The 144,179-nt window shown below is 36.1% G+C and overlaps 7 protein-coding genes and 1 long non-coding RNA gene across 11 annotated transcripts; all 8 read left to right on the top strand.

Annotated features, from left to right (window-relative positions):
* Positions 1-16,309: 16,309 nt before the first annotated feature.
* Positions 16,310-17,613, top strand: LOC113293921 (glycine-rich cell wall structural protein; the record flags this gene model as incomplete). Its single annotated transcript, XM_026542364.1, has 2 exons — positions 16,310-16,685; positions 16,722-17,613. Coding segments are annotated over 2 exons (1,080 nt in total), but the record flags the coding sequence as incomplete, so codon positions are not given.
* Positions 17,614-49,448: 31,835 nt separating this feature from the next.
* Positions 49,449-54,133, top strand: LOC113294603 (alpha/beta hydrolase domain-containing protein WAV2-like). Its single transcript, XM_026542989.1, has 7 exons — positions 49,449-49,860; positions 51,249-51,284; positions 51,413-51,491; positions 51,600-51,771; positions 52,837-53,001; positions 53,180-53,423; positions 53,800-54,133. The coding sequence occupies exons 1-7, from the start codon at positions 49,623-49,625 to the stop codon at positions 53,814-53,816; spliced, it is 951 nt and encodes a 316-aa protein (XP_026398774.1). The 5' UTR covers positions 49,449-49,622; the 3' UTR covers positions 53,817-54,133.
* Positions 54,134-54,909: 776 nt separating this feature from the next.
* LOC113294600 (6-phosphogluconate dehydrogenase, decarboxylating 2, chloroplastic) lies at positions 54,910-58,312 on the top strand. 2 transcript variants are annotated; one of them, XR_003332666.1, is made up of 3 exons: positions 54,910-56,565; positions 57,835-57,885; positions 57,992-58,312. XR_003332666.1 is itself a non-coding variant. In XM_026542986.1 (1 exon), the coding sequence occupies exon 1, from the start codon at positions 55,059-55,061 to the stop codon at positions 56,529-56,531; it is 1,473 nt and encodes a 490-aa protein (XP_026398771.1). In that variant the 5' UTR covers positions 54,910-55,058; the 3' UTR covers positions 56,532-56,844. The 2 variants fall into 2 exon arrangements, 1 of the variants encoding a protein (XP_026398771.1); XM_026542986.1 differs by lacking the exons at positions 57,835-57,885; positions 57,992-58,312 and having other exon boundaries at positions 54,910-56,844.
* Positions 58,313-59,296: 984 nt separating this feature from the next.
* Positions 59,297-63,274, top strand: LOC113294601 (PHD finger protein ALFIN-LIKE 4-like). 2 transcript variants are annotated; one of them, XM_026542988.1, is made up of 5 exons: positions 59,297-59,562; positions 59,694-59,726; positions 61,075-61,303; positions 62,211-62,346; positions 62,648-63,045. In XM_026542988.1, exons 1-5 carry the CDS (start codon positions 59,463-59,465, stop codon positions 62,909-62,911), a joined length of 762 nt encoding a protein of 253 aa, XP_026398773.1. In that variant the 5' UTR covers positions 59,297-59,462; the 3' UTR covers positions 62,912-63,045. The 2 variants fall into 2 exon arrangements, with proteins under 2 accessions (XP_026398773.1, XP_026398772.1); XM_026542987.1 differs by having other exon boundaries at positions 59,300-59,562; positions 62,645-63,274.
* A 30,546-nt stretch (positions 63,275-93,820) lies between these two features.
* LOC113294594 lies at positions 93,821-96,753 on the top strand. Its single transcript, XR_003332664.1, has 4 exons — positions 93,821-94,037; positions 95,124-95,314; positions 96,087-96,307; positions 96,398-96,753. It is a non-coding gene; the product is annotated as an uncharacterized LOC113294594 (long non-coding RNA).
* A 1,969-nt stretch (positions 96,754-98,722) lies between these two features.
* On the top strand, positions 98,723-100,250 carry LOC113293920. Its single transcript, XM_026542362.1, has 2 exons — positions 98,723-99,563; positions 99,649-100,250. Exons 1-2 carry the CDS (start codon positions 98,723-98,725, stop codon positions 100,248-100,250), a joined length of 1,443 nt encoding a protein of 480 aa, XP_026398147.1.
* A 31,652-nt stretch (positions 100,251-131,902) lies between these two features.
* Positions 131,903-136,037, top strand: LOC113294592 (PHD finger protein ALFIN-LIKE 4-like). 2 transcript variants are annotated; one of them, XM_026542979.1, is made up of 5 exons: positions 131,903-132,128; positions 132,241-132,273; positions 134,117-134,345; positions 134,931-135,066; positions 135,485-136,037. In XM_026542979.1, exons 1-5 carry the CDS (start codon positions 132,005-132,007, stop codon positions 135,758-135,760), a joined length of 798 nt encoding a protein of 265 aa, XP_026398764.1. In that variant the 5' UTR covers positions 131,903-132,004; the 3' UTR covers positions 135,761-136,037. The 2 variants fall into 2 exon arrangements, with proteins under 2 accessions (XP_026398764.1, XP_026398765.1); XM_026542980.1 differs by having other exon boundaries at positions 135,488-135,962.
* A 4,555-nt stretch (positions 136,038-140,592) lies between these two features.
* Positions 140,593-143,197, top strand: LOC113294591 (phenylalanine ammonia-lyase-like). The gene has a single exon (XM_026542978.1). The coding sequence runs from the start codon at positions 140,726-140,728 to the stop codon at positions 143,030-143,032; it is 2,307 nt and encodes a 768-aa protein (XP_026398763.1). The 5' UTR covers positions 140,593-140,725; the 3' UTR covers positions 143,033-143,197.
* Positions 143,198-144,179: the final 982 nt, after the last annotated feature.

Here is a 144,179-nt window from a genome sequence, read left to right as displayed (position 1 = left end):
GGAACTGGCTAGTCCATCCCTCATGGGGATACACTGGCTAGTCCAGAGATGCCCATTACACACACCACAGTTCCTATTTATACCCACAGACCCAATTTCCCAAAATTACAAAATTAGGGTTCTTCCCCAAAAATCCCCAAAATCAAACAGTACATAATTAGGGTTTCTCACCTAATTCACTTAATTCAACCATACCCCTATCATCTCTGTTCTTCTCCATGTTTTAATTTTCAATTGAAAATTGGGGACAATTTCCCAAATACCTAATTTGGCAGAGAAATTAGGGTTTCAGATTTTACCTTCTTTGATGCGATTTCTCTTCAATTAGCATCGACCCATGTCTTCTCTGCTTCCCTTGCGTAATTCCCATGCTTCAATTTCATCTCTAGGTCACCTACTTCATCAACCTCTCACGCTTAGGGTTTCAGGGAAGAAACGTGAGAGATTGAGGGAATAGTGGGCTAGATAGTTAGGGGGTGATGATGGGTTGGTAGTTTAGGGATGGTGTGAGACAGGTAGAGGTGGTGATGGAGTCAGAGCAGGTGGAGAAGGTGGTGGTGGCTCTGCAACTGTCGGGGTAGGGGAGAAAGAGGGAGAAGAAGAAAGAGAAGAGAATGGTCGATGTTTTTAGGTTAATAGGTATAGGTTGCTAGTGTGTGAGGCGGGATATCAAAGTTCGATGTTGGCGAATCTGAGTCACTGGATGCGAAGCTGGTAGGTGAATCGGATGGCTACCCCTGAAGAGGCTGGTAGCGACCGTCGGATGCTTTGATACAACAAAGTTAACGGCGAAGATCGAGGTTAGGTGTTTTAGTGTTAAGCGGAAGTATCGATATTTGATGCGCACGCAAAGAAGCGACCGTAGGATCTAAATGTGATCTAATCTGAAGGCTTGGGATTTAGGCACTATAGTGTTTTGCAGGGACTTCATATTTTGATGAACGATGAAGAAGCGACCATTGGATGATGAGATGGATCCGATCTAACGGCTGAGAATGGAGGCGGGTATGGATATAGAAAATGGGTTTGGGTAAGGGTTTTGGGCCTTGGGTATGCCAAGCCCATATCTTCTTCAAGAACAATTCTTCCTTCTTGAGCCCATTCCTAGCTTTTTGGACGTGCGCTCCATTATTTGCGGCTTCCTTGCGTAATTTCTTCCGGCTTTTCACCACTCTTCAGCTCTTTTCCGCTCCGCAAGTTATCCAGACTTTATTTATTACCTAAAAATGCAAAATTAAGTAAGAAAAATATTTATTCTTGAAAACAATGAAAATACAGAATATGGGATAAAATGTAGAATTACTGCACAAAAGATGAGTTAAATTCCAACAAAAAGGGATAAATATATACAATATTTGGCACTCATCAAATACCCCCAAACCTGAATTTTACTTGTCCTCAAGAAAAACAAAACTAAGGAAATCCTAACTATACCACTGTCGCTGGTCTCTCGAATGCATTTAGCGTATGCACTAAGCCTTTTAAACCACTAAGTGTCCCTAGTGGACGAGTTGAAGTCTCGTGAAGGTTTGCTTAGAACGTACCTACAAAGTTCTAGGTCAAAATATAAGCTCATATTCCATCAAATGTGACATGTGCAAGTCAGTTTAAGCTCACAGCAAAATGGAGATGTCAATCTAGCTATCAAAGGCACAATCCTAGCACTGATAACAAAAAAAAAGACATGTGATAAGAGTGTAAAGTGTATCTACACATGTGTAAAGAAAGATCTGAAGTTATGACTACTAATCACCAAGAGATAGTTTCTCAGGCTAAGAACCAAGGTCGAAATCTAGCTAGCTGTCCGGACTTTACGAGAATTGTGAATGAGTTGGAGGTATTTCACAATTACTCGCGTTGTACATCAACGACATACACCCTCCTTGCTTATTACAATGAAACAACAAAATGACTATTTACATGACTCTTATTTACATTGACTATTCTCTTTTATTTTTGGAACAAGAGAGAATGGAATTGATAAATACTTGATTTTTTTTATTTTTTTTTTCTGAATATATTCATCGTTTTTTTTTTTTTTTTTTTTTTTTTTTTTTTTTTTTGAAAAGAAACAACTTTTGATACATATACAAAAGGAAACAAAAATTACATGACACTTTGCAAGAGGTAGCCCTTTTTGATGCACCCAGTTAAATTCGATGGTTGTCTTTCTTAATGTAACCTCCACCTTCTATCCCAACCAACCAAAGAACAAGCTAGTCAAGTTTCGTTCAGTATTCTAAAGTGATTGGCAATCGTAACTTCCTATCAAACACCTTGAAGATCGAGGCCATACATGTATTGGTAGATCGTGCGCGTGCAAATTTCTTATCACAATGTGAATTGTGCTAGAATCAGGGTGCCTAAATATCTAGACTAAGACTCCTAATAATTACATATTTGCACAAGAGTCAACATTTCAAGGTAAATGAGCTCCATTTCTATGATTTTTTTTAATTTTTTAATTTTTAATTTTGATTTTTCAATTTTTTTGGAATTTTTCAATTTTTTCAAAAAGATGGAGTTTGATTTCAATTATAGCATATTATCGTGGTATCTACTCTATACCCCCAAACCTAAACTAAACATTGTCCTCAATGTTTAAAAATATGGAAAGAATTAGAATGCAACATATGGAAAGGGACATGCTGAGTAGAGTAAAAGGAGAGAGAATACCCGATTTCGGCGAAAGCAGAATTAAAAACTCCGTTATCCAAGGCAAAACTCCAACATATTCGGAGTCCAATGGATGAGCACAAAATATATACAAAAGGAAATTTAACTAACACATTATCTACAAGAAAATTTGGTTTTTTAATGGGATTGGACTTTTTGGAAAAATTTGGTTTTGTTGGGAAAAATTTGGTTTTGGCGGGAGACATTTGGTTTTGGCGGGAGACATTTGGCTTTGATGGGAAAAAGAAAAATTTTGGTTTTTTAGGGAAACATTTGGAAAACTTTGGTTTTTATGGGAGAAATTTTTGGTTTTTGAATGGGAGAGAAAATATTTATTTATTTATATTTAAAAGAAAATAAAATTTGGTTTTTTTTTTTTTTTTTTTTTTTTTTTGAATTTGGGAGCAAGCCCACTGTTGGTCCTCTAATGGAATGGGAGGAAGGCTGCGGCCCACGAAACACTAAGTTTTAATTTTGAAAGTTTAATTTGGCCCAGTTGTTTAAAGCCCGACGTTTGTTTTAAAACTTTGGTTTCGAGGTCCACTCTTGAGTGGAAACAAGCCCACAATCGGTTACAAGCTCAACTGGGTTTAAACCCAGAGTCCAAAATACAAGTCCAATGAAAGAATTTAAACAAGCCCACAAATTAAACAAACAAGCCCACAAATAAATTATTACAAACCCAACAGAAAATAAGAGAAGCCCAAAAATTGGCTTTAATATTACAAGCCCACAATTAAAAAATTGGAAGCCCACAATTCGGGTTCTCTTAAATGGGTTACCTTTTAAGCACAGCCCAGCTGCTCTGATATTGTTGCAAAAACCCAGTTGGGCTTTGGTTCTTTTCCTTGGTGGCGTCCCAGCAGAGGAAAAACTGGTTCAGAACAGCAGGTCCAACAGCAAATGAAGTGAAGCAGATGCAGATGCAAACGCTATGTAGTGAAATGCAAAAATAGCTAATAAAACTACAAGAAAAACACAGCACCAATCCCCGGAAACGGCGCCAAAAACTTGGTGGGCCCGGGAAAGCGTAAAAATTAAGCGTAATAAAAACGGGCCTACAGTAATACTGCAAGTGCACGGTCGTCAGTTGTAGCTCGTGCAAGTACGGGTCGATCCACAGAGACTGGGGGTGTTTTGTAGTTTCTAGCTATTTGGGCTCTAAATTGGCTATTGGGCTTCTAATTGTGCTTTGGGCTTAGTGGGTTTTTGTAACAATGAAATGGTTTTAGGCTCAGTGGCCTTTTGGATTGACTGTGAACTTATGGGCTTTTGGTCTTTTGAGTTGCACTGGGCTTTGGGCTAAGAGTGAATTGGGCTCAATGTAACAGTGAATTGGGCCTTAGACCTTAACCTGAACTGTGGCTGGGCTTTTAGTATGATTTGGGCCTTAGCTGGAGCTAGGCTTTTTAGCTATGAACCTGGGCTTTTAGCCTTTGGAATTCAATGAACTGAACTTGGGCTTAGTGTTGAAGTGAGCTTTGGAGCAGCAGCAGACAAGGCTGGGCTGGAGAAGAAGCAGCAGCAGCAGTGGTGGCTTCAGCAGCAGCAGAAGCAGTGCACAGCAGCAGCAAAAGCAGTGAATGCAGTAACAAGAACAGGAGAAACACAAGAGAAGAAAGAGCACATAGTGGCAGTGAAACTGTGATATTTACAAAGCAATGAAGATGGTAGTGAAATAATGAGGCAATGGATGATAAAACAATAAACACAAGGTAACAGTGAAGTAAATGTGACAGTACAATGAAACTACAAGCAGAGAACAATGGAACCAAGGCCTAAGCCAAGGGCAGTGGAGATGGTGAAGGTGAGCAAGAACAAAAAATGAAAGGCAAAGTTGGGAGTCTAGGCATACAACTAGAGTGGGAAGAGAACCAGTTTGCTCACAGTCACTAGTGAGCACTAGTTTCTCCCCACTGCTCAATCAATCCAATGCTTCAAAGGATTTAGCCTAACATTCACACAAAACAGTACAGAACATTACATCAAATGGAGAAACTGAACAATACACAGAACATGGAAAAACATGGATAGCAAAACATGGATAGCAAAACATGAATTGAAACAAGATAAACTAAAACTGAATTTGGAATTAAAATTGAAAATTAAAATTAAATCTACAAATACAAAACAGGGAAGAAAAATCTACCCAAGAGTAACTGGCTAGTCCAGCCCTCATGGGGATACACTGGCTAGTCCAGAGATGCCCATTACACACACCACAGTTCCTATTTATACCCACAGACCCAATTTCCCAAAATTACAAAATTAGGGTTCTTCCCCAAAAATCCCCAAAATCAAACAGTACATAATTAGGGTTTCTCACCTAATTCACTTAATTCAACCATACCCCTATCATCTCTGTTCTTCTCCATGTTTTAATTTTCAATTGAAAATTGGGGACAATTTCCCAAATACCTAATTTGGCAGAGAAATTAGGGTTTCAGATTTTACCTTCTTTGATGCGATTTCTCTTCAATTAGCATCGACCCATGTCTTCTCTGCTTCCCTTGCGTAATTCCCATGCTTCAATTTCATCTCTAGGTCACCTACTTCATCAACCTCTCACGCTTAGGGTTTCAGGGAAGAAACGTGAGAGATTGAGGGAATAGGGGGCTAGATAGTTAGGGGGTGATGATGGGTTGGTAGTTTAGGGATGGTGTGAGACAGGTAGAGGTGGTGATGGAGTCAGAGCAGGTGGAGAAGGTGGTGGTGGCTCTGCAACTGTCGGGGTAGGGGAGAAAGAGGGAGAAGAAGAAAGAGAAGAGAATGGTCGATGTTTTTAGGTTAATAGGTATAGGTTGCTAGTGTGTGAGGCGGGATATCAAAGTTCGATGTTGGCGAATCTGAGTCACTGGATGCGAAGCTGGTAGGTGAATCGGATGGCTACCCCTGAAGAGGCTGGTAGCGACCGTCGGATGCTTTGATACAACAAAGTTAAAGGCGAAGATCGAGGTTAGGTGTTGTAGTGTTAAGCGGAAGTATCGATATTTGATGCGCAGGCAAAGAAGCGACCGTAGGATCTAAATGTGATCTAATCTGAAGGCTTGGGATTTAGGCACTATAGTGTTTTGCAGGGACTTCAGATTTTGATGAACGATGAAGAAGCGACCATTGGATGATGAGATGGATCCGATCTAACGGCTGAGAATGGAGGCGAGTATGGATATAGAAAATGGGTTTGGGTAAGGGTTTTGGGCCTTGGGTATGCCAAGCCCATATCTTCTTCAAGAACAATTCTTCCTTCTTGAGCCCATTCCTAGCTTTTTGGACGTGCGCTCCATTCTTTGCGGCTTCCTTGCATAATTTCTTCCGGCTTTTCACCACTCTTCAGATCTTTTCCGCTCCGCAAGTTATCCAGACTTTATTTATTACCTAAAAATGCAAAATTAAGTAAGAAAAATATTTATTCTTGAAAACAATGAAAATACAGAATATGGGATAAAATGTAGAATTACTGCACAAAAGATGAGTTAAATGCCAACAAAAAGGGATAAATATATACAATATTTGGCACTCATCATTGCCCATGTTGGAAAATGCATTCCAGTGAAGCAGAAATCACATAGACCAACTCTTAGGTTTGTTTGAAGTGTTTTTTGAATCGTATATATGCTAAGTTTGGTTGTGAGCCTCCACAAACAAGTTCGGTGACGACATGTATTTTCCTCGTAACTGAACTCTCAGTTCGGTTGGATCGCAAGTTTTTATCTCCTCACCAAACTTGTAATTTTGAAATTTAAATGTCTTTTATCTGACACAAATATAGTACATAATTTTAAAATTATGTATTATATATTAAGTAACGGCTAATTTTATAGCCGTTATACACCCAAGTGGTATATATATATATATATATGTGTGTTTCATGGTTAACATTTTGTTACAAAATCTCCTAAAAATGGAAGCTGCTACTCCTAAATTTACTCTAGAAGAAGATCTTTCTCTTTGCAGAAACTACATATTATACTATCCAAAGAGTGGTGAAGAACGAAGAATGAATGGTATTATGAGTCAAAGTTATTGAGGGGAAATTCATGAGAAATTCATCTCCGACAGAACAAACCCTTATAACCGTGATCATTTAGCTTTGTTCATTCAATTTGAAAAGATTAGAGATAGAGTTGTGGAATTTATGGCTTTATTTCGTATTGTAAGGCGGTATCGACTTAGGGGTGAAAGATTCGGAGAAACCATTTTAACATCAAAAATCGAATGGCGAAGATGGAAGAGAAAGGATTTCAAATATGAATATCATTTTCGCCTCCTTAAAGACTTTTTCGTAACGCGTTTCGAATATTAGATGGTACGTAATTTTATTTTGGAAAGTCCTGTAAAAGTTCGAAAATGTCCTGTAATTTCATTTCCTAACCGAACTTATGTCACGTAGCATTGTCCTATAATTTCATTTCCTAGCCGAACTTCAATGTCAAATTCAGCAGTTAAAATGTTAAGCTTCTGAACTACAGTTCGGTAACCTGTTAATATTCATCTTCGTAACCGAACTTCCTGTTCAGTTACCTGGTAAAATTTGTGATATTGTCGAACATGGGTTCGGCAATGTCGATATTTAAATCTTCCAACCGAACTATCATCTGGAAACTACATAAAATACAAACATTTACTCAAAAATTAATACCACTTTTCAAAAAACATAGTATTCCATTAATAAGCATACTTAGTTCTATTACATGTGTTATTTAATCATCCTCAAGTGAAATTTGACCTTCATGTACAATTTCTTCAGACTTCTTCAAAGCATTCCAAATCTCCATGTGAGGCTCATACATGATACACCAACCCAACATTCTATCCAGATTAAATGCAGGCCAATAAGAGGTTCCACATATTGGAGGAAATGGACAATCGGGTTTTAACCGGAGCCCTATAAAGTGGTTGTTGTTGACCAATTACATGACACATCTCCTTATTTTGAGTTGCTCGACACATACGGTTGTCTTCGGGGTGAAGGTGAAACTAGCATGTTTTGAGAAATAATGAACCACACAATTGAGTGCCCCGGCGATTAAGTGTCCATGAAGACAAAGTTGATACCTAAAAAATTGCTCATTGAGACTACCCTCCCCATCGCACAACATTGTATTGTAAAAGTAAGAATTATCCTTTAGTTTGAACAACAACCTTAGCCTTATATGAGTGAATGCACACCTATTATTTCGCTTGGAACCTTCAATGAAAGGCCCAAGTTATTGATTGACAACATGAAAACCACAATTACCATCCGGAGGAACGTCGTCGGTGGATATAATATATTTTCTAATGTATAGAGGTAGCTCATTCAAATAGTTTTTATTTGGAGCCTCAAGCTTTATGTCTAGGGAATATGGTTGGATGGGGAACATTGGAGACTTAAGCTTCGCGTCGTCGGAATAGGGTTGGATTGGTTGTGTGATGGACACATAGGACCCTTTTTCTTCAAATCTCGCTCACTTGTTTCGCCTTTCTCCTCAATACTCCTACCCCGTTTCTTGGTTTTCTTCAAGTACGTTGTCGCAGTTTATTCATGGCCACAAGGATCTCTAGTATTTGCGTTTTGCTCACTTTTGTTCTTACGTAACACCGGTCACTACAACAAAACAAGGTTTTTTCAATGAAAAATAATGTCACAAAATTTTGATTTTGCGTCACAAATATAATTTTCTGACGTTTTTTGTCTGTCGGTCAACGCGTTACAAATACAGGTGTTGCAAATAATCCGAGTGACGCTAAAAGCGTCACTTATACCTATGAGCTTTTGTAGCATAATTTTTTTATTGCCATTATTTTTTTTGCGTCACAAATGACTTGTATGCCACATCAGCTATTTTTTAATAATTTATTTATTTTACAATTATTATTATTATTGTTATTATTTTTTAAACAAAGCTTTTAGTTGGCAGCCTAGCAACAAGCCGGGCTCCAACACCTTTCTGAATAGCAATGCCTAATTATTATTTGACTTATTATTTAATAAATTGCAATTATTCTGGATTTATTAATAAAATTTTAATTGAGGTTTTCTTTATGTAATATGTTGCATTTTGAAATGGATAATATCTAAAACACTTTGGTGTTAAGATATACAAATTTATGTAATCATGGTAAAACACGAATGAGTAGAAATGATATTATAATTTCCTGCAAAATGTAACTTACAATATTCTTAACAAAAAAAAAAGAAAAAAAAAGTACATAATCATACAATTTAATCAATTTTTTCTACAAATCCATGACTAAATTGTTTTCTCTCAACAGTGAAGAGTCTTATCTTTGACATTACATCCTCATAGTTGTTTCTCTGGGACTTGAATTGATCCATTCTTGGATGGTGAGACTCAAATATATTCTTCTATTTCACTTGAAGGATTAGTTTGTCTTCTTTACCTATTAAATGATCTCTACAAACAAAGAGAAAACAAAAGCCCATATATACAACTCAGTAATGATTTATGTGACAGATAGATAGAATGTCAGTTGGGACGTTGATTACATCTTCAACTTCCTTGCCTCATTTCCTTTTCATTGTTTACATCAAAAAAAAAGTCCACCAAAACCTAAACACTCTTTTAAGTATCAAAGGAACTAAAATCAAAAAAAAAAAAAATCCTCTAAAATTAAAACGTTTCTGGAGTAAATATTATAGTCCAATTTCTCCATGGAACATACATTTAAAACCAGAAGAAAAAAAAATTAATGGGAGAATGGTACCTGCAACCGTGATATGTATTTTGATTTTATTAGAGTGGTTAAACAGGATTTGGTGGTGGAGGCGGCGAATTTTGATGATATCCCGATCGGTTTAAAAGAAGTTAAAAGAGAAAAAGGAAAGAAGGAGGAGATTAAAAGAAGTAAAAACAGAGAAAAACAAGAAGAAGGAGAAGAAGAAGAAGAAGATCGGAAGTTCTAGGGTACTCCATGTATAAGAAATTTTCAAACAAATTTATGGAAACAAAATATTCTGGGTTGTTATATTTCCATTTGTTTTCCTTTGTTGTGCACTTTTTGATTTTTTTTTTGAAGAGTACTTTTTGATTTGAATGGTAATCATGGTGATCGGTTATTAATTTGTTGATTAAAACTTTTTGTTTTAGGGAAGTTAATTGGTTGACTAGGTTAAAAATCAGGATCCAGAAGAAAAATGGTATACGTGTAAGTTTTTTTTTTTTTTTTGGAAAGCAGACGTGTAATGTTAGTAGTATCTTCTTATTTTAACTTTGTATATTTTGAAAAATATTTTTTACACACGATAAAAATATCATTTGTTTATTTTAAAATTAATATTAATTTTAATTTCATTTACCACGCTAGTACAAGTGTTCTAAATTAGTATGTTCACACTATTTTGGTACCTAGCTAACACAATATATGTGCGACATATAATACGTCATAAATGGATATCATTTTTGACACTCTCTATGATGTTGCAAATGAAATGTTACAAAAGCGTCTGCTTGTTGTAGTGACCTTTGCATATTCTCGTAGTTGCTTTTTAGTTTCTTTTTTTCTTGGTCTACCTTTCAGTTTTCCTTTTGCCAGTTCATAGACATTCTCTTGCGTTTGTGGATATATGATTTTTCTCATGTCATCCCAAAACATTGGTTTTTGGATCTTGTTCATGGCACGATACATCTCTAGTATGGTTCTACCCATTTCATTATCACCAAACTCTTATTCGGTTTCTTCTTCCTTTGGAAGATGGATTAAACTTAGATGCTTCCAAAATGGATCAATGTCGCTTAAAGGGATTACGCCATCCTCGTAATTGATAATCATATGATGACAAGGGAGTCCCATATACTTCTTCATGTTACATACACACACCTCATCCGCCTTGATTTCCCACTTATCAATCAACACGACTTCTATAATCAACAACTTCATACATTGTCGAGATACGTTGTAATGGATCCCCTTGAACAATGGGTGGTCGGCATATTTTCCGTTCATTTTGAATATACGGATTTTGTGGAACTTCTCTTTGATTCTATCACTGTCGCGCTTGAAGTAATTTTTCATAGCATTCCAAACGGTTACGAAGTTATCAACACATCCAAAGAGATTCTTCTTCAACTTGCGGTGAGCCGACTCGACTAAAATTGTCACTTGATTTCCCAAGTGTTTATATTGGTTGGTATAGGCATAAACAAACCTCTGTTTGTGTGGTTCCAACCATTGGCGAAGAACATCCGATACAACACCGGGATAATCGGGAGTATCCCAATGGGCGATAAACTCCTCAAGATTTAGATAATACTCTTCCTCGGTAAGGGACCAACACAATGCTTCCCATTCACCGTTGAATGCAACCCATTTAGCATAATTTACATCGTATTGTTTTTCAACTTTCTTCTTTTGCATCTGCTCGTTTTTTTTCCAGTAACATCTTAATTTCTTCATATCCTATTTTCTTAGGTGGACAAATTATTGGCTTGCACCTATTCATCAAATTACACCATATATGGAACGTACAAAGCATATTATGTGCTAGTGGGAACACTTCCTCTATTGCATTCATCAATGCGAAATCATTATCCGTCACTATAACCCCGGGATATCATCATCTCAGAAGATTGCCTTAACTTGTTGTATTGCCCAAATGCAACTAGGTTATTGCTCATCTCTTAAGAAACAAAATGCCACGGTAAACGGTGACTTTGTCGAAGTACGTCCAACAATATTCAACAATGGCATCTCATACTTGTTAGTCTTATAAGTGCAATCCATTATTAGAACTTGATGAAAGCATTGATCCAATTGGACACTCGTCGGATGCGCAATAAAAAGCTGTGTTATCTCTCCTTCCGATTCCACATCCTTTTGAACCGCGTAGTTTTTCTCTTGGGCCAAAAGAAACAATTGTTGTATTACTTGTCTTCACTGGTATATTGCGGTATATATTCACCTAGATCATCCAAACCTGTAAAAAGAAGAAAATGTAAACTTATAATTAAAGACTGCACAACTCAAATCCTGTCTTCACTAGTATTACTTCTGTCGCCCCAAAAAATCCAACACATATGACAGAACACATAACACATCAATTAACATTAAATCACTAAATCAGTTATAAAAAATTATTTGGAAAACCCATAATCAAAATCCCTAAACTTTGTTCCATCCCTTAACCAAAATTCCCAAATTCAGAAATTGAAATCATAACAAAAACAAACAAAAATAAAAGATTCAATACATTATACCTGATGAAGTTCATGCTCGAGATTGTAACGAGAATGATGAAGAAAAGAACAAAAATGCTGAAATTTGAAGAAGAAAAGAGTCATCGGTTAGAAAGAAGTTAGGATTTGATTGTTAATCTAGATGCGATGAGAGTGGTGAAAATAATAGTTTTGTATGGAAAGAGAGATCTGGTGTTGAGGGAAAAAATGAAACCCTTAGGATTCTGATAATCAGGAGACGAGAGAACACCACTTGTTTTGTATGAAAACCCTCCATTTTTTCTTTATGAGATGGTCAGTTTTAAAGGGAAACCTAGCGGTTGTTTTAGGATCCCTTCAAAAAAAAAAAAAAAGTTTTAGATGCGGAATTAGTGAGGGAAATTTTGGTTTTTCACGAATTCTTCTTGGAAAATGATTGTCTACGAAACTTTTTTGGAAAAATTAGTGGTAGGCCTTGGAGTTTTAGTCGTAATCTTTTTGTAAAAATAAAATTTTAATAAAAAAAGACAGTTAAACATTCAATCTTTTTATATGTTGCAACGGCGATGTGGAAAGAACATGATATATTGCCACACCACCGAAATATATGTAGCAAAAACATGACTTTTTACCTCACCTACCCTTGGTTGTGGCAAGATGTCACCCTTCATGCCTCACTCATCATCCACTGAGGCTAAAACCCACATATTGCCGCATTGTTAATAGGTGTGTGGCAAAGTGATGCGACAAAATACTCATTTTCTTGTAGTGATGAATCTGAAAAACTCGACTAAACCGAACGCATGAGTTCGATTAGCAACTCTGTATACATATATTTTGCGACATTACCGAACAAGGAGTTCGGTAACAAAAGTATTCATATCGACTAAACCGAACTATGCACTGTAAACTCTATGAAAATAGTTCGGTTACATGTTCTGGGGATTACATAATCGAAGTCTAAAAAACCACCATTAACATGTAGTTCGATTACCTGCGTGTGCTAAATTTAGTAACCGAACTACACATTAAGAACGGTACGGTTGTCTCGCAAGCTAAATTTGGTTACCGAACTAGGTTGACCTAACCGAAATTTTTCTAGAAATTTTGAGTTTGGCCAAATTTTTGCACAATTTAAGCTACATTAACTAAATATGAGGCATACCTAAGTACCCATAGCTTCATCTTCAGGTTGTGGCTGATAAAATCCATCATATGTTTGGTTAGGTTGAGTTTGTGGAAAAAAACTTTCATCATCTAACAAATAACTCATTTCCGGATCATTAGAAGTATTAACAAATACACTATGAGGTGAAAGGGGTTCTGATTCTGAGGATGAGGTATCATCACATGAATCACTCAAATCATAATTACTAAACTCGAAAAAATATTTTTTGGGTTCACCCATCTTATTCTTCATATTTCCTTCTTCTTCTTATCTCTCAATAATAATGTTATAACAAAATAATACCACTAATATAACTCACTAATCACTAATCGGTTATTAATCATTACACTAACACTAATCAATCATCACACTAACTAAGTTTATCATCAAGGGTAAAGTAGGTATTTAAAGAAAAATCAGATAAGGGGGACTGAAAATTACTACCAATATCCACCCCAAAAACTTGAGAATGGTCCCTCCATTTTTTGAGTAGTGCCCAAAAAAATCGTTCAAAGAAAAATAGTTGGTTGCTGAAATTTGCCACTAAAAATAAGGCGACTCCAGCAAAACACTTTTATTTTATATACATCTCGAAGCCTCTCATGCACAAATAACTAACTTGAACCGCAGAACCGGTACAACTTCTTTATTCGTTTTGGCAAGAAAAAGCAGGCCTTTCATAGTCCTAAGCTTTTAATGGATAAAATCATAAGCCTACCCAGTTTTGGTTCCAGTTGAAGACTCTACTGCTACTCATGAGAGCTCCATTCTGTACGTTTCTGGTTCGACTAATGCCACTAGCAAGTAGCAACTAGGATCTGATGACATGCCTCACTCATCATTATTTACCGTTAGATTGTTGCATTTTGATTGAAAGAATTGCCATCTAAATTTGGGCTTCCAGTCGAAATTTCAGCCCATTAAAACTTGAATGAATGTGATTTCGATTTCTCATTCATTTTATGGTCATATGAAGTACTAAAGATTTTGATAGAGCACTGCACCACACCAATGAACAAGATTACAGCAAAAAGATCTTCAGCATTACAAATCCGAGCATGTCATCACGTTCGATTAGTAGGAAGATATGAAATACAACATACGAAGCTTAAGAGCTTTTTGATTCTTTTTTCGTGCACAAAACTTTAGCTTTTTTTGCGTAGTCGGTTGAAATATTGTCACGGGCTTAGAGCAACTGCAGTGGTGCGAGTATAACCAAAGATCAAAGAGGGAAAAAAAGATCAAATTTTGGGTTTAGTATGGTGTGTGACGTTACGGTGGAAAGACTAAATTTGGTCAGACGTACATTATACGTTCGTCTGGTGTGGGGCGTAGACTATACCAACGCCTGATTGAGACGTGCACTAAAAAAAAAAAAAATGAAAGAAGTGGGGCGGAGGTATAAAGCCCGCCCCACTAAATTGATTTTGAAAACAAAGAATGGGGCGGGGGTATAATGCCCGCCCCATACAAAATAATTAAAAAAAAAATGGGGCGTAGACTTTACGTACGCCCCATGTGGAGCGTAAACTATACCAACGCCTGGTGTGGGGCGTAGACTATACCAACGCCTGATGTGGGACGTGCACTATATGTCCGCCTAATGGTGGGGCGTGAAGTATATCAACGCTCGACTATATCTGGGTTTAGTCTTGGTCCCAGACCAAATATACTCTGGGTTTTAGTCGTTGATCAAAATTTGATCGATAGTACGTTCCACTACGTCTGTTCAAAAGACCAAATATTTGGGTTTACTCTCCCACTGTGGACGCTCTTACTCCGTTTTAACTATTTAGGATTAGTTCGGTTATTTGACCTCATATTTGAAGTCCATAGTGCAAGTTACTGTACTGATAATTTCAAAGAGAAAGCCGCCAGAAATTGTGAACAGGTTGGGTATTGAGCAAGAGTGTGGAATGTATGCTATCTTTATTTCATTCATCAATGTTGTGTCTTACTGTGCAGCTCACTTCTGCCACCACAGCTTGATTGCAACCAGCATTGAAATAAGCTCCCACTCTGCTATCACCAAATTGTCCTAATCTTAATTGATCCTTTGAGTGGTTGTCAGATAACAATAAATACAAACAGTTGGCGTTGCCTAGCCAACGTTACCCACCACCCCTAGGCTTCTCAAAATTGGATCAATGCAGCAGAGTCATCAAAGTCAATCACTAAATTCAACATCTTACCAGACAGAATGTTGCGTCAAACTATTTCGGTTTTCGAAGAAATGCAACAAAAAGAGAAGAAGATTGAAACTGTTCCAGCACATGCAATATGGTAGATTAGGTTATCAACTAGTTTGATAGAGTCCCACCACCATCTTTTGGTGTAGCTCTCATCCGCCACCACCTCGTTTGCTCGATCACATGGAAAGATTAATTAGCTGGTGGTGGGTTTTGCTAGAGCCCCACAAACCAGCATTTTTTTTATGTTGGTCATTAAGTTTGGTTGGTTTTTTAGGGGGACTTTTTTTGTAGTACTGTTTTTGTTCATCAAAGTTGGGCAAAAGAAAATTGTACATTCTCATGGGTAGCTCCAAAAATGATTCTACTTGGGATTTAATGTAAAACCAGAAAATAATATCAACTTAATGCCATATATTTTCCTTCTTTATGAGAGTTACTAATCTTTTATCTATGTGTTGGTCATTGTGGAAACGAGCAGTAGAACCTGGTAGGGGCAAGTGTGCTCAATCTGACTACTTGACTTCATTTATCAACCGGCTCTCAAAATACCCTAGAATCCATTTTCACATAAAACAACTTAAACTTTCCCCATTTCGCTGGTGGCAACGCCAATCACCCATCATCACCTACACTACCTGACCAGGATCAGAGTGCATAATGATACCCTTTGGTCATACATGTATATGAGCCAATTTCCTTAGTTTGGCTCATATGTACAAGTATAGTAACTCCATTTATGGATATTCACGGATGGAACTTTGATCTCACTACATATCTACACATCTATCAATGTGAACGTGGTGGTAGATAGGTACAACATGCATATGTACAATGCAATCAATATTATCCAACCACATTGATCGAGAAGTCGAGTCATGATGATAAATGCTTCAATATTTTTATGTGAGTGGTGGTGGTACTGTAGCGTCTTTACTCTGCAAGTTAGATGGTAGTTGATGCGAACATTTATTAAAATGCCAGATACGTACTTTAGTTAGCTCTATATATTATCCACCAAATGCTGCATTGGAATAACACAAACACATTCACAACAAAAAAATCTTGCAAACATGAAAAGTGGGAGGAGTAATCTTGTTGGTCTCGTAGTTTTCTTGTAAAGTTTGATTTGTTTTAATGTTTTTGTTGCGAGTGTTGTTGCTATAGATGCTGCTGTGAGCTCGAAGAAAGATGAAAATGGTGATGAAAAGTTTTTATTTCATAAAGGTGGGGGATTTGGAGGTGGATATGGAGGTGGAGGAGGATTTGGTAAGGGAATAGGAATTGGGTTTGGTAAAGGTGGAGGTATTGGTGGAGGCGTTGGAAAAGGTGTTGGGATTGGAGGAGGGTATGGTAAAGGTGGTGCACTTGGCGGAGGTTATGGTAAAGGTGGTGGAATTGGTGGAGGAATCGGCAAGGGTTTAGGTGGTGGAATTGGCAAGGGTCTAGGTGGAGGAATTGGCAAGGGTGCTGGAATTGGAGGCGGGTATGGTAAAGGTGGTGGAATTGGCCATGGAATTGGTAAGGGTTTAGGTGGTGGAATCGGTAAAGGTGTTGGTATTGGCGGTGGTTACGGTAAAGGCGGTGGACTTGGAGGCGGAATTGGTAAAGGTGTTGGTGTAGGAGGTGGAATTGGTAAGGGTGCTGGAATTGGAGGTGGGTATGGTAAAGGTGGTGGACTTGGCCATGGAATTGGCAAGGGTTTAGGTTGCGGAATTGGAGGCGGGTATGGTAAAGGTGGTGGAATTGGTGGTGGAATCGGTAGGGGTGTTGGTATTGGTGGTGGTTATGGTAAAGGAGGTGGACTTGGTGGCGGAATTGGTAAAGGTGTTGGTGTAGGAGGTGGAATTGGTAAAGGTTTAGGTGGTGGAATTGGAAAAGGAGGTGGCTTGGGTGGTGGGATCGGCAAAGGTGTTGGTATTGGCAGTGGTTACGGTAAAGGTGGTGGACTTGGAGGCGGAATTGGTAAGGGCATTGGAATTGGTGGTGGTGGTGGTGGCCCAGGTGGAGGAATTGGTAAAGGATTCGGCATTGGTGGAGGAATTGGTAAAGGATTCGGTATTGGTGGAGGATTTGGCAAAGGCGGTGGCATCGGTGGTGGGTTTGGCAAAGGTGGCGGCATTGGTTCTGGAATAGGTGGAGGATCCGGAGGTGGGTACGGTGGCGGATTTGGAGGTGGTGGCGGCGGAAGTGGAGGTTTCGGTGGTGGAGGCATTGGAGGAATCGGCCATCACTAAATTGGTCAGTTCACTTATCTGCCCAATTTGCATGGTGAAAATGTTCCCATGCACCCTTGCATTTATTTGTTTTTCCAAAGCCTCTGTCAGATGGACAGAATGAATGTTTTCCATTTGCTTGATGTTTGTTACCAATTATTTATGAAATTCTAAATTCTATTATTATCTAATAAAATTTCAGTAGACTGTGTCGCATTAATGGATGTTAATCATATAAGAATAAGAATCTACTTGACAAATATTAAGGAAAAATGCAGTTTTTTTGCCATAGAATCAGATATTCATGGCATGGTCGCCTGAAATACCAGCATTCTCCGGCATAGCAATCACAGAGACAATTTCCAACGTTGATGCGCCTGATTTACCATGATGCTTAGTTTGTTTCTTGGCGTATGCTACTTCGCCATTCGCAATGTACATCTGTTTTCCGGTCATTCACTGAGAGGATCTCTGTTAATGGTGATCCTATCTCTACTTCTACATCAAGAATCAATTCCATTGCGACTACAATTAAATGCGCACTGTTGGATTTCATCACCTAAGCCGAAACAACTTCTTCGAAAGAGGCAGCACAATCACTGAACATTACAATTTCTGACAACTTTTTTCCCAAAGAAATTCTTCAAGCAAATCGTAGTGACCATAATTCAGAAACAACACCTTAATAGCCTCGCCATTCTCTTCGTACTCTTGTCCATAGTTTGTTATGTTTCTCAAACTACCTGAGCTGCTTTCAATTACGAAAACAGATATCGGTGTCTGAAGAACATACGAAGCCATGAGTAATTCAGGTTCTCCGGCCCATACAGTAGGTTTCTTCATACGTTCCACATATACATCGAAATCTCCAAGGTCCCATTGATCAAATTCATCTTTCCTCCTCACTAGCTCGTCAATAACCCGAGCTCTTAAATCATCCGCAAGTTCACCTTCACGAGTTTCATCTGGTACAGCTTGGCCACTTCTTAAACAAACTCCACGAACTAAAGCTCTGAACAGGCATCTACCATCGGCGCGAACTCTTGTTATTTTATGTTCATTCCCGTTTGCATCAATACGCACACCGTCATTGCAGATACGATAACCATTACCATCATCGCCGCCACACCGACTGCTGCCCGGAAGAATATATTTATCTAATCTCGTGACACTGATATAGACAAACAAGACATAAAAAGAATACAATTACAACGAGAAGAAAACTGGTTATATCGCTTTCCTCCATGATCAACATCTTTCAGACTTAGAAATCTTAGCGCCTATGGCGATTCACAGTTCACTGCAATTCCTTTTCGTCTTCATTTTCCTTTCTTGCATGCAGTTTGCGCACACAGACAAAGACAATAGAGATTATAGCACAGAATATGTATTTATAGCAGGGATATAAATAAGCATTGCTCCGTTTCCTTTTAATACTCGAATTAGGAAACTTGTCAGGAAACAGAATATATGTACCAGAATAACCTTGCCAAGTTGCCAAGGCCATTGCCTAATCTGGATTAGGAAACTACAAATTTTGTTAAATGAAACTTAACATAAATTTCCTAATCTGTACTTAGCAAATTCTGAAGTGCCAGCATTCAAAGATAATAGGCCAACATAAATAAAACTTAACATGATCACCTGAGTCTGAAACGGGTCGTATCAATTTCCTCACCAAGGGATACTCGGTCCAACTCATCAATAATATCATCCCATGGAGTATGGACCCTGCGAGGACGAACCGTGTATCTCCTTGATTTTTCTCCCAAAGCTTCCAATGATGCAAAGGTATTTATGTGAGCAATTGCTTTTACATATTCAAAATTATCAGCTAATGCTTCGTTGGAAACCATCTTCAAAGTTGTTGTTTTCGGGTCATAACAATAAAGGACAGATTCAGCATATAAGCATATGATCTCTCCGTTTTTTGTAAGTAAAACAGGCTGCAACATCGTTTCATGAGTACCCACTACCCCTTCATAATTTATATCGACCTCCTTGCACCAGATCTCCTTCGACTCGCTACTTCTCTTCAAGGACCAGATTTCCAGACGATATTCATCATCCATGTAAAGACACAAATGCCTTCCCAGTGCCACAAGTAAACCTATATCGTCCTGTCGACAGTTTTGCATACAGGGAGGGACAGGCGGCAAACGAAACTCCTCATTAGCCAAATCAAACGCCACAACGAAGTTGTACGAAGTCCAGTAAATAGCATCATTGGCGTAGATACCCACACCCCACATCATCGACGCTATTTCATAGGTAGTCTTACCTATCGCCCTCCACCCACAACCACTGCCAAGTGTGTAAACTTCAACGTTCCCTTCCTCGCAGTATTCATCGAGGTAATGGATTCTAACAACCTTGTACTCATTAGTAGACCTGACATAACCAAATCCACATGCTATAGGTTACACATATTAACCTCTCCTTCAACTATAAGATCAGGATCTTCTATGAGACCAGGATCAATGTCTTCTTTCTTTACAACTAGTTGAGGAAGATAAGCATATTCTCTGGTAAGGGGATTAAAAATATAGATAGGATCTAGAACTAAATTGTGGTATGGAAATGCACAAACCAAACCATTGCACGAGCCAACTAAGTGATCATACATAGTGCTTTTCGGGATAAACATGCGGTAACTCTAGCATCTCCCCGTACTATACCGGAAATGATAAAGCAACCGACAAAATCTCCCGACGATTCCCAAACAGTTTCCTAAAAAACAGAATCCCAAGTTTCCTAATCTAAAACAGTTTCATATTAACCAAACTGTACATAATAAACTACTGTGAAGAATTCACTTTGACGTTAAATGCCTGACGAATCTTCAAGCTAACCAAAATCATCACTGATTCACCAATGCTTGGGCAATCAGAAGATGACATAATGCAAAAACTTTCAAGCCAGAGAGGTTAGACGGTATCCATATTGATTACGAATGAACTAATTTTGAGTATATTCCATTTGAGTCAGGTAGAAGGATGTGTCCAGGTGTGGTTTTTGGTATACCAAATGTTGAGTTTCTCCACTTGCTCGACTGCTGTACCATTTTGATTGGAAGCTCCCCCAATGGGGTCAAGTCGAACAACTTGGGAATGACGGAGCAGTTTGATGCCGTTGTCAAAAGAATAAACGATTGATACTTGACTCATGTCCTCTATACAATTCCAAATGTGATTATGAATCCTTCATAATCAATTAAGCTCGCATCTGATAGTAAAATTATTGTAGTCAAAACTACACTTGGTATATGCCAGAACTTGGTATATGCCAGAACTTGGCATATGTAAAGGTGTTTTCCATACTGTCTGTGAATCCGTAAGTATATGCTCCAATGCATATAAAACCCTTCCTCTCCTTCATTTTCATGCTTCTCTATCCCAGGCAATACCAGAACGACATGTACTTATTTCCCTAAAGACTTCAATTATACATTCACCGTCTTTGGCTAAAAGAAGTTATGAAAGATCATGCTACGGTATTTGCAAACCTAGATGTTATTGCGGCCGGTATTGCTGCTACTTATGGTGGTAAAGATATTGTATGAACACCGAATGGATGATGTTATTGTGGCTGGTAGTGCTATTACTTATCGTGGTAAAGATATTGTATGGACACCGTATGGACCATGTTGGATTAACTTCAACATTAAGCCTAAGATAATCTCTAACAAGTTGGTTAGGATAAGAAAAGGCAATTGATGTAATCCTAAGGGAATTAGAAGTCATCTAGTTCTAAGAAAAGGAAAGACATGTAATAAGGTAATAGGACTAGGAAAAGAGATTCATAGTTCTATATATATATATGATCACTAAAGTTGTGGTTGATCATATGAGCAAGATTAGAGCTTTGTGTTTAGTTTTGAGAGATTTTCTAAACATCAATAAAGAGAGTTGTCTTTATATAAGCTAAGATTGATCTTGCAGTTACCATTAATTGGTATCAGAGCTTGTCTACACCGAGCCATGGGAGAACAGAGCACCATCATACGTGCAAAACAGTTCACGCCACCATCAATACAAGTTCCAATCCTCAACGCCACAAACTACACAGTATGGGCCATGAGAATGAAGGTACTGATGAAAATCCACAAAGTTTGGGAGACAATTGAACCTGGTACATTGGACACAGACAAAAACAATGTTGTCATTGGATTACTCTTTCAAGCAATACCAGAATGTCTTGTTCTACAAGTTGGTAAACAGGAAACTTCAAAGAAAATTTGGGATGCAATAAAGGCACGTAATCTCGGAGCTGATCGAGTTAAAGAAGCCCGTCTGCAAACCTTAATGTCTGAATTTGAAAGAGTGAAGATGAAAGAAACAGATACCATTGATACTCTCTTGCTGGAAAGCTATCAGAGATAGCCTCAAAATCTGCGTCACTTGGACAATCCATTGATGAAGATAAACTGGTAAAGAAGTTTCTCAATAGTTTACCAAGATCCAAGTACATTCATATCATAGCTTCATTCGAACAAGTCTTAGATTTAAAGAAGACTAGCTATAAAGATATAATTGGAAGATTGAAAGCATATGAAGAGAGAATCCTTGATGAAGAAAACAATGGAGAAACTCAAGGAAAAATCTTGTACACAAACTCTTACCAACAAAACTCTGCGACAAGAGGAAGAGGTCGTGGAAGAGGTGGTAGAGTAAACAGAGGCCGAGGAAGGGGAGGAAGGTTTAACTCACAAGATAAAACAACAAGTCAGAATGATCAAAACCAAGGGAAAGAAAAGAAGGATAGATCAAACATTACTTCTTACAGAGGTGATAAACCAGGACACTTCTCCTCTCTATGCCTTGAAAGAATACAAAAGATGGAAGAAGCAAACAAGAATGAAACAAGGGAAGCAGATACAACTCTTTTCATGCACGAAGTTGTACTCTTAAACGAAGGGAAACTAATACCAAAGAACTACGAATCAAAGGATGGAGAAGAAGGAGTTTGGTATTTAGATAACGGAGCCAGCAACCACATGACTGGCAAGAGACACTATTTCTCTGAACTCAACGAGAAAATCAAAGGAAAAGTGAAATTTGGAGATGGTTCTTATGTAGAGATTGAAGGGAAAGAATCAATCCTATTCCAAAGCAAGAACGGAGAACAGAAGCTCGTCACAAACATCTACTACATTCCAAACTTATAAAGCAACATTCTAAGTTTAGGACAAGCTACAGAAGTTGGATGTGATGTTAGAATGAGACAAGATTATCTAACAGTTCATGACCCAAGTGGAAGACTTTTAGTTAGAGTCTCATGCTCACAGAATAGACTCTGCAAGATAAGTCTCATGATTGGAAGGCCATTGTGTTTGAATATGAGACTGGAAGATCAGACATGGAAGTGGCACGCAAGGTTAGGACACATAAGTTTCAGAACCTTAGAAACTAATGCTGGACCAAGTAGGGATCCAGGAATATTTCACATGAGATGGGGTAAAGTAATTGATGAACGCGAAGGACCCATAATCATCAATACCAATGGAAACAATGATGTTAATCAATAAGAAGAAGAGAATAATGAAAACACTGAGAATAACGAAGAAGAAGAAGAAGAAGAAGAAGAAGAAGAAGAGGAGGAGATCGATGAAATAACTCAACCCATTCCACTGCGAAAATCAACAAGACAGATACAAAAGCCACAGTATCTTGAGGATTATGTTCTTCAAGATGCAGAAGAGTGTGAGATTATGCTACTTTCTGTTAATGATGAACCAAGGAATTTTCAGGAAGCAAAGGTCTCGACTAAATGGACACAAGCATGTAGAGAATAAATTATTTCAATCAACAGAAACAAGACTTGGTTTCTAGTTGATAAGCCAGATGGGATTCAGATTAAACAAGAAGCTTATGCAAGGAGAATTCTGAAAGAAGCAGGACTTGAAACTTGTAATCCAACTAAGATACCAATGGAGTTTGGACTTAAAGTTTCAAAGGCAAAAGAAGAAGCTGAGATTGATCCAACAAGTTATAGAAGAAATGTTGGATGCCTTAGATACTTATTACACACAAGACCAGATTTCGCTTTCTCTGTGAGAGTAGCAAGCCGTTATATGCAGAGTCCACGCAAGTCTCATGGTGATGTAATAAAGCAGATATTGAGATATCTAAGAGGAACAATCAGCTGTGGATTGAAGTATGGTCGAGGAGGATCAAAAGGAATTGTTGGGTATAGTGACAGCAGTCATAATATTGACCAAGATGATGGAAAAGGTACAACTGGTCATATATTTTATTTAGGTGAAGCACCTATTACATGGTGCTCACAGAAGCAAGACATAGTAGCTCTGTCATCATGCGAAGCTGAGTTTATGGCCGCAACATAAGCAGCTAAACAATCAATATGGCTTCAAGAACTGTTGGGTGAAATCAAAGGAAGAGAACCTGAAAAGTTCTCATCAAGATTGATAATAAGTCTGCAATTGCACTCACTAAAAATCTAGTGTTTCATGGGAAGACGAAACACATTCACAAAAGGTATCATTTCATACGAGAATGTATCGAGAAGGAGATCATCAACGTTGAACACATACCAGGAACTGAGCAGAAAGCAGATATATTGACAAAGGCATTAGCTCGGATCAAGTTTGAAGAAATGAGACAACTGATTGGAGTACAAGATATGTCACGGGTAAGGTTGAAGCTTAAGGGGGAGAATGTTGGATTAACTTCAACATTAAGCCTAAGATAATCTCTAACAAGTTGGTTAGGATAAGAAAAGGCAATTGATGTAATCCTAAGGGAATTAGAAGTCATCTAGTTCTAAGAAAAGGAAAGACATGTAATAAGGTAATAGGACTAGGAAAAAGAATTCATAGTTCTATATATATATGATCACCAAAGTTGTGGTTGATCATATGAGCAAGATTAGAGCTTTGTGTTTAGTTTTGAGAGATTTTCTAAACATCAATAAAGAGAGTTGTCTTTATATAAGCAAAGATTGATCTTGCAGTTACCATTAGACCAGACTTGAGAATGTTTGCCTGAAAGATCATGTTATGGACGCAGTTCATTCACTTCGTCATACAAAGTAATGGCGGTAAATTTGATTTGATTTTTTTCTAAATTCCTGAATTTTTGGTAGTGATAAAGATGTTAATACAGTATTCAGTGAAGAACTGGGGATAAGGTGAGGATATACATAACAGTAAGCTTGATCCCACAATGTTGTCTAAGAATAGAAGTAACACGAAATGTAAACCCCCGGTGACTTACCGCTGCATTATAATTAGGTTATTGTTGGGAGTTGAGAAAAGATGTCAAACTCAGAGTCGGTAAAAGATGTTAAACTCATCTTATATGGTGCAACATGTTCATTACAATATTGGGTTAATTTGCAGTTGATGTTTGCACTTTTAGTGAACAGTTGCTGTTGATATTCGTTGCAAGATTATTTTTTACTATACTTAAGGTACATGATTACGAGCATGATGATTTTAGCGGTATATTACAGGGTCATGGCAGCACTAAAAATGGTGCAGAATTTAGACAAGCATGTTTATAAGATGACTGCACTTAAGTGAGCACCTACTGTTTTGAACTTCTTTTCTATGGTGGGCAAGGTTGTGTTCAAGGTGGAGTTAGTGCTAGCCTTCCCATTAACTCAAGGTGGAATAGGGTTTCAGGGCACGTAGTGACAATAATCATGTTCGATGAGTAGCATATACGGACGGTGATCATATGGTGGAGTATGATTGGATTGGTGAGGTGGTTTAATCTCCCCAAGGTGGAGATTGTTGGAGTATGTGGCGCGATGTAAATCACATATGTATAGCTAGGATAGTCCCATATGGAATAAGAGGAAATACATGTGGTGCCTAATAAGCTTGGGCATCTCCTTACATAGCACCGAGACCTTTTAGATTAAAATCCCACACCTGTTGTAACAGGTGATTAAGTTGGGACAGTATGGTGCTATGTGGTCGGGCCCAGAAATAGGGTCCGGCAAGATGCTAACAAATATACGAGTCAATCTGACAAGCAAAGAAAAAGAAATGCATGACTAGTTGTAAAGTTATCATTGCGGCCGTGATGTCGTCGCCGCCTTGGTGGAGATGGCTAGTTAACTGAGGTGCATATTATCAAAGCAAAGTCACTGATATTATAAAGAGAAGAAAAAAATGATGAATCAATATTAGTAAATTTTGCCTTGTTTGTTCCATTTTGGGCTTCCTTTCAAATTCCTATATGATTGAATTTCATCCAACTGAGATTTATCCAACCACCGGTTTCTCATTACAGCCTTCTTCACAAAATCCAGCCATGGCTACACATGTACCAGCATAATGACCAATCATTTCACAAAGGTAACACATACAAGGTACTCGAAAGTCACCCACAACAGCTTATCATCACTTCATCATTCTTGGGAAGAGCTAACCAACACCCACCAATCACTCTTGTCGCCACGTTAACCATTACTCTAATGCTCAAAATATATATTAGGTGTTTCTCCTTCATTCTCAGTGACTGAATTCATCAACCTGCAAAGGTTCCCCACCAAAAACTTTGCCGATATCAAATCCTAATTCTTTGGACATTAACTCAACAGGAATAACAGCTTGAATCCAGAATGGATACTGTGATTAAAGACGCCGGAACAGATGGGAACCATTCCTCTAGTACCAGCAGAAAATCCTGCCAATCTGGTACCCATGGTCTTTCATCCATAATCCAATCTTTGTCTACTGGGTTCTTAAAATTGAAACGTACCTAACAGACCATCTTCAACATCAAGCACCTTAATGCTGTAGTCTTTCGAATAGATATGACCACGCCAGGCGTTCTTTATATCTTTGACAGCCATTTCCATATATTCTTCGTGTTCATAATATTTCGGATTATGCAGAACTTTCCCTAGAAGACGAACACTGCGTTTCCGTTTTGGACGAGGCTTGCTTGAGCTTACTGATTCGTCTATGTTGGCTCCTGTCAGAACAATTCAGTCAACGTCGGTAACTCAATATGATCTAAAACAAACATATTTAAACCGGAAACAAAGGGATCTTCTTGAGTGAAAGAAAAAAACAGGGTTATTTATGACTGCGGCCATTGAAACACCGCCAGGAAGTAATAAAATTGAAACCACAGCATGAAATCAAATAGAGCTAGGAAACTGGTTTGAATCGAATAATTGGCAACCAACTATCATCTTTTATGGGCGTACAACGAATCCCAATAACCGTAAATGGAGAGACTTGGCTTTTCGATTCAACTACATAAAAGGCGCAATGCGAGAGTACGTAAAAGTTAGAAATATGGTGTACCACTATCATCCACAAGCTCTTTTAGGGAAAAAATGAGTAATGCGATCATTTTTATACCTATGCCACCGTCAAATGTTCACATACAAACATTTAAGAATTCATTAAATTTCAGCTGAAACGTTTCAACGGGATATGGAGAATTCGTAATGGGAGAAACTAAGTTCGTTCACCAGGACGTTCATTGACGAGCATTTGATGTCCCAGTAAGTATGTAGAATTTAACTCTTGAAGCTTCTTTTACAAAAATGAGATATCAAGGCTAGCTATTTATAGATCGGGAGCTTGGTCTAAAATTCACAAATAAATTTATGAAAAAAATATTTCTTCATAGCTGGAAGATTTACTAACATATGTCATTGTGATCCTACTAATAGGCCTATCAATATATGTCCGATATCCGGAATCCGTTTCCGATTATTCGAGATCCTATAGGATTTTATCCGTTTTATCGGATATCGGATATCGGATAAAAAAAATTATCGGATATTTCTTCCTTAACCTATCTATATCGGATTAGGCTATATCCGTTTGGTTAACATCCGATATCCGATAGAATTAGGGGTATAATTGTAATTTCATCTATTAATCGATTATCACTGCCTGGATTGAGTGGATTCAGTCGAGAACCGAGTCATTTTTTTCGTTTTCTTTTTTTCCTTCTCTTCTCTTCTCAGTTCTCAATCGATCACTCTTTGTCTCTCCCGATCAATCACTCACTCAGTTGCTTTGCTTATCAATCAGACAATCACTCACCCGCTCAATCAGGTACTTCTATTTCCATATTCGATTTTTGTGTTCGATTTTCATGAAATTAGGGATTTGTGGTTTCTGTCTTGCAAAAAAATTTAGGGTATAATGAAATTAGAGAAAGATTTGAGATGGGTTTATTCTTAAATAAGAATATGAGGCCTAACAATCTGAGATTATGAAAGTTTATGAAAGTTTTATGGAAATAGGGAAACTGATGAATATCTTTTGATGTGAGTTTTCTTCTAATTTTTGGTTTTTGAATTTTAGATGTTGGATGGATATAGGGTTTTTAGTAGTTTAGATCGATTATTGTATGATTTTCCCTTTTTTTTTTGATTTGAGAAAAGTGAATTAGGGGTTCAGCAAATGCATCATAGAGATTTTTAGAATAATTAGGGGAATGTGATTATGTGACCACTGTTCTTGAAAATGATTTGGTAATGTTGTATCATACACATGATAGTATTGGATGAACTAGGGACTGGGGAACAAAGACTAAGCTTTCAGTGTCTTTTGTTTAAGCTGGTATTATTAGTGCTCTGTAGCATTGATGCTTGAGAGTTTCATGTGTCTTAGTTTCCCTCTTTGTATGATTCCTGCTCAAATTAAATTAGTGAAACTGGATACAGAAATCTAGCTTAGTAGCTTTTACTTCTAGTTAGCTATAGTGAAAATATATTTTGTAACTTACTGTTTTATTTCTTGTGTCCTTCCACTGCCTTCGAGCTTATGATACAATATCCTTCTCACCCTATGGGCATCTACATTTCAATACAGGAAATTGCAAAAATGTTTAAAAAACCAGCCAAGGGAAAGACAGTTGCAACCTCAAAGTCAACCCCTTTGCCTCAAACTACATCAAATGCTATCATTTATAGGGATGGTTCACAATCACAAAGTGTTCAAGCTTCAGCAATTGGCTCAACAGAACCAGAAGAAAACCCAACTGATGATAACATCAACATGTCAAGCTCTCATACAGGTGGCTCAGGTGATGAAGATAGAGAAGCTGGTGAGGATCCACTGATAACTGCTCTGAAGAAAAAGCTTAGATCAACAAGGTCACCAGTGTGGGATGAATTTGAAAGGGACTGTAAAGTAAGATACAACAGTAAAAAGAATGCGAGGGAAGCTGTTGTACTAGGTACATGCCATCATTGCAAGAAGATAGTTGATGCTGGTAGTCTCAGTGGTATTACAAGGTTGTCTAATCATCTAAAGATTTGCCGAGACAAACCACAGAACAAGGCTGGACAACAAGAGATTGCTACTTCACTTAAAACAGCAGGTAACAAAGCTTTAAAACTAGCTAATTGGAAGTATGATCCTGCTATTTCTAGGGAATACATGATTAAAATGATTGTTAAGCATGATTACCCTCTGAACATGGCTCAACATTTTTACTTTAGAATGTATTGCAAGTCTTTGAACCCTGCTGCTAAGATCATGAGTAGAAACACAACTAGAAGTGATTTGATGAAGTTTTTTCATGAACAAAAACAAGAATTACAGTTAGTATTGGATAAGTTGACTTCTAGATGTAGTCTTACAACTGATATGTGGACTGCTAAGCATACTAAAGATGGGTATTGTTGTGTGACATGCCACTACATAGATGATGAATGGAATTTGGTTAAGAAAACATTAGCTTATATTGTAGTGCCATCACCACACACAGGAGATGTTCTCACAGAATGTATCAAAACTTGTACTCTTGAATGGAACATAGATAGGAAATTCCTTGCTTTAACTGCTGATAATGCTGCTGCCAATGGTGTTATGATGAGAAACTTGATTTCGTGGCTAAAGAGTAAGAATTGTCTAGTTCTTGATGGGGAATTGTTTCACATGAGGTGTGCCAACCACATTCTTCATTTGGTTGTCCTAGATGGTATGAAAGTTGCTGCTAAGTTTGTGCAATCAATTAGAGATTGTGTTAAGTATGTTAAAGCTTCACAAGCTAGGAAAGAGAGGTTTGAATTGGCTATGTCACAGGTTAGGTTGTCTGGAAAGGCAGTTAGTCTAGACGTGGACACTCGATGGAACTCAGTTTTTGTTATGCTTAAGAATGCAATCGGGGTGAGAAAAGGGTTTGAATGATTAGCTGTCCTTGATCATGAATTCGACTGTATACCAAGTGAAGATGAGTGGGAACAAGGGGTAGTTATTTGTAGGTGTTTAGAGGTGTTTAATGATGTTTCTACCAGGTTTGCAGGGATGAAGTATCCAATTGCAAATCTGTACTATAATGGGGTCTATGAAGTTCACAAGTGCATCAAACAATGGGAAGGCAGTGATTATGAGTATATCAGACAAATGGGGTTGAAGATGAGAGAGAAGTTCGATGCGTATTGGCTCGAAAGTAATTTGGTTATGGGCATCGGTGTTGTGTTAGATCCTAGATACAAGGCTAGATGGGTAGAGTTTCGTTATAAGAAGTTGTATGGAACTGGCTATGCAGTTGAGTATAACAAATTCAAAGAACAATTGACATCTCTTTTCAATGCGTATGATTCACAAAACTCAAATGCAGATGAACACTATTTTGGTGGCCGAAGCTCTGTCTCTAGCTCAAGTGTGATGGATTCAGACAATCCAGATGAATTATGTGATCCTGAATATGTTGAGTTTATGATGGAGAACATTGACTTTGAGGTGCAGAAATCTGAGTTGGACAAGTATTTAGAAGAACAAATGCTTAGCAAAGGCTCACCAAAAGATGAGTATTTATTTGAAATCTTGAGTTGGTGGAAGCTAAATGCACCTAAGTACCCAACTCTTGCAAAGATGGCAAGAGATGTCTTGGCTATCCCAGTCACCAGTGTGGCATCCAAATCAATGTTCAGTGCAGGTGGTAGAGTGCTTACAACACACAGAGCTTCATTAGATCCAGAGGTTGTTGAAGCATTGTTATGCTTAAGCGATTGGTTGCCAGATTTCATTTGTGATGAAGGTAAACATTTTTTTCTTCTTAAACTCAGTGCATAGTTCCTATTATTACTACTTAGACAATTGTTGTGTATCTTATTCTATCTGAATGTTGACTTGTTAATTGTTATAATGCAGATATGGAAATTTTGGAAACCGAAGACGAATGAAGACAAGAGAGACCCTGTTTGAATATCTGTTAAGTTTTTACTTTCTTTAGCATTTGCTTGTGCTTCTTTTCATGTATGTGTGTGAGTAAGAGACTTACATTCAGATGAAGACAATTCAGATGCCATCTTATGAGTATTTTTTCCAAGTTTTATGTATGACAGTATGAGAATAATTTCACCTTTACAGATTTTTTTGTTACTAACGGATATTATCGGATAAATATCCGTTATCCGATAGCTTAACCTATCGGATATCGATATCTGATTTTGATATCCTATAGGATATTCTCGGATATCGAATATCCGATAGTTCTTAACCTGTCGGATATCGGATATCCAGATATCCGACGGATATTCTTCCATTGACAGCCCTACCTACTAACATGAGCCAGATCCGAAGATCTATTTTATTCTATTTTGACGGGACAAGGTATGAGTTGTATGACCATTTGATACAGATCTAAATGCTGAAGAAGCGAAAGGCTTGGCCATACTTGTAAAAAACAAAAAAAAAGGGTGAAGAAGTTAAAGCATTGTAGTTGTATCTATAAATTTTAACGAGTTCAACTTGTCTTTTTTCCTTGGTATGTTATTACTATTGGAGGTCCTTTTATCTCTAGTAATTTTCAAATCAAAATTTTTCAATATCGTAGAACATTTTCGAATTTTGCAGGAATAATTTGGATCTCTTTACTTTTTAGAGCCTTGATAGTAATATCCTAGTAAGTGTATGGTACTCTCGAGGAAAATCAATTAACTAAAATAGGCATTGCTTGAAGATATTGAGGTTTCGTGTCAGATTAATATATGCAATGTGTTATTATAGGTTGTGTCAGAGAATTTATCAAAAATTGACTTCATTCTCCTTACATCTCATACAACTCCTAATTGATAGACTTTTTATGGAATGCGAACCGGTTATTTCTTTGAAAAATTAAAGTGTAAATCAAATTCTTTAGATTTTTTTCTTAGTCTACGAGTGTAAATGTCATTCTTAGAAAACACTCTCCATAAGAGGATAACGCACCATATGTATTATATGTTGTGTTTTTTTTGTGCAAATTTCAACCATTGGGATCAAGAGTCCTTAGCCTGTGGGTACTGAGAATTTCAGCCATTAGTATACTGAGAACATGCATATGAGCATCGAGAAGGTATGTAAGTGTTTATGCAGGGGTTAAGCATACGAGAAGTGATCCACCATAAGGGATGTTGTTCGAAGTTGTATAATTAATAGAGGTACACCGGTGTTGTAATAGAATACAGGGGAATGTAATATGAAGTGTACTTATATGATTTACAACAGTTGTTCATTAAATAATTAAGTAACTTATTTTGTTTTAATATCCTTCATTATTGTATTTAATGGTCTGAATAAGGTACAAAATTTGAACAAGTGGTCAATTTGGACGTTCGAATCAAACTAATAGTATAAGAATTATATTTTCTTCGGTCGTGAAGAACTTAATTTCTTATTTTCGTTGATCCTTCTCCATTGGTCCTCAAATTTGAACTTAACTAATAGTATAAAAAAAATATATTACATCCTTGCTTATTTTAGGTTTATTTATCCTTTCTTTGTTTCTAGGTATAACAATGACATAATATTAGCCTAAACACTCAACGTACTCGAAAGTTCCATTGACACTATCAATGATCCCGTTAGAAATTCAACCAGTTAACTCACATATACATATGAATACCTCAAAAGTGTTGAATTACATGATTTAATTTGAAGTCGTGGTTGTATAACTGAGTTTTTATAAAAGGAATTAAGAACTAATAGGCAACATCACAGTCACCACTGATGAATCTATTTTCGTGGAATGTAATTAAATCCAACTACATTGTCTTTTTTAGTTATCTCTTATGAAACTTCTAAACAACTAACGACGAGTGTTAGTTTTCATTTCCAACAGACTCGATGACGCAGTCGCAAATCTCAATATTCTTATAAATAATAACACGTAGCTACTCTTACCCTTCCCATGAACTGGGAATATGATGAAAATGACCGAAAAAATTAAAGATGGTGAACATTAACTTCTATGTAAATATAATTTGTAGGTATAATGGAGAGAAAATTGTCGCACACATAACTTTTAATATACAATTATTGTAATTTACAACCCTAGAAATGTAGATAGACCGTACATCCATGAGTCGTAGGCCCCGTAACATGGAGATATTTCTACTAATTTATTAAAATGTAGCGACGTGGGAAGTGGACCTATTTGAGTCTAACTAATCCTTCTCCTAGTAACACGTCTTGCGAGTTGGTTAATAATCTAAACACGTTTTAAAGTTATGGTTTATTAAATCCGTTTTTCATTTTAGTTCATTGAACCTTAACAATTACAATTATTGTGGCTTTTCATTTTCATGGTATTCGTCCAGATCAAGAAAGTGAATGCGTAAATGAAGGTATTCATCGCTTTAGTTTTTAGCTAATTGAATTGGCAGATAAGATTTCGCATTATGAACTAGTAGATTTTTTTATTTTTTTTCATTTTGAAACTTCGGATTTCTTTATTACTCTTATAAATGAGTGACTTTCCAATTGATTAGTCGATTGCTTTGAACATATTTAGGGATAAAAAAGTTCTTAATTTTTATCAAATAATGTTTTCAGTTTTTTGGTTAAATAGGCCCTAGATTTGAATTCCTGGATCTAAAAGACAAGCAAACTATGTCAACCTTTCAAATATCCATATATTCAAATTTATGGTTCAAATCACCTTTTATGGATATTCCACCCAAACTTTATAACTAATTTTATATCCCGGTACTAATATACTCTTTTTAATAATCATCTTTTACAACCTGGACGGGGGCGACAACCTTTTCTTTTTCTGATTGAAACATCTTCCTCTTCTTCTTCAGTTCTGAGACAAGAAGCACAGATCCGTTGATTGTTGAACAGGGATTTCAGCAAGGCAAAGAATGATAGGTCTCGAATTAGTGGAAATTTGGTCGAGTTTCAAGATCAGAAATGGAAGCTAGGGTTGTTGATGAATGAATCAAAGAATCTGGTAATTATCTAAGAAGGGAAGAAGATGGGTTTCACTTGGTTTTAATGAATTGAAGAATCAATCCATCAGGTAAACTCCTTTATTAAGGTTTTAATATTTCTGGCGGTAGCTGCATTTGGATTCGTTTGGTTAGTTTTATTTGTGCATGAATATTTTCTGGATAAGATGTGTTTTTAAGATGGGTTTTAATTGTAAACTCTAATTCTTATATTGGGTTTGTGTTGGAATTTTTGCCTACTTAAGTTAGCTTGAGAATTTGGTTATGCATATATGATGTTTGTGAAATTTCTCGTAGCAGAATCCACATAGTTGCATACCGATACTTGCATACATATACTTTTAAGTCAAGAAGACTTCATCGTTTGTTGTGTGTACACCTCATTAATAAGTGGCGACATTGTCGCAAAAAGTCATGGGTTAATAGTTTGAATTTTAACTATTAATTTGCTCCGAGGGACTGAAATTTATATCGAGGAAGATTAGTTAGTCCACTCATATCGGGATGGAGCCACTAATACTTCTGATTTTAGACCATGTGATGAAAGCCTGCAACTGGTTTTTAGTTGTTGCACCTCATGATGTACTTATTTTGATCTAACTATTTAATGGTGAGTACTTCTTACTTTTGTCTTTTTTACGTGGCAGTGGAAGGCTATTGGCATGTTGCTTTTGGCATTAGTATGAAACACCTTCAGTCATTACGTATTGGGGCTATATCATCTCTGAATATCCCACTGGCATATATATATATATATATGGGGATATTGTTTGCACCCAGAAATATTTCTAGGCACTGAACACGATGATTTTGGTGTTGATAATGGAAACAGGGCTAATAACAGAAAATAATCAATAATGACAGACACAAATTTAACGTAGTTCGGCATAGTTTGCCTACATCCACGGACGAATCCCTTGGGAAGTGGTATTTTATTGATATTAGAATTACAGTAGCATTTTTCTCTCATTGCTGGCCTCCCCCGTCTCCTTTTTCGCTCTCTCCTCTTTATACAGTTGAATACCTAATTTCAGTATAAACTTAAATGGCATTAACTGCTCATTCATGCCTCCCTGTTTAATTCTGCATGAAACTGCTCATTCATCCTCCATGTTTAATTCTGCATGAAACTGCTCATTCATGCATCCTGAATTTATTCGCATGAAACTGCCTTTGCATGCCTCCTGAATTAATTCGCATGAAACTGTCTTTGCATACTTCCTGAATTAATTCTGCATGATGGCAGACTGGATTGGTGGTTGACAGGCATAATGGCTGACAGTATGGATGGACGTTGGCTGGCAGACTAGATTGACTGGCTGATATGCATAATGGCTGGCAGCATTGATGGAATGGCTGACAGGCAGAATAGGATGGTAGACTGGATGGCAGTCTGGATGGAATCTGGCTGATATGAATAATGACTGACAGCATTGATGGAATGGCTGACAGGCAGACTGGATGGCAGTCTGGATGGAATCTGGCTGGCAACATGGCTGGAAACTGCATGGCAGCACCATCAGCAACACGGCCTTGACATTGGCTGATGGTTGACTTGGACCGTTGACTGGTTGTTGACTTTTATCATTGCCCTTGCGTTGACTTTGACCATTGACCGGTGTTGACTCTGATCATTGATCGGGTGTTGACTTTGACCATTGACCGGTCATTGGATTTATGTAATACTGGGCAGGCTGGTGGGTTGCTTCGGTTGACTGGTTAGCGGGCTTGGATGACGGTCAAAAGATGATTCAAGTACCAATTTGGCCCATTATGTGGCACTTTTACTTATGGTACAAACAGATATATTTAAGTAGTCCAGTACATTGTTTCCGGCTAAGAATTTGCTTACAAGTTTGGTGACCTTTTTATTATGGTGAATGCGATGATAATGATGGTGGATTATTTTATTTGAGATCTTGAATTAGTGATTTTAGTTGTGTATAATAAATTGCAGGTGATTATTAGATTGAACTTGGATTTATCCATGAAATGCATAAGATGCGCATGAGTGATTAGTGTATAATCTGTCAGAAAAATAGGTTTTGGTCTAAATGCACCCAAGTGCATAATATTTTTTTATTTTTTGTGAATTTTTTGTTGTTCGTCTTATTTTTCTTGTATGGTACTTATATTTGGTTGATATTTTAATGGTGAATGTGATGGTAATGCTGCTGGATTTATTGTTCGAGATCATGAACTAGTGATTTGGTTCCACATAACATATTGCAGTTGATTAGTAGAATAAACCTAAATTTATCCATGAAATACACAAGATACACCTGAGTCCATAAGGTATATTCTTGCAGGACATAGGTTTTGGTCTAGTTGCACCCGAGTGTATAATGTATATGCATATTCTTATTGGAAATATGTTTTGACCAGGTTGCACCTAGGTGCATAATGCATATTTTTATAGAAAATAAATTTTGGCCATGTTGCACCTAGGTGCATAATGCATATTTTTATAGGAAATAAATTTTGGCCTAGTTGCACCTGGGTGCATAATGTATAATCGACATGGTTTTAAATAAAATATTTTTTTTTCGAATTTCATATCAACAATGGATCTTGTTTTGTAGAGATTTTCGAGCACTTTCCAAAAAAATAAATTTTATTAAAATCCGACTTATATTTCGGAAGTTAAGACCTTTCTCGCGATTAATTTTAAATTGAAAAAATAAAATAAATAAGAGAGAGAAAGGGATATTATAAAGAATAAAGTTTAAAGTAAAGGTTATATATGACTAAGTTTTGTTGTGACTTTTTCACTCAGACCTATATTTTACAAATCCATTACACCCGCATTTTATAGATTGTGGTCATATGACCCATTTTCCGATAAATTTTTTTTAGTAATATATTAGGTTAGTTTTGTCCGAACAATTAGAGAAATCAATATATTTTTTCCAAATATTTTTGACCTTGATCCGTAGTTAAAGTGAAAAAATAGTTTAAGTGCTACGCGTTTTAATTCTTTCAAGAGGAAAATCACGTATGACTAAAAAATGCAGAATATATCCAGTTTGTGTGGATAGCTAGTTAGACCAGAAAATTAACTATGTATTTTCTTGTACATCTGAGTGATTGAATTTGTGCTTTGCTTCTATCACAACAAGAGTAGGACTTGTATTAAAATCGTTAGAAACTTTAGCATAACTTCAATTTTTGAGTATTTCCTTTACATGAAAGGATATCATGTAACATATAAAATTAAATAGTTATAGTTTAATTTTGTTGTAAGAGAGAAAAAAATAGTTTAGTTCCCCCTTATAAAAAAATCCTGGCTCTGACTGCGTCGTCGTTTTTTAATTCATGTTGGAACCGCACTAGCATAAATAAAAACAAATTAGAATGGAACACCATCTATTATTATTCACCGGATCTAAACATATAGATTAACAAATGAAAATTGCCCGAACAATAAGAGATGTCGTACTTCAATAAATATAACTCAAATACTAAATGAAATGCAACGTAAAATAAATAACATATGTAAACATATGTAACAATGTTATAACCCGTGCCGAAGTAGAAAACATATGCAACAAAAGGCCTAACCCCTAAATAAGTATGAATTTAAGTGTTTTATGGAAAAATCAATAAATGTTCGGCTGATATGATTTTTTGAATATGAGCCAAACTTGGAAAAATATATGGTTCTGCTGATACGATATTTAGGGTGAAAAACGAACCTAACTCTCAAGAGAAGGTTCGGCTTGTAATGAAAATTTCTTATTAGCCGAACATTTAACTAGTAAGTAGGTCGGAAGTTACAAACTATAAGTTCGGCCAATAACTATTGTATTTCGAGTAAGACGAACTGTTCATCTTCTGTAATATACAAGTTAGATTCGACTGGTAATTTCAAGCCGAACCTATCTCTGGTTCGCCAAACTTTGGTGGAAAAAATCATTTTTTTGATGATTTCAACCTACACAAATGAAATTAAACATAATCTGGAAGTATATTTCTGTGCTGTTAGCATTGGGTTTCTCATCGTTGTAGTCATCTTCTGTATTTGGATCATAAAAATACAAGTTTTTCCTCACTTCCCCTTCTTCTTATCCAAAAACCTTTTTTTTCTTCCCCAAAAATTATCATCAACACAAGATTTTATAACTTAATTATCTTAATCACTAATCATTTAGATTAAATACTAATCAAAATTATCCACTATTATTAACACTAATACATAAAGGATAAATTTTTCATTACTAAAAATATTTGATTAAGGGACTATTGGATTTACTATTCCGAACCCGTTTTTTTCTTTATTCAGTATATCCTGAAATTTTCTTGTATGCCCTAAAACATGGTTAAAATTTTCTATAAAGATGCACATTTCTCTGGAACCATAATGTTGGGCATACCAAAATCTTCCAAGGCATACTGAATGAAGACAAAAAAGGTTGTGAAATAGCAAAATCAGATAACCCCTTAACCCAAAAAATTTTTAATGGCAAATCTGCCCTTTACTTATTAGTGTTATTAATCTTGATTAGTGATTAAATATTTTGTTTAGCGATTAAAATAATTTTCAGAATTATAAGAGTTGTTTAGATGAAAAATTTGGGGAAAAAAATCAAAGTTTTGGTTTGGTTAAGAAGGAGAGAAAGAGAAGGAGAAAGTGAGAAAATTCTAATTCTTGATTCAATGGAGGATGAGGAGTGTCATATATCATCTAAAAAACCTAGGAAAATACACATCAACTACAACAATGATTCCCAAATGGTTGATTTCCTAGATTACGAGAATGATTCAATGGAGGATGAAAAGGTTCGGCTTACATTTATGAGCCGAACCGATCCCTTTATGAATAGTTCGGCTAGCTGAAACTGTTTACGTATGCGCCGAACATTTGCTAGACACTAGTTCGGCTTGTATAAAATTTTCCTAGAAATCCGAACCTATTCCTGAGAGTTCTGGAATAAAAAATGTTAATGGTTCGGCTTATATAATGAAAATCGTATCAGCCGAACTGTTCATATACACTTTCAGGCTGAAAATTTGAAGAACCGTTCGGCTCAAAAACAACAACATTATGCGCCGAACCTAGGTTCGGCTCACAACGCAACTAAATCATGCGCCGAACCTTGATCTGAAACCTGGATATTGACAACTAATGAACAGTTCGGCAAGCTGAAAGTGTTATTGTTATGAGCCGAACCAACTAGTTCGGCTTGTTTAAAAATATCATAAAGCCGAACCTAGTCCTGTGTGATCTGGAAGAAAAATTATGTGAGGTTCGGCTCATAGATGTAAGCCGAACTGTTCATCAATGGGTTGGTTCGGCTCATAGATGTAAGCCGAACCTATTCCTGAGAGTTCAGGAATAAAAAATGTTAATGGTTCAGCTTATATAATGAAAATCGTAGATTTTAACCCATTAAAATCAAGTAGATTTTATCTTCATCTTCAAGAGAATGAAAATACGAAGATAACGCAAAAAGAATGAGGCCATTCCGACATTGGACGAAGAAGTTATGATCAAAACAAGATCGAAAGAATTCAGTCTACAGCGGGAAGTTCGGCTGATAACTCATCAACACGAGTCAGCCGAACCTAAAGCCTATAAATCAATATTTTCGAAGTGTTTAAGGGTATATAGGTCATTCATACCCATTAGACACCCCTTATCAATGCACCCTGGTTAGGAAAATGACTTTGTATGCCTATAAATTTTTTGGTATGCCCAATATTATGGTTCTTTCTTTGGCCCTTGAAGGAAAATACTAGCTCGGGTTCCGTCTATTTCTTTGTTTAATTTTCGGGATGGGCTTTACTGCATTTGACTGGCCCTAGAAGGGAAATATGTTTAACCGCTTAAAAGCTACTTGTATGCCTTAGGCCCATAATATCAATATACATGCTAGGACAACTGTTTGAGGCTGTTGCCCCCGACACTAGCTAAATTAAGGGATTGCTTGGCAACAAAAAACAGCCATTTTTTTTTGCTTAATTAAATTTGGGAAAACTATTTTCCATGCACCCGATTAGGGGTATGTAATTATGGTTTTTTCCCCTTGAGAGATAGAGAGTCGGATGACGTATCAAGGGGATTTCGAGGCGATTTCATATTAACTTTTGTTTTTTTAGCATGGACGGCAATTTTCATCTTCCCTCTCACTTTTCTTGAAGCATAAATCTGATTTGAAATTCTGCTACTAATACTGGTTTTAACATAATGTCTAATTTTTTATTAGTCTTTAAGTGGATTTGCGAAGCCTATTGGAACATTGGGAAGAAAATCACGATGCAAAGAAACTAGGAAAGTGAACACAAAATTGGTTAAAAAGACCAAAATCAATAATTCTTGGGTGAAAAAAAAATCCAGATTTTGATACTGTTTAAATGGAAAAATGTAAAAATAGTCAGGATGGAAACAGTTTCATCCTACCCATTTTCAAATCTTCGGGATGCATCCAGTTTCATTCTCGTTATTTTTTAAGTTTAAACCAGGATGAATCTAGTTTTGTCCTTGCTATTATTTTGGATCCATTTCACCCATACTAATTTTTACTCGTCTATTAGAACCATGTTTTAAAAATATTTGGACAAATGACCCATTTTCCGGAAAGTGAACTAGGTGAAGCTTCTAGAGCTTACAAATTTTCAAACTCACACCACGACAATGTTTCCTTCTTCGTCATCTCATATTTCTAGTCCGGCCCGATCCGAATACAAAACCCACTTACAAATTTGTGTACTAGACTTTTTTCTTCTTTTTCATCTAGATTTATATTCTTTTCTTCTTGCTAATATTTTTCATTCTTGAAATCAATGTGCTTATCTTTTTCATATTTTGTTCTTCATATCTCATATTTTGCTTCCTTTTCATTATCTTTCCTTCTCCTTCATCTAATATGTATTTTTTTCTGATATTTTGTCGTTTCGTCTCTTAAAATAATCGAGAATAGAAAAGAAGTTTTTCATCTTTTCATTTTAACACTTGAATTGGGTGAAGTCCTCTTACATCTTTTCTTCTTCTTTAAAATTCATAAACCATTTCGATTTGCAACTTTCATATCCTATATAGATTGAACGAGCTCTATACCATGTTAAATTTTATAGAAACCTAAACACTCGAAAGTATTTCAAAGATATATAAGCTTAGTAACTATTGTTGCTTATACAGAGAACTTAGTAAACTAGTATAGTATATGAAACAAGGCATATTCTCTAAATTCAATCTCTTATCAGTATTTCTTATCCCTAAATAGTCATCTAGTTCACATCTACGACAACTGAGGTTCCTAACTCTAGTATGCTCTGCATTATTCTGACAACCATTATAGCTAAATAAACTGACTTGCTTTACTTAATCTAACTCAAGAGTTTTCATAATCGTGTTCATTCAATGCATCTAACAAACTAACTAGATAACACATTATTAGACTTGTCTAGCCCTTTCTAGACAATTACAAATTATAATTACACCACGTACATATCCATATATTTTCCTATTTTAATCTTTATCTTTTTCTCAACGTAATTACCAATATATAATAAATAAGGGTATACGTGGAAAATTTTATCTTGGAATTGGAATTCTGCATATCGCATGGGACAACCAAAACTCAAAATACAAAATCTTCCTATTTTAGGCTTTTTAACATTGAATACAAAATATTTTGTAACAAACTAATGTTACAAGTAACATGTATTTGTATTTAAAAGGTTTGTAAATAATGTTTTTATTTCATCATCATTTGATATCATCTTTAATGGAGATGTTTCTCATAGTCGTAAAACTGCTTCTTGTGATTGTTATAACCTTTTCAAATGTATCGTCGATGCTGATTTATCGGATGTGAAAATCAATGGTTACTTGAAGAGATCGTGATTATGATAATTGTACACATTACTCTATTTTCGAACATTTTAATCTTAATAAAAAAAGATAATTTCAAATGACATAATGTTCCAAATGTCATCTTCCAAATATCAGTTTCACGTTTGAAAACAAAATATGTGTATTATTTCACTATACTAATCTTTGATGTATTAATATGATGCATTCATACTTTTAGGATTAATGAAATCAATTACCTTTTCTTTCCGAAAAAAGAAGAAGTGCGTTGATAAATGCAAATTTGGTGAAAGTTGTATGCTTCGTTTTTGATTCTTTCTTTCTTTTTCTTTAATGCTAAAGGCTGAAACTTTCTAATGAGAAAAATTAGATAACAAGTCTTAAAAGAAGAGATCTTAGATCCAAAAATTACAAAAAAACTTTATTACAAGTATTAACTCTATTGTACTAAAACCGATTTCTTTTCGATTCCACAAATAAATAAGACTTTTCATCTCATTTATAAGGATGGTTTCATCTCTACCTTTTTCCTTCTTTTTTTTTGCATAATGTTGTTATTGTTTATCACCGTATGGCCCATGCCGCACAAATAGCAAACATCTTCTTTAAATTTGTCTATCTTTTTCATATTGATACTTGATCTGTTACCTATATATATTTGATGATGGTGCATCTTTAAGAATCTTGAATTAAAATGCAAAAGTCTTACAGTCAATGATATTCTGAATCTAGATAGAACAATGTCCCAAGAAGATTATAGACAAGTATGAGGAGATTCACGTAGGCCATATGCAACATAACTCTTAGACCAAGTTTTATTATTACCAAAAGGACACCTATTCATATCCCGTTGAAAATAACCTGAGTTAGAAAATCATCACCAACTAAAATGATACCGATCACCTAACCAAAAAGATTTTGTCCTAATGAAATTTATTTGTGAACTTCGCGGATAAACAACACTTTTCACCTCATGTGATGTAACGAACCTGAAAATGATGAAATAATCCTGAACTGAGGTCGGTGAACCAGAAAAATGATGCAAAAAGTCAACATGGCAAGTAAAAGTTAAATAACTAAACTTTAAAAGAGTAAACTAGTCTTGACTAACAACTAGGATGAAAAACTAAAGTGAAGGGTACTTTAGAAAATTTTCAAATTTCGGAGGTAGTATTTTGAGGTCAAAAAATGGGGTACTCTATCTAAGTAGCATTATTAGTTGCATTTCAAGATAAATTAGTATGTGTACCAGTTTTACCTAGATTAACTAAATCGTATCCAATCACACCTTCTCGTCTTCGTCTTGGTTAAGAAAATGTTTGATTAACTTCTTCACATGGTGTTCATCTTCATGCTTGGTTCATCAAACTCTTCCCCGATTGCAGAGGTAATAACAATAATCACTCAATTCTTACCTAGTTTATCGATCTGATCGAGTTTTTGTATTGTGGATTTTGTTTTTGTTGAATTGAATTGGGATTTTAGGGTCTTGATTATTTTCTGGTGTTTTTTATTTGGGAATTTAGTCTTGTTTCTAAACCGACTGTATGTTAGTTTTCTGTAACTGACAGTTCAAATCTTTAAAAAAAAATAACACTGTTGAATTTTTTTCACCTGCCTGCACAATGTAATTAACACACATGCATAGTTCATAACTCAAGTTTATAAGCATAGTTTAAACACATAAATATTACAGATTCAAAATACATAAACTCCAAGTTCTGCATGCTCCAAATTCCATATTCAAAGTGTGAGATGGACATGGTAGATTAAATCTATCTGATTTAATCAACGGCCTATACTCATCAGTTTTTCATTGGTTTTTGGTTCGGTTTTCAGGCCAAACCAAAACCGAACCAGCAAGGTCAGTTTTCAATTTTTTTACCATAACCAATCCATTAGTAAAAGGTTTGGTTCGGTTTCTTCCTTATCGGTCTGGTTTGGTCCGGTTCCAGCGGAAAACCGAAACCATGTTCAGCCCTAATTAGAGGAATTTGTCGAAGGAGCTAGTCTGTGAGTTGGGTTTGGTGTGAAGAAAGCAGGAAGAGTAGGATTGTCTTCGCTCCTTGTTTATTTTTTCATGGGTCTACATTCATTTCTTCATTTATATTAAGCCCATTAGCCGGCCCAAGAGAAACACTTTCTTGCTCCGCACCACTTGATGCAGTAGGAAATGCTCGTGTTTGGTTCCATTCCTCTGTTGACATTCTAAACAATTTCAGAGCGTGGACATTTTCCTCATTATGCATGATCACTTCGATTTTTTCTTTCACTATTCTAGAGTGCAACTTGGGTAGATCTTTATATACCTTCTTACCATCTTTTCTATGATGAATATGGTATTATATATCCAGATGTTCTAAATGCTTAATTTAAATTTCACACAATTTTTTTTTTTGATGTATCAGACAGAATTTTACCAGTTTTGTATATTTGGAGGACTATTAGATAACAGTCCATGGAGCATTTTCCTTGGCATCTTTGCTAAAAGAGAACTTTGTTTTTAGTCCACTAAACCCGACCCGGGTTAATGGCTAGTCCAATGGGAGAAATTATTTACTCGCTAGTACATAAAAGGTTTGAAAAGAGTAAAACTACTCTGCTAACCCTAACATATAATACTATGTACACCCCTCTTTTATGCTCTCCATTAGCTTCACAACATACCAATATGTGTTATGTTATGTATTGATATGTATTCATACTACATACTACATATGTTACTACATGTTACTACATATTGATACGTATTGATACTGCATATGTTACTACATATTAATATGTATTGATATGGATTGATATATATTGATACTACATATGACATATGTTATTAACAACATATGTTATTAGTAACATATGTATTGCTATTGTTAAGTATTGATACTATTAAGTATCAATACTAATATGATACTACATATGTTACGTATTAATACTAATTAGATCTGGAAGGGCGTTTTAGGTATTTAGAAAACACACTTTATAATCTCCACAAAATTTTCAGACCAACGTAAATAATATGGTCCAAAAACATGTTTTTGGACTAGCGAGTAAATTAGTTTCACGGGTGGACTAGCCATTAACTGGATCATGAAAAACTGGATTAACCATTAATTCCTACTTGCTAAAATTCCAACAATTTTATGCCCATGGGCTTGATTTCTTCTATATTCTTGTACTTCCTCCGGGAATATAAAAAAATACCAGCCTTAATTTTCTTTGGGTCTTAGCTCATTTTTAGCTATAATATTCCCAATGAGTCTATAGCTCCATTTAGAGAGTGGATTTATGTGCTTTTATTTTATTTTCCCCTGAAGCACATCTGCTTTTACGTTGGTGAGAGCTTTTGCAATATTGGAGACAACAAAAATGAGAAGTTGAGTTGTATATGGAAAGATTTTCCTATTCTCAATGGTAAAATTAATATCCTACCGTAACCTTATAAGCACCTTTCGCCACTTGTCACTGGTGATCCCAGAAGTATAACTTTGTTTACAGCGAGATAGATTCGACATTATTGTGTATTTTCTTCGTCCTTCATATGTGTTGTAATGTCACCAATGAAAAACCACATCAGAAGAGTTAGAGTTTCCGGCTCATAGAAGATACACGGATTTTATAAAGATTTATGAAGTTTCAAGAATTTCATGTTACCGTGTATTTTTTTGGATTTCAAGAAAGATAAAATGTGAGCCGAGTGTATAACGTTGTATTATTGGTTACACAAAATTGGTCAATTAACCCAATGATGATAATTTCTGGGTGAATAAGATATGTAAAATTTGATACTTTTTGAACGGACGAGAATGTAAAAATGGAAAATGGCTAGGATGTAAACAGTTTCATCCTACCCATTTTCAAACATTTTCTTGTTTTTAATTTACATCAGGATGCATCTAGTTTCACTCTCGCTATTTTTTAAGTTTAAGTCAGGATGAATCCAGATTCATTCTTGCTATTTTTTTGGTGTCAATTCCCCCATACTAAGTTTTACTCGTCCATTAGTACCATGTTTTAAAAATATTTGGACAATTAGCCCAATTTTCGTATTGTTTAAGAGTACTCTCTCTGTGAATGAAGGTTTATCGTAATTTAGTTTATTTCTTTGAAGGATAGGCTTACCGCTTACATTGTATAATGACCTTTTCTGTGACTAAGTATATGTGGTTTATTGTAAGACTTTGTTTTAACCTTTTCTTTATTTATTTTTTTCTTAACAAGGCAAGCAACAAAATTGTGGTATATGGTTTTACTAGTGGCTTCTCAAAATATTACACCAATTTAGAAATGGTGGATTTAGATAAAGAAAACAAGCAGCAGTGGATCGGAAATTTCAGATTCTGCAAATATTAAAGTAACATTTTAGTTGGTAGGGATTTTGCTTAATTGGAATTTCATTTTTGGAGTTTAACATTTTTCATCACCCAATCCTTAGAGCCTCCTAAAATTATTTAAGGTTAATGTACTTGTCCTTCTAGTACACAATATATGTCTTTCTATTGTGTATTTACTTGTAGATAATCACTTTCACCTAGTTTAACTTATTTAACAATTTTGATGAGATACGACCATTTTAAGAAGTTACTAAATTAATGGAAATCTATTAGCAGCACATATCGTTCAGATGTAGATATGACATGGATTTTTACTACTATTACCTTGTTTGGAGATTACCACTACTTGTTTTGGACTAAAGACATGGTTGATGTTTTATCATATCATTAGGATTTCGTTCTATTGGTGATTTCATTTTCAAGTTCGAGTTTCAATGATTTTTGTTTTTGAGTCTCGGTGTTGTTTAAGGAATCATTGAAGCCTATATGCGGCATAACTCTTAGATTGAGTTTTGTGGTTGCCTCCTACATGACACCTATTGATTTCCTATTGAGAATAACCTGGATCCGAAACTCGTCATTAATGAAATTTATTTCGATCATCTAGGTACATGCTTTTTTCTTAATGCCATTCTTTTTGAACTCCGCGGATAAACAACGCTTTTCACCTCATATATAAGGATGGTTTCATCTTTACCTCTTTTCTTTGACATAGTTTTGTTATTGTTTTTATCCTGTATGCTTAACATATTCCAAGATGGTTCTTAAATTTTGTCTTTTTCTGTTGGTGATCTGTTATCTATTCGATGACGTGGAAGCTTTTCGAGTCTTAATTTTGAATATCTATAGTCTTATCACTTAATGGCATTCAGAGTCTAAATTCAATAATATCCCCATAAGGTTTTAGACAAGAAGAAACGTAGAGACTTTCCATTATGCATGAAGGTTGTACGTAGCATAACTCTTAACACATTTATCTCCGGTCTTTTTTTCCCACACTCTGAATGTGCACCTAACAATTTTTTTAAATTTAGTTTTGAGGTTCTATAACAGAGGAGGTTCTTAGCGTACGTGCTTGTAAGACCATCCACGCATTACTTAACTAATTAGATGGGCATATCAATATAACTATCTTCAACGGAATCTGTTTTTTTGACCACATTCTTGATGCCCGTTTATTGGTTTGGAACATCTTTTGCTCTTGCAGTTTCCAAACGTTTTTGATCGAACAACATCACAACCAACCATTTTATAATATGAACGATATTTAATCAATATAGTTAAGCTAAGGTAAAATTTTCGTTTATCGAGTGTTTTCGAATATATCATCACTACCAACTATACATAAAATGGTTCGTTGGAATGTTGTTATACCAAATATGCTTGAGCTTTGCGTTGATTTCCTTAAAAAAATGCTTGAGTGGTGCGCATAAACATCAGTGTAGGGTAGCTAGGCTTGATCCTTTTTTGGGTTGGCTTAAGCTTAAAATTGATATACATAATTTGGCCCAACTAAAAATAGGCTATAAAATAAAGAAACCTGTTTTGAGGCATACCAAATAATGCCAAAATAAGGTCACTAGATAAAAACCATCACCACCCCTTATCTATCCTTTTTGATAATGGCATAACCACCCTCATTTAACTAGTGTTAATGATTATAATTAGTTTTAATAATAATGACTAATTAATAATGTTGATGATTGACTAAGTTAAGTTGTTAGTTAATTGAAAAAAATATGATTTTTAAGTAAGAGTGGGGTTTTTGAGAGAGGAAGAAGAAGTGAAAAAAAACTAGGGTTTTTGAGATTTGGGGATTTGAAGCCAAATCCAGAGGACGAACACATTAATGAAGAACCTTCTTCTAATAATACACAGGTATACTCATATACTACGTCTAATCTCTCTTTTTTTGCTCCAAAAAATTTAATTTTTCCAGACTTCTTCGGAGTTCAATACTTGGTTCGGCTGAAATATAAGAGTCGAACTTCTCACGGGAAGAACATTTCAGCTTGTTCGATGTAAGGTTTGGCTAATGATTCAAAGTTCGCCTAAAGTATATACTTGGTTCGGCCAGTAACTAAAAAGGTTTGAGACGCACAGAGTGATGTTCGGTTTAAAACCTATACAAGTTAAATCAGCCGAACTGTATTGTTTTACAAAACTCTGCCAAGTTTACCTGTTCGGCTGAAAACATTGAGAAGTCGAATGAGCCGAACTTCATTGAACCCTAAGGTGTATCCTGAGTTCGTCTAAAAATTGAATTACTAATTACAACCGAACTGATCTTCCACATAGCGAATTGTCGCAAACTTTTGGGTCGGACCAACTTTTGATAATCAAAGAAACCCTATTCTATCGATCAAACTAAGCAATAATGGTCAAATCTAGATGGGTTTTTGTGAAATACCTTCTAATATACATTATCGGGGGGGGGGGGGGGGGGGGGGGTTATGGAGGGGGGTCGACTGCTGAAAATGGAAAAAGAATAAGAAAGAATAAGAAATGTGTTGACTGATTCTAGGTTTTGATTAGTGTTAGTTTAATTTTTAATTTAATTAAGCGTATTTCAGTAATTTTATTTATTTTAGTTTAAGTTCTTAATTAAATTGAAGGATATTTAAATAATTTAATCTAATTAAAGGGTAACTAGTAATTTTGGTATGCTTAGACACCCCTTATAAAGATACTCTAGATGACATCATCATTTAGTATGTCTCAAAAATATTGAGTATGCCTCAAAACAGGTTTCAAAATAAATGGCTTTTTGGCTAATTAGGGCTTTGCTTAAGCTAGCCCTAGTCATCATGCAATTCCGCCCCTGGTCAATTGGAATCACATTTTCCCGGTCAATTAATCCACAATCAACAAACCTGCACATAATATTTTGGTTTTCTATCCGCCCACGGGAACAAAGAAAAGAGCTTTTCCCAATCAAAAGCCTTCCCAAAAAGTCTTTCTTCTATTTCACCTCTTCTTCTTTTTCATTCATTCATAGTGGTCACTGTTACAAACTCATCGCCCCCACCACCGCCACCGTCATCATCTCCTCTTCTTCTTAGGAACATCTTCAAGATTTCCATAGAGTAAAATCATAGATGCTGTCATATATAGGAGTGTTATTGTATAGATAATATTGAAAGATATTCATTGAAGCGCCATCGATAAATTAAGACTCTATCACTGGCGTTATTAACAACATCCTTAAGTGTCAAAAAAACAATAATAATATCCTTCATTAGTGGCTCATCTCATTTGCCATACCACCTGGTATCTCAAACAGATTATTTTTTTACCATGACCATAGGATAGGCCTTAAAGGAGAGTGTCTGGTTCATCGGTTTGATATCGTATGCCGTCCGACAACCTGGGAAAACATGTATGTGGCCTCTCTTTATATTTGACACATATTATAAAGTAGAAAATAAAGTTTAAAAAGTCGTTTTATTGCACAACTGTTTAACTAAAAAAGAAATTAATTTCCTACTTTTTTTCAAAAAGTGAATGTTTTACGGGGATTTAGAGGGGCAGGTTTTTAGGTTATACAGATGTCAAGAAATAAAGATGGGCCAGATACTCATTGTATGTGGCCCGACCACATTGTACACGGAGCGGGTCAATTTGCCAAACCTTACCGGTCAACGAACCCACGGTCAACAAATCTCCACATATCCTCAGGTTAATGTGGGTCCCACAGAAACAAAGAAAAAGCTTTTCCAGATCAAAAGCCTCTCCTCAGAAACCCCTTCCTCCCTTTTTGTCACCACTTCTTCTTCTTCTTCATTCATCCATGGTGGTCACTCTCCCACCACTCACCACCACCACCACCGCCACCGTCATCATCTCCTCCTCTTCTTCTCAGTAAACATCTTCAAGATTTCCGCGCAGACTAGAAAGTAAAAAGAGAGAGATGGTGTCGTATATAGGAGTGTTGTTGTATGGAGTAGGAGGTATAATGGTAGCAGGAGTAGCATTACTAGTTGCATTTCAAGAGAAATTAGTGTATGTACCGGTATTACCTGGTTTGACTAAATCGTATCCAATTACACCTTCTCGTCTTCGTCTTGGTTATGAAGATGTTTGGTTAACTTCTTCTGATGGTGTTCGTCTTCATGCTTGGTTCATCAAACTATTCCCTGATTGCAGAGGTAAAACAATAATCATTCAATTCTTACCTAGTTTATCGATCTGATCGAGTTTTGTTTTGTGGATTTTATTTTTGTCGAATTAAATTGGGATTTTAGGGTTTTGATTATTTTCTGGGTTTTTCTGTGGAAATTGGAAATTTAGGTCTTGTTTTGTGGGAATATTAAATGTAATGAATCTGAGAGTAGGAAGAGAAGTAACCCTAGCTGAGAATGAGATAAGCTTAGAATGAGATAATAAGGTAATTCATATGTGGATGAGGAGGAATTTGTTAGTTTAGTAGGGGATGCATTTAGAAATCTAGCAGGGGACTTTGGATGAGTAACTAAACCTGGCTTAAGAGTTAATGCAAGGGTAATATGTAGTAGTATGACTACGGAAATTTTGTTAGGGGAAATTGTGGTTATGAGAAAGAATCAGTCCATTTAGTAGTTGATAAACTTGGAAAATGTTTTGATGTCATGCACTCACCTCATGAGATCACTCTAGGCTGCAGGGTAACCATCGCACTTTGATGGCTTAGACTTCGAAATGGTTTTGGTGCGACCTTGTGAGCGTTATCATGAGGCACTATGTATTTTGTTTTTGTTGAATGAAATTGGGAATTTAGGGATCTGGTTATTATCTGGAGGGTTATTGTGGTGTTTGTATTGAAATTGGGATTTTAGGTTTATTTTGTGGAAAAATGGAGTGTAATGAATCTGAGACTATGATGAGAAGTAACATAATGAGATAATTGGGGAAATGTGGTGTGAGTTTGTGAATGAGGATTGAGGAGGAATCGGTTCGTTCATTAGGGGATACAATTTGGATGAGTGACTAAACCTAGTTGAAGAGTTAATGCAATGGTAACATGTAGTCCTATAACTTGGAAATTTTGGTTAGGGGAAATTGTAGTAATTGATAAACCTGGAAAGAGTGTTGGTGTCCTGCGCTCGACCTCATGACAATACTCGCTTGGTTGCAGGATATAACCATTATACTTAGATGGTGTAGACTTCAAAATGAATCTTAAATTTAGTGGTTTTGGTGCGACTTTATCAGTGTTGTCATGAGGCGTTGCTTAACAGTATGTAGTGAAGCTGATTACAAGAATGAGATTAGTAGACTATTTCGTAGGAGAGTTGGACGAGTAGGATAACTTTGAGTGTTTGAGTGTGGAATCAAGTATGTTTGATAATAAGAACATTGTTCCTTCATATCTCTGGGTGAGTACATGTTCGTTGTTATAAGTTTCCATGTGTACCTATTGTATTCAGTTTGCATTTTAATTGTGTCACAAAACTGATTACAACCGACAGTTTTGGTAGTTTCTGGATTTAGAGATTGGCCTTGTTGAATGGATTGAAAAGATTGGAACACTAAGAGATATTTGTTATTGTTGCTGCAGGTCCTACCATTCTTTTTTTCCAAGAAAATGCTGGAAGTATCCTAATGTTTGTGGCTGTGTAACAAAAAAGTAATTGCTAGGTTATGTGTTTTGTTTATTCTTATTATCTTGCATGCTTAAATGAATTCAGTATCTTTTGGAAGGCCTTCACTGTTATTCTTCAGATATTGCTCATCGTCTTGAGATGGTCCGTATAATGTTGCAGAAATTGCAGTGCAATGTGTTTATGCTTTCCTACAGAGGGTATGCATCTACCTTCATGTTTATGGTTTTTGTCGTTTTGTTCTTAAGTGTATGATTATAGATTCACTGTGTTGAAAATCTATTGGTAATTTCTTTTTGGATCAACAGATATGGGGCAAGTGATGGTTACCCTTCCCAACATGGTATTACTAGAGATGCTCAAGCCGCATTGGAACATCTTGCTCAGAGAACTGACATTGACACATCAAGAATAGTTGTTTTTGGTAGATCACTTGGGGGCGCAGTTGGTTCAGTGCTTACCAAAAATAATCCTGATAAGGTATGTGCCATTAATTTGCTATCTTTTGTGTATGAAACCATCAGCAGTATCTGTTAAGCTTGAATTTAAGGTGTACACACCTAGTCACCTACAAAAGCACAAAATAATAAAATTAGTATAAAAATGGTCTCTAGAAAATATAAATAGTAAAAATGGATAAATTTAATGCCCATCAGGTCTGGCTAGTAGTGACAAGAGTGATTAAATGCCTCCATATCTTGATACTATCACTATTTTGAACTTTCTCATCTTTTAAGAAATGGTGGATTCTTACTGTTTTGGCAGATAACTTTTTGTTTTTTGAATTTTGCTATTAGACTAGATATACAGACACAGCATATTTACGTAAAGCTCATTCTGATCATCCTTCTTGGACGATAATATGTAATTTAACTTTTCCTGAAAATTAAAATGAAATTTTGTGAATGATTCATCTTTGGTGCTAGTGTGAAAAGTAAAAATAGATTCATACTGTTTCTCTATGCTCCCTTGCTATCATGTGATGAGGATCTAACGAAATGCTGTACATCGTTACATCGTAGTTTACTTGCTTTTAATATGATTTGAGTCATTCGACTCATTCCCTAAAGTGTCATTGTAACCTGATCCATTGGTAGTATCACATTACAAGAATTTGTTAAGAGAACTATTTCAGTAAATAAATGCATGGTTATCCCAAAATATACTATTTGGTCATAAGTATTTGGTTCCTTTATGAACCACATATTAGTTTCTACTGCTTATGTATTTGTTGTAGGATCACTTAAGCTTCCTACAATGTTGAGGACAATGATGCTGGAGTTGCAATACGACACATGTTTATGAGCTTAGACTAGTAGATGGAGCATCATGGTGTTTATGTTTTGATTTGTGCAACTTTGCGTGTTTAGAGCAGTCAATGTAACATTGCTTTAGTAGACTGATGTAAAACCTGACTAGAACCTTCAGCATGATAAAAGAATCATGCTTCTACTTGTCACTAAATGCAGGGGTAACGCACGCAAATACCTCTGTGCTATTTTGTGCTGTAAAATTTACTATTTTCCTCCTCTCCTTCGACTGCAGGTTGCAGCTCTGATATTAGAGAATACTTTCACTTCCATCCTAGATATGGCAGGAGTTCTATTACCATTCCTAAAGTGGTTCATTGGAGGCAGTAGCGCAAAAGGTCCAAGGATTCTGAATTGTGTCGTACGATCTCCATGGAGTACAGTTGATATTGTTGGCCAGGTGAGACTATTTATTGATAATGCTGGCACTATGATCCCGTGGTACCCTAAACTATAATCTACGTTAATTCCTCAGAATCTTGAGGTCAAAGTGTTTCTCTTTCTCGCATCCCTTTTTCCCCACTTCCCTGCAGGTCACTTCTTATTATTAGTGGTTCTGAAACTTCTATTTTACTCAGGTCGAACAGCCCATCCTATTCTTATCTGGATTGCAAGATGAGATGGTTCCTCCATCTCACATGAAGACGCTATATGTGAAAGCAGCCACACGTAATAAGAAGTGTATTTTTGTCGAATTCCCAAATGGCATGCATATGGACACTTGGGTGTCTGGTGGAGATCTCTACTGGAATACAGTGCGGCAGTTCTTGGAACAAAACGCCTCGGGGAAGAAGCAAAATATTACGCACCAGAGTGAAAATGGTAATTTTTATTCTCAACTGATAATTACGTTCCCACAGTTATTGATTTTCTTAAAACATTATCATTGCAACCATTCCCTTACATAGATTATTATTGCGACTATTATACTATTATGTTTTTCTTATTTGGCCTCTATGTCATTGATGTACAAGTCCAGTAAGGCACCCTTTGGGACACCTAGGGCACAAGGAAAAGGCTAGATAGTGACATGGGCACATTTGTATATAATTAAGCTTCATTTTCACCAAACTTCATAATATCTGGAAGAAACGTATCGAAGTTTATTAATGCATTTCTTTAATTTTCTATTATTTGACAATAGTGAATACATTTCTTTAATATTCTATATTATTTGACGATTTTATTGCTAAATCAGATTCTGAGACAAGATGACGGGGGAGCATTAGACAGATGGAACTGTGAAACTTGTCATCCATCGTAGGAACCAGATGATTTTTACCTGTTTTTTAAAGGTTGTTGGAGCTGAAAACTTCGCCTTGGCCTTGCTGCTCAGACTTAAGTTTTCTTCTCTATTTTGCATGCTGATTCTTTTCTACATGGTTCTGGGTTTCACTTTTGATATGTACACAACTATTAGAATTTTGTGAACTGAGACCTGCAACAAAAAAAACTTCTATCATCTTGTGTTTAGTCCCATGTATGAAATAAGCAATTTGTTCTTACAATTGCCAATTGGTTTGGCATTGCTATTGTAGGTGCACCTAGCTGTTGGCGCTCAGTTATGGCTCTTCGGTTTCAAGCCAGGGTTGTCGTTGAAGTGTTTGATTTCTTTGATTGCCATGCCTGCTGTACTTGATTCCAAACGCCCACTTGTTATTGTTTTGTTTTTTAATTGAGAGATCAAATCTCAATAATACACTCTTTTGATCAAACTAAGGGCCAAGATAGCAAAAGCCCAGGTGTACATAATCACTTAATCTAATCCGTCCATTTTAAACAAATCACTACTTAAGATAATTTAACAGCCGTTAATTAGAATCTCACCAACCATCCCTAGTTCCCTACCATAGAAAAGCTATAACATACATCACACACCACCAAAGAAAAACAAACTCCACTCCTATCTTGTAACCCATACCGTCCATCTTTGATAATTTTTTTTGTTACGGACCGGATTCGTCTGACTTGATGAATCAGACTCGAAGAAGACTTGATCTTTTTTATCAAGAATTTGACGCCGAAAGACGGAAGAATAAGGTCACAAAAATTTGGCGCCGAGTCAGCCATGTGTCCACTGAGTCAGATACAAGGTTGAATGTCAAATCAAAGGAAAAATTGATAGAGAAACAAACTGAAATCAATCCGAGTCAGACCCAGTTGAGATTCAAGCACCAACCAAACAACCAAGGTGGAGTAAGACAAAACAAAATCATCGTTCACACCGAATTTCTGTTACACCTTGTTGCACCATATCATATCATTAAACAGATAGAGCCATGGAAAACCAACGACTACCCTTTCCAACCACACTGACCTTTCACTCCCTCGATGAGTCCGTCTCTCCCCCAATCAAACCCCCAATAAATCTCTCCAAAACCACTTCTCCAAAATCCCAATTCTCCATTTTCTTGATTCCCATTTCTCAATTTTCATCTCTGATTTCAATCTCCAAATATGGAAGCATCAGCAGGATTATCACGAATCGGACTAGCAGGTCTAGCAGTAATGGGCCAAAACCTAGCACTCAACATAGCAGAAAAAGGGTTCCCAATCTCAGTCTACAACCGAACCACCTCCAAAGTCGACGAAACAATCGAACGAGCAAAATCAGAAGGAGATCTTCCACTAACAGGTCATTACTCGCCTCGTGATTTCGTGTTGTCTTTGCAAAAACCTAGATCTGTTATCATTTTAGTCAAAGCCGGTACTCCGGTCGATCAGACCATATCGACTCTGTCGGAGTACATGGAGGAAGGGGATACCATTATTGATGGTGGGAATGAATGGTATGAGAACACTGAGCGTCGGATTCGGGAGACCGAGCAGAAGGGGATTTTGTATTTGGGGATGGGTGTTAGTGGTGGTGAAGAGGGAGCCAGGAATGGACCCAGTATGATGCCTGGTGGGAGTTTGACGGCGTATAAGAATATTGAGGAGATTGTGAAGAAGGTTGCCGCGCAGGTGGAGGATGGACCGTGTGTTACGTATATTGGCGAAGGTGGGTCGGGGAATTTCGTGAAGATGGTGCATAATGGGATTGAGTATGGTGATATGCAGTTGATTAGTGAGGCGTATGATGTGTTGAAGAATGTTGGTGGGTTGAGTAATGAGGAGTTGGCGAGGATTTTCGATGAGTGGAATAAGGGGGAGCTGGAGAGTTTTTTGGTTGAGATTACTGCGGATATTTTTAAAGTTAAGGATGATTTGAGTGAAGGGGAGTTGGTTGATAAGATATTGGACAAGACTGGGATGAAAGGGACTGGGAAATGGACGGTTCAACAAGCAGCGGAGTTGTCTGTTGCTGCGCCGACTATTGCTGCTTCGTTGGATTGTAGGTATCTGAGTGGGTTGAAAGAGGAGAGGGAGAATGCCGAGGCGATTTTGAAGGAAGCTGGTATGGTTGATCAGGTTGGACCGGTCAGGTCTGGGATTGATAAGAAGAGGTTGATTGATGATGTGAGACAAGCATTGTATGCTTCCAAGATTTGTAGTTATGCTCAGGGTATGAATTTGTTGAGAGCAAAGAGTAATGAGAAAGGTTGGGGTTTGGATTTGGGTGAAATGGCGAGGATTTGGAAAGGTGGGTGTATCATTAGAGCTGTGTTTTTGGATAGGATTAAACAAGCCTACCAGAGAAACCCACAACTGGCAAGTTTGGTTGTTGATCCCGAGTTTGCAAAGGAAATGGTGCAGAGACAAGCAGCATGGAGGAGAGTTGTTGGTTTGGCTGTTCAAGCTGGAATTAGTACTCCTGGAATGTGCGCTAGTCTTGCTTACTTTGATACTTACAGGCGCGCAAGACTGCCGGCAAATCTTGTTCAAGCACAGAGAGATTTGTTTGGTGCACACACTTACGAGCGCATTGATCGTCCTGGGGCATTCCACACCGAATGGACCAAGCTTGCTAGGCAGAGTAACTTCAAATAAGCAGGCAGTTTTCCTCGTTATCGGCTCATTGCTGGTTAGTTTGGTCTATGAGTTACTAATGCTTCTTCATTTTTCCTGCATTTTTATAGAGGTTTAATCATAGTAGAAATTTCTTGTAGTGGATTTTCTGCTTAGGCTTTTCTTTCTTGTTCTAGCTCTTTAGTTTGTTTGTTAATAAGAGGTGCTCTGAATACTCCGAAAATATTTCCGACCTTCCTAATTTTAATTTAGGAGGTGATAGATGAGCCAAATGTACTTTGCTTTTGTTGTCGCGAGATTTAAAAAACCAAGTGATTTGTTTGTGTTGTTTCAATAATGGTCTTCCCATTAGTTCACTAGGAAAATCTCAGTAATGTCGCCTCTAGGCATGCTTAACCGGAACATATGCTCTTGCTAACATAAAACTGATATTCATCACCTTCATTCTCATTTGCCCCAGGCCGAGTAATTTTCATTTAATGTTTGAGTTCTAATTGGATATTGTTTCTTGTCTGAAACATCCTAATGAAATCACATTTATTCTGTTCTTTCCCCTGACAATTTCCTATTTGCAGTTACTTCATGGGAAACCCAAATCTCAAGTTGTTTTAGGAATCATGTTCATTTGTGTTACATTTGGACTGAGAATGAAACCACTTCAGAAAATACTAGTTGAATGTCTAAGACCCTCCAATGAGTAGTTTCTTCTGGAAACATATTTTCTACTCGTTATGGTACACCAAACTGAACTCTGTATCACTCTAGATAAACTGATCGTATAATTTATGGCTTGGATGTCTTGTACTGTAAGAAAAGACTTATGACGCATGAGTTTGATACTGCAATTACCTGCAAATAAACTTAAGATTCATTCTCAGCTATAAAGTAACACTTAGATATAACTACTGTAAGGGTTTATACAAAAACAGGCAGGGTGTAAGGTCTCCTAGTGTGTTCTTTTGAACTCTATTTTCATAAGCAGAAGGCATCTGTTACTCCTACAAAATTTAGGTGTAGCTGGTTATGACGGGAATGATTAAATGGCTCTACACTTGATACTATCACTATTTTGAACTTTTCCAGTTTTTAAGAGAGGTCGGGTGCTGCTGTTTTGGTAGATAAGTGCTTTGCGAATTTTGCTGATAGATCTTCGCATATATGCAGGTTATCTATAAGTAGAGGTCATTGTGATTATCATTTATAGTTGGTAGTTTCTGATATGAAAAATTGATTCATCTTTACTGCTAGTGTAAAAGTAAAATCGGATTTAACCGTTTCTCTATGCTTTCTTGCAATTGTATGATGAGGACCTATCCAAATGCAGGCGAAAGCTGTACACTGTTACTTTATAATTTACTGGTCGCTAACTGCAGAGGTAAACTGAGCAAATACATATGTGCTGAAATGCAAATATACCTCTGTGGTCTGTGCTCCTTTTATGTCATATAAAATCTGTATTCTATCTTTTCATTTGGGTGCAGATTGCAGCTCTGAGAACACATTTCACATCCATCCTAAACTAGGTAGGGGTCCATTACCCCTCCTGAAGTGGTTCGTTGAAGGATACATGATGCTTGTGATTTTACTGCCAAGCATAAGCAGATATCAATATTGGTTCATTTAGTATGCATGCGACTGTCATTGAGTTTAGATAATGCAAGCAACAAAATTCTGCTGCATTAGTACTTGGCAACTGCTGTTGTATGTGTCAGGTTACAGATTTTGACATCATGTATCTCATTTCAGTAATGGTAATGGTTCTCATCAATTTGCTTAGGAAAGTTCAGTACATACCAATAGAATTGAGATTCACCACTATTTTTCTTGCATTCTTTGGGCAGTACTGTTCTTCTTTGAACATAACAATCAAATCACTTTTCTTCCCTTCTTTCCGGTACGAATTTCCGGTTTCTTTTTTTCTCCCTCCATATCTCTAGTTGCAGCATGCTTGCAGTGATTGTTGCTTGAATTGTCAAATACGCTGCAGTTATCTTTGGATTGAGAACCAATACTATAAATTGATGTCACTTAATAACGCGTAAACTGAAAACGTGTGTAGAAATTCATTTCTTGAATACCTGTTCGGGGTACCAGCTTTGCTAGGACCGGTACCAATCCAAACATCCAACGGTCTGTTTTTCAAAATCATTTATGCAAACTGTTTTTGCTTCGGACTTCCGAATGCAATTGAATTTCTTCCGATCAGTTACGAATGTGTCGTGATTATCATCATTTTTGGGTCCCACTAAAAATAGTATTTGATTTCGTCGAAATCAATGATGCTCTTTATCATCATCACAACAGACTAACCAACAAAATTCTCTTTACAATGACCCCAACCAAAATCCAAACTTTTATGGTCCCACATCATGATCATCATCCAATTTTGCACCTTCTCAAATCAAATGATCCGGTTTACATCTCCCCATCAAACTTAGCTATCCTTATCTACAGTGAAACACATCTAAATGATCTCAAAACTTTTAAAAAGCAAAAAAATCAAACGGTTGCAAACACATCAAAACCTCAGGTGGGACCCAAACCACGTGGCAATCTGATATCGGTCCCACCAAAAAGCAATTTCAAAATCACAGTAATAGTAGTAAAACTAAAACACCAACCACAAATACGACTCGCCTTTAATTCCCACCTTCCCAACCGTCGATGTTATTCCAATGCAGAGAATCTTAAAAATCAACGGTTAAAAACAGATCTTGAAAAAAACTTATCTATCAAGTTAACTTTATAATAATATAATAAATGAATATAAAAACCAAAATTCCTCCACCTCCTTCCTCATTAGTGTTGGTGGCTGTCAAAACAAGGGTTTCTCTCCAGAATCCGGATTCCGGTTTCTCACTTGCCGGAATTTCATCTCCGTTGTTCTGAAAAGTAGTAGTGGTAATTTGGTTGTCAGGTAATTGACTTTTCGGAATTTTGAAGAGAGAAGAGATGGATGGAAATGGAGGACAGTATAATCCAAGAACAGTAGAAGAAGTTTTTAGAGATTTTAAAGGTAGAAGAGCTGGGATGATTAAAGCTCTTACTTCTGGTTAGTGTTCACTTTCTGAACAATTTACTCATCTCCAATTTCTTGTTTGATTTTGATTTTTTTGATTTTGTTTGAATTTTAGGGTTTATGGGTTTTTGTTCTAATGTTTGTTTCTGTTTTATGTGGTGTAGATGTGGAAGAATTTTTCACGCAGTGCGATCCTGGTGAGGATTTTTCTTCTCCTTCTCTTTGTCTCTCTTTCTATTTACACCATCTTTGATTTTGGGTTTTTTTTGTTGTTGGATTTTTTTTAAAATTTTTAGTTATCAATGTGTAAGATTATTAGATTAGTGTTGATTTGGGGTTTTTTACTGGCTAGGGTTTTGATTTTCTGGATTTTTTGTTTACTGATTTGATGAGCTGACTGAATTTTCCTGTGTAGAAGATGGAATTTGACTTAGTGTTTGAAGAGGATTTTTTAGTTAATTCCGTGGTGTTTCAGAGCCCTAGATAATGATGTGTTGAAATTGATGTTTATAAAATGGAAGTTGGTTTAGTTTCTATCAAAGAATGTTTGTATTTGTAGAGGAGTTTTTTGTTGATTTTTTGGGGTTTTGAAAATGAGTGGTGGTATCCTGTATTAGTCTGAGATAATGGGTTTTGATACTGAGGAATGCTCGTATACATATGGTTGTTGTAGTTAAATTTTGGCAAAATTGGGTTGTAGAAGTCAAATTCTGGGGTTTATTAATCCTGTTAAGCTGGAATTGTTGGTGAAGTGATCGGTGAGCTTATGTTCTACAGGGGACAATAATGTGGGTTAGCTTCAGGTTGCCTCTAGTGTTGGAAGCCTACTGTTAGTTGTTGCTTTTTTATAAGTGTGAATTTCTCTTTTTGTTGATAAGATTGTAGTTAAAAGTTGGAGATTGTAATGCCTTTCTTTTCTGGTTGCATAACAATGAGGAAGGATAATATGCCATACTAGCCAAGTCGAACAGAGGTTTATTTTCATTAGACTCCATGTTGTTGGTGAACAAAGTAATGACTTCTTAGGAAAAGCTTGATATGGTACTCGCTGGATTAACCAGCATCAGTGGAAATGCAGTTTTAGCTTAGTGGTGGTGAAAGACGATTTAAATGTACACTCGTGAATGCTCACTGATCGTCTTGAAGTGGTTCTAACACAGTTCTTCTATTGTCACACTAGGCATCTACATCTGATTAATCTGTACCTTTATTTGTTTATATATGTTTGATGGAGCCTTCAAATCATTTAATATTTTACCTCATTGGTTTAGCGCAGTCATGTCACTTGAACCACTACTTTCTTAATATGAGGTAAATAAGATGATTTATGGATTTTACATCTGTTGGTGCATTGATTTATGGTTATCTTGATCTTTCCGGCCTGGGGTTGGTCACATCACTTGACTAAATGTAGGGAAAATTTAAAGCTATGTTTCTAGACTCTTCATAATGTGTGAATTTCTCTTTCGTTTCCTCTTGCTTTCACTTATTTTATATACAATGAATGCTCATTCTGTTTAATTCATTTGACTATTTATTTTACAGAAAAGGAAAACTTGTGCTTGTATGGGTTTCCAAGCGAGCAGTGGGAGGTCAATTTACCTGCTGAAGAAGTCCCCCCAGAACTCCCAGAACCTGCATTAGGCATTAACTTTGCTAGGGACGGTATGCAAGAAAAAGACTGGATAGCTTTGGTTGCAGTGCACAGTGATGCATGGCTTCTTGCTGTTGCTTTCTATTTCGGGGCCAGATTTGGATTTGACAAAAACGAGAGGTATACTTGAATATGGATATCTTCAGCACTGTTTGGTACATGTTTAATCCGAGTTGTATTTATTCTACGAATAACAGTCTCTCAACTACAAACTGTGTTCGGTTGTGCATATGTCACTTGTACATTTTCATTCCTTGTGGTGATTTTTTTATCACTTATTAGTTACTTATACATGTCTTTGTCATAGGTGGCTCTGAGGCCTTATGTGTTTCCTATTGTGCTGTAATCATTTGAGTTGCAGTACGTTTTCGAGTTTTCAATCATGACATTCGTACTTTTGTGTTTGATGTTTCATGGAGTGTTAGTCGTGTGCTTACTTTGATGAATTTATTCAGATGATCAGTTTGGTTCTTCATAGTAATTTGGTGGTTCTTATACATGGTTATTTCTTGTGATGATTTTTTTTTACCTGGTTCCGTATATTAGTTACTTATACATGTCGATGTCATTGGAAGCTTTGATGCTTTATGAGTTTCCTATTGTGCTATAATCATTTGGGTTGTTGCAGTTTCTTTCGACATTTCAGTCATCACATTTGTGTTCGTGTGTTTTATGTTCTGTGGAGTGTTAGTCGTGTGCTTACTTTGATGATATTCAGATAGATTTGAAATGTCCTGTTTGGTTCTTGATGGTAATTTTGTGGATGTTGAAGTGCCATTCAGTTTGACTTGTCATTCTGCAGCATTAACTTATGGCTGGAACTTGAAATAATTATAGTTTCTAAGAGCCAGTGTCTAGTCAGTATATATATGCCCCTGTGAGATCATTCTGACATGGAAAGCTTTTGTGAATTTTCCTAATTTTTATGCCTATCCAATGTGTTTTATTCCCTGCTCTTTTCACTTTTGAATGCTGGTAACATATATTTGTGAACTTACTGAACTCGTCGTTTGTATTTGCGGTGCAGGAAGCGTTTATTTAGCATGATGAATGATCTCCCAACAATATTTGAAGTTGTTACTGGAGCTGTAAAGAAACAAGTAAAGGAGAAATCTTCAATTTCAAATCACAGCAGCAACAAATCTAAGCCCGTTCCAAAAATGGTAAAACTCCTCAGTTTCAGTTACCTATCTAATGTTTGATTTCAAAAGTTAAGCTATTAGACTTTACGCTAGTACATACTACATACAACTTAAATACTCCATGTACTTGAAAATTGTTACATTCCATGGATGTTGGAGATAATGGTTTATTGTTTCCTGCAATTCCCGAAATTTATGAATATATGGGCCCTATTGCGTTGGCTTAAGATGTATATAGTTACAACCTTGAGGTTGGTCTTGCAAAAGTTCTTCGTTTGTTCAAGCACTCACGTTTCTTTGTTTGTTTTGACAACTGTAGCAGCGAATGGCCGACCCACCAGCCAAGTACTCCAAGCCAGCGCCTCCAAAAGAAGATATAGAGGAAGAGGATGATGACGAAGAGGATGAGCATGGGGATACTTTGTGTGGGGCTTGTGGTGAGAACTATGCATCAGATGAGTTCTGGATCTGCTGTGACATCTGTGAGGTATGGTTCCATGGGAAATGTGTGAAGATAACCCCAGCTAGGGCTGAACATATCAAGCAATACAAATGTCCAGCTTGCACCAACAAGAGATCACGCTAGTGAGACGGCGTGAAGGTTCTCTCTATCTCTCCCTCAATATTTTGTAATTCTCCTTAAGGGTGAAGTCTTGGTAACTGTCTCTTATATTGTGCCGTGGTTAGAAGACGTAGCATGTGTTTGAGTACTTGGCTTTTGGAATCTGGCAGTGTCATGAACAATTCAACTCTATGCTTAGGTTTTTATATTCTCAAATTAGGAGTATAAATATATATTTTCCTCTCTAGGAAATTGAAGTTTACCTTGTTGCAGTTACCATGTTGCAGCCACTTATTGTAGTTTTATCTTTGGACCGAGTTTCTGTTAATATCAAATTTCAGTCTTATTGGAGATATTTTCAGAGTGAATCCTGTTTTTTTGTTTAAATGTTTTGTTGTCCTTGAAGTTCTGTTAAATTGGCTCATCTAGAATTTGATTTGGTTGATACCCTAATGCTGAATTGGCTGCGATTTTGAACCAAATAATTGCTAACTTTAGGGTTTTCTTAGTTGATTGTGGAAACTACTTTTGGTATTTAAAGATGAATATCGTGATGACGAAATGATCTGTTAGAATGCTGCATCTATTTTGAAGAAAATAGTATCTCTGACGAGGTTCAATCAGTTCTGTCAGGAACTGAGAAGAAGTTGGTCGATGATGTAGTTATGATCATGACTGAAATGGTCGAATCGTGCAGTTAAAAGCCACAGGAGTGGTTGTCAGTTCAGGACTTCAATAGCATCTTTTCATACTTCAGTAATCTTATGGTGTTTGCTGTTCTTTCCATTGTCATTACATGAATGTTTTTCCATTTTTTCTCAACATTTTGTTGGCAGTTTTTGCTCTGTGAAGCATGTTGTATCAATAGTCCAAGGAATGGGATCATTGAATTTAAAAGACTGGTCTACCAATGGGGCGCGGTGCAATCCGTTCCTGGTTCAATTGCAAAAGTTTCAGTCATTTAATCAGCTGGACAACTGCTCTAGATATTCTCAAGATGTGAAAACTACAGCCACACCCATTTTTCAGATTTTGCACACTGTGAAACCCACCGATAAAAAAGCTCATGCGCGCATCCATTTCTTCGGTCAAAATTATTCCTAAACCCAGAATTTGAAGAATTTTGTTTGCGATTTTCAACAGTTTAATCTCCTCTTTTCTGTATCTAATAATTTCATAATCCAAACCAAAACCAAATTGTCCATCAAAATCAGATTCAGAAGAATCCATCAACTCTAAATTCCTTTTCTTCTTTTTGTAGTTCTGTAGTTTACCATTGTTGGCGGTGGTGTTGATGGTGTAAAGTGGATTTTGATCTTCTCAGCCTGCTGGTGATGATGATGTTGTTGATGACTGTGAGTGCAACTGCTAGTGTATGATTCTTCTGAATCTGATGTAGCTGGAGCTGACCTCTTCTTCTTTGAGAAATCCTTTGAAGTCCCAACAATATGAATTGAAAAATCAATCAATCAATCAACCAATTCAATTAAGCAAAGCACATTGAAATTCAAACAAAACCCATGAAAAAAATTAAGCAATTGATTGTTAACTTGCAGCCAAGAGAACAAAATCTGAAGGAATCAAGAAGACTACGCTCACAGACTTCACAAGTAAACAGGGAACTAGACGGAAGTCACGGAACCAGGTTTCCTAGACCAAATTATTATTTGTGTCTTCCGGATCAGGTGCGGTAATTATATACAACACTTTGTTGGTTTTGGTTTTGGGTGACTATTAGTTTCTCCTGCTAGTCTTTTCAGTTCTTTTATGAGACATTGTTCAAGAAAAACTAAGCTATTGTTTCAGGGTATTTAATGGTATACTGTTAGAACTAAAATGAGAGGAACTAAGCTTAACATTGAAACGTATGGAACTAGAGCAGTAATTTTTGTTTGAGCAGATATAAATTAAAACAGCGGATTCAATCATTACCTTTCTTGCTAGAGCAGATGATGACGGACATTATATACATTTTATTCATTATGTTCCTTCAATATCAACGTTTTGAGTTGTGAATTAAAGGCCGTAGGAATATTCTGTACATACTTATCCCTCGGATCATTTCATTTTAAGAGGCATGATGTGGCATGATGTCTGTCCACATGTTGACATCAACATTACATGAACAACATCTGTCATCCATAAGTACTATGCTCTACTCCTCATGCACTGGCTAGCTAATGATATGGCGCGGTGGGAGCCGGGAGGAATTCAAGAGCTCATATGTGTAATTGCATAGATTAATGATTTGTTTTGCTCTGTCGTGGCCAAGTTTCAAATAAAATAAGCACCTTAACAACTTAGCTTACTGTATGAAAATGGATGCATAACATGTTATGTATCTAGAAAATTTGTTGCATAACTTGTTATGCAGTCCATAAAATCTGCATAACCTGTTATGCAGGTTTAATTGCAGATGATGGTGTAAATACATGAAAGAAGATGATGGTGTAAATACATGATTTTGACCAAGAGCCCCCGAATAACTGAAAGATAATGGTTTGCGTGGGAGTTAATGAAACATGAAAGAAGATGATGATGTGGTTATGACTGCATAACATGTCATTCAGTCGAGAAACTGTCTGCATAACATGTTATGCATTCGTGAAAATGGATGCATAACCTGTTATGCATCTATAAAATTTGTTGCATAACTTGTTATGCAGTCCAGAAAACCTGCATAACCTGTTATGCGTCCGAAAATATGGCTACATAATGCATTATGCATCGAGAAAATAGATGCATAACCTGATATGCATCCGTAAATATGGATGCATACTGCATTTTGCATCAATTTTTTATATGTACGGCTAAAATCAACCAAAACAATGGTTACATAACTTGTTATAGATACATAACTTGTTATGCAGTCGAAAAAATGGCTGCATAATTCGTATGCGTCTGCAGAATGTGTTATGCATCGTTTTTGGTGACTGCATAATGGTTAAGTATCAAGTTTTCAAAAAATTTCCCTAAAATGAGGATCACCTCCGATTTTTTCGTTAAAAACAAAAATTTGATATTCTTGTTTGTACTCGTTGCGTAGCTCTTTTAAAAAGATTTCCAACGATATAAAATTTGTAAAATTCTAAGGCGCGGATTTTTAGATATGTTATGTCCAAGTTGCGCTGCCAATTATACCCCTGAAAAAGATAGTATGCATAACTGAGTTATGCCTGAAAAGATAGTATGCATAACCAGTTATGTATTGATTCATATAATAATTTCATATAATTATGGGTGTCACGGTATACAAAATTAATTGTGGACCTGAGAACGGGAATATTATTTTTTTTGAGTCTCCCCCTAATTTCCCCAAAAGATTCCGTTTCTTTTTTTCTGTAATTGGGCTTGGGTTGGCACAAGCCTATCATTTTTGAGGAATTTCCTGTTTAGTCCATAAAACCCGATCCGGGTTAGTCTGTAGTCCATCCAGAAAAAACAATTAATAGGAGGTCCAAAAAAGTTCTGGTCTTTGCAAAAAGACCCGAGTACCCTTTTTATTATACGTGTGAATACTAAATAACCAACCTCTCTCTGCAATTCTTCCATTAAACAACTTTTCTCTGTTACTTCCTCTCATTTTTTTCTACCTCATCGTATTCAAGTGATCTTCTTAATCGATCATCAACAAACAAAAGAAAAATCAACGACAAAACCCTAGATTTGATGAAATCATTACAAAAATCCGTTGAAACCATCACAAAATCAACTGAAAAAATCAGATCTAAACGAAAAATCGTATAAGATTGACATAGTTGTTCTGATGGAGATTCATTTTGGATCTGATTTTATGATTCCTTTTCCTGTTACTCATAAATTCGTTTTCCTACTGAAATTCTCGAAGTATTGGGATCTGAAATTCTCGAAGTAAATGGTTAAAAAAGATTGAAAGAAACAAGTACTCCTGATTCTCAACCAGGGTCAAAGAATCAGAAGAAGAAATCTACTTGTGAAACCAAATCAAGAAAGAACAACGAATCTGTTAAGAAGGCGAAATCAAAGAAACCTGGTGTTTCTGCTAAAACAAGGTAATGCAATCCAACATGTGTACTGTATGATTTTTGATTTTTAGTAGAACCATTAAATCAAACAGTACATATTAATATCCTTCGACACATATTGATATGAGTTGTGTGTTGTGTACGATTCGATTGTACATATCAATATGTATTGTTGAAAGTACTTACTAGGATATGTACTGATGGTTATATTCAATAGTACATATCGATATTTATTGGCAGTCATACTGATGTTCGTGTTGATATGTAATGTTAGTTATACTGATGTTCAAAATATCGATATGTATCCAATATGTTCTGTTGGATATCTAGTAGGTACATTTTGATATGTTATGTTGGATATCTGGTTCTCCATTTTCGTCTGGAGCCATGGCTGCTGATGGTTTGCCTGATAGAAGTCATTTTGGTGGTGTTGGGGGTTGTGTTAGTGGGGGAGAATCGTATCAGGACCATATGGAGCTGGTGCGTTCAACTAGTGTACATGGATGGTCCTCAGATCTTCTGAACAGGTCATCATTACCTGAATCGCAAGGTATGTAAGTCTCCATTTATATGAATGAGTTTGCTTTCTCAGAGCTTTGAGAAAAAACTCTCTGTTATGTACCTAAAATGAAACCAAATTTTCACATTCTTAGTTAAGCCTAAAGGTCATTAATCGGTATAGGATCAATGACCATATCTATATGTTCTGGATAAACCCTTGTACCTAGATGCTTATATACCAACAAAAAACATGTTATATGTGTTTATGAAAATGAAAAGGATACTTTTATGAAAATGAAAATGTGAAGCTTTACCAACTGTTTTCTAGGTTCAGAAGTTGTGGATTTTATGTCTAGAGGACCAACACATGGAAAGAAATGAGAAACATGGTCAATCTTGAAACGTGGTACGTTTTTTCACTTTAAATTGTAATGCATCCTGTTGTTAAGTTGTGTTGTATTAAATCTTCACTTTGCTATTGATCATAGTTCAATCACAAATACTGAATGCAAGAATGTTTGTGCATCTTCAAGGATTCATGGAAGAAGTTAAAACTATTGCTAGGAGTTCGATTGGTGAGTATTTTTTTTTTTATAAATATGTACTTAGGGAAAGAGTGATTATTTGATGTAGTACATATAAACTCCTAGCATGGTTCTTCTTGAATATATCCTACAGTACGTATCGATATGTACGTAAGGTAAAATTTATTCGTTAGTGATGTACATGTCGATATGTACAGTAGTTTATGCCTGACATGATCCTAGAGTATGTATCAACATGTACTTAGGAAAAAAAGGACTTGTTGATGCAATACATATCAATATGTATTTTATGCTTAAATACAAGTAGAATCCACCAGTAGTACGTATCAACATGTACTGTTGAATACCTGGATTACATTAGTATTAGGTACATATCAACTTATACTACCTTGCAAAAATATGTACTAGAACATATCATTGTATTGAGATACTGGATTACCTTAGTATTAGGTACAGGAACATATCATTATGTACTCGTTGATCCTACACTAGATAATGATATGTAATGGGTGAAAGCACTAGATACTAGATATTGATATAAACTTATCAATTTGTTGATATGTACTTGTTGATGTGTACTGTTATTACTGTTTGTTTGATACTAAGTTGCTTTGTAATCTATATGTTTATGTTTCTCTTTTTCGCACAGGTCATCAAGTGGTGGAACATGTCGTATCTGGGATGTTGTAGGTACTCACAGTTTATCTTCCAAGACCTATTGACCCCGCAGATGATGAGTTTGTTTCTTCATATATTGACTTGTTTATTAGGCGTTGGGAATTTCCAACTTAAGGGAATATGCAAACTCACCGCAGGAAAGAGCAATGACCCTTCATCAAGCACTGTTATGCAGAGCCATCAAATACTATGGTGTGTGTACAATGCAAACGGAACTGTTTTTGTCATCAGAAAAATAAATTTAAATCCAAGACATGAAGACTTTAAAGTATGCCAACATTACTGACAGTGGATATTCATATGTATTGGTATGTACGACGTAATTGGGTTAGGTTTTAGTTGGCAGTACATATTAGTATGGAAATTTGAAATCTTATAATGTAAATGATGGATTATGTTGCATTGTTTGTATTTTTCTTTTTTTTTTTTGGTTTTTTTCTCTTAACTATTATATGTAGAGTTATATTGATGTTCTATATTGTCAGTATGAAAACTGGAAAAAGAGTAAGAAGCCTTGAATACGGGCAGTACATATTTGCATGTACTGTGAAAGATGATGCACAATAAGAAAATTGGAACTTATACTCTGAATTTTTTTAGGGAACAAGGGCAGTAATACTATAAATTATGTGTTGTTAACAATGATAAGCAGTTTTTCATTAATAAAACAAAAGATAATGCAGACAATTTGCACCATGGAAGCGGAGAAAAAGGCGAAAAATTATCCCTGATATGAAAGCCTTAACCAGACCCTGGAAAAAATATAGTTTTAAAACAACTCTTACTCAGAAGTTACGTATATTTTTACACTTATTGGAAAAAAAGAAATAAAACGGATTATCCGACTAACAAAATACATCCTCCCTGGAAACACAACAAGTACAACATGCTCAAGTTTATTCTGTTAAGAAATATATAATGCCACCAATAATAACTAGCATGAAATTCCGCCAGATGAGCCTTCTTATTCTTTTTGAGTGTGATAATCTGGTTTGCGCTATTCAGGAGTTATCTCTGCCAAAGACAAGTGTGGTTGCGCAATTCACTGGCACGTAGAACCTGTTTCTCCAACTGATGACACACGTCAGGTAAGTATTACGCCAGATGAGCCAGCTGACAAGCCTTATGCTCTTCGCAGTACATCAAAATATGTACTAAATTGACAGAACAAAAACAACATAATGAATCCATGAACTGAAAGATTGTAGATCAAAATCATTACAGAATCCAACTCTAAGTCTTTTTTTCTTACAGTAATTAAATTGATATTAATTTATTATCTTCTGGTTGGAAAATGCTTTGTTTTTTCGTGGCTATCAATTATTGTACCCATGCAAATTTCCGAAAATATAATTATATGATTCAATTTAAAGCATTACCAAAAACTTTTATTCAGTCTCCATATAGATGTGATTCTATTCAGTTTCCAATAAGATGCAAGTCTATTCAGTCTCCATATGGATGCAACTCTGTAAACTTTATACATGCACGAATAGTTTTGTTAGAAAAAATTTACCTTTCTCGACCGGTATTTCATTTCGAACTTGGTTGTTAGCTACTGTTTCCGTGGTGCTTATCTCGGAGCCTGAATCGGTTGGAACCAGTAAAACACTTTCCAATCCAACTGATGCTTTATCCTTACTATCTAGCATCTGGTTCTAGATCTACCAAGGACCAATATCAGATAACATAGAGAATTACAGGTGCAGATGTTTTCTGCATTTTCTGAATCATCATGCACAACAATATATATACCAATATAATCTGTAAAGTAGAAAGTTAAAACCAATATTGATATGTACTGAGTGAACCCTTCTAGTACATATTGATATGTACTGAGTGAAACCCTAGTACATATCAAATTTTGCAATTTCCAACTAATACTGATCGCGAATAGAAAACAAAATTGATTAACTTACCTCTATATGTTCACTGGACACAAGGTGCGTCATATTACAAGGGAAATCCTTATACATATTGATGTTTACTAAGTGAAACCTTGGTACATATTGATGTGTACTAAGTGAAACCTTGGTACATATTGATATGTACTGAGTGAAACCTAACGCATCGAGACACTTTTCAAAAACATACATTATATATTACTTACATAATATTGCACCAAGGACTTTGGTCCAAGGAGTAACATCTGGATCTCAGGTGGGACTACGCATATCAACATGTACTGCTTAATCTATTGATATGATATTGCTAAACTCATGCACAATAGATAATGCAAAAGAAAAAAACTAAATGATGTTTTCGTTTTAAGACTCTAGGGTGTGCATACGCATTCCCAATAAAATCTTAATTTGGCTAACGAAACATGACCGTATTCCTGTCTCGTAAGTTTCTCTTGGTACCTAAAATGTGGTCTTAGAAATGAAATGAACAAAACTAATGTTGGTACCTAAATAGTTAAAGCCAATACATAATGTCCAAATCCCGTAGACAGTGTTCACTAATGTAATTCCAAGACCTCGTGTCTCTAGAATTCTAACCACAAAGTACTTGACCATTTCTCTAGTTTTTTAATTTTAAATTGATGTTCAGGGGATAAAAAACCCACCTTTCCCTTGTGTTTGGCATCTACTCTAGCATTGTGTTCCTCTCACGTATCTTCTTTTCCTAACATTTTATCCTTCGCCACCATTACAACCCCATTTCCGCCGTCTTTACTGTTAACACATAGGACAAGTACCAAATGCAAAATCAGTACATGAACATATGTACCGCGAAAGCACTACACAACAAATATGTACTGCGAAAATCAGTACAGGCAAAACATGAATTCATTCTTTTTATTTAAGCTAATATCTCAAGTGCAATCCCAACAAATCAAAAATGTTTAAGCTAACTCAACAGATCACCATACAAAAGATTCCAAAAACAAAAAAGCTCCAAAAACCAAATCGATCCTATAAATTAATTGATCTTTCAAGAAATTTTTTAAAACTAACCACACCTAAATAAAAATTAAACATGAATAACATACCTAAAATAATCTGAATTAATCAAATCAGGAAAAACAAGTTTCAATCACCTACGAAAGAAGAATATAAAAAAGATCTTTGAAAACCCTAAAAATTATTTTTCCCTTTTGAAATCAAAAGGTGTTTAAAATCAAAATTAGGAAAATTATAAGAAGAGTAGAAGACTTAGCTTTTGAAACAACAATAATGGTCCACTAACGAGTATTATTTTGTGATTCTGTGAAACCTCATCTCCATGAATAGTCAGAGTATTGATAAGATTACAAAATCTCGATTACATAGGATTTAGTTGAAAATACGGATGGTATCCATATGTACACATCCTATGTACATATCAAATATAAAATGAGAACAACGACGATTCACCATTATCGACTCCTCCGGATTTAGTTTGTAGAGGGAGTTGGAATCTTTGGATTTTTTCCATAAATCACCATCGTCATCGCCAGAGCTCTCCAATTTGTGAAGAACGAGCTGATAAAACTGAATTAAATTTGACCAGAAGGGTTGTTTAGGCATTTAGAAAAGTACACATTATAGCTTCCACACGTATTAGGACCATCGATTAAAAAATCTGGTCCAAAAACATATTTTTGGACCAGCGAGTAGAATTATTTTAGTGTTGGACTACACACTAAACGGTTCTTTGTAAACTGGATTAACCAGTAATTCCTAGATCATTTTTTCTCTTTCAAGAACCAAGGCTGTTTTTGAGGCATACGCATATAAGATTGTTCCTGCCCCTAGTTAAGAAGAGGTGTTACAAATAACTAGGGGTGTGCATACAATTCGGAACCGCGGATTTCATCCGCAACCGTCCGTAAAATTGCCGGTGAAAACCAATTCGCAAAGGTCAATGGGCCGGTCACGGGTGAATTCTCAAAACCGCAAGGTTTAGCGGTTTGGTTGCGGTTGGTTTTGTAGATCCGCGGATTTATCCGCACCATAGGGTAGTGAAGGAGTTTCATAAAACTACTAAGGATAATAATGGAAGGTTCAGTTTTATATATTCTTCCTGAACTTGTTTGATCCTGAGATTACTTGTTAAAGGTGGTGAGACTTTTATTCTCCCTGCCTCTGCTGTGTTACATTTTGTGCAAGTTTTTAAGCTCTAAGGCTCTGTGAATAGCAAGTGTCTGTGGGTTTATATGTTGTTGCACTTCTTCTTGACACATCAAATTTTAGTTCAATGTGAGGTAAATATAAGTATCTTGCCTATGTTTGTAAGGAGAGTCACTACTGTCTACTCACCAGTATCTTCACAAAACCTTGGTTTACATTTTTTTCTCTTTTTTTTTTTCCTTTTTTTTATATATCTCATGGAGATTTAGACAGTTCATTCAGAAAAATCAAAATGTTAATCTAGAGTTTGTCAAGTGATATCCTGCTCTAAATTGTTCATTGTGCTCGATAGGGAATGTGTACTTTTGTATTTCCTATGCGATTAGAATCATCTTTTGTGGTACTTGTTCATTGTTCTTTACTCCTTCACATTTTATTCATTTTGAAGAAATCCTTCCACATTTTAGGAATTGAGAGAAACACTACTTTGATATATTTAAATTCCTCGTCCATATTCACTTGGTATCAATCATCCCTTGGTTCATAAAGCTTGTGGATGCAACTGACATTCCCTTCTTTTTGTCTGAAGGATGGCTTAAAAGTTTTACCTAGCTTTTCCATAAGCTCCATGTTACTTGTTCTCACAATCTGTTTACATTCCATGCGACTTCCTTTTTCTTGACTAAATCCGCGGTTAATCCGCATCCGTCACGTACAATTCGCTGATCCGCAAAGGTCAAATCCGCGGATGATTGAGCCGGTTACGGTTTTCCAAATCCGCAATTTTGACGGTTTGGTTGCGGGTGACCCTAATCCGCAACCGTCCGTCCGTTGCACGCCACTACAAATAACCATCGTTTAATTATTTATTTACTTAATTATTTTATATTTTTATTTAAACATTTTTTTTTAAATCATAAGCATAGGTCTCGTTTGGTAAAATTTATGATTATTTATAATCATAAATTGATAAATGATTTTGATATAATCATTTTAAAAATAAATTTTCCCAAACACTTTTTTCCATGATTTGTAGAGGGAATACCAGTACTACTAAGTGTTGATACCGTTTCATATAGGACAAAAAGATCCCACCGATCCTGGCCGTTGGATCGATGAAATGGTATCAACACTTAGTAAGATTGGTATCCCCCTTTATAAATCGTGCTTTTTTCAAATAATTGATTATCTTAGAATGATGATCTCAAAAAGAAAAGGAAAGAACAATGATCTAGGATTTTTTTTAGTCGTACGTTGTTTTTTTTTGTCTCTCTCTTGATAATTTAGAGAAAATAAGAAGAAAAAAATTTAATTTGAGTTTGTTAGAAAAAATAATTGAATAAAATAAATATCCAAACAACTTTTTTTTTTGTTTATGAAAATAATGGATTTTTTCAATTATGATTAAACTAATCAATTATTATAATGGTTACCAAACAGCTTTAATAATCTGCATAATGGATTATGGGATGATAATCCATTAAAATAATGGTTACCTCCGCATGTCTGATGATGAAACCTTTGGTAAGTTTAACCAAAGACTTTCTCAAATAGTTAACTCCTCATATTCATTAGGAATAACTATTCCAGAGAAAGTTATTATGTGCAAATTCTCAGGTCTCTACCATCAAGATACGAGTCTAAAAACATGTCATTGAAGAAGCAAACGATCTTTCTACACTCTCCGGAAATACTCTTGTTGGAAAGTTAAAGATCTTTGATAATGAACACGCATCAAGAAAAGAGGTTATTTCTCTTAAAGCTGCAAACAATTTTGAATCCTCTAAGGATAAATCTGGTTCGCCAGATACTAAGGATGTTACTCCACAAAAATTTAGAAAATTCTTGAGAGACAGAAAATTCTCGTAGATAATCGGCATATGCAACAGCTTTGCCTACTCTTGATGATGGACCAGAATATTATGATCACCAAGAGTACGCAGGCGAGGTTGCATTAGCTTCTGAAAAAATTCTTTCGGATACTGATTCTAATTTTGTCGAAAAAGTGTTCCATAAAGATCGTAATCTTCTTAAGGAATGTCATCAAAAACTCTAGAAAGCTGAAAGCACCATACTGAGTGAGAAATTTAAATATGACAAACTTTGTTGTCAGAATAAAGACCTGCAAGACCAACTTGATTCTAGTGGTGCAAGAGATTATCTCAACGAAATACGAAAACTTAAAGAAGAAATTTCCGGAGGTCGAGATCAGGAAATTACTCTTCAAGCAAAGCTAGATAAATTGGAGAACATTGAAATGAACTTGTTATTTGATTCGGAACGAGAAGATATCAAAGTTCAATATGAATCATCCAAGAATGATCTAGTAATTGCGCTTGAAAAGGTCAAATGGTTGGAAGAAGAAAACTCGAGCTTAAAAGAGAGTTTGTCTAGAAATAAAAACTCAGATAAATTAACCTCAATATTGGGAGCATGTAGAATTCTTCGTGATACACGAGGATTGGTATTTGCAAAGAGGTAAAATTTGTCAGAGCTAAAGTTTCTTCTCAACCAAAACCTTCCAAGGTTGACAAAAATGAAGTATCTCTACCAACTGTCGATGAAGAAAAGAGGAAATTTTGTCAAGCTCCAAAGCAAGCACATACACATTTAGGTAACACTAAACATAAATTTTTCCATTATACTAAATATTTCTTTTATTGTGTAAAACCAGGTCACTTGCAAAGGAATTGCAGATATCTTAAACGAGATACAGCCAGATCTGATTCTGTTAAGATGACCAGATCTGATGTTCCAAACTGGAGAAAAACTGAGTCTTATAATATCAGTTCTTCTAGTATTCCCTCTAAGAAATTTCATATCTATATTGGGGAGCAAAAGAAATACGTTGCTCCAAAAGCTACTCAGAAATGGGTACCAAAGAAGATCAATAAAGCAACGAGTACTATAAAGAAGGATCTCCCAGACAAGAGTTCGACAAGGGATAACATATTAAAAAGGTATGTAACAGTTATCGAAAGTTTCAAGGAAGTTGTTAAATTCCTAGAGTCCATGCATGATTTTGTCTCGAATACTTGTGGTGAGCAAGATCTTTTTCACCTCAACACAATAGGATTGTGTTGGAAGTGCATCCTCACCAAGAAGCCCTTTAATGCGGTGAGGATTGCAAAAGAATTGGGGCACACATATTATGTTGGGTATTTTTTTTTATATGTGGAAGCTTTTTGCTTTAGCCAAGTTCATCTTTATTCGTGACGAAAGTCATGGTGATTGTTTCAATATCTTGAAAATTGGTTTGATGCTAATAGTGTGTGAAAACATCTATTGTCATTATATAAGAATGTTTCAATGATTGAAATGAAGAGTTGAGATTATGTAACCATCTTTGGACATAAGCATATATAGTGTGTTCGCACATTAGTGTATAAATCCATAAACCGGGAACCAAGAGTATGCATATGTGTGTATACGAAATTGGTGAAGGAGACAAGTTAATCATGTGTACCTCTACGCATACTGGCAGAAGTTTTCCAACCGAAAAATTCTGCTGAGTTTGGGAATTAACAAGCTCTTAACTAGTAACCTTAAGTATGCGTACCCGTACGCATACTGGCGGAGGTTTTCGAACCGAGAATTTCTGTTGAGTTTGGAAACTAAACCAACTCAAATATGGTTGCTTAAGTACGCATACCCGTACGCATACTTAAGCTGGTTACTTTAACAACCGGTCAGTTCATGAACTTAAACATTTAAATTATAAGGAATACAATCTTTGCAAACCGTGGATATAATATTCATGATTGATTCAAGTGAATCAAACCGATTTTGCTTCAATTGTGTTCTTGTATAATTATATGAGAATATAGCAATTGAACAACTCTTTAACTAGTTTCATTTGAGTCATTTGAAATAGTTATGGTTAAGATGAATATGGCTAAATACCACGTGTATTATTCTTAATTACCTAACTTGATTTGTGATTGAAATTCTTAAATATAACAGGTTAGAATCAATAATCAAAGCCATTGGATGTTGGTTTTTATTATCAAAGAAACTTTTCCATACACTTATGGTAACCATTCTTGGTGTAAATCCTTGTGGAAAAAGTTATTCTTCCTTCTAAGCATATGAATTCTTGTTTATACAAGTTTGTATCTTAGAAAAGATGATCACAATACTTGATCTTCGTGATTACATATTTTGAATTGTTTACCATAAGATAGTTCTATTATTTTATTTTATTTGGTAACAGGATCTCATGAGAAACTTTAAATGATTGGTCCTTAGCTCGTATCTCCTTATGGGATGTCTAAAATCCAATATACAAATCCTTCTCTCTGGAGTAAGGTCACTCTTGTTGTTCTTTAGGGAATGACATTTTTATGGGGGAGAGTTCTTTTTGAACTTGTGCTTAATTGCCATATCTTTGAGGAGAGAAGCGGTTGTGGAACATGTAGGAGTTAACTTATATCTTAATAAAATCCTTGATGAAGTCACTAAGTTTCACCTCTGTGATATCATCTAAAGTAAAGTTGATATGTTTTCTTTTGGTCAAGAAGTTTCTCTATGAAAATTTCATTAGGATCCCACTAGTTTTCGTACCTTTGCCAATTTATATTGACAAAAAGGAGGATAATTATGTTGTAGTTCACACTACATATACATATGGTTTACGGGTCATTATGTAAGGGGGAGTGGTTTTCATTGTGAGATGAAGTATTGACTAAGGAGGAGTGATACATATCACCGTAGTATTATTGTCAAAGTTGTGATACAATTGAACTTTGATGCTGTGTAATAATACTATGATGGACCTTCAACAAGTACAGCTAGAGTACACGCATAGTTGAAGAACCAATGAAATCAAGCATGTCGGATATTGGAACTGTAATGCTTTTAACAAGTACAATCCATATGTAAAATGGTTTTGTCACTAAAATTTCCAAAGGGGGAGATTGTTAGAGAATTGCTCGGTTGAATCCATTAGCGTTGTTATGTCAAGTTAGTTGTCAATTTTAGTTGCCAAAATGTGTTCTTGATTTAGAATACTATAGATAGTTTCGGACTAGATTAAGTCTAAGAAGTAGAATTGAAGCTATCCTTGACGGATGAAGTTTCAAGACTACAAGAAGGCATCAACAAGGACTTCATCAACAAAGGTATGTGGTAATTGATTTCACTTGGACTCTTGTTCAATTATACCGTTCTAATCTATCGAAACAAATGCTCACTCTATAGAACAATTCCTATGATGGTAAATGTACACTTATGTATATATACTTGAGGTTATTTGAGCCACGACTTTTGTGACAATAAACTTTATCCCTGGAAAGGTTCTCATGTTATAGTGAATGAGCCTACGAATTAAACGATCCAAGAATCACTCAATTCCGGGTTAAAACGATGAAGTCATGAGTGATTTATTAAAGTAACAGTTATAAGTGTTGTTGTAACTGTTACAGTTAGTTAGTGGGAAAAAATCCATGGACTGCTTGTAACGGTTTACGGACTTGGGCCCAATTACGTGACTTGAAGTATTTTTTAGTCAAATTGGTGATGTTTTCTTATCTAGGAAAGATGGATATTAATCTAAACATATTTGATTACCATATTAAAGGGTTTGTGATAACTTTTAATTCCTGCCTAAGTTAAAATGTGATTTATTCACATAAATACGATATTTGCTAATTAATTATTTCTTTAATTATTTTGGCAAGAATTGTAACTTAAGAAAGACTCCCAAAATTAGGAGAGTCTTGAAAAGGAAAACAGCTTTGCTTAGCTTTCAAGCTATCTTTCACTATAAATAAAGGGTTCGTGAGTGCTACACGTATTTTTATCCCCTTTGGAAAATTAGTGTAAGCTCATAAGGTTGTTTTAGATGTCTTCTGTTCTTCGTGAACAAGAGTGAGATAAAAGTCTTTGTATTGGGGATCACAAAGCCGAGTTGGATTTAATCTTCGTGATTGATCATACAACTTCTAATCAAGGTTTTTCACCTCTTGTCTATTCTAAGGTCTTTTCTTCTAATATAATACCATTCAAGAGTTTTTGATCATAAACCCTAGGTTTTGATAGATTTCAGTTTCCGATCGTATACCAACACTTGTTATTCGAAATTGGAAGCTAGAAAGGAAAACTTTGATTAAGGCATCTTGTAAAAATCCTTAAGAAGTTTTAAACAAGGTATCTCTAGATTTATTCTAATTGTTCTTGTTGTAGAATTATTAGGGTTTTCTTAACTTGTAAATTGATCTTCGGAATCAACCAAGTTCACTTACAAAAATTAGGTTCACGGACTTCTTGTGAGTACACATACTGATTGTAAGTTAAAACCCTAATCTACAAGTTTGTTTTGATTTCATTAATTTTTATTTGGTAGTTGTTCAAAACAAATACAATATGTCCAAAACCTTGATTCACATCTAAAGGGAAATCAAACCTGTATTTTGTGCAAACAAAAGATCGAATCCTATCAATCGCGTTGTTGTATCTTCTAAAGAGAGACTTGGGTTCTACTAGAAGATTTACGAGAAGAATTCCTAAAGACATTTGGTGTTGTGCTAGGAGTTCTATAAGTGCTTGAATATAGCTGAAGCAGGTATTACATCTAGTCCTAATAGGAAGTAGGAAATTGGTGTAACAACTTATAATCAGTGTGTGTTTATTCTGGACTAGGTCCCGGGGTTTTTCTGCTTTTGCGGTTTCCTCGTTAACAGAATTTCTGGTGTCTATGTTATTTCTTTTCCGCATTATATTTTATTTATATAATTGAAATAATACAGGTTGTACGTTAATCAATCATAGTTGTTAAATCCGACCTTGTTTGTTGGATAAGACTTGATTGATCTTGAACAATTGATTTTGTTATTTTCACATTGTTAGACCAGTCTGGACTAACCCTGTTTCAAGTGGACACTGTGTTGAAATATTCCTTTAGTGATTATATCTTAAAGAGGTTTATACACGGTGGATATTGAATAGGTTGTGATTAACACAAAATATTTTGCTTCAAGAGCTTCACACGAAAATCAGGTTTACGGACTTGTTTCTGTTTAACTCTGACTGTGTTGAAATAGAGATATAGTTATTTGATATACTTTCCTATAGATCGAGTCTGACTGTCTAGTTGATTCTCTTGAAAGTATATTGAAGAAAGTCCTCTCAGATTACCAAACGAATTGTTGGATGTGGTTGTTAGACCCCTGCATGTTCAATTGGTATCAGAGCAGGAAAACACATTAAAGACCTTATAAGTTAGTGTTTGTAGCGATTTGATATGGACAGAAGTGATATCTCTATAAACGTACCGCCAGCCTTCGATGGCACAAACTATTTGTGGTGGAAAATTTCTATACGTGCTTTTATTCAAGCGAGATATTTTCAATCATGGGTTCGTATTGTTAATGTCTATAATCCTCCATCAGTTACAGAAGACGATGTAACTGTTGCAAAGGATATTAGTGATTACGATGATATTGAGATTCTTGCTGCAAAGAAAAATTCTGAAGGATTAGATGCTATCATCCATGCCATTACTCCGGATCTCCAGCATCATGTGACTACTTGCACAAAGTCTAAAGATGCTTGGGATATATTAGGAACCGTATTCGAAGGGAATGCCGCAGATAAAGAAGCAAGGCTTCAAAATCTAGCTTATGACTGGGAAAACCTACGCATGTCTGATGATGAAACCTTTGATGAGTTTACCAAAGACTTTCTCAAATAGTTAACTCCTTATATTCATTAGGAATAACTATTCCAGAGAAAGTTATTATGTGCAAAATTCTCAGGTCTCTACCATCAAGATACGAGTCTAAGAAACATGTCATTGAAGAAGAAAACGATCTTTCTACACTCTCCAGAAATACTCTTGTTGGAAAGTTAAATATCTTTGATAATGAACACGCATCTAGAAAAGAGGTGATTTCTCTTAAAGCTGCAAAAAAATTCTGAATCCTCGAAGGATAAATCTGGTTCTCCAGATACTAAGGATGTTACTCCACGAAAATTTAGAAAATTATTGAGAGACAGGAAAAATAGTTTTTTCTAAAGGTGCAACATCTACTAATGATGATGTACAATGCTTTAACTGTCGTGGTTTCGGGCACCTTTCTTCAGTATGTCCTAGTTGTACCCGTAGACAATCAGCATATGCAGCAGCTTTGCCTACTCTTGATGATGGACCCGAATATTATGAACACCAAGAGTACGCGGGCGAGATTTCATTAGCTTCTTAAAAAAATCTTTCGGATATTGATTCTGATTTTTTCGAAGAAGTGTTCCATAAAGATCCTAATCTTCTTAAGGAATGTCATCAAAAACTCTCAAAAGCTGAAAGCACCATACTCAGTGAGAAAGTTAAATATGACAGACTTTGTTGTCAGAATAAAGACCTGCAAGACCAACTTCATTCTAGTGGTGCAAGAGATTATCTCAACGAAATACGAAAACTTAAAGAAGAAATTGCCAGAGGTCGAGATCGGGAAATTACTCTTCAAGCAAAGCTAGATAACTTGGAGAACATTGAAAGGAACTTGTTATTTGATTCGGAACGAGAATATCTCAAAGTTCAATATGAATAATCCAAGAATGATCTAGTAATTGCGCTTGAAAAGGTTAAATGGTTGGAAGAAGAAAACTCAAGCTTAAAAGAGAGTTTGTCTAGAAATAGCATCTCAGATAAATTAACCTCAATATCGGGAGAATGTATAATTCATCGCGATACACGTGGATTGGTATTTTCAAACAGGTAAAATTTGTCAGAGCTAAAGTTTTTTCTCAACCAAAACCTTCCAAGGTTGACAAAAGTGAAGTATCTCTACCAACTGTCGATGACAAAAAGAGAAAATTTGGTCAAGCTCCAAAGCAAGCACATACATATTTAGGTAACACTAAACATAACTTTTTCCATTATACTAAATATTTCTTTTATTGTGTAAAACCAGGTCACTTGCAAAGGAATTGCAGATATCTTAAACGAGATACAACCAAATATGATTCTGTTAAGATGACCAGATCTGATGTTCCAAACTGGATAAAAACTGAGTCTTATAATATCAGTTCTTCTAGTATTCCCTCTAAGAAATTTCATATTTATATTGGGGAGCAAAAGAAATACGTTGCTCCAAAAGCTACTCAGAAATGGGTACCAAAGAAGATCAATAAAGCAACGAGTACTATAAAGAAGGATCTCCCAGACAAGAGTTCGACAAGGGATAACATCTTAAAAAGGTATGTAACAGTTATCGAAAGCTTCAAGGAAGTTGTTAAATTCCTAGAGTCCATGCATGATTTTGTTTCGAATACCTGTGGTGAGCAAGATCTTTTTCACCTCAACACAACCGGATTTTGTTGGAAGTGCATCCTCACCAAGAAGCCCTTTAATGCGGTGAGGATTGCAAAAGAATTGGGGCACACATATTATGTTGGGTATTTTTTTATATGTGGAAGCTTTTTGCTTTAGCCAAGTTCATCTTTATTCGTGACGAAAGTCATGGTGATTATTTCAATATCTTGAAAATTGGTTTGATGCTAATAGTGTGTGAAAACGTCTATTGTCATTATATAAGAATGTTCAAATGATTGAAACGAAGAGTTGAGATTATGTAACCATCTTTGGATATAAGCATATATAGTGTGTTCGCACATTAGTGTATAAATCCATAAATCGGGAACCAAGAGTATGCATATGTGTGTATACGAAATTGGTGAAGGAGACAGGTTAAGTATGCGTACCTCTACGCATACTGGCAGAAGTTTTCCAACCGAAAAATTCTGCTAAGTTTGGGAATTAACAATCTCTTAACTAGTCACCTTAAGTATGCGTACCCGTACGCATACTGGCGGAAGTTTTCGAACCGAGAATTTCTGCTGAGTTTAGAAACTAAACCAACTCAAATCTGGTTGCTTAAGTACGCATACTTAGGCTGGTTACTTTATCAAATCGGTCAGTTCATGAACTTAAAAATTTATATTATAAGGAATACAATCTTCGCAAACCGTGGCTATAATGTTCATGATTGATTCAAGTGAATCAAACCGATTTGCTTCAATTTGTTCTTGTATAATTCTATGAGAATATAGCAATTGAACAAATCTTTAACTAGTTTCATTTGAGTCATTTGAAATAGTTATGGTTAAGATGAATATAGCTAAATACCACGTGTATAATTCTTAATTACCTAACTTGATTTGTGATTGAAATTATTTAATATAACAGGTTGGAAGCAATAATCACAGTCATTGGATGTTGGTTTTTATTATCAAAGAAACTTTTCCATACACTTATGGTAACCATTCTTGGTGTAAATCCTTGCGGAAAAGTTATTCTTCCTTCTAAGCATATCATTTCTTGTTTATACAAGTTTGTATCTTAGAAAAGATGATCACAATACTTGATATTCATGATTACATATTGTGTATTGTTTACCATGAGATAGTTCTATTTTTTTATTTTTTTTGGTAACATGATCTCATGAGAAACTTTCAATGATTAGTCCATAGCTCGTATCTCCTTGTGGGATGTCTAATATCCAATATATAAATCCTTCTCTCTGGAGTAAGGTCACTCTTGTTGTTCATTAGGGAATGACATTTTATGGGGGTGAGTTCTTTTTGAACTTGTGCTTAATTTCCATATGTTTGAGGAGAGAATCGGTCGTGGAACATGTAGGAGTTAACTTGTATCTTAATAAACTCCTTGATCAAGTTAGTAAGTTTCGACTCTGTTATATCATCTAAAGTAAAGTTGATATGTTTTCTTTTGGTCAAGAAGTTTCTCTATGAAAATTTCATTAGGATCCTACTAGTTTTCGTACCTTTGACAATTTATATTGACAAAAAGGGGGAGAATTATTTTGTAGTTCACACTACTTATACATATGGTTTACGGATCATTATGTAAGGGGGAGTCGTTTTCACCGTGTGATGAAGTATTGACTAAGGGGGAGTGATACATATCACCGTAGTATTATTGTCAAAGTTGTGATGCAATTGAACTTTGATGCTGTGTAATAATACTATGATGGATCTTCAACAAATACAGCTAAAGCACACGCATATTTGAAGAACCAATGAAATCAAGCATGTCGGATATGGGAACTGTAATGCTTTTAACAAGTACAATCCATATTAAAATGGTTTTGTCACTAAAATTTCCAAAGGGAGAGATTGTTAGAGCATTGCTCGGTTGAATCCATTAGCGTTGTTATGTCAATTTTAGTTGTCAAAATGCATTCTTGATTTAGAATACTATAGATAATTTCAGACTAGATTTAGTCTAAGAAGTAAAATCGAAGCTATCCTTGACGGATGAAATTTCAAGACTACAAGAAGACATCAACAAGGACTTCATAAACAAAGGTATGTGGTAATTTATTTCACTTGGATCCTTGTTCAATTCTACCTTTCTAATCTATCGAAACAAATGCTCACTCTATGGAACAATTCCTATGACGGTAAATGTACACTTATGTATATATACTTGAGGTTATTTGAGCCACGACTTTTGTGACAATAACCTTTATCCCTGGAAAGGTTCTCATGTTATAGTGAATGATCCTACGAATTCAACGAGCCAAGAGTAACTCAATTCCGAGTTATAATGATGAAGTTATGAGTGATTTATTAAAGTAACAGTTATAGGTGTTGTTGTAACTGTTACAATTCGTTAGTAAGAAACAATCCATAGACTGCTTGTAACAGTTCACGGACTTGGGCCCAATTACGTGACTTGAAGTCTTTTTTAGTCAAATTCGTGATATTTCCTTAGGCTAAGTCATATGGGCTAGATATCTAGCTGCTAGATTTGCCATCCACGTCATCTAGGGAAACCTCCTAAGTCCTATGGGATGACTAATCTAGAAGCTAGATTAGAATACCACATAAGTGGGACCACCATCTAGCGCTGAACGGTTCAGCGCTGAACGGTTCAGCGCTGAACGCTGTTTGGTTCAGCACTTTAAATCTCAGCCGTTAGATCATAAAAATTTCTCTCAGCGCTGAATGGTTCAGCGTTTTGGTTACTTTTTGAGCGCTGAACGGTTCAGCTTTTGAAACTAGCTGCTAATTGAACTGCGAGCAAATGCTAGGAGAGCGAAGTAGAAGGTATAAGTGTTAACTTTTTTCCCACACTTACTTTTTGATTTGCAATACTTTTTGGCCAATCTAGCAGCTCAATTTTGCCCATAGGACTTAGCCTTATCTCGGCAAGATGGCTATTAATCCAAACATATTTGATTATCATATTAAGTGTTTGTGATAACTTTAATTATTTATTCACATATATACAATATTTGCTAATTAATTAGTTATTTAATTATTTTGGCAAGAGTTATAACTTAAGAAAGACTCCCAAAATTAGGAGAGTCTTGAAAAACAAAAATAACTTTGCTTAGCTTTCAAGATATCTTTCACTATAAATAAAGGGTTCGTGAGTGCTACACGTTTTTTATCCCCTTTGGAAAATTGGTGTAAGCTCGTAAGGTTGTTTTACATGTCTTCTGTTCTTCGTGAACAAGAGTGAGATAAAAGTCTTTGTATTGGGGATCACAAAGCCGAGTTGGATTTAATCTACGTGATTGATCATACAACTTGTAATCTAGGTTTTTCACTTCTTGTCTATTCTAAGGTCTATTCTTCTAATATAAGACCATTCAAGAGTTTTTGATCATAAACCCTAGGTTTTGATAGATTTCAGTTTCCGATCGTATACCAACACTTGTTATTCGAAATCGGAAGCTAAAAAGAAAAACTTCGATTAAGGCATCTCGTAAAAATCCTTAAGAAGTTTTAAACAAGATATCTCTAGATTTATTCTAGTTGTTTTTGTTGTAGAATTATTAGAGTTTTCTTAACTTGGAAATTGATCTTTGGAATCACCCAACTTCACTTACGAAAATCGGGTTCACTGACTTCTTGTGAGTATGCATACTGATTGTAAGTTAAAACCCTAATCTACAAGTTAGTTTTGATTTCACTACTTTTTATTTGGTAGTTGTTCAAAACAAACACAAGATTTACAAAACCTTGATTCACATCTAAAGGGAAATCAAACCGGTATTTTGTGCAAACAAAAGATCGAATCGTATCAATCGTGTTGTTGTATCTTCTAAAGAGAGCCTTGGGTTCTGTTAGAAGATTTACGAGAAGAAATCCTAAAGAAAATTGGTATTGTGCTAGGAGTTATATAAGTGCTTGAGTACAGCTGAAGCAGGTATTACATCTAGTCCGAATAGGTAGTAGGAAATTGGTGTAACAGCTTATAACCAGTGTGTGTTTATTATGGACTAGGTCCCGGTGTTTTTATGCTTTTGTGGTTTCCTCGTTAACAAAATTTCTGGTGTATGTGTTATTTCTTATCCGCAATATATTTTATTTATATAATTGAAATAATACAGGTTGTACGTTAATCAATCATAGTTGTTAAATCCGACCTTCTTTGTTGGATAATACTTGATTGATCTTAAACAATTGATTTTGTTATTTTCACATTGTTAGACCAGTCTGGACTAACCCTGTTTCAAGTGGACACTATGTTGAAATATTACTTTAATGATTGTATCTTAAAGAGGTTTATACACGGTGGATATTGAATAGGTTGTGATTAACACAAAAGATTTTGGTTCAAGAGATTCACACTAAAATCAGATTTACAGACTAATTTTTGTTTAACTCTGATTGTGTTGAAATAGAGATAAAGCTATTTGATATACTTTCCTATAGATTGAGTCTGACTGTCTAGTTGATTCTCTTGAAAGTATATTGAAGAAAGTCCTCTCAGATTGCCAAACGAATTATTGGGTGTGGTTGTTAGACCGCCGCATTTTCAGAGACCCCACCTGTGAAAGGTGATATGCCAGTAACATCCATGCACAAATCGCACTCATTATCCCAATTATAAACAAGGATGTCTCCTTAAAGCTGACCCAGCATTCGAGAGGAAAACCCAAGGCCACCTCTATTCTTGATGGGGCACCCCCCACGAAAACACATGTTAGCAATAGTATCTCGAACAAGGTCGTGTCTTAACTTCAATCCAACCTCATGTGCACAATGAAAGGCATGATCGACAAAAGCATCCATCTCTCTATCGCAACAGAGGAAAACACCTCCCTCCTCAAACAAGTTTGTATCGTAGAACTGCGTTGAATCTCTGAGATCCAACTTTCTGTTTAAGTCCTTCGATAGAAATGGCCAACAAATAGTCCTACACATGATTGATTTTGTTACATTGCCAAAGAGCAACATCATGTTCCGACATATCAAAATGGATGGGCATATCTTTTTTCACATCATCAAAGTATTTAATTGCCAATAAGCTCATGGAGTGGGGGGAAACATTTTCAATGCATAGTGAGGAAACAATACCACATAACTGATAGTAAATATGTACGACTTGTTCAAAACTTGGGCTTAAACCAGAAACGCTGGAGTGCCTTAGAATGAAATCCTGCAAGGACCATGTCTGCAAGCAAGAGGCTAGTGTCTCCATTCGTGTAGACACCTAGGCCACTTCCTTTCTTCTCCTCCCTAGCCTAGACACCTAGGCTAGAAAAAAATACTTTTCAAAAAGAATTTTTTTATTTTCTTTTTCTGTTTAATATTTTTTTTTTATTAAAAAGCTTAAACTACACTTCATTTCTTTTCTTTTTTGATTTTATAGGATATCATCCTGCTGTCATTGTGAAATCATTTACTGAGCCCACTTATAAATGCATAAACCCTAAGCTAATAACCTTTGGCATTAAAACAAAAATATATAAACCACCTAATATCATACTTACAGGTATGCACCCTCATATATAATATGTACATGATTTAGAAAAAGAAACTATACAATATGTCTATATATATATATATATTATCAGTAAGAAGTTAATTAAGTGCCTCAGCTTCTCAAAATCAAGAATGACTTTCGTTTGACTGAGATTTTTAGTATTCATTTCGCAAATGAGGTGAATGCATCCATCCTCAATAGCCAAAGTTACAAAAACGTTAAGTAGATTCACATTGTATTAAGAGGGCTTTATCGAGGATAATCATTTCACGTGTATGAAAAAAGTTTTATTTTTTGGTGTGAAGTTTGAAATTTTAGGCGTAACTATGAAAAAGGTTTTTATTTTAGGCGTAACAGGAGGAGTTACAGGTAAATTTGAACAAGGAATAGCAAGACTTTGCACAACAACATCCCCTGAAGAAACAGAAGCAATAGGACTGCTGAGGAGAACAATTTCAGCAATTTCAACATCGAAGGGGACTACAGAAATCTTTTGGATCATCTAAATAAGATTCAAACTTCCATCACATTCCAAAAACCAAGAGATAATGGAGGAAGTTACAAAGGAAATCAGTTTTTGCTTAAACTTTCTTGGTTTCCTTTTCGTTCCCAGGTCGGCAAACAATATAGCATATATTTTGGCTAAGGGAGCAAAACACTTTAGTAGAACTATAAATTGGGATTTCAATCCTCCTTCTTGTATTAATTTTAAGCTATCACTAGATAAATCTAATGCTAGGAACGATCCTAACAACCATACATTGGATGGCTATACTCTTTTTGTATCAAGGGTTACTAACTTACTAAGTTAGTTTTTTTATGACAAAAAAAAAAACTAGCAATCCTTATATATGATTGCGGACAATCTTTTCTATAGTTTTGCACATTTTTTAGGTTGGTTACTCCATTCCACACGCCATCATGGACTTATTCATCTAAGATGTAAGTTTCTGATGCGTCTCTCTATCAGAAATTCCATAACGCACGGTTTAAGTCAATGATCAACATTTTTAGTTGTTTACCTGAATTACAAAAAACCACACAGTTTTACAAATTAAACAATGCATTGCAGTATTTTTCAATTGATATTGTCCCCAAGTTCCTGACATTTTTCATGTAGAATGTAGCAAAACAAGGAACAAATAGAGGAACAAAATATTTTTGTTCAATTACATTACACACGGGTTATTTGTTCGATTAAATATTGCCATCGAAACAGAATCCCATGCTTGTATTTAATTTTTGCATATTTATGTTACACGCCGATGATTTCCTAGCTAAAAATTAATATGTTATCCAATGATAAATTACATTGGATTAAGAACTATACATGGGAGCCCTGAGTCTATAGGGAAGTAAACTTGGGTAATGTATGTCTTGGTAGAGTTTCAGGTGTAGAAGATGTTGTTTTAGTTTTTGGCATGAGGATAATTTAAAATTCGACAAAGAAGGGATTTCAATTTCAGAAATTGATGGGAACCCAGGCATCGATAAAAATGGAATGTAAAATATTGAGTAGTTACTGTTGTAACTAAGATTTTTATTCTGAAAGCATCATTAAAACTTAAAAACGAATTCATATCTTATACCACACTATTTGCTAACGATGCTAATATAAAACGACACAATTCTGTTGGAGCAAAACAAAACTCTATTTGCCTAAATTGGAAATACTATATTTGACTTCGAATTTTTTGTATAACCTCACTGCAACTTTAGGATTTAATCAATACGATTCATGGAGAACGTCCAAGAAGTTAATCCATGAATGAAGACTTTTTTTCTTCAATTCCTTTTAATGAAAATTTACAAAAAAAAAAGATTTTTACCAAAAAGTGATTTTGAATAATGTACAAATTAAAGTAAAACGAAATTTAAAATTCTTAAATAAAATATGTTTTTACTGTTATTATGAATCCAAAATGTCATCAGTTGTTATATTATATACTTATATTTTATCTTCCCATGATAATCAATTGATAAGTATTATTATGGGACAACGTACATAAAACGTTAAGAAATTCAACCGCACCCAGTACGCAACAATAAAAAGTTACAATCAAGTAGTTTAAATAACATTCAAATATGATACATGAAATTATGAATTAACTGATCATAACTTACATGTTTCTGCATGTTATTCGTACAATCAATCAGGAGGTAGAAACACATGTTGGAAACATATTGAAGATGAACATTAATGGAATGACGAAGTGCCTACATAGATGAAGATGAAGAAAAGAAAATAAACCTATTGAGGGACTATGGTCTGCCTAAAATTAGACAGAAAAATCAGTGAATCAAAAGATGGCATAGAAAGTATGTAAACCAATTATGTAGAAGCAAACTGTAAGACCCAGTAGTCCATCAACGCATCCGATAATTAATGAAAGTTGCAACTTTCAACAGAAGTTGCATTCAAGAAATTTGCGAGAATACCCTATATAGACATACCATGCAAAATCTTTTTGTTTAACATACGTATGAAGTATCTCTTTTCAAACCTAAAATGGTATATGAGCTTTAACATTTTATATTCAAAAACAATTAGAGAGACCAAAAGATTAGGTTATCTGCTAGATGTAAATTGAAGTTCAAATTCATTCTTTAGTTGAATATTAAAGGATTATTTTCTGTCTAATTTTAGGCAATCCATAGTCCCTTAATAGGTTTATTTTCTTTTCTTCATCTTCATCTATGTAGGCATTTCATCATTCCTTTAATATCCATCTTCAATATGTTTCCAACATGTGTTTCTACCTCCTGATTGATTGTATGAATAACATGCAGAAACATGTAAGTTATCAGTTAATTCATAATTTCATGTATCATCTTTGAATGTTATTTAAGCTACTTGATTGTAACTTTTTGTTGCTGCGTACTGGGTGCGGTTGAATTTCATAACATTTTATGTATGTCGTCCCATAATAATACTTATCAATTGATTACCATGAGATGATAAAATATAAGTATATAATATAACAGCTGATGACATTTTGGATTCATAATAACAGTAAAGACATATTTTATTTAAGAACTTGAATTTCAAATTTTGTTTTACTTTAATTTATACATTACTCAAAATCACTTTTTGGTAAAAATCTTTTCTTTTGTAAATTTTCATTAAAAGGAATTGAAGAAAAAAAGTCTTCATTCATAGATTAACTTCTTGGACGTTCTCCATGAATCGTATAGATTAAATCCTAAAGTTGCAGTGAGGTTATACAAAAAATACGAAAGTCAAATGTAGTATTTCCAATTTAGGAAAATAGAGTTTTGTTTTGCTCCAACAGAATTGTGTCGTTTTATATTAGCATCGTTAGCAAATAGTGTGGTATAAGATACGGATTCGTTTTTAAGTTTTAATGATGCTTTCAGAATAACAATCTTAGTTACAACGGTAACTACTCAAGATTTTACATTCCATCTAAGAAGAGTCTTCAGTTTCAAAAACAAAATAACATGATTGTCAAAACCAAGGCAACAATTTATTTGTTAGTTAATTGTTTGTCCTGTTAAGAAGAGCTTGATTTTGTTTTCTTTTGCTTAAAGAAATACGGTACAATTGTTGGAGACATTTTCCAGTGAATCACGTTTCTCATATTCAATGTTTTATTGTCCTTGTAGTTCTGTTAAACTCAATGAGATGTAAATTTCCATTGCTATAAACATCAATGTTATCTATTCCATATTGAATTTTATGTAGTGGTTAGTTTTTGTTGCCTTCTATATTTTGTTTATAATGTTGCCTTCATTTTCATTTCTGTGTACCTACCAATTTTTTGTTTCTCTGTTTTAATGTCTTTGATTTTGATGCTTAGAGTGATCTCCTTATGGGAGAATCTTTATATGTTTATGAGAACTTTGAAGGAAATTGATTTGACAATCATGGATAGAGATTTTTATATATTTGAAAGTTGGATTTATTGCTAATAAGTACTTGTTGGATTCATAGAAGATTTATAGATTTTTTTTTTTTTGATAAAGCTAGTGAGAATTTCTAAGAGATAAAAAAATTCTAGTTGTGGTTATTTGAACCTATGGCCCTCAAGTATGTGAGTCCGACCCTTTATTTAGAAAATAAAAATGTCCAGGGTTTTGGTTTCGTGAAGCAAACTGGGAACCACGCTCTACTATGATACGTGATTTTGTGTATGGAACAAACAATTTGATTCTTTGAGTTCACAGAATGAATATTATCTGAAAAGACGAGAACGACTAATTCCTCGGAGGATAACACAGATCTATTCCGATGAAAGACATATAACCAACAAACCACCCGAGTCTATGTCCATCAAATGCGACAAACAATTGAGGAGCAGTTTTTTAGCACCTCTCGAGACGTGCACAATGTTTGTTTGGGTCTAATTTGCTATCTAAATGTTACTCGAGGTGAGTTATATGCGAAATCGTTTTTTTAATTTCCTGATTTATAAAATGGGGCCTGACTCGCTAGGCGCATATTTGACTTAAGTAAAAAAAAATCAGTAATTTTACTATTTTATAATTTTGTGTTAAGATGTGAAGAGTTAGATTCAAATGTTCTAAGTTAGATCCAGATAGGTTAGGTTCAGATGAATCGGTTGAGTCAAAAAAAAAAACTTATATTATTGGAGTACAATAAAAAAAACAACCCAATCAGTTGAATGACGATAAGAAAATAGAAACTACCGCATCTCTATAGAAGTACAAATAAAAAGGACCTTAAAATTTCCTGTGGGTCTTCCTCGCGATATGAATCTGATTCGACATTTGATTTAAGGCGAGCCAGATATCAGACAACATCTTTCTATTTTTTTGATGTTTGACGTGGCATCTAACTTGATTCATACATCTGATTCATCGCCTTTGAGTTAGGTATCACCTTGTCTTGCTGGTCACATATCTGGCCTAAATCAAAAAAATGTTCATTACTATTTTGTCCTTTTATAAGCCAAGTGTATTTATAGTCGTGAAATTGGTCAAATCTAGATGAGCCAGTTGAGTCAGACAAGAAAACCCCTATAGTTGGACACAAAATTATTCAGGCGTGGGGTTGGTAGGCAAATTATTCATAAGGCTAACCCCTTTGGTCTTCTAATCTAGCAGCTAGATTATCCATCCACGTCAGCTTGGGAAACTTACTAACTCCTATGGTATGGCGAATCTAGCAGCGGAATGCTGAACAGTACAACATCCAGGTGAACGCTGAACCGAACAACGTTTGACTTGGTCAGCTAGGTTGACAACGCTGAACTGTTCAGTGTCTATGAATCGGGTTTTCTCCAGTGCAGAAGCCCCTTCTTCCTCAGTTCTTCCCATTTCATTTTCCTTCTCAAACACACCCGCAAATGGATTTCGTAGATCAATGATTCTAGACGTTTATTTCTCAATTCCTTCAGTGGGTTTGTACTCCATCGATTTCTTGATCGTTTGAGAGTATTTTCATTCAATTCTGTCCACGAAATTGATTGTGGTAAGGATTTAAAATTTTAGGGTTTTTTTTCTTTATTTTTGATTATGATGAAAATTTGATGAAATTGACGATTGATAGTTGATATAATGCATGATTTAAATGATATGTTTACGTGATTTAAATGATATGTGATTGAAATTGATTTTTAGAATTGCTAGGGTTTAATTTGATTATTTGTATGATGAATTGATAATGATAATTTAGTTTGTATGGATGAAAATGAATGATAATAATAATTTAGTTTGTATGGATGAATTGATAATGATCATTTAGTTTGTATGGATGAAAACGAATGACAATGATAATGATATTTTTTTCCATGTTTGTTATTGATTGTAGTATGGGTATAAATGAAATGCTAGATCGGTTGGATATAGTTTCATCAAAGAATTGTGATAGACATGTATGTACGTTGTTATGAAAGACTCTCGCAAAGTAAGCTTTAGAGGTAGTTTGAAGGATATTGAAGTGTGTTATAATATCATAGTGAAAATAATCCAGTAGCAAAACGATATTGTGGCAATTGTGGCTTTTCTTCTATTTTTGAGTTTGATTTCGCCAATGGAGATAGAGGCTTAGTCAAAGTCATAGCTGAGAGATGGTGGTCAAAAACTAAGAGCTTTCATTTTCTGGAGTTTGAAATTGGCCTCATTCCTTTAGATTGATACATGTTAACGGAAATTCCCACTGTAACCCTAGTAAACGAGCAGTAGATGCCGCAGTTGGGTAGTGATCTAACATATCTTGCTCTAGGGGTTAGCCTAATGGTTGACTTAAAACTTACGGTAGAAAAACAAAAACTATGAACATCTACAACGGAGTTCAAAACATGACACTCATCTGAAATTACATGTTAAGTATAGGGACCTTATTATAAATAACGTAATTAAAAAAGGGGGCATTAAATATAAATATTAGTAGCCCTTATTCTTTCCTCTTCTTCTTCAGTTCTTCTTTTCTCTTCCCTCCTTAACCCCCCCTCTCTGAAAAATCTGTAAAAATCAGAATTTCTGTTGTTTGTTTATAATCTTTGAAGGGTTTTTGAAATCATGGACGGAGGTGAGGAGCTGGTGGTGGTGGTGCAGTAGGACAGTATATTCCAAGAACAGTGGAAGAAGTTTTTAGAGATTTCAAAGGAAGAAGAACTGGAATGACTAAAGCTCTTACTCAAGGTAATTGCAGTTATCCACCTTCTTTTCTGGGTTTTTTTTGATTTTTGTATTGATGTTGAATTCTAGGGTTTTCTATCTCTTTGCATGTTTTGTTATTCTGGGTTTTCATTTGTCAGATTAGGAATTGCGATTTTTTTTTTGTTGTCATTTTTATGTAATTGTTTGTAGTAGTACTGATTTGGATGTGTTGTTAGTTTCTTCCAATTCTCAGCTGGTTATATTTTTTTCCGGGTAATTGGGGGACTTGGCAATGTGCAATTCGATTGTACAGTAGGAATATCAGTGTCTAATTTTTGTTCAATCCTAGTTTTTATTGAAAAGAATCACTTGATTCCGTATTATATGTTTATTGATATTGTTATGGAAAGACCAATTGTGCCTTGAATGACCTGAGGGACAATAGGGTGTTAATTCGTTGGTCGAGTTTTGTAGATGTAGTTATTCTGTGTGTTTAGAAAGCTGATTTTGTTATTGTAGCGTCAAGAGGTTTTTAGTTGCTTGGATGCGTTAATGGGACATGGGGGACTGCTAAAACTATTGTTGATTGTATTAGTGCATAGTGAGGAGTCGATAATAGCTTTTGGAAATGAGTTAACTAGGTGGTGTAATTGAATTCTGAGTTTCGGTGAACTAGGGTTTTATTGGTTTTGTAGATGAAAATGGGTTGTGTTTTCCTAAACTAATTTGAATGGAGATTATATGTTTGCAAAAATTACCTTTCTTGAGTTTTACCTGCTGTTATTACATGAACCCTCAACTTCTTATTTTTGAGGTGGATTAGATGCTTTATGGATTCAATGTCTTTTAGTCGAGTAATATTGGTTGATTTAAGTCTTTATGCATAAGGTTATTTGCATCTACCGGTAGAGCCCTTTAGTGGTTATTAAGGAGTAACTGGTAATCACTCTATATGTTGCATCTGTATGTTATTTTTATGTTCATAGAGAAAAATGTCAGATCTCAGAAATTGACTGAATCTTCATTCCTGGACTCTTCTTATTCTCACTACTGTTCTGTAACAATTATTATCTTTTCCTTGTTCTGCATCACTCAAATTATTAACTTTTGCTTGTATGGGTTTCCTAGTGAGCAGTGGGAGGTCAATTTACCTGCTGAAGAAGTTCCCCTGAGCTTCCAGAACCTGCGCTGGGCATTAACTTTGCTAGAGATAGAATGCAAGAAAACTGGTTAGGTTTGGTTGCAGTCCATAGCGATGCGTGGCTTCTAGCTGTTGCATTTTATTTTGGTGCTAGATTTGGATTTGATAAAAACGAAAGGTACGTCTTTCATCAGATACCTTCAAAATTATTTGATGCATCCCCATGTTGATCACTTGACCTGTTACTAAATCGTCGAATAGCTTCCATTCTCGAATTTGGCACTGCCCTGATTCTGTTTATGTTCCCAAATTCATGGAGATGTATAATATTTATTTCACACCCGTGCAATGGATGCTGCAAACGCCTTTAACAGCTATGCTAAAGCAGTTTACCTCCCTGCTTTTAGCAATTAGCCTAAATAATGTATAGATGAGGCTACCATTAAGTCCTTTTTGTTACATTACAACTGAGTACATATAGACAAACTTCTGTGTTAGCAAGTTTGCGTAGCTTGAAGTGCCGTTCGGTGTTTCGGTTTAATTAATTGTCCCAGGTATTTTCGTCAATCTTATTATAATAGTCCAATGTCGCAAGTTGATAGAATTGGAGTCTTTGAGAATCAATCTTATCTAATTGTATAATATATGTTTGATGGAGCCTTCAAATGATTTAATATTTTACCTAATTGGTTTAGCGCAGTTATGTCACTTGAACCTCTACTTTCTTAATATAAGGTAAATAAGATGATTTATGGATTTCATCTGTTGGTGCATTGATATAAGGTTATCTTGACCTTTTCCCCTAGGGTTGGTCACCTCACTGGATTAAATTTAAAGAAATATTGCTAGACTCTTATTAGTGCACTAATTTGTCTTTCATTTACTCCCGCTTTCACTTATAATTAATGAATGCTCATTCTGTTTAATTCATTTGGTGATTTATTGTACAGAAAAGGAAAACTTCTGCTTGTATGGGTTTCCCAGTGAGCAGTGGAGGTCAATTTACCTGCTCAAGAAGTCCCCCCCAGAACTCCCAGAACCAGCATTAGGCAGCTATGGACGGTATGCAAGAAAAAGACTGGATAGCTTTGGTTGCAGTGCACAGTGATGCATGGCTTCTTGCTGTTGCTTTCTATTTCGGAGCCAGAATTGGGTTCGACAAAAATGAAAGGTATACTTAAAATGTAGATATCTTAAGCACCATTTAGTACATGTTTCATCTGAGTAGTTATGAATCCATTGTTTGTATTTTGTGGTGCAGGAACCGTTTGTTTACTCTCATGAATGGACTCCAACAATCTTTGAAATTGTTACTGGAGCTGTGAAGAACCAACAAGTTAGGGAGAAATCTTCAGTTTCTAATCAAAGCAGCAACAAATCCAAGCCCGTTTCAAAAACGGTAAAAATCTTCAGTTTCCAATCACAGCAGCAATCAATCCAAGCCCAGTTCTAGGAAATTGAATCTTACCCTGTTGCAGGTTGCAGCTACTTATTGTAGTTTCTGTTAATATCAAATTTCAGTAATATTGGAGACATTTTCGGTTTGCCGGGAAATCCTATTTTTTTTTTAAACCTGTTTGGAGGCATATTGGATTTTTTTGAGGCATATTTATTTATTATCCCATCTAGGGTGGTTTTATAAGGGGTGTCTAAAGGTAGTGCAATTACCTATATATCCTTAAACAATCTAATTATTAGAGGGCCCTTATCCTAAAAAATCTAAAATCAAAAATCAAAATAACCTTTAAACTTAAACATCTTGGACTCCGATTCAAGCAATCAATCAATCAAAGGAAACACGAATCGAAGTGAGCGATGTTGGAGTGTGAAATCCAAATCTCAATTGCTCTTAGATGTATTTTAGAATGCATTTGTAACAAACCCATCTTGTTTTTGATTGATTTTACTTTGTTTGATCGATAAAATATGATTTCAAAGATGAAATTAGGGTTTTCAGAAGATCAGTTCGGCTGATCTTGGAGTATCAATTTTGAGCCGAACCTAGTATATGATTTAGAGAAACACTATGTTCGGCTAATGCGATTTTGCTAGATTTTGTCCGAATCAACCGAACCTAAATTCGTCAGTTACAGAGTGAAGTTCGGCTTATAACTTGTCAGCCGAACCTCTGTTTTTTGAAAATACACCTGGGTTTGGCTAACAACGATTTTGTTCGAATCAGCCGAACCTAAATTTGTGAGTTACAGAGTAAAGTTCGGCTGATAACTTGTGAGCCGAACCTCTGTGTTTCGACTCACAAGTTATCAGCCGAACTGTTCACTTGGTCAGTAGATCTGGATTTTAAAAATTCAATTTTTTGATAGTTCAACTTATAAAAAGGACATTAAACCTCATATAGAAGTCTACCTCTGATTTGAATCACACATTTTGGTCACTTCTAATCACTAAAATCTCAAAACCTAAGTTTTTTTCACTTCTTCTTCTTCCTCTCAAAAATTCTAACTCTCTCACATAAATTTGATTTCTCTACTAATTTAACACTAATAATTTAATTGTTAATCAATGCTTAAAATTCCTAATTAATCAAATCTAATCATAATCATTAGCATTAATTATATAGGGGTAGTTATGCCATTATCAAAAAGGATGGATAAGGGGTGATATTGTTTTTTATTTAGTGACCCTATTTTGACATTATTTAGTATGCCTCAAAAAAATCTAGTATGCCTCAAAACAGCTTTCTTTTTTTTCTTCCTTAAGTTTGTTTCAATGTTTTGTTGTCTTTGAAGTTCAGTTAAATTTGTTTATTGGGCCGGCCGACCGGAGGGCCCGAAGGCAGGGAGTCCCTTTTATGACCACTTTTTTGTAAAATGAAGCCTCACACAAATGTTGAATTTGATAAAAAGATTGGAAATGATTGCTCTTGAAAAACCCCAAATGTCCCTCTCTTTTAGTCCAATTACTACAACTCCTTGTGTATCTTACTCTTCAAGGGGTATAATTGGTAACCAAACTTTAATATTACATATCTAAAAATCCGTGCATTGGAATTTTACAAATTTTATCTCGTTTGAAAGGCAATAAAAATCTACATAATGAGTACAAACAACAATATTAAACTTAAAGTTTTTACGAAAAATTCGGAAGTATTTATCATTTTAGACACAATTTTAGAAAATTAAATGCATATACATTATCCAAACCACCACAAAGGATACATAATGGTTTATGCATTAACTAATTTTCCGTTGCAACTAATAAAATGATGTACTCCCTCCTTTTCAAGAAAAAATGATATTTTCGCTTTTTCAATTTAACATATTTGTCTTTTATTCGGTCGGCCCACCCCACCGTGGCAGAGGTGTTGTAGTCTAGAATTTGATTTACAATAGGTTGGTAGTAGTGGTCATTAGTAGGTGAATGATTTGTATTTACTCATCAGTAGGTGAGTGCTTTTTATTTACTCATCAGTAGATAAGATAAGATAAATTTATGGGAAAGTCCATGATGAATCCATCTTTGGCTCATTACGCAACGATACTTATAAATACATGAATTACATGCAGAGAAACACACAACCAAGAAAATAAAAAATTACTTGAAAAAAAAAAATTACTAGAGAGAAATGGAAGCAACAACTCCTACCACCATTACTTCTCTTAATGATGGAGGAGAAGTAGGAAAAATTGTTACTTTGAATGAGAATGATGCGGATGTTCATGCCATCATGGCACAGACACTCCAGAAGTATGTGATTATCGAAACAAACTATAACAACAATAGATACTTGCACTTGCGCACAGAAAATCCAGCGGTAGCTGATGCTCTCCGGTTTGACGGAGATTACAGTTATGACCTCGACACGAGGTTTGAGGTGGTACCAGCTACCAAGGGAACTGGACTCGTCCATATACGGTCCTTGCAGAATTATAAGTACTGGGTAAATTTGGATGAGACCAAGAACAACTTTGTCACTGCCACGGCCGTCAAACCCGAGGAGAATCAGGCTGACAAACAATGCACGCTCTTCCAACCTGTTTTCTTGAAAGCAGATAGTAACGGCATCCTTAGGCTTCGTCATGTCAGCACCGGTGCATACGTTGCGTTCTTTCTGGGTACCGGCAATTCTTACGGCTTGTTGTGTTTATCGCATTATCACGATGCTGCTGGGACATATAATGTGTGCACCGTCCTTGACTGGGACTCTATCGCTGTGTTGCCCGACCTTATAAGGATCAAGGGCGTAAAAAGCGGAAACCACCTTAAGGCATTTGAAGACGGGTATATGGACTACAATAACAAAGCTGACAATTCCTCATTGTTTGACTTTGAAGTGTCTCCAAGTCGCGGCGGAGGCATCCGCCTGAAGAGTGCTCGCTTTGGAAAGTATTGGATGGATATGGATCGTAGTGATTGGGTATTGTTAATGCAGGACACCTCCACAGACTTCCATGACTTTGAGGACTGTTTTTTTCCCCACGATAGTTGGTGACAACCGCATCATCATCCGAAGTTTGCAGAGCAACTGTTATTGCAACATGCACTCAGCAGATAACAAGGAGAACTGCCTCGCCACGCTTAATACCTATCCCGACGATTGGAGTTACATGGAGATTGAGGAGCCAGTTATATCAAGGAAGATCGAAAACGTCAGATATCACCTCAATGATGCAAGGATTTACAACGAGCAGACAATTGCACTTGTCAGTGATGAATTGAGCAACAAAACTCCAAATTCCTTAACGTCGGAATTAAATCTCAAGACTACGGTTTCCAATACAACCAATTGGAGTACAAGTGTCTCGCTGTCGGTGGGAGTCAAGATGAGTGTAACCTTTGGTGTCCCATTCATTAAATCGGGTTCAGGTGAGATTGAGATTTCAGGTGATGTTACCAAATCTTCCGAGTGGGGGGAAACGGAGACCAAAAGCCTTGAAGTGGGGTCCGTGAAAACTGTCAATGTGCCATCTATGACTAGGGTAAAGGCAAATCTGATGGCAACACGGATTTCGTACGGCATACCTTTCTCGTACACTCAGCATGACCTTTTGGAAAATGGAAGTACAAAAGTTACTGATAAGAACGATGGCTTTTTTACCGGCCACAATGGTTACGGCTATACGTACGAGGTTGTCCAGCTTCCTCTCGAGTAAAGCTCGGTGGTGGTGGTGATCGATGATGATGACTGTGATGATTGACCAGAAATTCCTTGCTCTTACGCTATTATATATTTAGTTGCATGCAGCACCCGCCTCAGTTCGCACGCAATAAGTAATCTTCATTTGCATGTTCGTTTATCTGGCCTTGCTTTGGTTTTCTCTTGTTTGTTTGTGGTGTGTTTGTTTCTGTTCAAGTTTGGGCAATCGATGTCCCTTTTGTTTGTTTGTAATTTTCGTTGTCCGTGACTAAAATTTGTCAAAAATATGTTGCCCAGTAGGGATTTCAAATAAATACCATTATCTGTTCTACAAAGTTTCTGCTCTGTCATTGTGACGTATGTAAAAATCTCCAGATGCAATTCAGTGTTCTTCATTGCAAGTTCAAGCTCAAATCAATCACCTATATTTACCTAACAATCATTGGAATCCCAGATTTTTTCACTACTATCATTACATGCTTGCATATCTACACTAATCATTCAACTGATATTGGATTCAAACAAACCAGAAAGATAGAAAACAAACTAAATATACAACAAACCAACACCGGGCACAATTCAAGCACTAAGAAGAGTTCGAATTTTTACAAGAACATTACCAGATTAATTACATCCCAAGGAGATGGAAATAAACAAGATATTAGACCTAAAACTTCCGAAAATCCTTCTATTTCATTACAACCCCCTTTGTACAACAAAAAACCAAGGCTGTAACTGTAGCGCCTCCAAAGCTAGCAGCTGACTAATCCAAGAGATTAACTAAATAAAAAGGCAGTAAAAATCTAAATCATATACTTAAGCATTCAATTAAGAAATTTGCTACAAAACTTAACCCAAAAACTAGCCCCACTCTGAAATATATATATATATACAAGAACTCCTCTCAAATGATACATATACAATAGTCATTTGGTTTACAAATAGAATATATAACATAATAAACATATTCGAACTTAACGCTTGAAGCTTTCGCTGCTCAACTCTGATCTGTCTCTGATACTGAAAGTGGGAATGGGTGAGCACATCATCCCTAAAAGGGGTGCCCAGTAGAAATAACATTTAACTTTCAAGAAATCATGGCATGACATGGAAAACAATACATGTTTTCCCAAACATTAAAAAGTGACCAAGTTACTGAAACAAACAAACTTGTATATGGAAAAACTCATTCTTCAAACAATTTATAATATGGTTGTAAATTCCGAACTCGCAAATTCACACCTAGTAGCATATACGGATGTCGACAATTTCGAACTCACAAACTGACGACCAATATAACATAAAAGCTCATAGGTATAAATGTGAAGGAGCGTATCATATATACCATAGGTGGAAATTCTTATTTTCCATGACAATTCATAATGACATTCAAAACGTTACAAGTTCTTTCCAATTCATGGAAAGATTAAAAGAATCAACATAACAATCATAATACAAACTGAACAATGCATGGAAAGCACAAACAGACGATGCATGAGTTTATAAACATAAACCTTTGTGAAAGAAACAATAATGGTTTCAAAAGAGTTAAATGTAAATTCCCACCTATTTTGATGACAAGCCACGCCTACCTCGAGATCCACGATCCACAGCTGAATAAGTTCAGTCAGACATGGCAAAGGTTCTTCTCTCACAGCTGCATCTCTAATTATGCAACTCTAACTCAAATTCATGTTACAACATCTAATTTTCTTAATCAATTCAATATTAAACTACAAGCAAACTTCAAAACTCATTTACAATTACAAACACTGCTTACATGCAATTGCAGTAGTTGCAAGCTTCAACTGAATCACTACTACAATCCTATATATACCATTTCAAAATCATTACAGCTACATCATTACTAAGCTGCCACAGTAACAATCAACACTTTCATTTCTTTCACAAATCAAACAACACTACAACTCCTTGAAACACCACTGTCACTGCATACCACCATCTCCATTATGTTCTATCTATTCCAGTCACAACCATTGTGACTTAAACTCGGAAACATCACAAATTGCATCCACTTCACGTATACAACTACAATCCATAGCCTTCCAATTTCCAGCACACATACATTCAACTCAACAAGAACTTCACAATTCAACCATCTAACTCATTCACAATACCACATAACTTCTATCAGAAATTCAACCAATGTTCTTCAATTCAAACTAACACAATAAACACTCGAGTTTGATAACATATCTTAATAAATATAAATTCAAATCAATGACTGAAACAGAAGTAATTACCTCATATACCAACCCCTAATCCCTTACAGAAATTCAATCTTTACTGTCCACTCATCTCAGCTTCAGTCAATACCCAATTGGTTTCCTTTCTTTTTCTCGATGTCAGACTCCTAATCTTCATCAACATCTTCTATTCTCAGAAGACTCCAATTCAATTCCCAAATCTCAACACCGAGACCCTAATTCATTGATCCATCAATTCACCGATTACAACTTAATTCCAGCTGTAACTTCACTCAACCGATCCATACCCATCTTTAATCTCACATCTTGAACATAAATTTTATCTTCTAAACCTCTTTCGAGTATTTCCTTATGAAACCTTAATTTCTCAAATCATCTCCAAACAACTTTAGAACTTCAATTAAACTTCGACCCGCTCGTTCTTCATCTAACAGAAACCCAAATGACTCATCAATTTTCTTAAGAAATCATCACAATCACCAAAACTCTAACTTGATTCTCTCTGTTCTAATTCTTCAACCTCTAATTGATTTTCTTTATGAACTACCAGTACACCATCTCCTTCATCATCCAAACATACTCATCAAATAAGCCCCTTCGATTAGTTCTCTCGCTAACTCTCGATCAAACCGGCAGAAGGTCGAACAGAGAAAAGAAAAGAGAAGAAGAAAGAACACGAGAAGAAATAAGAAGAAGAAGAAGAAGAAGAAGAAGAAAGAAGAAGAAGAGGTTTGGGAATATGGTAGATTATTTATATGTCCATACTTTTGATACCCAATAAATGTATCCTGGTAGGCTTGGAAAGATTCCTACAATGAAAGTTGATGCTTCTAATGGTCTTTACTAACTGATTCTATGTGACAAAGTGACAGATAATGATTTTTGTGTTGTGTTGAAACACAACTGAGCTGTTTTGGTGTAACTGAAATAGTGACAGAAAGTAAAGCAATGCAACAGGGTATTAAGGCTTCAAATCCACCATTTTACCTACGCTAAGGCAATCTCAGTTCAATACTGCTCTTGTCCCTTGTATAGTTATCAGTGAGCTTCTTGGCTCAACTGACTAACTAGATGGCAGTGGAGGTTCTATGCCTGCTGCTCATCAAAGGGTTGGGTTAGAAAGGAGGCTAAATGCACTAAGATAATTCTAATCCTAGTAGTAGTTGGGGCTCTCACACTACAACTACTCACAGAGAAGCCACTTAGGTGTTTTAACAACCTAAAGTATGTTCTAATCACAACTAAAGTATTCATCCTTAACATTTCAGCACAACAAGCACAATATCTAGCTTGGATTGAATTAGAAGAAGCATCATGATTTCATCTCCCCCTTAGCAATTAAACTAGAACATGATGAATTTTACTGAACAACTGAAGTTTAAAATTAACATGAACTGATATTGAAAACAAAACTCAAAATTAACTGAACCCTTGAGCTTGGCTAACCCAAGTCTCAATTGGTGCTCTGGCTAGCCCAGGCATGACCACAACATCACAATAACACCCACATTTATACCCAAAATCCCTCATTAGGGTTCTACAGTAATATCCCCAAATCCCCAAAACACAACAGAAATTAGGGTTACCAAATTCTCACCAAATTAGATGGGATAACTGCTCCATCTCGTCGACCCATCCTTCCTCTGATCTTCCTTCTCCATCTCTTGTTCCAACTGCCCCTCTAGCTCGAGCTATTTTACCAATTTCTCTTCTTTCCTGTCTCTGAAACCCTATGAGAGAAATAGGTATGATAGCTGGCTAGAAAGAAGGGGAAATAGGTAGGGTTTCGTTAGGTAATATCCATGATGGATTTTGGTGGTGGTTGTGGCAGTTGAGGAAGGTGGTGGTGATGATGGTGGTGCGGCAGGGTATGGTGGTGTTGTAGAGGGTGAGGGAGAAAGAGAAAAAGTCGATGGAAAATGGAGTAGGGAGTGTTTGGTTCGACTGGGGTATAGGTGTTTGGTACTCGGGTGTTGAGCGGGTTTAGCAATTGTTGATGAACAACGAGGATGAGACGTTGGATGCGAAGATGATGGATCGATCTAACGGCGAGACGAAGGCAGGATCAGATCGATCTTGGGATGCATAATACATCAAAACGGACGGCTCAGATTATAGTTAGGTGTTGTGGTGTTTGACAAGAGCTTCAGAGTTTGATGCACTGCGATGAAGCGACCGTTGGATGCATCTGTGGATCCAATCTGACGGCTACGAGTTGAGCTGGGCTTTGGGCTTGGTCTTGGACTTAGGTTAGAGTTTGGGCTTAGACACTTTGGGCCCACTTCTTCTTTAAGAACAAATTCTTCCTTCCAAGCCCATTTATAGCCTTTGAGTCTTGTGCACAACATTCTTTGCGGCCTTCTTGCGGATTCCTATCGACTTTCCACCACTTTTCTGCTCTTTTCGCTCCGCAACTCATCCAAGCGTTATTTAGAACCTAAAAAAGCAAAATTAATTAAGAAAAAATATTTATTTTTGAAAACAATGAAAATACAGAATATGGGATAAAATGGAGAATTAGAGCACAAAAGATGAGTTAATTGCCAAAAAAAAGATATAAAAATATGCACTTTTTAGCACTCATCAAATACCCCCAAACCTGAATTTTACTTGTCCTCAAGTAAAACAAAACTAAGGAAATTCTACCTATACCACTGTCGCTGAACTCTCGAATGCATTTAGCATATACACTAAGCCTTTTAAACCACTAAGTGTCCCTAGTGGACGAGTGAAGTCTCGTGAAGGTTTGGTTAGAACGTACCTACAAAGTTCTAGGCCAAAATATGAGCTCAGATTCCATCAAATGTGACATGTGCAAGACAGTTTAAGCTCACAACAAAAATGGAGATGTCAATCTAGCTATCAAAGGCACAATCCTAGCACTGATAACAACTAAAGACATGTGATAAGAGTGTAAAGTGTATCTACACATGTTTCTAGAATGACCTGAAGTTATGACTACTAATCACCAAGAGATAGTTTTTAGGATAAGAACCGAATTCTAAGCCAAGCTAGGTATCCGGCTTTACGAGAATTGTGAATGTTCACCCAATGAGTTGGTGATATTTCAGTTTACCCGCGTTATACATCGATGGCTGCACCCTCCTTGCTTATTACAAGACTATTTACAACAAAAAGATGACTCTTTACATGACTCTTATTTACATTGATTACTCTCTTTTATTTTTGGAACAAGAGAGAACTATTGTCTTTAACATGACAAAACATGGAATAATTAAATACTTGATAATTTTTTTTTTTTCTGATATTTTTTTGATTTTTCTGAATTTTTATGATTTTTCTGATTTTTTTTTTCTTTTTTTCAAAACATTGATCTTTACAACATAGTGAAACTTTTGATACATGAACAAAAAGAAAAACATAATTACATGACTCTTAGCAAGAGGTGGCCCTTATCGAATGCATCCGGTCAAATTCTATGGTTGCTTTTCTTAACGTATCCTCCAACTTCTATCCCAGCCAACCAAAGAACAAGCTAGTCAAGTATCATTCAGTATTCTAAAGTGATTGGAAATCTAACTTCCTATCAAACACCTTGAAGGTCGAGGCTATACATGTATTGGTAGATCGTGCGCGTGCAAGTTTCTTATCACTATGTGAATTGTGCTAGAATCAGGGTGCCTAAATATCTAGACTAAGAATCCTAAAAATTACATATTTGCACAAGAGTCAACATTTCAAGGTAAATGAGCTCCATTTTTATGATTTTTTATTTTTTATTTCAATTTTTCAATTTTTTCGAAAAGAAGGAGTTCTTGTTTTCAATTATGGCATATTATCATGGTATCTACTCTATACCCCCAAACCTAAACTAAACATTGTCCTCAATGTTTCAAAATATGAAAAGAATTATAACACACAAATAGGATTATGCTGAGTAGAGAAAAAGGAAAGAGAATACCCGGATGTCGGCGAAAGCAAGATTAGAACTCCGTTATTCAAGGCAAAAATCCAACATTTTTTCAGCCGAGATCATATTGGATTAGCAAAATATATACAAAAGGAACAAAAGGGTTTTTAAAAATTTTATCTACTGGATTATATACAAAAAATTCACCATACACTAACAATCTAAAGAGTTGAGGATCAACCCAAAAGACAAAGTGCAGAGGTTTCAACAGCTTCACACAAATATAACAGGAAAGAAACGCAAGTGAAACTGTGAAACAAGATGAGCTACCCCCAAACCTGGATTTTTCAACGGATAAAATTTTGGAAACAAAATCTCGCAGTTTTGGGGGTTCATCATGTACAAGTTCTAACTCAAAGTGAACTGTGCTAGGGACGGACAAACATGCTAATTCCAACTGTGGTTACTCAAATGTATTGTATTTATATGCAAAATATTTCAAGAGGACTTGAGAGGCACACAGTTCCAAACCTAGGTTGGGAATTTTCAGAAAAGTTGGTTTGACAATATCGGTACAAACCAAATCTAGGTTGGGTGGAAGGCCATTAGATTGTGACTCAGGCAGGACGATAGGCACATCATTATTAATCAAATCAATATCTCCTAAGTCTTCTACAAGTGTCACAACATGCTCACAATCATCAAACAAATTATCAAGTCCACAATCAGAATCATCATCAGAAGAATTATTCTCATGCATCGGCAAATCAGTGGAAACTTCACAATGTGACCTAGGTAGAGAATCAGACACATCAAATATATTTTCATGCATATTAACATTAGTGTCTACAGAAGATTCAACTATTCCTATGTCATGCTCATCTTCACAGAATAATTGTACGAATCCCATGTCAATATCAAAATCATATGAATTACAATGAGTATTAGAAAAAACAACATTCATGAAGGTCGAGGGCGAGAAGCCATATGTTATTGAACCAACAGGTTCCACAATATTTTCATGTTCTTCTAACATATCATCATCATCATGGTAGCATGCATATTGGTCCTCATTAACAGTGGTGGTGTCATTAGTCGATTCATGTTCCTCTAAATTAAGTTCATATTCAACATCATTTACATGAATGAGACTAGACACTTCATTAGAGACAACATACATTTCCTCATGAATTTCCTCCTTTTGTAGGTGAAGCAAAATCTGATCTAAATATGCCTGAATTCGTGATGATTATGATGAGAACTGCAGCGGCGCCAAAAACTTGTAGGCTTGGAAAGATGCCTACAATGAGAACTGCAAGTGCACAGTGTCACAATGTAACACAGGGCAAGCACAGGTCGATCCTCAGGGACAAGGTGGGTATAAGTTGATGCTTCTAATGGTCTTTACTAACTGATTCTATGTGACAAAGTGACAGATAATGATTTTTGTGTTGTGTTGAAACACAACTGAGCTGTTTTGGTGTAACTGAAATAGTGACAGAAAGTAAAGCAATGCAACAGGGTACTAAGGCTTCAAATCCACCATTTTACCTACGCTAAGGCAATCTCAGTTCAATACTGCTCTTGTCCCTTGTATAGTTATCAGTGAGCTTCTTGGCTCAACTGACTAACTAGATGGCAGTGGAGGTTCTATGCCTGCTGCTCATCAAAGGGTTGGGTTAGAAAGGAGGCTAAAGGCACTAAGATAATTCTAATCCTAGTAGTAGTTGGGGCTCTCACACTGCAACTACCCACAGTGAAGCCACTTAGGTGTTTTAACAACCTAAAGGATGTTCTAATCACAACTAAAGTATTCATCCTTAACATTTCAGCACAACAAGCACAATATCTAGCTTGGATTGAATTAGCAGAAGCATCATGATTTCATCTCCCCCTTAGCAATTAAACTAGAACATGATGAATTTTACTGAACAACTGAAGTTTAAAATTAACATGAACTGATATTGAAAACAAAACTCAAAATTAACTGAACCCTTGAGCTTGGCTAACCCAAGTCTCAATTGGTGCTCTTGCTAGCCCAGGCATGACCACAACATCACAATAACACCCACATTTATACCCAAAATCCCTCATTAGGGTTCTACAGTAATATCCCCAAATCCCCAAAACACAGCAGAAATTAGGGTTACCAAATTCTCACCAAATTATATGGGATAACTGCTCCATCTCGTCGACCCATCCTTCCTCTGCTCTTCCTGCTCCATCTCTTGTTCCAACTGCTCCTCTAGCTCGAGCTATTTTACCAATTTCTCTTCTTTCCTGTCTCTGAAACCCTATGAGAGAAATAGGTATGATAGCTGGCTAGAAAGAAGGGGAAATAGGTAGGGTTTCGTTAGGTAATAGCCATGATGGCTTTTGGTGGTGGTTGTGGCAGTTGAGGAAGGTGGTGGTGATGATGGTGGTGCGGCAGGGTATGGTGGTGTTGCAGAGGGTGAGGGAGAAAGAGAAGAAGTCGATGGAAAATGGAGTAGGGAGTGTTTGGTTCGACTGGGGTATAGGTGTTTGGTACTCGGGTGTTGAGCGGGTTTAGCAAATGTTGATGAACAGCGAGGATGAGACGTTGGATGCGAAGATGATGGATCGATCTAACGGCGAGACGGAGGCAGGATCGGAGCGATCGTGGGATGCATAATTCATCAAAACGGACGGCTCAGATTATAGTTAGGTGTTGTGGTGTTTGACAAGAGCTTCAGAGTTTGATGCACTGTGATGAAGCGACCGTTGGATGCATCTGTGGATCCAATCTGACGGCTACGAGTTGAGATGGTCTTTGGGCTTGGTCTTGGACTTAGGTTATAGTTTGGGCTTAGACACTTCTGGGCCCACTTCTTCTTTAGGAACAAATTCTTCCTTTCAAGCCCATTTATAGCCTTTGAGTCTTGTGCACAACATTCTTTGCGGCCTTCTTGCGGATTCCTATCGACTTTCCACCACTTTTCTGCTCTTTTCGCTCCGCAACTCATCTAAGCGTTATTTAGAACCTAAAAATGCAAAATTAATTAAGAAAAAATATTTATTTTTGAAAACAATGAAAATACAGAATATGGGATAAAATGGAGACTTAGAGCACAAAAGATGAGTTAATTGCCAAGAAAAAGATATAGAAATATGCACTTTTTAGCACTCATCAAATACCCCCAAACCTGAATTTTACTTGTCCTCAAGTAAAAAAAAACTAAGGAAATTCTACCTATACCACTGTCGCTGGTCTCTCGAATGCATTTAGCATATGCACTAAGCCTTTTAAACCACTAAGTGTCCCTAGTGGACGAGTGAAGTCTCGTGAAGGTTTGGTTAGAACGTACCTACAAAGTTCTAGGCCAAAATATGAGCTCAGATTCCATGAAATGTGACATGTGCAAGACAGTTTAAGCTCACAACAAAAATGGAGATGTCAATCTAGCTATCAAAGGCACAATCCTAGCACTGATAACAATTAAAGACATGTGATAAGAGTGTAAAGTGTATCTACACATGTTTCTAGAATGACCTTAAGTTATGACTACTAATCACCAAGAGATAGTTTTTAGGCTAATAACCGAATTCTAAGCCAAGCTAGCTGTCCGGCGTTACGAGAATTGTGAATGTTCACCCAATGAGTTGGTGATATTTCAGTTTACCCGCGTTATACATCGATGGTTGCACCCTCCTTGCTTATTACAAGACTATTTACAACAAAAAGATGACTCTTTACATGACTCTTATTTACATTGATTACTCTCTTTTATTTTTGGAACAAGAGAGAACTATTGTCTTTAACAATGAAAGTTGATCCGTGTAAATGGATTGAACTTGGCGTGAGTCGAACACGCATCATCTGATGGAGTCAGTCATGCTACCATTGCACCACAAGTTCAACATTGGAAGAAATTTACATAATTTAAACTACAAGCATGATTATACTTATCCAAGGAAATATTGTCAACAATAGGAGTTGAAAGGATCAACAACAATAGTTGATCCCATAAAAAATTGGGTCAACAACAGGAGTTGATCCTATAAATGGATCAACAACCGTAGTTTATCCCATAAAAAATTGGGTCAACAATAGCAGTTGATCCCGGTGAAGAATCTGCAAATCTTTCTTCTAACAAACACAATCCAATAATCGAGGTACCGATCGGAGATCCCTTTAGTGCATTCCCTAATTCTTTTACAAGTCCATCAAATAGATCCTCCTCAGGTAGATATCAGTAATTGTCTTTTGATTGTCCAAAACCCTATCCTACAACCAATAAATCAAAACAACAATAGTTCCAGATCTAAAAGTAAACAACACATATATAGTTGTAACATCGAAATTAAACCCTGACCTAAATCAAATTGAATTCATAACAACAATTAAATTTTGATATCAAACCGGAAATCTGATATTGGTCCAAAGTACATATATAAATCAAATCGAGAGAGAGAAAGAGGTACCTGCTGCAATAGTCAATTAAATTCATAAAGATTCATTCATATATTCTTCTATTTGTCCTCCTCTGAATCTCTCCACATGCATCAAATTCTGCCCATGAAAAAACGAAAAAAAGAATCAATCAATGCAGATTTTTGTTCATAGATTCCTTCTGTTGATCTAAACATACGGGGAATTGTAAGATGAATGAAAGAAACTGAGAAAGAATGAGAGAAGAGTATGTAGTGAGGAGATAGAGAGAGATAGATCTGATTTTGCTTAAAAAAAGAGGAGAAATGTTACTGTGAAGGAGATAGCAGTGGTGGTGTTTAGATGAATTGTTATGGTGATGGTACCGGTGGTGTTGGTTGTGTTGGCGTCGGAGATACTAGTGGTGGCGGCAACGATGAAGATGTTGTGTCGTTCGTGTTTTTATCAGATATAATGAAGAAGTTGAGTATATAACAAATAAAGGTTAAAAATGGAAACCATGAAAATAATTTTTTTAGATAAAATTTTAATTGCCATCAGGGACATTTATAAAGTCTCTTAGGGATATTTATGAAGGCCGATCAAAAAGAGGGACAATTATTTAATTTCCACTTGGGAATATCTTCTCGATTTAGTCCCAATAAGACCAATGGGAAAAACTACGGAACACCCACTGAAATGGATAAGGGAAGCCCCAGTCGGTTTAATGAAGAAAAGAACATTTTTCCCCTCTCACTAAATTGATGCTATCTTCTTCCTCCGGTACCCGAATGCCACGTTCGAGTAGTCTAATTCGCATAACTTTTTTAGATCTATCCAATGGTACTAAATTCGTATCTAGATCGTTGTTAGGTTAATTTCTATTAATTAACGTTCGTGCTAAACTAGTCGAGTTATTAGCGGCTGATATGTCTCTTGACTAGTCTAATAGCGTTGACGAGCTTGAGGGTCTTTACAGTAACTTTGTAATCCTATTTGCAAAACAAAGTCATACCATTCTTATTACTGCTTCCCTGCAAACTGCTTCCCTTTCCAAGAACCCGTTGCTTCTAAAACCCCAAAATCATACTATGCTACGTACTCCCAACACCCAAAAAACAAAACACCACAAATGATCTTACCACCAGATGTTAGCCATTGAAACCCCTTTCTCCAGACACTTCTTCAGCGACTTCAAATAAAGACTTTACACAAATATTTTTAAGAGAGAGAAAAAAGGGATCCCTTCTATTGTACTATATGAATATTTTTACATAGACTTTTCAAAAGCCCTTCCTTTTATGATATCATGCCACATGTCCTAAACCTCCTTAATTACTACTAATACCATTCATTCTCTAATACAACCTCCTTCTTTCCTTTTAATTCCTCCCTTGTCCTTTTAATTTTATGGATACTTTCTTAGTGGACTTGGGATTTAGTCCCCATGTTTTATGTTGGGTTTGCCTCCCTTTTGGGGGTGCTGGTAGGCATCTAAAAGGTCCTAAAAATTATCCCCGGCCAAAAACTTGGTGGGCCCGGAGATATGTATAAAATGAAGCGCAATGAAACGCGGGGGCCTACAGTAATACCGCAAGTGCACGGTCGTCGGTTGTAGCTCGTGCAAGTACGGGTCGATCCACAGAGATCGGGAGTGTTTTGAGTTTTCTAGCTAATTGGGTTCCTAAATTGCTATTGGGCTATGAAGCCTTTTGGCTTAAATTGGGCTTTGAGTACTAATGGGTTTGATAACAATAAAATGAACTGAGCTTGGGCTCAGTTAGTCTTTGAAGTGTAAATGGGCTTGTGATTGAAGTTGGCTTTGGCCTTATTCCTAAGAATGAACTGGGCCTCAGAGGCTTTTGGGAGCTAGGCCTTTTCTTGTTCTGAACCTATTTCTGGGCCTTTGGTTGTGAACTAAACCTTGGGCTTTGGTTAAGTTCAGTGAACTGAATTGGGCTTCAGTTTGAAGTGAGCTTTGGGCTCAGTTGGCTTTGGGATCAGTTGGCTTTGGGCTCAGTTGGCTTTTGAAAGGCAGCAGCAGTAGCAAGACTGCACAGCAGCTGCACAAGTAGTGCAAGTAGCAGCAGCAGCATAAGCAATGAATGCAGCAACAGCAGGGCAAAACAAGGCAAGAGGAAGAAAACAGAGAAGCAACAGAGTTGCAGGGCAGTGGAATAAGAGAAGCAACAGAGTTGCAGGGCAGTGGAAGCAAAGATGGCAGTGAAGCAAAGACAATGCAATAAGAAGCAAAGACAATGAAGAAAATTTAACAAGACAATGACTCAACAAGCAAAACAAGGCAATATAGCAAAGGGAAAGAACACAGCAACTACAAGCAGAAAACAGTGCAAGATGAACCAAGGCCTAAGGCCAAGGGCAAGGATGATAGTGAAACTAACAGAGCAAGGCTAAGGCAAGAATACAGGCATACAAAAAGAATGGGAAGAGAATTAGCTTGCTATGAGCACTAATTTCTCCCAATGCTCAATCAACACATTGCATCCTAAGCATACAAATGGAATGGCAAGATAATCAGCTTGCTATGAGCACTGATTTCTTCCATTACTCAATCAGTTCAATGCTTCAAAGGTAACTAGCCTAGCATTCCATCAAACTAACAGCAGTGAACTAAACATTAACATTACACAAACATCAACAGGAACATAACAAATTAACAGGATATGAAACCAAGCACATTAACAGGAACTTAAACAGGATATGAAAATAAATGAAATTAAAACTAACACACATGAACAGAAATGAATTTGAGCTGAAATTGAAAATTAACAGAACTTGAAAGTCCTGGACACTGGCTAGTCCAGCATCCCTTCTCACACACACCCATAGTCCCAATTTATACCCAATTACATCATTAGGGTTTACACCCTTTTCACCCAAAAATCCCCAAATTGACAGAACTAGGGTTTGGTAAATTCTTACCTAATTTGATGTAGCAACATCAAATTAAACTCGACCCATTACTCTCCTTGGTCTGCTGCACCTTTCCCATGCTTCAATTACGTCTTATAGCCTCACCTAGTTTATTGATTTATCACCTAGGGTTTCAGTGGTGAAAAATCAATAAGTTAGATGGCTATAGAGGTAGGGGAGGTAGCTACGGCGTGTAGATGGTGTTTGGTGGTGATTTGGTGGAGGTTAGGTGGTAGAGATGGTGGTGACAGAGGGTTGGTGGCGGAGCAGGTGGTGGTCGTGGAGTTGCAGAGGAGAAGGAAGGGGGAGAAGAAGGGCTCGACTGTTTTGGGAAGAAGGGGGGTGTTTGGTTAGGTGGTAGGGTTCGGGTGCTCCAGTGTGTGGCGGCTTCATCGATTTTTGATGTTCAGCGAGACTAAGCCGTGAGATGTGGAGCTGGTAGGTAGATCGGTCGGTGATGCGGAGGCAAGCGAGGAGCGACCGTCGGATGAAGGGATACAACGAAATGAACGGTACTTGATGGAGTTAGGTACTGTAGTGTAAGGCGGAGATATCAAACTTTGATGAACAGCAAGGGAGCAACCGTTGGATTCAACTACCATCTAATCTGAAGGCTTGGAATTTCAGCGTTGTGGTTCTTGGCAGAGACTTCAGATTTTGATGCTCTATGAAGGAGCGACCATCGGATGCTTCTGAGAACTGATCTGATGGCTGAGAACGGAGGCGTTTTTGTGTGTAGAAAATGAGGTTGTACGCACCATTCTTCGCGGCTTCCTTGCGTGATTTCTCCCGGCTTTTCACTACTTTTCTGCTCTTTTTGCTCCGCAAGTCATCCAGACTTTATTTATTACCTAAAAATGCAAAATTAATTAATAAAAATATTTATTCTTGAAAACAATGAAAATACAGAATATGGGATAAAATGTAGAATTACTGCACAAAAGATGAGTTAAATGCCAACAAAAAGGGATAAATATATACAATATTTGGCACTCATCAAATACCCCCAAACCTGAATTTTACTTGTCCTCAAGTGAAACAAAATTAGGGAAATCCTAACTATACCACTGTCGCTGGTCTCTCGAATGCATTTAGCGTATGCACTAAGCCTTTTAAACCACTAAGTGTCCCTAGTGGACGAGTTGAAGTCTCGTGAAGGTTTGCTTAGAACGTACCTACAAAGTTCTAGGTCAAAGTATAAGCTCAGATTCCATCAAATGTGACATGTGCAAAACAGTTAAGCTCACAGCAAAATGGAGATGTCAATCTAGCTATCGAAGGCACAATCCTAGCACTGATAACAAAAAAAGACATGTGATAAGAGTGTAAAGTGTATCTACACATGTGTAAAGAAAGATCTGAAGTTATGACTACTAATCACCAAGAGATAGTTTCTCAGGCTAAGAACTGAGGTCGAAATCTAGCTAGCTGTCCGGACTTTACGAGAATTGTGAATGAGTTGGAGGTATTTCACAATTACTCGCGTTGTACATCAATGGCATACACCCTCCTTGCTTATTACAAAGAAACAACAAAAGATGACTATTTACATGACTCTTATTTACATTGACTACTCTCTTTTTATTTTTGGAACAAGAGATGATGGAATTGATAAATACTTGATTTTTTTGTGTATTTTTCTGATATTTTTTTCTCTTTTTTTTTTTTTTAACTAAGGAAACACTTTTGATACATAACAAAAAGAAACAAAAATTACATGACACTTTGCAAGAGGTAGCCCTTTTTGATGCACCCAGTTAAATTCGATGGTTGTCTTTCTTAATGTAACCTCCACCTTCTATCCCAACCAACCAAAGAACAAGCTAGTCAAGTTTCGTTCAGTATTCTAAAGTGATTGGCAATCGTAACTTCCTATCAAACACCTTGAAGATCGAGGCCATACATGTATTGGTAGATCGTGCGCGTGCAAATTTCTTATCACTATGTGAATTGTGCTAGAATCAGGGTGCCTAAATATCTAGACTAAGACTCCTAATAAAAATACATATTTGCACAAGAGTCAACATTTCAAGGTAAATGAGCTCCATTTTTTTAATGATTTTTCATTTTTTAATTTTTTTTTTTTTTTGAATTTTGATTTTTTAATTTTTTTTGGAATTTTTCAATTTTTTTCAAAAAGAAGAAGGAGTTTATTTTCAATTATGGCAAATTATCGTGGTATCTACTCTATACCCCCAAACCTAAACTAAACATTGTCCTCAATGTTTCAAAATATGGAAAGAATTAAAATGCAACATATGGAAAGGGACATGCTGAGTAGAGTAAAAGGAGAGAGAATACCCGATTTCGGCGAAAGCAGAATTAAAACTCCGTTATTCAAGGCAAAAATCCAACATATTTCAGCCGAGATCATATTGGATTAGCAAAATATATACAAAAGGAACAAAAGTTTTTAAAATTTATCTACTTGATTATATACAAAAAATTCACCTTACACCAAAAGTCTAAAGAGTTGAGGATCAACCCAAAAGACAAAGTGTAGACATTTCAACAGCTTCACACATATATAACATGAAAGAAACGCAAGTGAAACTGTGAAACAAAATGAGCTACCCCCAAACCTGGATTTTACAGAAGATATAGTTTTGGAAACAAAATCGCGCAGTTTTGGGGGTTCATCATGTACGAGGTCTAACTCGAAATGGACTGTGCTAGGGACGGGCAAACATGCAATTTCCAACTGTGGTTCCTCAAATGTATTATATTTGGATGAAAAATAGTCCAAGAGGACTTGGGAAGCACACAGTTCCAAACCTAGGTTAGGAATTTTCAGAAAAATTGGTTTTACAATATTGGTACAAACCAAATCTAGGTTGGGTGGAAGGCTAACAGATTGTGACTCATGTAGGAGAATAGGTGCGTCATTATTAATCAAATCAAAATCTCCTAAATCATCTACACATGTCACATCATGCTCACAATCATCAATCAAATTGGCAAGATCACAATCGGAGTCATCAACATCAAATTTATTCTCATGCATCGGCAAATCAGGAGAAACATCACATGGAATACTAGAAGAAATATCATGCATTAAGGTCGGGGCAGAGAAGCCTAATGTATTTGAACCCAAAGGTTCCATAACATTTTCAGTATAGACATGTTCTTCTAACATAACATCATAATCATCATCATCATCATGATAGGGATTTTGCAATCTAGGATAATTTTCAATCCTAAGGTCGGAGCTATTACAAGAATAAAGCTCTAATTCATGGGGATGATTCATATCATGTGGTGTTGTTCCTGTTTCCCTAACGGATTCCCATTGATGGGTTTTCTCTGCAATCTCGGCTAAAAAATTCCATGCATCATCCACAGATTTATCAATAAACTCACCATTACACATAGATTCAACCATGGTTCGAGATTTAAAGTCTAGTCCCTCATAGAGGATGACGACAAGTCTCCACTTCTCAATTCCATGGTGCGGACATTCACTCAACAAATCATTAAAACGTTCAAAATAGTGAAAAACAGTTTCCTCAACCAATTGGACAAAACAATTGATACTTTGACGAATAGCGATGGTCCTATGATGTGGAAAATTTTTTTGGAAAAATTGATTAGTGAGTTGTTCCCAAGTGGTGATTGATTGTGGTCTCAAACCGTAAAACCATGTTTTGGCCCTTTCCTTTAAAGAAAATGTAAACAAACGCAATTTCAGAGAGTTTTCGGACATATGATCAGGTTGCATAGTCCGACAAATTTGTTCAAACTCTCTTACATGAGTATAGGGGTTCTCAGAATCGAACCCTCGAAATATAGGAAGTATTTGTATCATGTTTGCATTTATTTTAAAAGGGTTATTGGTTTGAGGTAATACAATACATGATAATGGAATTTGTATTGATGGATACATGTATTCATGGAGAGCACGAGGTTGGCCCATTTTGAAAAGACACAAAGCCCACTATTTGGTTTTAATGGGTTTGGATTTTTGGGAAAATTTTGGTTTTTTGATGGGATATATTTGAAAGAAAATTTGGTTTAAAAATGGGAGCAAAGTAGAAATTTGGTTTTAAAATTGGGAGCAAAAGATATATTTTTTTTTTTTTTTTTTAAAAGAAAATAAAATTTGGTTTTTGAAATGGGAGCACGCCCACTGTTTGTCCTCTAATGGAATGGAAGGAAGGCTGCGGCTCAAGAAACACTAAGTTTTAATTTTGAAAGTTTAATTTGGCCCAGTTGGTTAAGGCCCGACGTTTGTTTTAAAACTTTGGTTTCGAGGTCCACTTTTGAGTGGAATACAAGTCCACAATCAGTTATAAGCTCAGCTGGGTTTAAACCCAGAATACAAAATACAAGTCCAATGGAAGAATTTAAACAAGCCCACACAAAATAAATACAAGCCCACAAATTAAACAACAAGCACACAAATAAATTATTACAAACCCAAAATAGAAAAATAAAAAGCCCAAAAAAATTGGGTTAATTATTACAAGCCCACAATTAAAGAAATTTGGAAGCCCACAGGTTGGGTTCTCTCAATGGAATGGGTTTAGGCTTACCTTTTTAGCACAGCCCAGCTGCTCTGATATTGTTGCAAAAACCCAGTTGGGTTTTGGTTCTTTTCCTTGGTGGCGTCCCAGCAGAGGAAAAACAGGTTCAGAACAGCAGGTCCAACAGCAAATGAAGTGAAGCAGATGCAGATGCAAATGCTATGAAATGAAATACAAAATAGCTAAAGAAAAACACAAGAAAAACACAGCACCAATCCCCGGAAGCGGCGCCAAAAACTTGGTAGGCATCTAAAAGGTCCTAAAAATTATCCTCGGCCAAAAACTTGGTGGGCCCGGAGATATGTATAAAATGAAGCGCAATGAAACGCGGGGGCCTACAGTAATACCGCAAGTGCACGGTCGTCGGTTGTAGCTCGTGTAAGTACGGGTCGATCCACAGAGATCGGGAGTGTTTTGAGTTTTCTAGCTAATTGGGTTCCTAAATTGCTATTGGGCTATGAAGCCTTTTGGCTTAAATTGGGCTTTGAGTACTAATGGGTTTGATAACAATAAAATGAACTGAGCTTGGGCTCAGTTAGTCTTTGAAGTGTAAATGGGCTTGTGATTGAAGTTGGCTTTGGCCTTATTCCTAAGAATGAACTGGGCCTCAGAGGCTTTTGGGAGCTAGGCCTTTTCTTGTTCTGAACCTATTTCTGGGCCTTTGGTTGTGAACTAAACCTTGGGCTTTGGTTAAGTTCAGTGAACTGAATTGGGCTTCAGTTTGAAGTGAGCTTTGGGCTCAGTTGGCTTTGGGCTCAGTTGGCTTTGGGCTCAGTTGGCTTTTGAAAGGCAGCAGCAGTAGCAAGACTGCACAGCAGCTGCACAAGCAGTGCAAGTAGCAGCAGCAGCATAAGCAATGAATGCAGCAACAGCAGGGCAAAACAAGGCAAGAGGAAGAAAACAGAGAAGCAACAGAGTTGCAGGGCAGTGGAATAAGAGAAGCAACAGAGTTGCAGGGCAGTGGAAGCAAAGATGGCAGTGAAGCAAAGATAATGCAATAAGAAGCAAAGACAATGAAGAAAATTTAACAAGACAATGACTCAACAAGCAAAACAAGGCAATATAGCAAAGGGAAAGAACACAGCAACTACAAGCAGAAAACAGTGCAAGATGAACCAAGGCCTAAGGCCAAGGGCAAGGATGATAGTGAAACTAACAGAGCAAGGCTAAGGCAAGAATACAGGCATACAAAAAGAATGGGAAGAGAATTAGCTTGCTATGAGCACTAATTTCTCCCAATGCTCAATCAACACATTGCATCCTAAGCATACAAATGGAATGGCAAGATAATCAGCTTGCTATGAGCACTGATTTCTTCCATTACTCAATCAGTTCAATGCTTCAAAGGTAACTAGCCTAGCATTCCATCAAACTAACAGCAGTGAACTAAACATTAACATTACACAAACATCAACAGGAACATAACAAATTAACAGGATATGAAACCAAGCACATTAACAGGAACTTAAACAGGATATGAAAATAAATGAAATTAAAACTAACACACATGAACAGAAATGAATTTGAGCTGAAATTGAAAATTAACAGAACTTGAAAGTCCTGGACACTGGCTAGTCCAGCATCCCTTCTCACACACACCCATAGTCCCAATTTATACCCAATTACATCATTAGGGTTTACACCCTTTTCACCCAAAAATCCCCCAATTGACAGAACTAGGGTTTGGTAAATTCTTACCTAATTTGATGTAGCAACATCAAATTAAACTCGACCCATTACTCTCCTTGGTCTGCTGCACCTTTCCCATGCTTCAATTACGTCTTATAGCCTCACCTAGTTTATTGATTTATCACCTAGGGTTTCAGTGGTGAAAAATCAATAAGTTAGATGGCTATAGAGGTAGGGTAGGTAGCTACGGCGTGTAGGTGGTGTTTGGTGGTGATTTGGTGGAGGTTAGGTGGTAGAGATGGTGGTGACAGAGGGTTGGTGGCGGAGCAGGTGGTGGTCGTGGAGTTGCAGAGGAGAAGGAAGGGGGAGAAGAAGGGCTCGACTGTTTTGGGAAGAAGGGGGTGTTTGGTTAGGTGGTAGGGTTCGGGTGCTCCAGTGTGTGGCGGCTTCATCGATTTTTGATGTTCAGCGAGACTAAGCCGTGAGATGTGGAGCTGTTAGGTAGATCGGTCGGTGATGCGGAGGCAAGCGAGGAGCGACCGTCGGATGAAGGGATACAACGAAACGAACGGTACTTGATGGAGTTAGGTACTGTAGTGTAAGGCGGAGATATCAAACTTTGATGAACAGCAAGGGAGCAACCGTTGGATTCAACTACCATCTAATCTGAAGGCTTGGAATTTCAGCGCTGTGGTGCTTGGCAGAGACTTCAGATTTTGATGCTCTATGAAGGAGCAACCATCGGATGCTTCTGATAACTGATCTGATGGCTGAGAACGGAGGCGTTTTTGTGTGTAGAAAATGAGGTTGTGCGCACCATTCTTCGCGGCTTCCTTGCGTGATTTCTCCCGGCTTTTCACTACTTTTCTGCTCTTTTTGCTCCGCAAGTCATCCAGACTTTATTTATTACCTAAAAATGCAAAATTAATTAATAAAAATATTTATTCTTGAAAACAATGAAAATACATAATATGGGATAAAATGTAGAATTACTGCACAAAAGATGAGTTAAATGCCAACAAAAAGGGATAAATATATACAATATTTGGCACTCATCAGGTGCACTAGGCCGGATATGGGGGATATGTTTCATGTATCAACAATACCAAAGACCAATGTTCAAGTGCCAATCAATGTAACTCAACAACCAAAGGTTGGATATTCTAATTGATTGATCTTAACGCACAACCTGTGATATTTCAATTATATAACAAAATATAATGCGGAAAACAAATAACACAGACACCAAAATTTTGTTAACGAGGAAACCGCAAATGCAGAAAAACCACGGGACCTAGTCCAGATTGAACACCACACTGTATTAAGCCGCTACAGACACTAGCCTACTACTAATTAACTTCGGACTGGACTGTAGTTGAACCCTAATCAATCTCACACTGATTCAAGGTACAATTGCACTCCTTACGTCTCTGATCCCAGCAGGATACTACGCACTTGATTCCCTTAGCTGATCTCACCCACAACTAAGAGTTGCTATGACCCAAAGTCGAAGACTTGATAGACAAATCTGTCTCCCACAGAAAAGTCTATAGGATTGAATAAATATGTCTCCCACAGAAATACCCAAGAGTTTTTGTTCCGTCTTTTGATAAATCAAGGTGAACAGGAACCAATTGATAAACCGGTCTTGTATTCCCGAAGAACATCCTAGTATTATCAATCACCTCACAATAAACTTAATCGACTAGCGAAACAAGTTATTGTGGAATCACAAACGATGAGACGAAGTTTGTTTGTCATTACTTTTCTATCTTGCCAATCAGAGATATAAAATCTCGAGCCAATTATTTCAGTTGCTCTCAACACGATAGAAACAACAAGATCATATCACACAACTAAAAAGATAATAGTTGGGTCTGGCTTCACAATCCCAATGAAGTCTTCAAGTCGTTAACCTACAGGGTCTCGAGAAGAAACCTAAGGTTAAAGGAGAATCGACTCTAGTTATGCAACTAGTAACACACATGAGGTGTGGGGGTTAGTTTTCCCAGTTGCTACAGTTCTCCTTTATATAGTTTTCAAATCAGGGTTTGCAATACAAGTTACCTTGGTAACAAACTATTCAATATTCACCTTTAGATGAAAAACCTGATTCAACCAAGCTAATATCTTTCAATCGTTAGATCGAACTTAGCTTGTTACACACAAATGAAATGTACCCTCATTTAGGTTTATGTAACCGTACCTAAACGTGTACACCAGGTTGGTTCACAAATAGTTAACCGAGGTTAGCCATATGATTACTCTCATATCAACCTTATTCATCTTAACCATAACTAGTTCAACTGACTCAAATGAAACTAGTTAAAGAGTTGTTCAATTGTTTAGAAAACACAATTGAAACCAAATCGGTTTGATTCACTTGAATAAATTATGGACAATATATCCACGGTTTGCTAAGATTGCATTCCTTATGATTTAAATGTTTAAGTCCATGAACTGACCGGTTTGAAAAAGTGACCAGCTTAAGTATGCGTAAGGGTATGCGTAATTAAGTAATCGGTTTTTGAGGTTGTAAAGTTTCCAAAATCAGCAGAATTTTTCGGTTCGAAAACTTCCGCCAGTATGCGTACGCGTACGCATACTTAAGGTGACTAGTTTAGCAGTTTGTAATTCCCACTCAGCAGATATTTTCGGTTCAATAACTTCCGCCAGTATGCGTACGGGTACACATGCTTATCTTGCCTCCTTCACCAATTTCGTATACACACATATGCATACTCTTGGCTTCCGGTTTATGAATTTATACATTAATATGCGAACACACTATATATGCTTATATCCAATGATGGTTACATCATAAACTCTTTATTTCAATCATCGAAACATTCTTATATAATGACAATAGCCGTTTTCACACACTATTAGCATCAAAGCAATTTTCAATATATTGAAATAATCATTATCGAAACATTCCAAGCCTACATCAAATGATTGTATCACAGAAAACCATGTAAGATGTTACTTGGAAATTTTCTCATGATATAAGATGAACTTGGTCGAACCGAAAGCTTACCAACACATATTTCGAAAAATATGTAAGCGATATATACTCAACTCGAAATCTCAAATGTGTATAGATAAAACTATATCGTAACACGACTTATGTCTCAATATAGGAGATAGTAGAAATAGACTTTCCATGTGATAAATGAGTTCAAGTCTCCACATACTTTTTGTCGAAGAAGTTCCACAAGCTCCCCTTAGTATTTCTTCGTCTTCAAGAGATGAACTTCGAGAGATCTAAGCTCAATTACACTATCTATGTCCTAGTCTGAGACATCTATAAATAGGCTAGAAATCAAGACTTATAGTTTTGATCACTAACATTGACAAACATGCTTGAGGTGGCAACGCATGTGAGTTCGACTGAGCAATGCTCTAACAATATCCCCCTTTGTCAATTTTAGTGACAAAACTCTCAATAAATATGGATTACAAAAAAATGTAGCTTCTCATTCACATGCTTGATCTCCTTGGCATCTTCAACGCGACTCGAAATCTTCGTCACTTCCAAGTACTCCATGATCTTAAAGGTTGTAAGTTCAGCATCACAGTTGTTGAATATCAATAGCTATAACAATGAGAAAAAAAAATGCTCTCAATCATTGTTATACAGTGTCATAGTATTCTTACACATCATAAAAGTTCAATTGTATCACAACTTTGACAACAATACTATGGTGATATGTATCACTCCCCCTTAATCAATACATATCTCAACATGAAAACCACTCCCCCTTACATAATGATCCGTAAACCATATGTATTTGTAATTCTCCCCCTTTTTGTCAAAAAAATTGGCAAAGGTACGAAAATTAGTGGGATCCTAATGAAATTTCCACGGAGATACTCCATGACCAAAAGGTGTATTAACATACCAACAAATTTAGATGCAATCATAAAGCCGAATCTAAATGCATTCATCAAGGAGTTAATAAAGATACAAGATAACCCCTAAATATTCCTCGGCCGCACTCCCCACAAAGATTTGGCAATTAAGCACAAGTTCAAAATGAACTCTCCCCCATAAAATGTCATCCCCAAAGGAACAACAAATGCGACCTTACTTTCACAAGAAAAGACAAACAAATCGCATGAAAACACATGAATTTGAATCCAAAAATATTCAATTGAAATAACCACAAGAGAACCCATGGTTAGTTCAATCGAAAAATACAACTAAATTAATCACAAGAAATCCCATGGTTGTGTATTTAATTGAAATACACAACCAAATTAACCACAAAGTGATCAATTCAATTGGTCATGCTCGACATAAGAGAACTTACGGAGCAACAACTAAAATAACCAAAAGAGAATAATTAATTTAGTTGGTTATGCTCGACATAGGGAACCTTACGGAGCAACAACTAAGTTAATCATAAGAGAATGATCAACTCAGTCGGTTGTGCTCAACATAAGAAACCTTATGGAACAACACAGTATATGCACAAAAATGTGGATCGGAGATCGACCAAATACTGCGAAATAGACAAGGATTCATCCTATTTTCTACCACTATTTGCACAATGACATACAATAGGCTTCATCCTTGTAAACAAAAGTTTTATCCTTTATTCCATCAAAATATGACATAAAAGGATTTAACTTTTGTAATGCCAAAAGTTCACTCTATCTTCCATCAATACATTCATATCGGCATATTAGAGATAACTTTCGAACAAGTATGGGACAGTCACATGTTCACAGACGTAAAAAATATATCCCATAAAAATTTGCAATATATAAAATCATAAATATTAAAATTGAAAAAATCATCTTCCAAAAAACTTAGAATTTAAATAAATAAATCTAAAAACATGAAGATGAAAGATCGTTGGACATAGCTATGTGTACTCACAACAATGGCTATTCCAAACCCTAGTTATTCTTCTAAAAACATAACAAAGAAGATTTACTAGACATTGAGACCTCTAAAAATTCTTTATCGTCCCCGAACTCCTTGTCGTCAACAACCATTGGTACATAGGGTTCATGGAGAAAGGAGTCAATTCCAACAAACCTTCTAGGATGATGATGTCGAACCAGGGCCTTCTGAATTTCGAGAGTTCTCATAAAAAAAAAGCCTTTATTTGTTTAATCTCCTTCAACTCTTCAAGAACATCAGAAAACTTATGAGAATTTGAAGGAACAACTCTTGTCTTCCTCACATTCCTTATTTTTCTTTTCAAAGTTGGAGACAATGGAGGTTTTTCTTTATCCTTCATGATTGATGGATTAACAATCATATTAACATCTTTTCCATCAGAACACATGATACTTGGAGTCTCCATACGTGTATGGATTTGTGAGAGGAAATTAAAATATAAACTCAACAGGTAGTCTTAAGATGAAAAGAGTTTCAGAGAAGGAAAAAGGAATGTAGGGTCACAGAACCTTAAATAGTACAGGTTCACGCACGCACAATTCACAACCCTAAAGAGAGTAGAATTGTCGAGAATAACCATTTTTTGATAAACAAGGAGGTTCATTCCAATATCAATTAGATATGAAATAATTCCAAATCATACAACAAATCTAAGAAAAGCAAAACAAAAAGTGTTTTTTCTCTTTTAAGCCCTCGGTGTGCACAATCTTGTCTCTTTTAATTAGGCACATGAGACAAGATTCACCAAAACAACACAATCAAGTTGTGCTGTGGTGAACAAAAATTTGTCCACCATGAACCTTTTGAAAGGAATTCATAGATCCCTTTCGATCATAATGTTTAGACCATACTCTTTTCTCTAGTGTTCTTGACCTATCTTTGGAAACCAACTTCTTTGAAGAGGATAAAATCTTACATATCTCAACAGTTTTTTGAACAAGATTGAGCTTGTTTGCTAGGCGATTTGATCTTCGTTGAAGTATCTTGACATTTCTCGTCTTGTGTTTATACTTAAATCACTTTGAAAGTTCATAACCTTTGAGTGAACAATAAGAGCATGTCAATGGATAAGCTGATTCAGACGCCCGAGATGTGCAAGCTTCTAGGCACATAGTGGAACCGGAAAAATCAGACAGAGGGTTTCCAACAGAAAGGTTAATTTCTTCTTCTAGATTGGTTGAGTTTCTTTCTGGAATAATATCAAGATTTATGTATGTATTGCTACAGTTATCAAAATCGATAGCTTCACAAAGAAGTGCAACACTTGATTTTTCGTCTTCATTGGAATCATAGTGATCAGACATTTCATCAAGAGTTGCAGCAAGACCTTTGTTCCCAGTGTATTTTCTACGATTTTGACACTCATTTGCAAAATGACCAAAACCTTTACACTTAAAGCACTGTGGCATATCCTCGTCATCAGCCTCGTCAACATCCCTATTTTTAGGCGGATTGCAATTGTGAGGTTCAAATGACGACCTAGGTTTGTATCTTGAAAAACATTTACTTCTCTTCAATAGAAGATCCCTAAACCGTCTTGTTATCGTAAAGACTTATTTGTCAAGATCTTCATATGATGAATCAGTTTCAGAAAGATCATCCTCAGAGACATAAACACTTTTACTCTTGTCAAGTAATTTAGTATTCTTTTGTGCTTTGAAGGCAACATCCTTTCCTATTTTGGATGTATGCTCATGATCAAAGATCTTTAACTTTCCAACCAACGTGTTTCTGGAAAGAGTATCAAGGTTATTTCCCTCAATGATGGCATGCTTCTTAGAATCGTATCTAGATGGCAGCAATCTGAGAAAATTCATCACAACATCCTTTTCAGGAATAGTCTTACCCAATGCAAAAGATGCATTAACAATTTCAGACACTTTGTGATTAAACTCATTAAATGAATCTTCATCTTCCATACGAAGGTTTTCCCAATCGGAATTAAGGTTTTGAAGCCTAGCTTCATTCTCACTGGTATTTCCTTCGAATACGGTTTCTAAAATATCCCATGCATCTTTAGACCGAGTGCACGTAGTCACGTGGTGATGAAGATCGGGGGTAACGTCATGTATGATGGCATTCAGACCGTCGGAGTTTTTCTTTGCATCAAGTATCTCGGAAGCGTTGTATTCACCAATGTTGTTTGGAACGGTTGCATTCCCTATTGCCACAACGGGAGCATCATAGCCATTAACTACATAAACCCATGATTGAAAATCACGCGCTTGAAGAAAGGCACACATAGAAATTTTCCACCACAAGTAATTAGAGCCATCGAAGACTGGTGGTACGTTTATAGAGATAGCACCTTTGTCCATATAAGACCGCTACAAACATAGACATATGCGGTCTTTAATGAGTTTGACTGCTCTGATACCAATTGAAAATGTGGGGGTCTAACAACCACACCCAAAAATTCGTTTGACAATCTGAGAGGACTTGCTCCAATACAATTTATAGAGAATCAACTAGACAGTCAGACTCAATCTAGAATAAAGTATATCAAAGAGTTTAATATCTCTAACTTTTAATTTAATCCGCAATCAACAAATAGAAATATGCGATCTTGATTGAATATAAGAGGAGTTACTTGGACGGCACTAAAGACCAATGTTCAAGTGTCAATCAATGTAAATCAACAACCAAAGGTTGGATATTCTAATTGATTGATCTTAACGCACAACCTGTAATATTTCAATTATATAACAAAATATAATGCGAAAAAGAAATAACATAGACACAAGAATTTTGTTAACGAGGAAACCGCAAATGCAGAAAAACCCTGGGACCTAGTCCAGATTGAACACCACACTGTATTAAGTCGCTACAGACACTAGCATACTACCAATTAACTTCGAATTGGACTGTAGTTGAACCCTAATCAATCTCACACTGATTCAAGGTACAATTGCACTCCTTACGTCTCTGATCCCAGCAGGATACTACGCACTTGATTCCCTTAGCTGATCTCACCCACAACTAAGAGTTGCTACGACCCAAATTCAAAGACTTGATAGACAAATCTGTCTCACACAGAAAAGTCCATAGGATTGAATAAATCTGTCTCCCACGGAAATACCCAAGAGTTTTTGTTCCGTCTTTTGATAAATCAAGGTGAACATGAACCAATTGATAAACCGATCTTATATTCCTGAAGAACATCCTAGTATTATCAATCACCTCACAATAAACTTAATCGACTAGCGAAAAAAGTTATTGTGGAATCACAAACGATGAGATGAAGTTTGTTTGTCATTACTTTTCTATCTTGCCTATCGGAGATATAAAATCTCGAGCCAATTATTTCAGTTGCACTCAACACGATAGAAACAACAAGATCATATCACACAACTACAAAGATAATAGTTGGGTCTGGCTTCACAATCCCATTGAAGTCTTCAAGTCGTTAAGCTACAGGGTCTCGATAAGAAACATATGGTCAAAGGAGAATCGACTCTTGTTATGCAACTAGTATCACACAAGAGGTGTGGGAATTAGTTTTCCCAGTTGCTAGATTTCTCTTTTATATAGTTTTCAAATCAGGGTTCGCAATCCAAGTTACATTGGTAACAAAGCATTCAATATTCACCGTTAGATGAAAAACCTGATTCAACCAAGCTAATATCTTTCAACCGTTAGATCGAACTTAGCTTGTTACACACAAATGCAATGTACCCTCATTTAGGTGTATGTAACCGTACCTAAACGTGTACACCGGGTTTGTTCACAAATGGTTAACCGAGGTTAGCCATACGATTATTCTCATATCAACCTTATTCATCTTAACCATAACTAGTTCAAATGACTTAAATGAAACTAGCTAAGGAGTTTTTCAATTGTTTAGAAAACACAATTGAAACCAAATCGGTTCTAAACAATTGAAACCAAATCGGTTAGATTCACTTGAATCAATCATGGACATTATAGCCATGGTTTGCTAAGATTGCATTCCCTATGATTTAAATGTTTAAGTCCATGAACTGACCGGTTTGACAAAGTAACCAGCTTAAATATGCGTACGGGAATGCATACTTAAGCAACCGGTTTTTGAGTTTGTAAAGTTTCCAAAATCAGCAGAATTTTTCGGTTCGAAAACCTCCGCTAGTATGCGTACGCATACTTAAGGTGACTAGTTTAGGAGTTTGTAATTCCCACTCAGCAGATATTTTCGGTTCAAAAACTTCCGCCAGTATGCGTACGGGTACGCATGCTTATCTTGTCTCCTTCACCAATTTCGTATACACACATATGCATACTCTTGGCTTCCGGTTTATGGATTTATACATTAATGTGCGAACACACTATATATGCTTATATCCAATGATGGTTACATCATCAACTCTCTATTTCAATCATTGAAACATTCTTATATAATGACAATAGCCGTTTTCACACACTATTAGCATCAAAGCAATTTTCAAGATATTGAAATAATCATTATCGAAACATTCCAAGCCTACATCAAATGATTGTATCACAGAAACTATGTAAGATGTTACTCGACAATTTTCTCATGATATAAGATGAACTTGGTCGAACCGAAAGCTTACCAACACATATTTCGAGAAATATGTAAGCGATATATACTCAACTCGAAATCTCAAATGTGTATAGATAAAACTATATCGTAACACGACTTATGTTTCAATATAGGAGATAGTAGAAATAGACTTTCCAAGTGATAGATGAGTTCAAGTCTCCACATACCTTTTGTCGAAGAAGTTCCACAAGCTTCCCTTAGTAGTTCTTCGTCTTCAAAGATGAACGTCGAGAGATCGAAGCTCAATTACACTATCTATGTCCTAGTCGGAGACATCTATAAATAGGATAGAAATCAAGACTTATACTTTTGATCACTAACATTGAGAAACATGCTTGAGATAGCAACGCATGCGAGTTCGACCGAGCAATGCTCTAACAGTTTCTATTTCATATCTTTTTATGAATGAATATCTTTTATACTTTGTGTTCAATTATGAGTTGTTATTTCCGTTTTCACTAAACTAATTTCTGATCTCATAATATATGATCCCTTATGATTTGTGTGACTTTTTGATATAACCGGATTTAATTCTAACTTTTTAGTATGCTTTATCAAAGGATCATAAGGAGATATATATATTGATGAAAACTCATGTGTGAAAGTCACAATGATGCTATTATCAATTTATGTTTACATACGTTGTGTATTTTTTTATAACATATGAGTTTCGGTTTAGACTTTTACTATTGGCACATAATAGCTAAAACTGATTTAACTTTTCTCTGGTAAAGGTTGTTTTTGGTTGTTGTTCTTTTGTTTTTGCATGGAATAACAACTCACATAAGGAGAGTTCTTATTGAACTAGTACTTAATGATATATCTTTATGGGGATAAGTGGTTGCGGAAACCAAGGTAACAATTTATTTTGTTAGTTAATAGTTTGTCATGCTAAGAAGAGCTTGATTTTGTTGTATATTATTTTCTTTTGATTAACGAAATACGGTACAATTATTGGAGACATTTTCCAGTGAATTCCGTTTCTCATATTCAATGTTTTATTGTCCTCGTAGTTCTGTTAAACTGCATGAGAATTAGATTTCCATTGTTATAAACATCAATGTTATCTATTCCAGATTGAATTTTATGTAGTGGTTAGTTTTTGTTTCCTTCTATATTTTGCTTATAATGTTGCTTTCATTTTCATTTCTTTGTACCTACCAATTTGTTGTTTCTCTGTTTTCGTGTCTTTGATTTTGATGCTTAAAACGATCTCTTTATGAGAGAGTCTTTATCTGTTTATGAGAACTTTGAAGAAAATTGATTTGACAATCATGGATAGAGATTTTTATACATTTGACAGTTAGATTTATTGCTAATAAGTAGTTGTTGGATTCATAGAAAATCTATTCAAAAAAAAATTTCTGATAAAGTTATTGTGAATTTCTAAAAGATCAAAAAATTCTAGTTGTGGTTGATTTGAACCTATGGCCCTAAAGTATGTGAGTCCGGCCCTTTGTTCATAAAATAAAAATGTCAAGGGTTTTGGTTTCGTGAGGAAAATTGAAAACCATGCTCTACTACGCAATGTGATTTTGTGTATGGAACAAACAATTTGATTAATTGAGTTTGCAGAATGAATATTATCTGAAAAGACGAGAACGACTAATTCCTCATAAAATAACACAGATCTATTCCGATGAAAGACATATAACCAACAAACCACCCAGGTCTATGTCCATCAAATGCGACAAACAATTGAGGAGCAGTTTGCTAGCACCTCTCGAGTTGTGCGCGATGTTTGTTTGGGTCTAATTTGCTATCTAAATGTTACATGGGGTGAGTTAGATGCCAAATCGTTTTTTTTTATTTCCTGACTTCTGAAATGGGGCTTGACTTTCTAGGCGCATATTTGACTTAAATAAAAAAAATCAGTAATTTTACTATTTTATAATTTTCTATTAAGATGTGAAAAGTTAGATTCGGACGTTATAAGTTAGATCTAGATAGGTCAGGTCCACATAAATCGGTTGAGTCAGAAAAAAAAAACCACCCAATAATATTGGAGTATAATAAAAAGGACAACCGAATCAGTTGACTTACGATAAGAAAACAGAAACTACCACATCTCTATAGAAGTACAAATAAAGGACCTTAAAATGTTGTATGGGTCTTCCTTGCGGTATGAATCTGATTCGACATCTGATTTAGGACGAGCCAGATATCAGACAATGTTTTTCTATTTCTCTGATGTTTGACTCGGCATCTGACTAGACTCATACATCTGATTCAGCGCCTTTGAGTCAGGTATCCCTTTGTATTACTGGCCATATATATGACCTAAATCAAAAAATTGTTTATTATTATTTTATCCTTTTTATAAGCCAAGTATATTTATAATCGTGAGATTGGTCAAATCTAGACTAACCAGTTGAGTCAGACAAGAAAAAAAGAAACCCCCTGTAGTTGGACACAAAATTATTTAGGCGTGGGGTTGGTAGGCAAATTATTCATAACGGTTGACTTCAAACTTGCGGTAGAAAACCAAAAACTATGAACATCTATAAATGAGTTCAAAACAAGACACTCATCTGAAATTACATGTTAAATATAAGGACCTAATTATAAATAACGTAATTAGAAAAGGGTGCATTAAATATAAATATTAGTAGCCCTTATTCTTTCCTCTTCTTCTTCTTCAGTTCTTCTTTTCTCTACCCTCCTTAACCCCCCCTCTCTGAAAAATCTGTAAAAATCAGAATTTCTGTTGTTTGTTTATAATATTTGAAGGGTTTTTGAAATCATGGACGGAGGTGGAGGAGCTGGTGGTGGTGGTGCAGTAGGACAGTATAATCCAAGAACAGTGGAAGAAGTTTTTAGAGATTTCAAAGGAAGAAGAACTGGAATGATTAAAGCTCTTACTCAAGGTAATTGCAGTTATTCACCTTCTTTTCTGGGTTTGTTTTTGGATTTTTGTATTGATGTTGAATTCTAGGGTTTTAACTTTTTTTTTTCTTTTGGGTTTTTTCTGTTGTGCAGATGTTAAAGAGTTTTATCGCCAATGTGATCCTGGTTAGGGTTTTCTATCTCTTTGCATGTTTTATTATTCTGGGTTTTCATTTGTTAGATTAGGAATTGAGTTTTTTTTGTTTAATTTTTTTTTTGTCATTTTTGTGGAATTGTTTATAGTAGTACTGATTTTGATGTGTTGTTAGGTTCTTCTAATTCTCAGCTGGTTATGTTTGTTTTTTCGGGTAATTGGGGGACTTGGAAATGGTGTAATTTTATTGTACAGTAGGAATTATCAGTGTCTAATTTTTATTCAACCCTAGTTTTTATTTTGAGAATCACTTGATTCAGTATTTGGATATGTTTATTCATTTTGTTATGGAAAGACCAATTGTGGCTTGGAGGACCTGAGGGATTACAGGGTGTTAATTCATTGGCCAAGTTTCGAAGATGTAGTTATTCTGTGTGTTGAGCAAGCTGATTTTGTTATTGTAGTATCAAGAGGTTCTTTTAGTTGCCTGGATGCTGTAATGGGACTTGGGGGACTCTGCTAAAACCAGTTTTGGGTGTATTGATGCATAGTGAGGAGTGGATAATAGCTTTTGGAAATGTGTTAACTATGGGGTGTAGTTGAATTCGGAATTTTGGTGAACTGGGGTTTTGTTGGTTTTGTAGATGAAAATGAGTTGTGTTGTCCCAAATTAATATGTTCACAAAGGTTTCCTTGCTTTCAGGATTATATGAATATGTGCTAATGTGCTTAGACTGTACAGGGAGGGCATGGTGAGCGTATAGGTTACCTTTGATGGTGTCACTTGAATTAAACTGCATTGATACCTTGAGAGCTTGAGGTTTACTGTTTAAGTTGGTGTTTGTTAGGCGATTACCTCTTTCTTCGTGATGTGACCCAGAGTGTTGTAGAAATATGTTATAAACTGTTCCGTTTCTTCTGGGGTACGATTTCTGTGAAGGGCATCTTGTTAGTAGTATAAAAGAATATCATTTTAATGATAACAAATTTAAGGAATTTTTTTTCTTCCTCCAAACCTGACTGGATAGGTATCAATTCTGTGTACATGGTAGTGCAGTTTCAGCTGTTTTAGTGCAGGACCTAGAAAATGATTTTGAACCTCTTTTTTCCTTATATGCTCAGAGATATAGTTAGTCGTGATCCTAATTTTTTCGGCTCCTTGATTTTTTGGAAATATATAGGGTTTGAGGTCGTTTACCATATTAGGTTTGAAAAAGATCATGCGTACTCACATTGCGTTTTGCAGAGAAAGTTTTTGCATGGTTTAACTTGAAAGTTGCAAGTTTCATCAATCATCCGATTCCTTGATGGACTACTGGGTCTTTCCCAATTTATTGCTACATAATCGGGTTACTTACTTGCTTTTGATTCGTTGAGTTTCCTTAAGGGAGACATTTAATAGTCGATCATCACTACCTCCTCATTGATTTGATTTAAAACTTGATTGTTTCTACCTCGTTTAAGTCTTGCTTGAACTGATGACCCCCTTCTGTAAAGTCTTGCTTATATTGCTATTTCCTCTTAGTCTTTCTCGGATTATACCTGCTGTCATGTCAGTAAACCACTACTTCTTATTTTGAGGTGGCTTAGATGCTACTTGGGTTTAATGTCTGTTAGTTGAGTAATATGGGCTGATTTAAGTCCTTGCGCATAAGGTTATTTGCATCTATCGGTTAGAGCCTTGTGGTTTTTATCAAGGAGTAATTGGTAGTTACTCTATATGTTATTTATGTTCGTATAGAACAATGTCAGATCTCTGAACTGGACAGAATTTTCATTCCTGGACTCTTCTTGTTCTTCTGCTCTTTTTCTCCCATTGTGTGATTAGTTTCTCTTCCTTGTTGTGTATCACTCAATTTATACTGTACTTCGCAGAGAAGGAAAACTTGTGCTTGTATGGGTTTCCTAGTGAGCAGTGGGAGGTCAATTTACCTGCTGAAGAAGTCCCCCCTGAGCTTCCAGAACCTGCACTGGGCATTAACTTCGCTAGAGATGGAATGCAAGAAAAAGACTGGTTAGCTTTGGTTGCAGTCCACAGCGATGCATGGCTACTAGCTGTTGCGTTTTATTTTGGTGCTAGATTTGGATTTGATAAAAATGAAAGGTACGTCTTTCATCAATTGTAGATATCTTCAAATTATTTGATATATACCCATGTTAACCTCTTGACCTGTGTTACTAACATCATCATATATCTTGAATTCTCGAATTGTTACTGTTCCATAATTCATTGAAATGCGTGGTATTCAAGCATTAACATTTGTGCTAAAGCAGTTTACCTACCTGCTTTTATCTTAACAAATGAGTATAAATAGTATAAATGCGGCTACGATTCAGTCCTTTTTCTTGCATTACGGCTGAGTATATGTAGACAAACCTCTGTGGTAGTAAGTTAGCTTATCCAGAAGTGCCATTGGTTTATTTAGTTATTGGAGGAATTTTCGTTCATCTCAAAATAGTCTTATGGCTGAAATTTGCTAGATTTTTGGAGCGCCTTTGAGAATCAATCTCAGTCTTAAGAAAAAGTATTGTAAACTTAAAGAAAAAGCATATTACCATGACATCACCCACCCCCACTAAGATTTGCCACATAGCCATGAAACAATATATTTGAATTACAGATTACTGTAGTGCATGTACCATCGTTCACATCAACTTAACGAAGTTGTTTGCTGTTATTTGTGATCAGGAAACGTTTATTTACTATGATGAATGATCTCCCAACCATCTTTGAAGTTGTGACTGGAAATGCAAAGAAACATGTGAAGGAAAAGTCTTCAGTTTCAAACCACAGCAGCAACAAACCCAAGTCGAATTCCAAAATGGTAAGTAACTATTCGAACAGCCATTAAACATTTCGATAGATAATAAATAGAAAGCTCTCTTCGGGGAAGACGGATGAATGCTACTCTCCCTTTAAGTAATGTTGCTTTCCAGGCAGGCATATGATGGCATAGTTCTCTGACCTTTCATCTTGGAAATGAAATATATTCTATCTGTAGAATGAAGAAATGTGAAAGTTTCTTCTATTTCCCTAAGGAGATTTACTCTAATCTGATGATGGTATAGGCCTGGGATGTTCTCGCAGTTGCTGCACAGGATAATTGTGTGGATATCCCATATCAATGCCCTAGGGTAAATGTATGCCCCAGGCAGGCTACACCATTTTCCTTAATTACGAGCTTCTTACTTTTATGGTTTGCATTTTAATCATTTACATTGTCATTCTTTTGCTAAATAAAGCAGCGACCATCTGAGCCTCAGCCCACCAAGTATGCCAAGCCAACACCGCCTCCAAGGGACGACGAAGAGGGTTTAGAGGACGACGAAGAGGATGAACATGGGGACGCTCTGTGTGGTGCGTGTGGTGAGAACTACGCAGCGGATGAGTTCTGGATCTGCTGTGACATCTGCGAGAAATGGTTCCATGGAAAATGTGTGAAGATAACTCCAGCTAGGGCTGAACATATCAAGCAATACAAATGTCCATCTTGCAGCAACAAGAGATCACGCCCTTGATAATAACAGTGGTGCCTTTTCCTATCTCTCACTATTTGTAATTCTTCGTAAAATGGTGAAGTCTTGCTAAAATGCTAACTGTCTTTTATCTCTTTCTCCTGCCCTTGTTTAGGCATAGCATGTGTTTGAGTTTCCTGGATTTTGCAAATTCCGTCTCTGTCTTGAACAGTTCAACTTCTTCTATGTTTAGGTCTTAAAACTTGTCCTTTATTGGATTCTTAATTTTAGGGTCACAATTATATTTTTCCCTTCAATAGGAAATTGATTTTTACCTTTATTTTTCTCGTAGATATCGTATTCTATTTAGTAACTGTTTCATTTCCTTGATTAATTTTCTTCTTTTTTTTACTCGGCCTTTGTTGATATCAAGATTTCGGTCTTCTTCCATACGCTTCTAATATAATATTTATCTACATGTGGGAGGGCTCCTCCCATATGCTTCCTTTGTTCTTAAAGTAATTCTTTTGGCAGTCCCAAAAATTTAAGAACAAACTTTCGGGAGTTCTTCGATGTCTTGTCTTTTGCAATTCAAACCTTGTTTCTTGATATTTGTTGGGCTGAAAAATCATTGTATGGGTGATATATGCTTGTGATGCTCTGGTTTCCCATGATATTGTCCGGTTGTCTGGGTTCTGTTATTTCTTTTTATGCATCATGCTTTGCATTTTGCCTTTAGTGTAGAACTGCTGGTTGAAACTAGTAGGATACAGAGACCATGCAGCAGCGTCCTATGACTAAATGAGGCTCCTGACTGAACGTTTTGAGATAGATTTTTCGCGTCTGTAATATTTTGAAGCTGTATTTTTTTGCTTTGAACTGACAGGAATTCTTGCCTGTATTCAAAAGAAAATTTTGCTCATATAGAAACGTTGGCTTACTGTCTGCTATATGTAAAGAAAAATCGTGGAAAAATGCTACTTTTAGACTGCAAGAGAGATTCCGATATTCGTCTAAGGCGGCCACCTTTTAGTATTGTGCAGACTCCTTGAGTTGGTGAACTCTTGGCTCTTTATATGCATTATTATCAATCTGTGATGATTGTTTTATTTTGCTTTTGGTGCTTAATTGGTGTATAATCCACCAACTCAGTTACCCCCAGGAGCCATGATCTCCTCTTCTTCTACAACTTTTCTTGCTAGGTGCTAGTGACATGTGCTTTTATAGCTTATTTTTTATTGCTTCTACTTTTGTGAACCTAAGAGGACTAGCTTTATGATTTTATCATCCATGGAACTTTGGTACCACTTAGTTTTTGGTGGTACTTGGAGTTGGAGATACTAGCACCAAGCAATTTACACGAGTAATGTATGCTACAAATCCTTTGAAAGCGGACCGGTAAGACATGACACGTCACGGTTAGCCCAGTCTACTCTCAAGTAAAAGGTCAGCGGATCGAGTCTCCGCTCACGAGTTTGGAGATGAGTTTAAAATCTAATTTAAATCATAATGTATGTTCTTTCCGATTAAAAAAAAAAGACAGGACATGTCGCTCCTCAGACATGTGATTTATTTTCATTTAATACCATTCTGCTTCTTTCATTTCCCCTAATTTGGTATTCGATAGATAAAACTGGAAAAAGTGTAAGTATCGCATTTGATGGGACAGACGCGTCTGTTAAAATGTAGCATCATTCACTCCCAAGTAGTCCCAACAACCAAAATAACTCGGTGATGTTTGTTTATAAAACACCTAGGAAAGAGCCGGTCAAGATCGACAAATACAAATCACCATCACCATCAGCACTCGAGACCAAAGTCTTTTCTCCACTTGCAGAAGTTCACCAACTATTTCATGTAAGCGTGTCATGCACATAATTTTCAAACGTCCAAAATATGGTCCATTTTGATGATTCATTAAAAAAAATAATAAAAACTAAGAAATTCACACGAGATTCCATAGACACCATCAAAAAGAACTCATTTTCTTTTACTCGAATCATTTGCTTTTTCTTTTTGTGGCATAAATTGAGTTTTTCTAAATTTAACTATTATAACCCATCACAAAATTATACTCCCTCAGTCCTAGTTTATTTGCATAAATTGAGTTTTTCTTTGGGCCGACCGAGCGACTTTTTTATAAATCCTAAGTCATCAATTGACACAAAAAGATTGGATTTGGTGTCCATGGTTGGTCTTTTTCACTTGACACAATTATCCTCTCTTTTAGTCATATTAATATCCTATTTTTTGAAGGGTATAATAGGAAATCAAATTTTGGTATAACATATCCAAAAATCCGTGTCTTAGAATTTTACAAATATTACCTCGTTTGAAAGGTTATAAAAAAATCTACGCAATGAGTACAAACAACAATATCAAATTTAGAGTTTTACGAAAAATTCGGAGATATTTATAATTTTAGACACAATTAAAGAAAATTAAATGTATATTCCTTATGCAAACGACCACAAAGGATACATAATACTTTATATAGTCATATTTTGGTTTCAAGAAAAGTGATACTTTCACTTTATGCACAATTCTCGAAAAATTTATGCATAACTATTATGGAAACCACCACAAAAGATGTATCGTGCAACCATATTTTAGTTTATGGATCGACTAATTTTCCGTTTCCATTTCAGGAAAAGTGATACTTTCGTTCCGTTTCAGAAAAAGTGATACTTTTGCTTCGTTTCGGGAAAAGTGATATTTTCACTCCGTTTCAGAAAAAGTGATACTTTTGCTATGTTTCGGGAAAAGTGATATTTCGCTCCGTTCAGGAAAAAGTGATACTTTCGCTCAGTTTCATAAAAAGTGTTACTTTTTCTGAAACGGGGCGAAAGTATCACTTTTATGAAACGGGCGAAAGTATCACTTTTTATGAAACAGAGCGAAAGTATCACTTTTTCCAAAACGGGAAGAGAGTATCACTTTTTCCAAAACGGGCGAAAGTATCACTTTTCATGAAACGGGGCGAAAGTATCACTTTTCATGAAACGGGGCGAAAGTATCACTTTTTCTGAAACGGGACGAAAGTATCACTTTATATGAAACGGGGCAAAAGTATCATTTTTTCTGAAACGGAGTGAAAGTATCACTTTTTCTGAAACGGGGCGAAAGTATCACTTTTTCTGAAACGGGGAAAAGTATCACTTTTTATGAAACGGGGCGAAAGTATCACTTTTTTTGAAACGGAGCGAAAGTATCACTTTTTATGAAACGGGGCGAAAGTATCACTTTTTATGAAACGGGGCGAAAGTATCACTTTTTATGAAACGGGGCGAAAGTATCACTTTTTCCAAAACGGGAAGAGAGTATCACTTTTTCTGAAACGGGGCGAAAGTATCACTTTTTCTGAAACGGGACGAAAGTATCACTTTTTATGAAACGGGAAAGAGTATCACTTTTTCTGAAAAGGGGCAAAAGTAGTTGCAGACAAACCCATCTTCATATTCTTCTTCGGTCGGTCCTCCCACCGTGGCAACGGTTTTACTAGTATCAAAAGTGTATCAAAAAAAATTCTATATTTCCCACTAAAATTTTCTAATTATAAAGAAATAAATAAAAACAAGGATGTAAAAATTAGCATAGTAAATAAATAATTCAGAAAATTGATGATGTGTGCAAGTAATTTGAATTTTTTTTAACGTTTTGCAAAATTCAATTTAGACAAGTAAACTAGCACAGATATAGAATCAAAATTTCAAATATCCAGCAGTTGAGTTGGTGAGACACTTAATACCAAGAGACAAGTAATCAGCAACCTATATGCTCACTTAGTACTTCATGGCCTAGTTAGCAATTCGGGATTCGTCAGACGTACGGAACGGTAAACGTACGAGTATTATACGGTTTTGTAAAATCCAGATTCGGTCCAAAATTCGGTTAACGGGACGTGATTCGTCAGTAATTCGGAACGGCATACGTACGTGTATAATTCGATTTATAAATGTGAGTCCGGCTCTGAAAATTCGGTATCTATATATAACAAATAATTTGTATTTATAAGGTCTTAGACCAATTTTTATGCATATGTGTGAGTTACTTAAAGAAAAAATAAACTTAATATGATGATATTAATAATATATACAACATTAGTTATCTAAGAGGACGTCGTATGGTGGTTTAGATGCTTGGTTAGTGAGTTTGAGATCTCTCTCACCTCACCTTCAAATCTCTTCAGTCGTTTTTGTTTCGTAAAAATTACAACACGTCTAATATTCGGTCGTGTATGTTCGGGAGGCAGTAAAGCCCAAAAAATGGAGTCTTTGAAAAGTAAAAGCTAAAGAATTTATGGCGAATTAAGCGGACGTATCATTCGGGATACGTAAAATTCGTGAACGATTCGCGAATAATCCGGAAATGCCACATAATACGCGACTTGGGTTCGGAGTTGCAAACGTACGCGAATAAGACGGTAAAATTCGTGATACATAAAAATTCGCGAATGATTCGCGAATCATTCGCGAACTTACTAACTAGGCTTCATGGTGGATTCCTGATCATACCACATCATACAACCATGATAACATTGTTATTTAAAAAAAAAAAAAACCAACTTGCCCCTTTTCTTTAAAACCCTATAATAACTTTATGATCCAATAACATTGTTAATTATTGATTCAACCAAATGTGAACAGTTGGCCAATTTTGATCATGACCTAACAGACTAACAGTGTCCACCACGAGGGAAAAATCCTGTCCACTTAAACCTTTTATCACACTCTCTCTCTCTCTCTGAGTCAAGAGTCAAAAATTGCAAATTTCCATTCTACTTCCAGGCAATTCTCAGGACTTCACCAACCATGAATTTTCTGAACTAAAAGATTAGACTTTTTTACACCCCATTCCATCACTATATAAGTCCCTAAAGTCTTACCATTCTAACAATATCTTCTTCATCTCTAGCAAAAACATCTTACAGAGATCTCTCTACCTTTGATCTCCCTGTCAGAAGCATACCAAGAAAAAATACTTAAAAAACTTTTTTGTTAATTTTTTTGATATTCAAAATTTTTAGAGATGGAAAAGAGTGGAATTCCTCGTCCAAGTGAGATATCTCTGCCACCAACACTCCCACTTCCGGTAGACGGAGTAAACCCCATCTGCGGAACGGCAAACTCATACGTCTCCGCTCCGTTACACTGGAAAAAAGCAGCTGAAGCACTCCAATGTTCTCATTTCGACGAGGTTAGGAAAATGCTATCGCAATTCAAACAAGCACAGGTCGTGAATCTTCAAGGGACAACTCTGACTGTTGCTCAGGTTGCTGCGATTGCTCGAAGACCCGAAGTGAAAGTCAGTCTGGACAAGGCTGTGGCTCATGAACGTGTTTCCAAAAGTGCGAACTGGGTTGCTGATAACATTGCTCGTGGAACTGATACTTATGGAGTTACGACTGGTTTTGGTGCGACGTCTCATCGGCGTACTAATAAGACCACTGATCTTCAGACGGAACTTATTCGGTTTCTCAACGCTGGAGTTATCGGGAAAGAGTTTTTACCTTCGAGTTATGCCAAGATTGCAATGCTTGTCCGGACGAATACTCTTATGCAAGGGTACTCCGGCATTAGGTGGGAGGTTTTGGAAGGTATGTCTAAATTGATGAACCAAAATTTGGTCCCAAAATTGCCGCTAAGGGGTACTATCACCGCTTCCGGCGATCTGGTTCCGTTGTCTTACATTGCCGGATTACTCACCGGAAGACATAATTCTCAAGTAATGACTCCGGAAGGTGATGTTATTACCTCCTCGGAGGCGTTGAAACGTGCCGGAATTCCATCTCCGTTCGAGTTGCAAGCTAAAGAAGGTCTTGCTTTAGTTAACGGTACCGCAGTCGGGTCGGCGGTAGCGGCCACCGTTTGTTTTGATGCGAACATTCTGGCGCTCTTGTCAGAAGTTCTCTCGGCTTTGTTCTGTGAAGTGATGCATGGGAACTCTGAATTCACCGATCCTCTTACTCATGAACTGAAGCATCATCCTGGTCAGATTGAAGCAGCAGCAATTATGGAGTTCCTTCTGGATGAGAGTGATTACATGAAACAAGCTAAAATCAAGATCAAGGAAAATCCATTAACAAAGCCGAAACAAGACCGATACGCGCTCCGGACATCGCCGCAGTGGCTCGGACCACAAATTGAAGTCATTCGTATGGCTACTCATTCAATCGAACGTGAAATCAATTCGGTTAACGATAACCCGTTGATCGACGTTTCTCGCGATCTTGCACTACACGGAGGGAACTTCCAGGGAACTCCAATCGGAGTTTCAATGGATAATCTCAGAATTTCTCTTGCTGCGATCGGTAAACTTATGTTCGCACAGTTCTCCGAGCTTGTATGTGATTACTACAACAATGGCTTGCCATCGAATCTAAGTGGTGGTCCAAACCCAAGTTTGGACTACGGGTTCAAAGGTGCCGAAATCGCCATGGCTTCTTACTGTTCAGAGCTACAGTACTTGGCCAATCCAGTTACTACTCATGTGCAAAGTGCTGAGCAACATAACCAGGATGTCAACTCTCTTGGTCTGATTTCAGCTAGGAAGAGTGCCGAAGCTATCGATATCTTGAAGCTCATGTGTTCTACTTACATGGTGGCACTGTGCCAAGCCATCGATCTTCGTCATTTGGAGGAGAACATGAGGGAAGTTGTTAAGCATGTTCTACAACAAGTAGTAAAGAAAACACTTTACAGCGACGAGACGGACGGGTCATTGCTTGCGTCTCGTTTCTGCGAGAAGGAACTCCTGCAAGTCATTGAACACCAACCCGTGTTCTCATACCTTGACGATCCTACTAACTCATCTTACGCGCTTTTACTTCAACTCCGCGAAGTGCTAGTCGAGAAAGCACTTAATGCTTGTCCCGCAAAAGACGGCGAAGAAGAGATTAGCGAGGAGGATAAGTATTTGGTATTCAAGAGGATTCCAATCTTTCAAGATGAACTGAAAGCAATCTTAGGTGATGAAGTGACAAAGGCAAGAGAGAAATTCGACAACGGCGACTTCCCAATTGCGAACAGGATCAAGAAATGCAGAACATATCCGGTCTACCAATTCGTCAGGGCCCAAGTTGGGACTGCATTGCTAAGTGGTGAGAAGAAAATAAGTCCGGGAGAAGATATTGAAAAGGTTTATGAAGCTTTGAATGAAGGTAAACTAGGTGATGTTTTGAAAAAATGTCTAGCATTCTGGGGTGGATCTTCCGGTCCATTTACGCCAAGGCCAGATGCGTCGTCACCGGCACATAACAATCCCGAGTACTGGGGTTGGTTCGACAAGGCTAAGTCTCCCTCCGCAACAAGTGGACGTGGATTCTGGAATCTGTAAAGGGAAAATGACCGGAGCTTGAGTTTGTTGAATCTTATTGACTGTCTTGGTTAACTTTTTTTTTTTCTTTCATTGTCATTGTAATGAGTCTTGTTTTTTCAAAAAGATGTAAACCATTTTAAGGAAATAAAAATAATATTTGAATAAATATCTGAATTTGTGTCATCACAGATATCTTTCCTTTGGGCGTCTATAAGTTACCAAGGATGCGGATAATTGTGAAGACTATATTTGTTGGCATAAACTTTTCATTTCTTAGTTTGACGTGTCGGGGTCAGGGTGCGAACCAAAGACAAATCTGACTAGATTTTAGTTTACCAAACAGGTTGATGGTGACTTGAAGTAAACTAAATGCAAATACGTGAAAAATGAGTTTAGGAGTTTGTCAAACAACTACAGGACCATGACCATCACAAGACACTTAACCATTGATCACGACCCATCCGTACAAATTTTGGTCTAAGGTGCAGATTTTGAGTTGTATTGTAAGTATTGGTTTGGATCATGAGGCAGTTCTTCTGGTTACTAGGCAATATTTGGCAAAAGAACAAATATTTTCTCTTGGATCAAATCAGACATCTATGTACATCATAATCCAATATACCTACAACATGTGGAAGATTATATTTAGATAAACGCTTATAATATTATTGAAGTAGTAGATCCAATTCTTTAAGAAGACATTCTGATAAGAATACATGGCTTGTATCACTTGAACTCGAACAATCTTCAACCATGTCCGTAAAGAATTCTCCCCATGTCTTTCTAACACTTAGTGTTAACCCAACATCTGATACGTGTGGTATCTTACAAGACAAGAAGACACACTTTAGGAAATCAAGTATTTTAGGAAATCAAGGTACCTTATAATTCAAGGAACTCTATGTATATATACTGTATTCTGTTCGGCAATTGTATATGTGAAATTAATCAATCAGAAACACAGTTTCTGTCCATCTCTTCTTCTGTTTATTATCTTCTTGTTTTAACCTAAATCTAAACCTAAACCTAAGTAGTTCTAACTTGGTATCAGCTAGGTTAGTCGATCCTCACCATTCACCATCATGTCTACCGAACCCTCAACTATTTCTGTTGTTATCAACTCAACTGTATCCTCTGTGCAATCTTCTGTGATGTCTTCTCTTCA

Source organism: Papaver somniferum, chromosome 7 (genome assembly GCF_003573695.1).
Source record: "Papaver somniferum cultivar HN1 chromosome 7, ASM357369v1, whole genome shotgun sequence".
NCBI classification, from domain to species: Eukaryota; Viridiplantae; Streptophyta; class Magnoliopsida; order Ranunculales; family Papaveraceae; genus Papaver; species Papaver somniferum.
The sequence above is the reverse complement of the archived record's forward strand: the minus strand, read 5'-3'. Positions and strand labels throughout refer to the sequence as shown.

Coding starts and splice junctions, on each gene's coding strand:
- LOC113294601 (XM_026542987.1), top strand. CDS start 59,463: ATGGATGGAAATGGAGGACAGTATAATCCAAGAACAGTAGAAGAAGTT. Junction 59,727..61,074: donor TTTCACGCAGTGCGATCCTG/GTGAGGATTTTT, acceptor TTTATTTTACAG/AAAAGGAAAACTTGTGCTTG. Junction 62,347..62,644: donor CTAAGCCCGTTCCAAAAATG/GTAAAACTCCTC, acceptor TGACAACTGTAG/CAGCGAATGGCCGACCCACC.
- LOC113294591 (XM_026542978.1), top strand. CDS start 140,726: ATGGAAAAGAGTGGAATTCCTCGTCCAAGTGAGATATCTCTGCCACCA.
- LOC113294600 (XM_026542986.1), top strand. CDS start 55,059: ATGGAAGCATCAGCAGGATTATCACGAATCGGACTAGCAGGTCTAGCA.
- LOC113293920 (XM_026542362.1), top strand. CDS start 98,723: ATGGAAGCAACAACTCCTACCACCATTACTTCTCTTAATGATGGAGGA. Junction 99,564..99,648: donor CTTCCATGACTTTGAGGACT/GTTTTTTTCCCC, acceptor TGCACTCAGCAG/ATAACAAGGAGAACTGCCTC.
- LOC113294592 (XM_026542979.1), top strand. CDS start 132,005: ATGGACGGAGGTGGAGGAGCTGGTGGTGGTGGTGCAGTAGGACAGTAT. Junction 132,274..134,116: donor TTATCGCCAATGTGATCCTG/GTTAGGGTTTTC, acceptor TGTACTTCGCAG/AGAAGGAAAACTTGTGCTTG. Junction 134,346..134,930: donor GGATTTGATAAAAATGAAAG/GTACGTCTTTCA, acceptor ATTTGTGATCAG/GAAACGTTTATTTACTATGA.
- LOC113294603 (XM_026542989.1), top strand. CDS start 49,623: ATGGTGTCGTATATAGGAGTGTTGTTGTATGGAGTAGGAGGTATAATG. Junction 51,772..52,836: donor CCAAAAATAATCCTGATAAG/GTATGTGCCATT, acceptor CTTCGACTGCAG/GTTGCAGCTCTGATATTAGA. Junction 53,002..53,179: donor CAGTTGATATTGTTGGCCAG/GTGAGACTATTT, acceptor TATTTTACTCAG/GTCGAACAGCCCATCCTATT.